Raw genomic sequence first — 144,179 nt, 5'->3', positions numbered from 1 at the left:
AAACGATAATATCGCTTATCGTCCCATCCCTAGTGGTGGTATTTTAGTGGTAGCTTGTTGACACATGATGTGGAGTGTGGACATATCTGTGATGATGTGTCAAGGAGAAACACTGATATCTAGGCCTGTTTGTCCCCGGGGTGACATCAGGCTGATGATCTAGGCTTCCATAATAAGGACTAGGGATGGCACGATACGTGATATTATCGTTTATCGTGATACAAAACACACAATCGTATTGTGCACTGGGATCAATTCACCCTTTATTTGCCGAGCTGCATATACGGTACCATTTAAACCCTCTATTGGTAAAAGGTACTTATAATATACATACTTGATACAGTCTTTCTCACACTCTCTATCAAATGTCTTTGAACGCGTTGTGAGCTTGTAGATCGGCTATTTTTTGGCAAATCATGTTCCGCCCCAGGATAATTGCGACCGAAGGTCGCATATACCCTGAGAAATCTCGTAGCTTGTCTGACTGTCTGTACAGGAAGTGATGTCACATGATGTCAGTGAGTCACAGTGATGTGGTACAGAATGACTCGTATATGGGCATAACAACTTCCTGTACTGACAGTCAGACAAGCTACGAGATTTATCAGGGTATAAAAGTCCATATATGGTCATTCCCAGAAAAATCAAAAAAAACTTTTATGCCCATACATGGAGATTTCTGATGTCATAAATCTCAGGACGAAATTGAGAATGTTAGGGTACCCCCTTATGCCCATATATGGAGATCATCAAACCAAGGCCCTATCTCACCAAGGCCCTGCTTGGCATTACTAATTAACGTACGTTTTATGCCCATATGGAGATTCCTATATTGTCAATATTAAGGACATTATTAAGGATATTATGTTATCAATAATAACTCATTTGTAGCCAATCCCGAGAATACTCGTGAAAAATACTCGAGTATTTAGAGTGCCGATCCCGAGTATACTCGCGAAAAGTACTGTATATAGAGTAACGCTGGCGTTCTTACCCGAGGGTCCGTTGGAAACGATTGGCACGATTGGACTCGCTGATTCATCATCATCACGGATGCACGTGCACAAAATAGTAATCCCTTAACATGGAGGCCGACGGGGAATCTCATCTTTAATGTCCATTAAATCCAAACAACACTTTTAAAGCCAAGGATGGCATTAGATTCTCGCTAATAAAACACATGTTGAAGGGGTCTCCATATATGAGTAACTGGTCCCATATACATCACTGGCCAGATGGCCAAGAATTGGCGCTGTCACCCTGAGGTCGCAAGTCACCCTGAGGTGTCTTACTAGTACATTTTGATTATCGCGATAATATCGTAAATCACGATTGTTCATATCGTCCCATCCCTAATAAGGACATGAGGGTGCAATAAAAGTGTGACCAGCCCCCAACCCAGGCTGACAGCAGGTGGGTTTGGGCTTATCATGGAGGGAAAGAACATCCATGCCCGACATACATGTGAAGCATGAGTGTTGACTTAACCTAGATAACATCTTGAGACACACACACACACACACACACACACACTCTGTCTCACTGCAACAAGCCATGACACCCTCCACACACACACACACAGACAGACACACTCTCTGACACACACACACCCCAAACACAGCGCTATCAGCAACACTGGAGTCACAGTGTACCGAATGCGAAGGTCGCATCTACGCGCGTGTGCACACACACACACACACACACACGCACACACACACACACACACACACACACACACACACACACACACACACACACACACACACACACCAGCTTATGTCATCACTCATTGGTGTTCAAGGGTGACAGACAGACACACACACACACACACACAGAGACAGACAGACAGACAGACAGACAGACAGACAGACAGACAGACAGACAGACAGACAGACAGACAGACAGACAGACAGACACACACACACACACACACACACACACACACACACACACACACTCACACTCACACTCACACTCACACTCACACACATAGACACGTTACACACACACACACACACACACACACATAGATACGTTACACACACACACACACACACACACACACACACACACACAGACACACACACACACACACACACACAGACACGTTTATATTTAGACAGGGGCACAGGGACATTGAGTGACATTAAACGTAACATGCACTCTCCGTGCACACTTTACATTTCCATAGTTGTAAATAACAGAAAAAGAAGGTTAGACGTGACGCGACCGTGCACCATCTGAAATCTGAACGTGAATCTGAACAAGAAAAGGTTTCTGTTATACTATACCTAGCCTTTAGTGTCTCCTAGGGGTTTCATCAACTAGTCGTTTAGTTCAGTGGTTCTCAACCTTTTCAGGCTGTGACCCCAAAAATAATCATATTTTAAACTGGGGACCCCCCCCACCCTGACGAGCACTACGAGTTGAGGCATTACATTTTGTATAGCATAGTTCTATTGTGCACCTGACCGTTGGCAGCCAATAGCATTCCTGGTACCCACATTAAAATGGATGGCGACACCCATACAAGGGGAAAAAAAGGCTTCATTTTCGCAGCATAGAAACCAATGGGTTCCCACGGTCTACTCTAATCAGTGTCATGTATATGTGATGTGTTGCAGATCACTGATGTGTCCTTGCCAAACTACCTGGTGGCCTCCTCGGTGGGCCTGCTGCCCACCCAGCTGCTCAACTCCTACCTGGGCACCACGCTGCGCACCATGGAGGACGTCATCGCAGAGCAGAGCCTCAGCGGATACTTCGTCTTCAGCCTGCAGGTCAGTAGACAGTGAATCGCCGCCAAACACCAACACCAGACTAGGGATGGGACGATAAGCGATATTATCGTTTATCGTGATGAAATGATAATCGTGGGGGGCACGGTGGCGCACTGGTTAGCGCTTCGCCTCACAGCTAGAAGGTCCTGGGTTTGATTCCCGCCGGGGGAAGCTGGGGGCGTGTTCCTCCCTCCGCACCATCAGCGCCCACACCCTAGGTGGGGTTGGCGATAGGGCCTTTCTGTGTGGAGTTTGCATGTTCTCCCTGTATCTCCTAGGGTAGATGCCCTCACAAAAACATGCAGTAGTCCTGGTTTCTATATTACCTCCCCCTAGCCAGCCAGGTGCTCCCCAATAAACCCTTTTGCAAATCCCGCCCCATTCTGCCCTGTTACTATGATGGGACATTAACCCTGGGCAGATTGTTTTTATAGTGGAAGTGGATGGGATTTTTTTTCCCTTCATAGCCTCATTACAGCTATATAAAGTACCAAAGGAAAAACACCTAGGTGATATTAATAAAAAGGGAAGACAAAGGTACAGTAGTTACATTGCAAAACAGGGGATTTACCCGAAAATATATGTTTTAATTTGTTTAATCCCAGTGGGACAGAATCCTCTTTGCAGATTCTTTTATAGTGGTAGTGGATGGGATTTTTTTTCCCTTCATAGCCTCATTACAGCTATATAAAGTACCACAAAAAACACATCTACGTGATATTAATAAAAAGGGAAGAAAAAGGTACAGTAATTACATAGCAAAACAGTAGTTTCCCCCCGAAAAATAAATGTTTTAATTAGTTTAATCCTCTGGATCAGAGATAGAAAGAGAAGCGCATTGCATCTTGGGTACTAGGAAGAGGACAGAGAGAATGTTTCTCCTCACATAATAGGCTGGCTTTTCGTAATTCTGCCCATTTAAATTATATGTACCCAATCGTGACTCTTAGACCATTGATAAGGTACATGTGAACTAGTTTGTTGAAGCTTATTCGTTATGATGAGCGAGATCGCTTGACGCTTGCCGTCGCTATCACCGTACCGGCCGATCTCCGTGTCGCGCACTGCGGACAGTTGTTGAAAGCCACATTCAATATTCTCCACTGCACAAACTCCACCCCCGATAGCAAAAAGTGAATGTTTTTTTCTGGTTGGCCAGTCAGGGAGTCTCAGGGACCAATCAGAAGGCTGACAAACGGTCTATTCCCCTGGTGCGGCAGGGGGAGAGCGGAAACCAGGACTACAGGTTAGGTAGTTGGCACTGGGTGAGAAAATGGTTTGCAAAAAACGTGGGATAAAAATATTTTAGTAAAAAAAAAAAAAATGATAATCGTATCGTGGAGATTTAATTTATCGTGATATCGTCCTCCGTCATGCCCTGGGATCAATTCACCTTTTATTTGCCGAGCTGCATATCTGGTGCCGTTTAAACCCTCTATTGGTAAATCGTACTTATAATATACATACTTGATACAGTCTTTTTTTTCACTCTCTATCAAATGTCTTTGCCAAAAAAATAGCCGATATACAAGCTCACAATGCGTCACGTTTTTTGGCAAATGTTCCGCCCCAGGATAATGGATTTTGATTATCGCAATAATATCGTCAATCGTGATTTCTTTTGTCACAATTATCTATCCATATCGTCCCATCCCTACACCCGACAACACCTGGATTAAACCAGATACACCTGGAATAAACCAGATACAACTGAAATAAACCAGATAGAACTGAAATAAACCAGATACAACTGAAATAAACCAGATACAACCGGAAAAAAAACAGATATGAAAATAAACCAGATACAACCGGAATAAACCAGATACAACTGAAATAAACCAGATACAACTGGAATAAACCAGATACAACTGGAATAAACCAGATACAACTGGAATAAACCAGATAGAACTGGCTCTATAGGTGTTGGGATGAACCCTAGCGGTCCATATTCTGGGGCCAACATTTGGCATTAAAGAAAAAGAACACAATATCCTAAACACATTAGTTCCCACAATACACATATTAGTTCAAACTATTTCTTAAATCTTATGGAAATATTATTTGAACTTTTTATACATTTAACAAAGGTGGTATACTGTATATATATATAATTGTTTTCCCATGGACCAACTGTAGTTATGCCATGGACTACTCTGTGCGCCACTGTTTGAGAAACTGTGCACAATCATAAATCACTCGTGGACATTAGCGAAGCGCGAATGGAATGGCAACAGGTGTAAGCAACGTGGTGACAGTTTCAAATGACCTGCAGGTCAGAGAGAGAGAGAGAGAGTGGTGGCATATTTCACACACGCACGCTCGCTCTCACACACACACACACACACACACACACACACACACACACACACACACACACACACACACACACACACACACACACACACACCATGTAACAGAGCAGGAACTGCCCCCTGGTGATTCACACCCTTGTTGAAACACAAGTCACTTCATCTGTTCACATGAGGGCCTCATAAAAACCACTCAGCAAAACATTAGTACTATGTGCACACACTCATTAACCCAGGGGTCTTCAGCGTTTTCAGGCCAAGGACCCCTTAGTTGAGAGAGAGATGAAGCAGGGACCCCCACAACCTGTTCATAGATTCCATATAGTTTCGTTGTTTGACAGGACGATCATCAGTATATTTTGGATTCATGTTTATGTGGGTTTTCAGATATTTAACCACTTGCACCGTCAATTCTTAATAAACTTGACCTTTCACTCTGTACTTAGTCTGCTCTTTTCCACCTTAAAGCTCTTTGCCAAAAATAGCCGATCTACAAGCCGATCTACAAGCTCACAACGCCTCGCGCTCTGCGAGGCGTTGTGAGCTTGTAGATCTGCTATTTTTGGCTAAAGTTCTCAGAATATGGATGCTAGGGTTCAAGTGGTTAATATAAAAAAGGGGGAAAAAAACAATTTTCTATCACACAAAGATTTGGAGGACTCCCTGTAGTAACTCTGAGGACCTCCTAGGGGTCCCGGATCCCTGTTGAAGACCCCTGCATTAACCAATAACGGAGGAAGTTATAGACAGTAAAAAGAAAAGATTATTTTTTGGGCCATGCCATTATACGTACAGTAGGTGGAAATTATAGTTATTTTAAAACAATTTCCACACATTTTCAAGCTCGCAACATGTCGCATTGCGATGTGCTGTAGTAATGAGACTTTTTTTAGACTATTTTAATGAAAAATGTATCACATAATTTCTTATGTGATTAATTACAAAATGTAATCAATAGAATAATGGCCAAGAAAATCGATAGATAAATCCAATTTCCTTTCATCTATATGCTTCTATTTTAAGTGGGTGTTTCCTGTTTTATGCTGAATGTTCTTGTCAGTCTAAATAGCATCTAACATAGATTCTTAAATGTAACCCTAACCTGCTATCCTTTTCTTAGCCTTTTAGGCCTTTTTGATACCTCAAAAAGAAAGAAAAGAAATAGCCCATTACTGCATCAAAAGTAATCAACAGACTATAAAAACTCGTCAAACATTGGCCAAATTGTCAAATAATATAAGAAAGAAGCGCAAATTGCAGAGATGTGCTTTTTTCACAATATTTATATGTGGAACCGAACATGGAATTGCTCAACCCCTACTGTACACTAATAAGTACTTATTAGTGTGAGGGGTCCCCAGGTCAAATATGATTTTTTTTTTTTGGGGGGGGGGGGGGGGGGGGGGGGGGGGTCACAGCCTGAAAAGGTTGAGAACCACTGTCCTAGATGAGGCGCCACACTGTTCTCTCTGCACTCTTTATTTGCGTGACTATTTATCCTTTGTTTATTGACTGGAGTCCGCGCTTACTCTTGCTTACTCCGATCTTGACTGTGTAAGTCGCTCTGGATGAGAGCCTGTGCTAAACGCCGACGTTGTAAATTGCACAGGAAGCGACGGCGTGGAATCATCCATCTAGCTCAACCAGTTAATGTCTGTGCCTCTGAAAATGGTGTTTAAAGAAGCCTCGCATGAACAGGACAGATGACTGATGTCATTGTGTTGCTCACTTCTCTTTAACAGGGCGTGTTGCTGTCTTATTATGGCATACCTATCTATTATCACTGTGTCCTAACCCTCCCATTAAAGCTCTATTCAAACTCCTTTAAGCCATACTTAGTGGAATGTTTTCCAGAGGGCATCGGAGCAGGTGTGTCATCGAAAGTGTTCATCTTTAGACTGGAACGTTGGACCGAGTGAAGTTTGTCATACGTGGGTCATAAAAGTTTTAGGTCTGCTTGTTCTGCAACATGTTTGAAAATGTGTGAACATTTTTTTACATCTATTCAACTTACTGTACTGTAAGTATTTGCAATTTTCAGTATTTTTTACTTCTCATCTAAGATGCAAATGTTGTACTTTTACTCCACTGCATTTATGTGAAAACGAGTTACTGTTTTAATATCACAAAACATAGGCTACAGTGACCACTTATAATGTATACATGTCGGCCATTTGAAAATGGCAGATCTACAAGCTCACAATGTGTTATTGTGAGCTTGTAGATCTGCTATTTTCAAAAAGGTTTTTACTGGTAATGGAGTAGATACTTTTACATAAGTAAAAAGTGCAAGTACGTTTTTCCACCACTCATGTCAAACAATCACGTCATCACGATTAGGTGATTACACAATAATTGTGACAGCCCCTAGCCGGCAATGACAGCTGGTCTAACCACTGGCGAGGTTGCAAAGCAATTTTCTGTCTGCCTTTTTATGCTCCCCAAAGGACCATACCTTACTGATATACCTCACTGATATTGTATCTTTTATCGTCCCTATCCTCGAGGCCATCTATCTACGGACATATTTCCATAGCGTGCAATCTTTACTGTAGTACAGTACAGTACAGTAGGTACATTTTGTACCCAACTGCATTTCATCCAGCTTTGAGATCTTTGCATGGGGCCGTTGTTGTAACATTTTGACATTTTGGGATTCTTTTTGTTCCCTCGCGTTCTATTTTGGTTTTGCTGTGAGACTTGCATACTTACCTGGCTTGTTGGATCTTTCTACTCCACAGCCAGGGGCGTCACAAGGGGGGGGGGGGGGGGGGGAGTGGGACTGAGTTACTAGGGCCCAAGGTGGAGGGGCCTGGAATTATTTTATACTTTAGCTATTGAAAAATAGCAGATATACAAGCTCACAGCGCGGCACCGAGTGCCGCACTGCAAGCTTGTAGATCTTCTATTTTTCAAAAGTTGTGAAAATGTGTGTAAAATCTTTTGTTTTTTAAGCGAACATTTGTAACTCAGATTTTGCTTCTGGGGGGTCCGTGGAACTAAATATTTTGAGATGGGGGTCCGTGGCCAAATACATATCATTTTAGGGGTCCTTTGCATGAACAAGTTTGAGCACCACTGACATAGAAACATACGTTTTTTTTTTCAAAAAACCATAGAAGGATTTGAAATATTCAAAGACTTGCACACATTTTCAAGAATTTTCAAAAATAGCAGATCTACAAGCTCGCAGCGCGGCGAGCTTGTATATCTGCTATTTTTCAATAGCTAAAGCACAAAATAAAGCGTACTAATGCGTTCCCAGTCTAAATGGGTTAAACCCCTCCTCCTATGAAGAACATTCATGGGGGGGCCCTTGTACCAGGGCCCAGAATTTGGTGCGACACCCCTGTCTCTTCCTGTAGTAGTTCTTTTTTTGTACAGGTTTGCACATTTGATGCACCTGTCAAGACTCATCGTAAGATTTCCTTTCTTTTTTTTTACCCTCAGCATAAGTATCATCCTCAGTTTGCTCACTCTAGCTTTAGTGGCCCATCACTAACTAGGCCTGTCAAAATTATTACATAATGACCTAATTGCAATTATTTGAGATCCTCCTCCTAATTATTTTTGAATCGTATCCCTTCATCTGTATAAATGCATCAGCCAAAAGATGCTCATACATTTTCACGATGTGACAGGTTGTGAGCTGTAAGTAGATCGCCTATTTATATGCTATTTAAAACAATATTCATAGACTTGACGTAATATGGCCTGTTATAGCACATTTCGATTTGATTTTGATTAGACTTTTTGCTTACAACGCCTTAAATGAAACTAATTTGGATTTATACGTTCATATGTAAATCGTTTATACGATTTGCATACAGTATGTTCAATGCTAAAACCACAATTAAAGCGCTAATCTCAATTATTTGAATGACAAATACTTGTAAGTAAAATGTCATGATACGATCACGACATTTTACAGCCCTAATCACTACTGGAGCCTGAACCTTTGTATTGGTTATGTCAGTGGCTCTCAAAATGGGGTCCTTGGGGGTCCCCAGCTAAATTGCTTAATATAGAGTCAAATACAATTTTAACCACTTTAACCATTATTTTATACTTTTGCTACTCAAAAATATTGAGTGTCAATGGCTTGATATGGTTAATGCGTGATCTACAAGCTCACAAAGTACATGCTACTCCTAAGCTTGAACATTGGCTATTTTTGGTCTGTGACACCGACATACGACTAAGCATATATCAGGCTTTAAGATCATTTGTGTCGCATTGCTTAGCACTGTTGCCTCACAGCAAGAAGGGCCCGGGTTTGATCCCCAGCTGTTTTAGCCTTTCTTGTGTGGAGTTTGCACTGTACTTCTTGCCCTTGAGCAAGGTACTGGCATTACAACTGGAGTTGGTCCCCGAGCGCTGCACAACGGCTGCTCACTGCTCCTAAGTAGCTGGGATGGGTCAAATAAATGCGGAGGACACTTTTCCCCTATGGGATAAATAAAGTACATCTTAGCTTTTAATATGTACCATATCCTTGTTGTGGTGAGGTGGGGGTGGTCCTTGAGGTTTGTTTTAACCCATTTAGGTCTAGAATTATTGAATGCTTTAACCAGTGAAAAATAGCAGATATACAAGCTCACAGCGCGGCACCGAGTGCCGTGCTGCGAGCTTGTAGATCTGCTATTTTGAAAAAGTCGTGAAAATGTGTGAAAATCTTTAAATATATGTATTTTCAAAGCAAACGTTTGTAACTAAAATGTTGCTTCTGGGTGGTCCCTGGAACTAAATATTTTGAGATGGGGGTCCGTGGCCAAATGCATATCATTTTGGGGGTCCTTCACATGAAAAGGTTTGAAAACCACTGACATAGTAGTCTCTCAAGAACAGACTAACTGAGCTCCAGTTAAGTGAAAAGGACCTTTTCTTTGACGATGGCTGGCCAGATTACTGACATAGAAACATAGGTTTTTCAAGAAATCTTAGAAGGATTCAAAATTCTAATTTTCAGGATTTTTCAAAAATAGCAGATCTTCAAGCTCGCAGCGCGGCACTCGGTGCCGCGCTGTGAGCTTGTATATCTGCTATTTTCAATATTTAAAGCATAAAATAATGATACACAATATGTGTACCCGTTCTAAATGAGTTAAATATGTTAGTGGTCCAGATCTCATAAAAAGTGCCCGTCGGGTAGAAACCTTATTACTGCATGTCCAATACTGTTACTTTTCAGGATAAATAAAAAAATAAAAAAAATGCATATACAAGCTCAAAACACGTCGCTTTGCACCACATTTCCAGCTTGCAGATCTGCTACTTTTGATAGTAGGTAATTAATTCACGAAAAAGGTAAAATATGGAGATAAGAGGTTTCTGCCTGACGACGACGATATTCAGTCAATCTAAAGGTGGACTGTGTCTCAGTTTAAAGCATAACTTCATAGGACTTTTGTCGTTATAGGGGCAAGGCCACTTGGCCTTTGGTGTGGTCAGCAAAATACATAAATACAGCTTTTTATTTCACAATTCAGAATTTCAAAAAGACACTGTTGTCTAAAAACATTGACAGGAAAGAAGTAAAGGAGAAAACTAAAATAATCTGGTAGAGATTTTCTTTGGTTAAAATAAGTGTTAAAAATCTCTATATTCTGATATAGAGTATTTGTCCAGTTAACAGGAGTCTCTGTGTCTCTCCAGCTCTTTATGAAACAAAAAAATGCCAATTTTATCCAATCAGCATAGAGAACTCAGTCAGGATACAGATTAAAGAAGTGACGTTGGAAGTGATGGCACAAAGAAAAGGAGTGGACAAAATTGGAACTGGAATACTGTGAAAATGAACCTGATAAATTTCTCTCCTGATTGGCAGAAATGTTGTCACGTACCTGAACATTTTTCTGTTTAATAAAGAGATTCTCCATCTCTTTGATACCCCGTCTGAGACGGGCAGACCCCTGTTACTGAACAAACACTCTATATAGCAATGATTACTATCAGAATATAGTGCTTTAACCTTTCAACAAAAACCTTTTTTGTTTCAACCAGAAGATATCACTTACACTTGCTTTAAGCTTTGTTCTGAGCTGTTACAGTTACTGTTCTAAACGGTCTGATTGGCACACTGCAGAATAAGCCTTTTAGGCTAATTCATTCTCCTGTTAGTGCTTTGTGCTTAGAGTGCCACTGACTGGCTCTTAAAGCTCCAGATAAAACACCTTTTGAACGTACACAGTCAAATCCTGAATGTTAAGTGTACAAATGCAACCAAATGGACCCTTCAGGGTCCACTTGGTTACATTTGTACACTGTCAGAGTTGCAAATGGACTGATTAACGCTGCGGATTGTACTTTCTTTGAGTCGTGTCTTTGTGACTATGGTGAAAGCAAGTTTATTTTCATACGTGTGGCACAGTTTATACACAGAGGCAGTTCAATGTGCTTTGCATAAGCCATAGGAAGGCGTTTACTGAGATATAAAGTCAACAAAAAAGGTGTAAGAATAAAAAATTCAAAAATGTAGTTTTATTTATTTTCTCTCTCAGAGGGGTATCAATTATTATAATTATTAGTTTTTAATCTTTCTTCTATAAAAAAAGGAAATGTGCCGGTAATAGTAAAACCCCGGTCCACTCATGCAATAGGACAGTATCCGTCAACAGAAGCAACATGTGTTTTCAATTTTTGAATTGAATTTAAACACATATATGAAGCTTAATCTTTTTTATAAAATCTTTTACATTTTTTATTTATTTTTTGTGTCCGTTTTTCAAGAAAAGGTTGGCTATAGCTCCTTTAACTTGCAACAGAGTATTTCTACATTGCAGTGTTGATCCTTTTCCTGAAGTCAAATACGTGAGCAACTACTTTTTCCACCCACTGCTGATTACACACTGCTTCAATGTGCAGGCCATCCGTTCCAGAAAGATCTCCGATTGGGACTTGTGGGTTTGATACCAATACTGATGTTTGAAGTTGCACACACTCCCAGCACTCAACTCAATATGTCTCATGAGTATCGTATGCTGCAGTTATTTTTACTAGTATTTAAACGGGTAGAACAATTAGGAACCAAATTCTACAATTGAGGTTGTGAAAATGTGTGCAAATCTTTGAATATATATATTTTTAAGCAAACATTTGTAACTCAAATTTTGCTTCTGGGGGGTCCCTGGAACTAAATATTTTGAGATGGGGGTCCGTGGCACTGGCCAAATACATATCATCTTGGGGGTCCTTGACATGAAAAGGTTTGACCACCATTGACATGGAAACATAGGTTTCTTGCACACATTTTCACAATTTTTCAAAAATAGCAGATCTCAAGCTCGCAGCGCTGCACTCGGTGCCGCGCTGTGAGCTTGTAGATCTGCTATTTTTCAATAGTTAACATTGATGGGGGCCCACAGTGAATCCTTGTACCCAGGGCCCAGAATTTGGTGTGACACCCCTGGGCGAGGGGGAATGTGGCTAGAATAAGTCAATCTAATAAAAAAACTAAATTAACCCAAAGCACAGTAAAAGAGTGAGCGTAATCAATAGTTAAACACAAGAAAATATACATTGTAAACACACATGACTGCAGAGTTAGAGGCATGCTTGCCTTCTGTTCAGCAGGCAGTGCGAAGGAGGACAGGAAATAGTTGGATGACATATGGCACAGGTTCAAAGCCCAGATCAATGGGATTAGTTCTGTACTGAGCTAGTTAAGCCACGTAAAACCCCACAATCCACTTTGTGGAGAAGGCTTTTGCAGGAAAATAGCAGATCGACAAGCCTTTTTCTGCAAAAGCTTTCCCCACAGTAACCGAACAGCAAGTACCCTTGTATAGAGCATGGATCTTCAACAGGGGGTCTGGGACCCCTAGGGGGTCCTCAGAGTTGCTACAGGGGGTCCTCCAAATGTTTTTTTTTCTCCTTTTTTATATTATACAACCAGTAAGACTCCCTAATTGGGCGATCGTCAGGTCGCATGTAAAAATCAGCCCGATGGTGGCGCTAAATGGAACAGATCCATTTTTTGATGACATGACTGTAGACATACTATGTACCGCTTTGCGCTTTTTCCGCCTCATGCTGGCGCTAGAAGAGGGCCTTGTGAGAAATGAGGGGTTAGGCAACGGTGGCGGAGATATGAGTAGGGCAAAAGTGTGACGTGACGTGAAGTCACGTGACGGACAGACGGATGGACAATTATATATCCATATGTCCATGTCCATATTCTGTGAACTTTAGCCAAAAATAGCAGATCGGCTATTTTTGGCAAAGAGCTTTGGTGTAGGGGGGAAAAAGAGCAGACTAAGAATGAAAGGTCAAATTTATTAAGTATTGACCATTCAAGTGGTTAAATATCTGAAAACACAAATTGACATGGGAAAAAAAGTTACAATGGGGAGGGCCCCTGGAGGAGATGGGCTTGGTAACATTTATATCAAATATCTAAATACTGAATCAAGCAAATTAAAATCTGTTCAGGGTGTTCATAATAGCCTGATTTAAGTGTTAATCCAGCACAGTGCCACACATGTATTGTCGTCTCGACCTTATAATTGAAATTATAATTTAAATAAAACATAATGATAATAAGCCTTTATCTTTTCCCACTCCTCCAGATCATTATCAGCATCGGCCTGATGTTCTACGTGGTTCACCGGGCGCAGATGGAGCTCAACGCAGCCATCACCGCCTGTCAGATGGAGCTAAAGACGTCCCACATGAACGGCTCCTCCGCTAGTCACGGTGGCTTCACCTACTGCAGCAAGAGGGCCATGGCGGGGGGAGGGAACGGCGTTAACGTGGTCTGACCCCCCCCCCCCCCCCCCCCCCCCCAAGAAACTGTCGGGACCTGATTGAAGCCCCGGGGAGGTAACTTCCTATGGGTAGTACGCCTGTGAAAACGCTGAAGTGATACCCGCAACAGCGAAAGAGGATTGAGCATTTCCAGGCTCCTCATCAAGCGTGGGTGTGTTGACCGACAGGGCGGCACAGAATGTTGGTTTTGCCAACATTGCGCCTCTCCAGAAACAAAGCACCATGGGAGAAAAGAACAAAGAATCCCACCACAGCTTACGTCTTTATGCAGACGATGTTGTGCTGTTCGGTCGGTACGTTTTGTACAAGCGTGGGACCATTGCGCCGTTTGACGAACTTGCTTAACGGCGCTGAAAGAAGCGGGTTTTGTGGTACGTCATCACAAGGCAATTTTCTTTTCTTTTTCAAATGTTAAAATATAAATATATAGTTCTTCATATCAAATTAGTCCGGCTCTGTTACAAGAGTTGTCGTGTGGAGGATGGCGTCGGGGGAGGCAGTAAGTGAGTGAGAAAATCACAACAGATATGGGCGTGGAATGCCCGCCAATACAATGAATGTGCAACCTAGAAATCTCTTGGTAACCTGTTGATACCATATCTTTATTTTTTTTCTTCGCCATGTCGGTGTCAAAGAATTGCCAACCTATGCACCTCTCACCAGTACAACATCGTCTTTTTATTTCAGCTGTTCCTCTTTCATCTCGTGCATTCAACGCTTTTCTTTTTTACAGTATGATCAATAAGGGCATTATTAATTTTCTGAAAGACTTTGACTTTTTGCAACCACGTAAACCCTATATACTTATAGTCAACCGGGGTCCCCAGAGAACTCTACTAGGTCTGCTTATTTATTAACACCGAATCTCTTCGACAAAGAATTGCCGATCTACAAGCTGTAGACCGGCTATTTTTGCCGAACGTTTGCTCCAGAATAGGGACATTAGGGTTCAAGTGGTTGAGTCAAATTCTCAAATTTCCTTTTTTTAAGTGTCTTATTCTTGGGCTAGTGTTGTTGTGTGCGTGTGTCTGTGTATGCGTGTGTGCGTGCGTGCGTGGAGGATCCTCTCAGTAAGCATTTACCAGCCTATCTCCCGAGTGTGTCGCGGGTTCTGCAGGCTAAGAAGCACACCACCACCAGCGCGTCTAGCTAGCCCTGGGATCATTTTCAGCGCTTTGTGCCGGCTTTGATAGGAACAGATGGATGGGGGAGCAGGCTACACACAGCGGGGGGAACTCCGCTATGTTCTGCCAGAAAAGCTGTAGTGTCAGCAGGGAGCACACACCTAGTGCTAGTAGCTAATAAGCCAGTGATTCTCAACCTGTGGCGACCAAGGACCACTGGTTGGCCGCAAGGGTATTATTGCAAGTGGGCCACGCGAAGTAATTGCAACCGTTTTCAAGCCGGAAAAACACAATCGATTGATAATTATAATTGACACTCTGGAAATTGCACGAATAGGGGTGGGCGATATGGAAAAATACAATATCACAATATTTATTTCCAAGCGGTATCACGATACGCGACCTTATCACGATTCTTTTTCACGTTTTTATGGTTATTTTTCAAGTTACTTAACAGTACAACCACCTACAAGGTAACAAAAACTAAAAGAAAAAGATCCTTTTGGGAGGTCTAAATTGACCCAGTATACCAGTATATAAACCAGTATACAAATACTTACGGGTCCATTTGGTTTCATTTGTATACTGTCAGAGTTAAGGGGAGACATTGACATTTAAAAGTTTGACAACCACTGATTTAGACCAAAATGCAGGTTTAAATGGATTCTCCAATGAATATCTGTATTTACAATTCAACAGATTTTTATTATAAGGCTCCCTCATTGTATCACGATATATACGATCTCTGAAAATGCATGTCGTGGAGACATAGTATGTCTCAACGATATTTATCACCATATCGCCCACCCCTAGCCACGAACGGGGGCCCTGATCCAGAAAAGGTTGAGAACCGCTGTAATAAAGCTACGGAAATGTCCCCTGCGAAATTGCGAATGAATCCTCTAGGTTTATTTTTTATTTTTTATACTTTATCTTTGTGGGAGTGTATAGATCTAGTACCTTAGTTATTAGTCTGGTAGTTTTTGTCTTGACTTTTTCTGTGCAATACAACGGTCAGCAAGCAGCAAGCACACAGCATGAATGTCACATTTCAGTGCTGAAACCAAACGTAATAAGAAATGCTACTGCATTTTGCAAAAGTCTCTTTTTTTTACGGTTCTGGTTCTGTTTTATAATTTGTATTTAGACTCAAAGCCGATGCACACCTTAAGTATCTTAGCGACGGGTGCATAGGAGAATCCAAATGTTAAAAGAAGACAGTGATCCTGCACAATTGTCTTGAACTTGCAAGAAAATATACTTTATGAAGGAGCGCTTATAACTTCATCAGGGCAAAGAAAAAGTTTTGTTCTTAACTAATACTTAACTCTCCAGAGGTCCGCACTGTACTTGGGGCCCTCTCTTTTTTTTTCCCTCTCCATGACAGCTTTCTACAAGCCGATCTACAAGCTCACAACAAGCTTGTAGATTGGCTATTTTCTGAAAATAATGTTCCCTCCAGAAGGGTAGGGTTCAGCTGGTTAATGATGTATATTTTCTTGTAAGTTCATGACAGCATGAGGGGATCGTTTCCTTTTGTATGTTTTTATTATTTTGTCACTGACATTCTAGATGCATTTAAGCCAGAAGAGATGACAAGGCTGTTATTTTTCTATGTGCCATAATGAATCGATGCCGCATGGGGGGTTCAGTACATGTGACTTAGTTTATTTTATTCCAAGTAAAGTACTATTGTAGGCAATATCAGCTGTTATTCATTTCCAGGTGAACAGCTGTGTCTTTTTTTCCTTTTTCCGGTATTAGCTCTCAACAACAAAACAAGCAGTTATAGGTTATTTTGCACAGTCCGTTTAGAACAGGTAGCAGGTATTTTCATACGGTTTGAACGTGAAGTCAGAGCAGTTTGTTTTCCAGACGATGGAAGCTCGAAAACAATGCGTCTCACAATCGACAATCAAAACACAAACATGGACTCTAATCGATGAATGTGATAACTTTATTTCCTTTTTCTTTTTTATTAATTACATCTATTTTCATGATGCTGCTCCTCAGACTAAGTCTGATTGAGGAATATAAATAAGGGCTCCTATATGAGATCTGCTTTTATGTTACAGTTTTGTTTTGTGTGTGTGTTTAATTTTTTTCCTCCACACAAGCCTGTCTATGACGTATTCTCATTGCTGACACAGATCTAGTACTTTTGTGAACGTTTAGGTGGTTGAGGTGAAATTTGTCTCTCAAGGCAGACATGTTGGCTCCCACAATTTTCAAATGCTTCTGCTTAATGCTTAAAGGCCTGTCCGTACTCACTTCCCGAAATCTTCGTCGGAGAGTTCCGACTTTCCGACGTGCAGCTTTCCCGAACTCTTAATTCGTGGTAATGCTTTTTAGAACTTGCGAGTGACGTCATTTTGTAGTTGTACTGGACCTTTCCGAAGAAACGTTTGGTTTCGGAGAGTGTATGGACATGCCTTAATTGATGCTCCATGGTACGCGTTTACAATGCAACACATTGAAAGCATAGATTGCCTGTTTAGTGTTTACGCTGCATAAATTATGCTTGACACTGAAAATGGATAGAAAATAAGTTAATTTCCCCAATTCCGTTTTGCCTCTGCAGTCACTTAAACAACTACTAATGTAAACAAAATGAGCCGAAGCCTAGCTAGCTAGCTGGCTTAGCAGAAAAATAGCAATTCAGAAATATATTTTTATGCAATAATCTTATCGTGATTAGCCGAATACCCTTCCGGTCTTCGGAGCGGACCACAACTTCCCTTCTCAAGTTTTATGGAACTGAAGGCTCAGCGGCAATATTGGAAAGAAATCGGGCCTCTTGCTTACTTCCTTCACAGGTGTTACCAATGATGCTAATGAAGGCTCTGTTCCATTCTGGTCAAACATAGTCAGGGTGCTGATATTGTGCATGTTGGGTCACTGGACAATTCCTTGAGGGGTTTCCAAATGGCCCCTTAAAGGACAACTCCTCCCTAAAACACTTCTAGGCTAATTTTCCTACTTATATTGATCCAAAAAGACTGTCCATGGGGTCTATTAGGCAGAAATGCCCCTGTTGTCCAGTTTCCCCAGCAGTACCCAGTAGCATAGCATAGAGTGGAGCCTATAAGCCTATCGCTTTTACACTATTTGTTGTGTTCAAAAGTGATTTTCTTTTTCATGAATGTGTTACTAGTTGTCATTACAAACACATACATGCCTTGGTTGTCCCACACAAGCCACCACAATCTCATAAATAATGTTTTGGGGTGAGAATTTGGCACAGGTGCCAATCAAAGTGACTGTTCTGGCCAATCACAGAGCATCTTTTCCGGGACTTGGCAAAACACATAAGAGAATAACATCTGTTTAACAGTGTGTGAGGGCTTGTGTGGGACAACGACGACATGGATGTGTTTGTAATGACAACTAGTACCACATTCATGAAAAAATACACTTTTGAACATAACAAATAGTGTAAAAGCGATAGGCTTATATTATAGGCTCCACTCTAAGCCATGAGGGCTGCTGGGTTCTGCTGGGGAAACTGGACAACAGGGGCATTTCTGCCTAACAGACCCCATGGACAGTCTTTTTGGATCAATCTAAGTAGGAAAATGAGCCTAGAAGTGTTTTAGGGAGGAGTTATCCTTTAAGGTTGTGTAACTAACTCTAAGAGTGTACATGGAACCATTGGCTCCATTATGTACACTCTCATAGTCATTAAATTGAAAGGTTTGAAAACCACTCTGCTACTGTACACTAAACGGAACAGAGCCTTAATTTGTATCTCACCTGTGAAGGAAGAAGAAAGAGAGACAATGTCTTTCCAATATGGCCACTGTGCGTAGAGCCTATTAACAAATGTCAACGTAGCTTTTGAAGATTGTGGAAGAAATGGTGCGGCTTATGAGAGACTTGTGTGAACCAAAACACATTCCAATGCCATTGGACAGTTTGAAAAAAGCTGTAGAATTATTCCCACGCTCAATGTCTTCACATTATCTACTGGTTGATTGGGGGCCCCTTCCTGTGTGATGATTTAGCAATAATAATCAGAATTTAAAGAAAAAAATATATAGAAATAAATATATATATACAGTATATGTGTGTGATATAAGTTGTACCAATGAGAACCGAGGTTGGAGTCAGCCGAAGTGTCCGTGCACCTACACAGTGTTTGGAAGAAGAAGAAAAGAAAGTGTGAATATATTTTGTATTTGTGGAGTGTAGTAAACTAGAAGTTGGAACAGCAGTAGGACATGAATTAGATTTGAATTGGAATGTTGGCCCGTTGTTACAATTACAAGCCTCCGTAACGAACCAGACATTCCCAGGCTTGTGCTCGGATACGTTGTTCTTCAGCCTCTCTTCATTCTCCCACAACTTGTATCTGTGAAATGTCCACGCTGCCTGTGGTGTGATAGAGATCTCATGAGAAAAGAACAACAACCAATACCAGTATCTAATACGACAACATCCACCCCAACGTAATAATAATCCAACCACACCCACCCCAACACCAGTGTCTAATACAGCTTTCAGCTTCGTAGCACTTGAACTGGAGAGCCTGCCTACACGATTTCTGGACATTTAAGTTCTCCACACGTTGCCCTTTTGGCATGTGAAAATATTAAAGCCTGATTTATACTGAATCGTGCGCTGGTGTCGCACATCGAACATGTCAAATACACAAGCTCACACCACCTTGTGGTGCGACACTTTGTGAGCTTGTTAAATGGGATATTTTCGGTTCACAACAGATTGCACAGCCAAGTATAATTTAGGCATTTGTCAGAGTTTGAGGTTTTGACATTTTTGTACTTGAATTGATTAACGCTGTTGTCCGAATTGGTTTTTGTGACACGAGGACATGTGTTTTCAAATGGTACGCCGATAAGTTCTTCTTTTTCAACATTGTTGTTTGTTATTATTCATGGTAAGCCCATTTTGAAGGTGCAAGGCTTTGTGAAAATGGCGGTCAGCAGTGATTTCTATTATATATATATCGGCTGGCTTGATGACGGCCATCGCTGGTTTGATCTGTACGGAGCGTCCTCTCCAGACGAAGGGTGATTGTTACACTACAAGTTCTTTGACAGAACAGAGTGGGGAACAAAGTAACTTATGCCAAGTTTAATGCAAAAAAATAGCATTCAACAACGGCAGACTTTAAGTTCACAATTGGTCACTGCGGTCATGCTTTGCATTATTTCAAAGTCCCAAATTAAGACGTTTGAAAACGTGGTATTGGGGAGAGTACATAATACTGGAGGAAGTTAGGCCTTTTTTTTTTTACTTAAAGGAATAGTTCAGCCAAAAGGGAAAATGCTGTTTTATCTCCTCACCCTCGTGTCAGTTGAGACGCGGTGCCATTTCTTTGGCCACACGACACAAGGAGTTGGTCTGCAAAACAAAATGTCACGGCAGCTCTCTTCAAAACAATTTAAGTCAACGGTCACCTGTTGTTAGAGTCCTGCATAAAGACTAGTCTTGCTGTCGTCAAATTCAAATGCAAAATAGTTCAACCTATTAAAACCCTGTATTTGTTGACCGGCTGAGTCCCCCAGGGGGCTATACCAGGCCGACCTAGTGCTTTCCCTGCAAAGCGATTTTTTGAAAATATCAGATCAACAAGATCACACCCGTGTCGCGTTGTGCCGCTTTGTGAGCTGTTTTTCGCCGAATGTTCATCCCAGAATAGAGCAGGTGTGCGGGAGGGAGTGTGGCTTCAGCATCGGTCCGCTTCTCTGACAGACGCTGTCTGGTTCTGTAGGCGTGTGCGTTGTGAAAAGCAAGACTTTTTGCGCGCCTACAAAAGCAACACGGGCGTTGGAAGAAGACCAAACGGGGGCCCGAAACGTAAAAAAAAAATAAAGAAAAATAAGATTCCTGCATGCCGTCTTCCAACTGCAGAAAAAATACTTTGATGGATTTTTTCTACTGTATCTTCGAGTTCTAAAAATGATATATGACTCAGTGCAGTCTTCTAAAGCCAAGCGGGTTCATGCGCTGCTCGGCGAGAACACACACGGTCTCCCCCGCATGCTTACACCCCTGCGTTGGAGGTTGACTTCTCGGGCGCATACAGCAAGCATGGACGCTTTTGAAAACGATAGCCACAGTGAATGTCTGCATTTGTGCGACCCTTTGGCTTCAGAAGGCTTGTGTCATGCACAAGGCGTACAGGGTCCTTTTAGGGTCATTATCTGCCCCTTTCTGAACTCTTAATTAGCGCCCGACCAGTGTCAGATTGTTTGGTCCGATTCTGGAGGGTTTTAGAGACCGAGACCACCGATTCAATGTTTTGATTGATATTGTGTCAAAACGTGCAATCAATTTGAAAAGCATAGTGTTGATGACAGTTTTAACAGAAGATTTTACTCATAAGCCAGAACAATGTTCCTTCAGGACTAAAATGTATTCAACTAATGCTAAACTAAAAGTAAAACATTTCAGATGTCAAACATGACTAAATTGAATTTGATTCCAAAGACTAAATAAATAAATAGCTGCTAAATGAACACTGCCATTCATAGTTGTTGTGCAGATAGCTGCTTCATCCTAGTTTTGCTGACAAACTGCTTAATGCGCTGCGTGGAAGAAAAAACGTCCTCCATCTTTCAACCCGGCATGAAAGTGAGAAGATAAAATGGCTGAATTCTCATTTTTTTTAAGGCTTCGGTTTTATCCTTCTAGGTGGGCTCTGAACTTAACTTAGATCTAGTTATGCAACAACCAATTCCCAAGGGAAGTTAATCTTTCATAGGCACCCGTCACGGACCTGAGTCTGGGAGTTAAGAACTGCACATTTTTAACCGTTGGTACGCCAGTACATATTAACTTAAGGGTCGGCTATTGAGGTACTATGAAATGAAATACTTCCCCACCTGTATCAAGTGCATTACACATAATACTGTATTTTGTAATACAGAGAATTTTACAGACAGTGTATGAATATTGATATTTATCGCTGTACGAAGCTTGTTCAGTGTTATTTATGAGAGAGAGAAATAAAAACTGTCAAGGCTTTCTTAATTATTCTCGTTTGTGTATGTTTCTTTTTTTGTGTGTGTGTTGAACGGGGTATGACTTAGGCCTACTTTAAAAATGGGTTATGTGCATAACCGCTAATTTGTCAACTTCGCCAAAATAAGCATTTTTACTGTAACCAGGGTCATTCTTGGGGGACATTCTCTTAAACATTTAAGCTCTATATACTTAACTATGCGACAAACGGCGAAAATAGCAGATCTACAAGCTAACAAGTTGTTTCAATGTGACACGTTGTTACAAGCATAGATCAGCTATTTTTGCCAATTAAAAAAATGGTGCTACATTTGTTTCTGCTAGGATATTGAACTGTCGGGCAGAAACCTTGTATCTCCAAGTTTCAAATGTGTATGTTTTTTTTTTCGTAAATTAAAGCCCTGCTTAATCATACAGAAGTGTCGCACTAAAGTAGTGAAAATAGCCGATCTACAAGCACACAACACCTCGCATGTGAGGCGTGTGCTTGTAGATCGTCTATTTTCCCAATTTTGTTATCGTTTTTAAAATAACCTCCCAAAAAAGGAAGGTTTTGGACATAGTACAAGGTTTCCACCCGACAACGGCGGTATGCTTGTTGGGGGCTGTGTTCTATCAGGTCCTCTGTCTTCTTTACCTGGGTTAATAATCTACAGACTTCAGCAGGTGTTTATGTAAAGCCACGTGTATCCCGATCCTACATTTGAGATACTTTCCAAATGGGACAGTGTTGTATCTATGAGGTAACTTGCTATCAATGTCTGGAGTTTGGCCAGGTGCTGTTCAGCCCATCTAGGTGGGAAAGCCCCTATATAAGCCAGTGTTGTTATCAGATCTGGGGAAGCCGAAACCTTATATTGAGGCCTTGGAGCGCAAAGGGTAGAAGTGACATTCTCAGAATTTTACAGGAGAGCTTTTCATTGATTGTAGTTACATCAAAAACAACGTATTTAAGCGAGCTATACCTTTTTATGCAGATCAGGCATCACGGAATATGTTTTAGAATATATATATATATATATTTTTAAATGTAGGCCTATTTATTTTTGTATTAAAATAATTGCAATCAATGAATGAGCTGTCCAGTGAAATTCTACAATTGAAACTATAGGATACAATGTAATAAATCTGTCTAAATCAGTGGTTCTCAAAGTGGGGTCCGGTAGAAATGCCATTAATGCATGTCAAAATGGGGGTCCTTGAAATGTTGAAAATCACTGCTAGAGTCGTACAAATCTTCTCTTATATGGGGGTCCTTCCTTGGCATATCTTCAAATGAGGGTCTGTGGGCCAAGAAGTGTCAACTTGGGGGTCCTTGACATGGAAATCTTTGAGAACCACTGGTCTAAATAACATGCTATCTAAATTATATTTTAACCTTTGCATAATCCTGCATGGTCGTCAAAATAGGTCAAGTTACTGGCTAACGTGGAGTCTGACGAGGTGAGTCTTCAGATTAATTTCTATATCTCAATTTTATATAGTGCCTTTCTAAAACCCAAAGATGCTTAATTAATCCATGCGATTCATGTAGATGATAGAAATGGCAGGTAATAAAATATACATTTATGGTATTTGAACACAGACAGCTTAAACCATCGTGATCAATTATGACATTGTGAAAATAATAGTTGTTTTGCTAGGCCTTTTTTCTTTTTTTAGATTAGAACTCGTTTCCAACCATCTAACCTTAACCCTTAACCATCTAAAACATGAAATTATGATTCTGAACATGCTTCTTTTTTCCCTGCCTTATCTTTCTAGACAGGTGATAACAGTTGTTCCATACAGGGACCATGTTGCCAGGATTTGTGAGAGAAACAAAGCGGACAGCTCTACTATGAAAACAAGACCAAAAGAAGCAAAGAAGCTACCACTTTGATACTCTTCCACCATTTGAAAATAGCCGATCTACACGCTTGTAGAATGGCTATGTTAACAAAAGTCTTGACATTTTCTTTGTTTTAAATTGTGACAATATTTTGGAAACATTTTAATAGCACAAATGTTGAATGGGCAGATTCTTTTTAATGGACAAATACATATCTATTTGGGGGTCCTTGACATGAAAACCTTTGAAAGAACCACTGGTTTAAACGACATTGGCAAGCAAGCCCAAATAAGCAACCAGACTTTAGACACAAGCCCCCCCCCAAAACACAACCTTACTGTGCCATTATTACAATCAGCTTTACAAAAGATGCTTATGTGGTTCCCAAACGTTTCAGGTTGAGACCTAAAAGAGAGATTAGTCGTTTGCCCGGGGCCCTGGGACCCAAACTATAAATAGCAGATCTACAAGCACACAACACGTCGCTCCGTGTTGCAAACTTGTATGTAGATCGTTAATCCTTAATTATTATCATTTTAAATTCATGGAATACAAATTTCTTTGTATTTCTAAAAATACATTTGAAAATTGAAATATTATACCTTTTAGGAAAAGAACATTTGGAAAAGAAAATTGGATTTTCGTGACCCCACAAAAATTGGTCCGCGACCCACTGTTTGGGAAAACCCTGGCTTATAATGAGCAGACATGGCAACACTGCCCAGGGATGATGATGTGCTGGACTGTAGCAGGAGCAATGTCACAAACGTCCTCATGGGTCACTGTCACACACTGTCACAGCCAGCATAGTCTCGCGTGGCCAGACTGTTGCCTCCGCCATTTGGTCAAATGCTCCCGGCATACAGTCTGGCAAACCGGAATAGAAATGATGAGTGCGAGATAAAGCGGAAGTGAAGCCTCCTCGTCACTTCCGTTTCCGTCTCACATCGCACACATTTATCATTATATAAATAAAAATCATATAAGCATGTTCAGCTTGCTGCTTAGCAGAAATGACATTTTAAAATATATTTTCTTGAACGGTAATGCCCGTTTCCATTACTCGCCGTTAGGGAGCTGCTGTTCCAGACTATATAGCATTCAGAGAATGTGGAATAGTTGTCTGGCTACGCGAGACTACAGCCAGCAGGGTCTGCAGCCTTGACGGGAGTGGAGAGTGCATGGCTCATCAACACTTACTGTAAACCACTTAAAGCCTATTGCAGGGGTCTTCAACGTTTTCAGGCCAAGGACCCCTTAGTTGAGAAAGAGATGAAGCAGGGACCCCCACAACTTTTTCATTGATTCCATACAGTAGTTTCATTGTGTTGTGGATTCATGTACATTGTTCAGATACGTATTTTTGCCGAAAATAGCCGATCTACAAGCTCACAACGCCTCGCAGCGCGAGGCGTTTTGAGCTTGTAGATCTGCTATTTTTGGCTAAAGTTCTCCGAATATGGACGCTAGGATTCAAGTGGTTAATATAAAAAAGGAGAAAAGGGTTTCTATCACTCAAAGATTTGGAGGACCCCCTGTAGTAATTCTGAGGACCCCCTAGGGGTCCCGGACCCCCTGTTGAAGACCCTTGGCCTATTGTATCATTTGTAATACACAGAAAATAGCAGATCTACAAGCTTGTAGCTCTGCTATTTTGAAGTGTCCACCACAAGCCAGCATGGCGATGACCCCTGGCTCCATCTGTTACCAAGAGCTGCCGGTTTTGTCGACTGCTTTCTTTCTCTGGACTCTCGGGTCAGGTTTGTGTGCCTGATCCATCATTATACCCTCAAGGACGAAACCTTGACCCTATGTTTGCGGGAAAAAACTGATATGGAGGATATGTGGGGGAAAAAAGTGAAATGAGGTAAATGATGTTGGAACACATTTAACTGACCACCTCTAGAGGAGGTTAAGCTACATTTAAGCTTAATTTTATCCTCCGCCATACGGCTGAAGTAATTCAGCCTGTACAGTACTAGGGTGTGTGGATTTGTGGTGGGAAAGGTTGACGGGTCTTTGGTTGAAGGGTTCTTACTCGAGGCAAGTGGATAAGCCACGTGACCCTGTGGTCTCTTGGCCCGGACATCTGTTGTTGTTGCCTCCATTCCGTACCATCCGTAGCCTAATTTTATACTTGGATGAGAATAACCCTGCAAGGCCCAGTGATGCTTTTTGGCAACATTTTTTAACTATTATAAAAAAATATATATAATTGGTTTTCCTGTTCTTTTTTCACATTAACATCACCATTAAATCCTATTGTTTAGTATTACAATGCCATTGGCCACGATATTTGCATATGAATACCCCCCCACAGAGGCTGACATTCACACTACTACAAGATCTCTGGAGTCCAGAGTCTAGACGAACAACATCTCACTTTGTCACTGAAGCTATTCCTGACAAAAACATAAGTAAAATGCCTGTAATATTTGTTTTGGTGATCATTAGAATGTCTAGAACATGTACATATGTTATTATTGTGAAAAAGATCCCCAAAATGCAAATTAGAGCATGATTTATGAGTTTATGTTTATGGCTATAAAACCTTACAAAAACATTATACATTTTTAAACATTACATTTCCTCTGATTAGGACTCCTACAACACCATTTGATTTTGTATTTATTTTTTAATTGGCAAGTAGAAATTAATTCGGGTCTTGCAGGGATAAACCCTACTGATTTCCCTGCTGAAATACCGCGTGAATCTGTTTATTTCTGTTTGAGTGAAACGGTTGCGTGCGGAATAACGAATTAGTGGTAAACCTGTTGTCACCTCTTGACACGGTGACACGCCTGTCCCGTAAACTGGGACAAAGCAGGGCACCCCTGGCAGACCTTTACTGTACAGAGAGAAATGAATGAAGCCAGCATCCTGGGCCACGCACACACACACACACACACACACACACACACACACACACAATCTGGTAACATTCAGGGGTAGGCAACCTTCACGGGTGCCAACATTGGTAAAAGGGGAGGGCGATCACTGGGACACTGGCATAAGTGTGTGAGAGAGGAAAATATATCTATTTAAATGTAGCCAATTACATTAAGTCCCCTTACATTGGTATGTAAATTACATCCTGCACATAAATTCTACATTCATTCAAACTCTGAACTCTGACTGGGGAGGGAGTTTGAGAAGTATATAGGTGGATTGTTGAGAGTAATGATTATTACATCCTGATGCGAAAGAAAATATTTCAAAAGAAGAAGAAAAAATAGGTTATGTACAGTATACGGACTGATAGTAAAATATGTTATTGTTGTTTAACATGGTATAGATATCATTCTCAGTGTTAAAAGTCAATGCCATGATGTTTTGATCTGATAACTAATGCACGAGACGAGAATCTGCCCCACTCCAGGGACAGAAAGATTGACCAGCGAAATGTCAAAGTGTACAGGACACGGGATAATAAAAACGCCAAAACATTCTACAGCCTTGGCTTCTGAGTCCACGAGACTCAGTCACAACAACATCCCATCCATGTTATGTTTAATTGTCCAATCAGAATGTGACTAATGTATTCTGTAAACTCCATATATCTGTGAATCATTATGCTTTGTACTCAGAGAGCTACGATGGGTGATTTTGCTCTTACTTTGAACTCTGACTAAACTTCACCAAAAAACGCATATTCTCCGGTGTGGTCTCATTCATTGTGTGGAGTATTTTATTATGATTGGGGAAAACTGTTTATCCATATGGAATATGATCCAAAATTCCATCAAATGGCCCATTCGATTGCCGGATTAGCTCCGAGGAGATATTGGGGCTCAACTTTGTTGGACTCATTTTGTCTTCTCCGCTGCTAGAACCAGTTACGGATTTCTACTGATTTGACGTTTATGGATTCGATACAGCTGGACAGTTTGTTTTGGAATCCCACTTCGTTCATCTCTGCTAGTAACAACCAGCCGAGGATATTATCAGACGTTTCCCCTGACTCCCACGGAGTAACACTGAAAGGACTCCCTCCACGTTTTTTCCTCCTGAGCGCGGCACAGGAAGGCAGAAAACACCTGCCGAAATCTAAACAACCTTTTTACAAACGGAACAACACCTTTGAATTGAAGCGTCTCTTCAAAGCTTGGGGAATGAACTGATAACAGCTTTAATGGCTAAGATAGACAATGAGGAAATGAAACAGGTTGTTTCTAGGTGCCCCACAATTGCACCATTTTTGCCCATATGGAGAAAGGAATTCGGATATGATGACTCTCTCCCACATCAACATATCGATAAAACCTCACAACGGTCTGAAGAAAGCCGAAATGGAGGAGGCCAGGTTTGGCTCTGGCACAACGTTCCACACCAGGAGCCGTTCACGGACGGTCTCTCTCCCCTCATCTCTCCGCACAAGAGACTTGAGAGGCGGGCTCCATTCTCACACGCTAAGTCCTAATTCACCACAATCCGGGGTTCAGACGTTTGTACCTGCTAAGTTAGAGACTAGCTATCTTTAGCCCAAGCTGCGTTTTTATTGTTTAATGTTTTGTAGTCTATTGTTTTTGTCGCTTTTTGTTACATGTTTTGAGGACATAGCAGCCGTTTGGCCACGGAGATTGCTTGTCTAAGGTTGGGTTTGTATCAGTACGAGACTTCAATATAGATTTCATTTTATGCTCTAGAACGGCTGTTTCAAGAAGTTCTGAGAAGAAATCTTTTTATTTGGGGCCAGAACATATTTTGTTCTGAAGGAATGTCTCTTCGGCCAGTACGATAACCCAATACGGCTGATTAGAGCCACTTAATCACATAAGAAATAGCGTGGTTATTTTAATTAGGAGATTTCACTTTATGCTCCAGAACAGAACGTTCTGACGGAAATCTTCATGCTTTACGCTTACACGTCTTTGTTTTCGTCTCAGTCTTATCTTATTTTATTTTATTTTATTTCCGTCTCAGGCGACTCTGAGATGTTGAATACAGGAGCTTTTTATCTCAGCACTCCTAAGAACATTTTTAAGAAACATGACCATTCAAGCTAAAAAAAGCCCCCTGCTCCGAGAAGCAGTGTTTTTATCGTGTAAAACCTGGACCCACACGGATGAAAGGTTACAATCTAAACCCAGAACCTCTTTTTAACCCGGACCTCAAGTCATTCTGGAAGATCATCGGGGACTCCCAGTTATCAACACTGCCTAAAACTTTTCCTGGAACATGTCAATGGATATGTGCGGAGCTGTGGAGAAATCGGACATTATTTGCCACTGGATGTTCGAACCTCATCAGGAAGGAACAGAGGACGCAAGCAATGTTTTCAAGATGCTGAAGGGCTTGACAGAGCCCCCCCCCCCCCCCCCCCCCAGCCGAACCTGGCTGGCCTTTCACTCACAACGCGATGGGACGCGTTGTGAGCTTGTCGATCTGCTACGTGACTTTCATGGATTACAATGTCCCGAAAAGAACAAACACTCTTGACCCTTGGGACGCCCCGAGATAATGGTACTATATATTTTGTTTACTTTTGACTAAGAACGACTTCTGAAAAGAAAAAAAAAGAAAAATCAAGTTCTGACTGACAAACCTGTGTGTTAAATGTTTTTGATAATCTATGTCTGTCTAATCCTCTCTAATCCCATTTTCCTCCTGTGGTTACATTTTGGCCTGTCTATTATGAAAGCAAGAAAATCAAACCAAGTATAAAGTGAGCGGTGCTACTTCTGTGTACAATATGGTACAATATGTGCTTGGCTTATGCTGCTTGCTTGCTGCTTGCCCGCGCTCGCTTGACCGATGCTTACATTTTGGTTTATTATTGTTTTATTTTGGAAAAAAAACTATGAGGGGATTGCTGGAATTGTTTTTTATTTCATTTTTCTTATTTTTACCTTGAGAGGCCACGAGCCGATTCAGTTTCTGTGTGACCTTGCTCTCTCTTTCTCTCTCAAAAATGGGTTTCATTCGCTCTTGTTCTGTATAATCTACTGTTTACATTCTAATACAGGGCTTGATAACAATGTGCTGGGGTTATATTTGAATCTGTCTTATTTGAATCTGTCTTGGGTTTTTCTCCCTCTGTTGGTGTTCTAACTCACTTGCCTGGTTTGCAAAACTAGGAATTATTTACACATATGACTGTCTCTCTCTCTCTCTCTAAAAAGGGATCTCATTCACTCTTGTTATGACTACACTCGTACTGATAACAACCAACGCTTGGGTTTATTTGAATGTTGCTATGTGATGCCCCTAACGTCTTAATAATTTTTTTTCCCATCAATGACAGGTGGGCTTTATTTTATTTTAGGGGACAGGACGGACTAATGACATGGCAGAACAGGTATAGTGGAACTAACTCCACTAACTCGCTACCAACTTAACTGACTGATTATCAGTGACTGACTGACTGACTGACTGTTTTATTTCAATTTTATTTTAACCAGTTTTCTCCTGTCCTCCTGTTTTGTCGTGAAAAACACTATTTCCTGTGTAACAACTGAACCTTGTTCTTTCAAACCACACCTTATGGACATGAACCAAAAACATTTACTTTTACCATTCTTAACACATAAACTGCAGTATGGGTTAAGGATGGAAGAGGCCTAGCCCTGCTTTACTCAACCTTTGATTTCTCATGTTGGTTTATTTTTGGTAATACTTTATCCTCTTTACTTGAGTAAAAGCAGGCTGAGACGGTTCCAAAAACAATTTAGATGGCTGGGCTCCATTCAAACCCGTTCAGTCAAATTCCACAATTATTACAACCCTACTGGGCTTATACGGGATTACACATTATGGAAAAAAAAAAAAATGACATTATGATTATGTTATGTATTTTTATTATTATTATTTTACTTCTTTAAAGTCTCTCTCTCTGGGACACTTTCAGTAGAGAGCCTTTCAGCAGGCCTCGCTAACTATTGTTTTGGGAAAACCTTATCTTGTTATGATACACTTCCCCCCTCACAGGCCTGGAAGCTCACTAACTCTGACAGTGAGCAGAATCACTGTCCATCCACAAGGTTTACTGTACCTCTGGACCATCTGTTTCTCATTTAACCATATTGCCTCCAAACATCAACAAAACAATTTTTGTCACACCCAATATTTTTGGCTGTGGCAAACGGGAGGGAATGTGTTTGGAGAATTAATATTTAGAATTAATATTTTTTCATTTAATTTTATTTCTTTCATATTTTCATTTTCTGAATTCATATTCCATTTTCTGATTTCATATTTACATATTCCACTACATTTTATCCACTATATTTCATTCTGCTTAACCCTGTTTAAATCTGTTTACCCCTTACAGAACAAACTTATTACAATTAGACACAAATCGTGTCCCGTGGTGATGTATATCTAAAACAAATCAAACCTTTCTATACATAAATACACCCAATGGTCTTAACTTCCAAGTAATTCTGATGTTTATTTTATTTTTCAGATTAATTGACTTATCTATGACAGATGGTCCATATCTCTTCCCATGATCTGTGATGAAGGATCATTTTTCGTGAGTATGAGGATTCAAGTCACATGAGTTCCTATATCATTTTTGTTAATATTTACAGTTGTCTTGTCCCAAAATGCAACTCTCTTCTTTTGATAAGATCTCATAGCCTCGTCCTGGAAATGTTAAATACTGTCATATTAAGTGTATAAAACCTTACTGAAGTGATGAGGACAGAGGTCCTATACCTTACTGTTGTGGAGTCAAAAAAGGTCCACCCTGGCTGGGACATATCGCGAAGTCATAGGTCAAGCAAGGGAATGGACCATGACGCTCCACCACACTAATCAAATTTTCTAAATTCTACATTCGTCAATCTCAGGTGAAGCGACTTCACCAAACAAATTAAAAACGTCAAAAATATATATATATATATATATTCTCTTTCATTAAATGCACTCTCTGTAGTGCACCCCACCATCAACCCAGGTGAGGCTGTGAAGAAACTTTGGAAAGATTCTAAATTTAGTGATAAAGTTTGTCATGGTGCGACAGGACAATGTTTGTTATTGATGGATCAAAGGTTTCCTTTTCCTATCAATATATTTTAAGGAACGTGTGATTTTCTCCTCTCTCTCATAAAAATATTCGAACTCATGTTATCTAAACTTAAACAGGCCCCAAATTAAACAGGCCTTATTTGAGAAAATATCCTTGGTTTAATCTCAGACTGCCCTTTGACGCACTCCCCCTAATGATTCCAAAATATACAGTTCTTTTGACTCTCCTCTTTAAAAAAACTTAAAGCTATCGAAATGTTTTGACTTAAATTGTTCAATTATTATGTTCTGTTTCAAATACCTTAACAAAAGTTTAACCCATGTTTTCTTCCCTTGTTGTTTATGCTGCCTTGACATTTAACACTTCAAATGCTATCTCAGGAGGGAATTGATAGTAAAATATGTTATTGTTGTTTAACATGGTATAGATATCATTCTCAGTGTTAAAAGTCAATGCCATGATGTTTTGATCTGATAACTAATGCACGAGACGAGAATCTGCCCCACTCCAGGGACAGAAAGATTGACCAGCGAAATGTCAAAGTGTACAGGACACGGGATAATAAAAACGCCAAAACATTCTACAGCCTTGGCTTCTGAGTCCACGAGACTCAGTCACAACAACATCCCATCCATGTTATGTTTAATTGTCCAATCAGAATGTGACTAATGTATTCTGTAAACTCCATATATCTGTGAATCATTATGCTTTGTACTCAGAGAGCTACGATGGGTGATTTTGCTCTTACTTTGAACTCTGACTAAACTTCACCAAAAAACGCATATTCTCCGGTGTGGTCTCATTCATTGTGTGGAGTATTTTATTATGATTGGGGAAAACTGTTTATCCATATGGAATATGATCCAAAATTCCATCACGGACATCACATGTATGTTCATGCTCAGCGTGTGGATCTGCTATTTTTGCTTCTTGTCCTTTTTTTCTCCAAGGTATTTCACAATATGCAGCTATAGAGGTTATTATGGCTATTTGGGTTTTCTCTCGGCATAGCATAGGTTTAGGGAACCCCAGGCTGTTAAAAGTTCTCCCTCCGTGAAAGTACTGCGTCTGTCTCTTCCTAATGTTTTAACCGATCTGTATATCCTTGTTTGACACTTATTAGGAGGTACTGTGGGTGCCTTGTTATCACGTCAATACAAGAGATATGCAGATATGTCACGATTCAGATATGCAGTGTGCTGTTATTGTGGTTGTACATTTACTCAAGTACTGTATTTTATGTAGCCTACTTATTTGATGTACTTTTTACTTTATTTGGGTGTTTCTATTTTCTTATCATTTTTATTAGTATTTGATTTGATTTTTTTACACTTGTTTTTACAATACAGTATACAACAGACACTACACTACAATACAACACAACACAACACAACACAAAATAACAAATAACCACAGAAAAACAGGTACAGTACCTAGTACCGGGGAGGCTATGCTATCCATAAACATAGGCTAGAACCACAACCACCTGCATGTGAGCAAGCAAAATATAAAGAAGACAGTTGTTTTGGAAGACGGACGTTTTTGGGCCACCAAAACAAACAGTGAAAACACCCAAATACAGTGAGAGGGCAATATACTGTACGTCTTTATGCAGCTATATTTCATACTCTGTCTATTCGAAAAGAGGATGGTTTACAAGCTCACAGCGCGCAATGTCCTATAGAACGTACTACAAGAGCTCTTCTTTAATATTCTGTATAACTGCAAAGGCAAAGCCACTAATTAAAACACTTTCAGGCCCACAGATATCTTTAAAATCCAATATTACGTTTCTAATAATGTTCCTGTTGATAAATGCATATATATGCGGCCCCCACCTTCACTTTGAGTGCCAATCCCGAACTAGTTCGGCTTTATTATCGTATCGCAGAGTGCCGATCCCGAACTAGTTCGGCTTTAAAAAAAAATTTTTTTTAAAAATCTTTTTTTTGAAAAAAAAATTTTTGATTTTTTTTTTTGGACCCCATCAAATCTGGTGAACATGATTTCAATCACGATTTTGCATGTTCCACCCCCATACAACCCCATCTAACATACAGGGCAGCCATTTTTGTTTACATAACATGTAAAACATAATGGCTATTATCTCAAGAATGCCTGAACGGATTTCCAATCGGATTTTTTTGTTTGAAAGCTGTGAACAAACTGCACAAATCCACTCCAATGCAATCCAGGATTGCATTGGATTTTTTAGAGCTCATTCTTCTCTGTTTTTTTCCCATGCATGAGGTGTGCAAGGTTTAATCGTGGCTAAATTGCAGAAAATAGATCTTCTAAAATGCTTGGTAGTCAATAGCTAACTTCAAGCTAACTTCATCCTCTTCCTGTACATGCACAAAGGAAAGTGTTCAGGCATGTCATGGCTGCAGGGCTTGTGCATATACCAGCACTGTCTAAGTAGAATTCTCTGGTCATTGGGGCCCTCTAGTGGTGAAAAAGGGGGCACTCAAAGAGTTAATGCGCCGCAGGTTAATATCAGAATACTGATATATTATTGATTTCAGCTGTTCCAATTCCAAACATGCAAACATGACCCGTTTTAATTCCTTCAGTCTATCTTAGTAGCTTAATGACTAGTATAGTAGTACTAAAATGTTAGTATTTTTTTTTTCATATCCAACGTATTTGTATTTAAGTTCATGAAGTTAACATGAGTATAGCTAAATGCATTTGAAATGAAATACAATTTGTACATTTCAGGATTCCAATTAAAAAATAAAAATTATTCAGGAATCCAATTCAAAAGAAGCAAAAAATAGCAGATCTACAAGCTCAAAACGCGTCGCACTGCAACACATTTTGAGCTTGTAGATCTGCTATTTTTGCTTCTTTTGTATGAGATACTCGAATGACAAAATAGGATGTAGCAATATGCACTGTGGCCCTCTGGAGTGGAGGTAGAAATATAGTGGCCCTCTCCATCATCAAAGTTGCCCACCCTTCCTCTATATCAATAGGTGTAACAGTGGTGGAAAGTAACTAAGTAGGCTACATTTACTACTATTTATGTACAGTTAAGTAGTAAGTACAGTTTTGTTGTACTTAAACTTGTGAAACGGGACATTCTGCATAATGAGAAGTTTTACTGTTGGTCCTTTAGGTATAATTTGATGCCAATTTTGTACTTTTACTCACTAAGAATGTGAGTATTTATTGGCAACAGTGCCGTACAGCTTCTATATGCCACTGAGCTAATACCCACAACCCCCCTCTCCCCCTGTCACTGCCTCTCAGGCGTCTATTAGCTAATGGCGACAGGCAGTGGCGGAAATTGAACTAATTACATTTCCTCAAGTAGCCTACTATATCCTACTTAAGGGCCATTAAGGTACTTTCACTTTGGTTTTGCTCTATTTGACAGGATTATTCAATATAGCTACTTTGCAGATTCATCACAAAACATGATAAACTGAAAATTAATGATTATAATTATAATTCATTGTTTTAGGTTAATCCACCCATGCAGCACGTGAAGCCATTTAAACCCGCCCCACCTTTACCAGCTGCGACATTAAAGTGACAAACACATCAATGCTTGAACAGGCCCTACTTTACAGTTTTAAAGGCTATTTAGATGTTGCACTTTTACTCTAATACAATGTGGAACAGCCTCTTTATCAATATGTGTATCAGCATTAGTGAGGAGTTTGTCACGATCCGTTGCCAGTTTTGTTTTTAGCACATCCCTAGTCACAGGATTGTGTGACTCACTCACTGCCACATTGCCCTCATTGTCCCCATGCCACACAGACATAGTCAGTCAGTCGCACCACTCCTCCCAGGGTTGTGTTAGACCCAAGATCCCCTCGCTTCCATTCTCTCCCCATCAGAAGGGATTATATCAGTGCCAGGGCGGGTTTAGGAACCCAACCCAGGTGTGACAGCACCGACATGGACTAATAGCTCAACAAAGGCTGCCTTTACTTGATTTCCCCACGTGGGAAACAATGGGGGTTTATAGGAAATAAATGTGGTTTTAAAATCTTTACGAGTTGTATTACTTGAGAAGACAGACGTGGTACATGGGGAGAAGACGACAGCCAGTCCCTTGGCCTCCCCTAAGTAACAAGAAATCTTGTGAAATAAAATGTTGTCAACCAATCATCAAGGGCGATGATGCACGAAAGAAGATGAAGAAGACATGGTACATGCACACACATAGAGTTTGATTTGTAACATAATATTCTTACCCCCACTTATATGCCCTAAATGCTTGAACTTGAAGAAAAATAGCTGATCTACAAGCTCACAGCATTGCGACACGTTGTGTAAATCAGCTATTTCTACCACTTTTTGTGGTCACATGTTCAGATACTGGATTCTGATTGGCTTAAAACAGTGGTAAATCAGTCAACAACCTTGAATTGGCTCATGGACCCCACCCACTGTTGTGTTGCATGATTGTAACTAAATAACCTTGAAAGTTACAACTGTTTTTTCTTTCATTTATATGGTAGAAGTGGTAGAAAAGCAATTTACCAATCGCCTCGTGCCACAACCCTGAAACAGTGGTAAATTAGCCAACAACCCACTCCCTCTCAAGGTAAATGGCTTACAGTCAGAGGAGTCGTTTACCCAAATACCAGCTCAGTGGCCTTGTGGTTAGAGTGCCCACCCTAAGACTGGGAGGCCAGGGTTCAATTCCCAGCCAGGTCATACCAAAGAAGAGAAATAAATGGGACCCATTACTTCCCTGCTTGTCACTCAGTATCAAGTGTTGTCGAATTGGGGTAAGTCCCTGCGACATACTATCATCATGACCAGGGGTTTTACTTGTACATCAAGCTGCCTCATGCAAGGAAACAATAGATGGGCTTCTGTCCTATGGGCCTCATGGCTCGGCAAGGCTTAGTTCACCCAAAGAATGACTTTCTATCAATTATATACATCTCTTGAAGCCTTGGAACTTAGTTTTTGTCACATTAACCAATAATTTGATGACCGGGTCATTGGTCAATATAGGAGTCTACTGGAGACTGTCTCCTAGAGACTCATAAAATGAAAGCTCTTGGGTGAGCTACTCCTTTAATATTTCTCGAGCGACAACAGAAAAGACACCATAACGGAGCCCTGGGGGACTCCAGTGGCTCAACAAACGCAAGGGGTTTCCAGTAGAGCGTCTGGTGGCTGATCAGAGGGACTGAGGTGCAGCCTGTGATGGTGACACGACGGTGCGCTCCACGGGAGCAGCGTCTCACATCTGTGTCCTCTGCTAAGGTCAGCGCTTCTTTAATACTGTGCGTTATAGCTGCATGTGGCTGCTGGAAACACAGCCCCCTACAGCATGCGTTGCCACGGCCGCTTATTATAAGCGACTGGTTGTAAATCGTCATTGTCTTTCATTGTATGTTGTCCAAAAGCGTTAGTTTTGTATTTATAGTTTTAAAAATGATAGTGAAAACAGCCAATCTACAAGCACACGACGCATCGCGGTGCGAGGCGTTGTCTGCTTGTAGATCTGCTGTTTTCACTACTTTTGTGTGACAGCCTTATGATGAAGCGGGGCTTTACTTTGCGAAAAAACATACACATTTGAAACTTGGAGATACAAGGTCTCTGCCCGACAGTGACGAAATATTGGTAGTTGCAGGTTGTTGTTTCTTTTCTTTTTTTTATGTATGTAGCCCCCATCTGAAAATATTTCATGCCAGCTACAAGATTTGTGTTATCTTTTTCACAATTTCTTCAAGATTTATTTTTTTCTTTTTAGATAATAGCAGATCTACAACGTGTCGCATTGCGGCACGTTGCATCAGCTTGTAGATCGTCTGACTATAAATAGCCGAGGTATATTGGTTGAAAGTGTTCACGTAGCCATAGTCCTGGTCGCTTGTTTCTCCCTCGCAAAACCTGGCAACAGTGCCGTACAGCTTCTATATGCCACTGAGCTAATACCCACAACCCCCCTCTCCCCCTGTCACTGCCTCTCAGGCGTCTATATGCCACTGAGCTAATGGCGACAGGCAGTAGCAGAGATTGAACTAATTACATTTACTCAAGTAGCCTAATATACTATATCCTACTTAAGGGCCATTAAGGTACTGTACTTTCACTTGCTCCACTACAATTATTTGACAGCATTATTCACTATAGCTACTTTGTAGATTCATTACAAAGCATGATAAACTGAAAAACAATGATTAAATTACAATTCATTGTTTTAGGTCAATATAGGGTGTGCCAATTGTTGTCCTAGAGCTGCCATATTTTGGGTCAAACACAGCCTTACACAGGTGTTCTGATTCAGTAGACCATTAGTTCTACGCCAATCAAACAATTGAAACACCTGTGTTTGACCCAGAATATGGCTGCTCTATAGGACAATTGCGTCACCGTTGGCACACCTTATACCCAGCAGCACGTAAAGCCATTAAAACCCACCCCACCTTTAACAGCTGCAACGTTAAAGTGACGAACACATCAACGCATGAATAGGCCCTTACAGTTTTAAAGTATAGACTAGATGTTGTACGTTTACTCAAAATTAATACAATGTGGAACACAGAACCTTTACTTGTAAACAAGTCTTTCTACGCAGCAGTATTTCTGCTAGTACTTACTGTAAGTAAACAAACTGAGTATCTCTTCCGCCACTGTCTGCCACTGAGCTAATGGCAACAACCCCTTCCTCTCTCCCACTGTCTCTCCGTTTCAGCTGTGATGGGCACATCACAGAGCTGGAGATACTGAAGAAGTACTGACTGGCAGGCTGGCTGGCTGGCTGACAGACTGACTGGCTGGCTGGCTGGCTGACAGACTGACTGGCTAACTGACTGACTGACTGACTGACTGACTGGCTGACCAGCCGGCAGGGGATGGATGGCGAAGAAGAGATGACTGTAGACGGGGTTTGGGGGCAGTTTGGCGTTACGCAACCGAGGTCTGGGAGGACAGCTCCTCCGGTTAGAGCAGTCATTCTCAACCTTTTTTTTTTTTTTTTTCATTTTCAAGGACACTCCCAGTTTAATATAATCTCGTAAACCAGACTCCTCCTGCCTTCAGATTCGAAGAAGTTTGGAGGAGTCAGTTTACTAGGCTAAGTTTGATATACATTTGGCCCCGGGCAGGGGTGTCACACCAAATTCTGGGCCCTGGATACAAGGATTCAGGGCGGGCCCCCCATGAATGTTCTTCATAGGGGGGAGGGGGTTTAACCCATTGAGGGCCCAATTTTGAACGTGGTATTCTATGCGCTAGTGTAGTATTTAAGTCCGGTCGCATATGATTGTGGCGACAACTCCCTCATATGCGTTGTTTTGCAATTAAGAAGTTGGAGCTAAGTCATATGAACGTGCTGTGCGGCGCCCGCACGCATATTTAAGGTATTCTTAATTGGGCCCTTAGACTGGGAATGCATAATTCCGCATTATTGTGTGCTTTAACTATTGAAAAATAGCAGCGCTGCGCTGATTTGAATATTTCAAATCCCTTGAAAAACCTATGTTTCTGTGTCAGTGGTTCTCAAACTTTTTCATGTGAAAAAGCTTCAGGGACCCCCTGAAGCAAAATTTGAGTTTCAAATGTTCGCTTAAAAAATACATATAGATAGATTTGCACACACATTTTCACGACTTTAAAAAAATAGCAGATCTACAAGCTCACAGTGCAGCACTCGTGCCGCGCTGTGAGCTTGTAGAGCTGCTATTTTTCAATAGCTAAAGTGTAAAATAATTAAGGCCCTTAAGGTGGACCTTGGGCCCTAGTAACTCAGTCCCACTCCCCCCCCCCCCCCCCCCCCCCCCTTGTGACGCCCCTGGCCCCGGACCCCCTTCTGACACCATGTTGTTGTTGTTGTTGTTTTCTCTGGGAACTCAATCTACACTGCTAAAACCCTTAGTGTTAACGTAACTCACCTGTTCCATCTGTACACTCTCAGAGTTACAGACCCATATATGAGGCTTCATTTGAAACCCCCGGTGGTCCCCGGGATCCTGACATTTGAGGAACAGTGGGCCAGACATGGCTTAACTGGGGGGCGGATCGGCGTTACGCAACCGAGGACCAGGAGGACTGCTCCGGTTTGGAACATCCAAGACTCCGGGTCCCTCCCGTCTGAACAATGTGGAGACTGCACTCAGAGGGGCCTTTATGTAACAGGCATCTATCCAGCGAATTTCGGTCAAATATAGTCTGACGCGCCAAACAAATGTCCCTGTTCAATGAAGCATTTAGACATTATTCTCTCGCTGTTTGAAAGTGTCATCTTTGTTTCTGTCATTGATTTATTTCTTTTTTTAACTGATGTTTTGGTCTTAACCACTTAATCCCTATACTACTTTGTTGACTGGGTCCCCCAGGGGTCTAATACATGGTTTATATATTTTTTAATTCATATTCTATTAGAAGGTTAGGCACACAATCAGTCACATCTGTACCAATCTGGGAACCCATCATCAAAGAAAGGGCGACGCCCACTCGGTCTGTCTCGTAGCGACTCTGAGGCTGTCTCGAGAGATAACATCTGTACATACTAGTAAGACACCCAAGGGTGGAATGCGACCTCAGGGTGACATGCAACCTCGCCCTAAAGGGCAAGGTCGCGCCAATTCTTGACAATCTGGCCAACCACAGCGTTTCTCTGACGATTCTAGTTGTTGTCATTCTGGGGGGAGTTTGTTCATGTTTTTGTGAGGGTATCAACCCTAGGAGCTCAGCACACTCACAGAATCATGGCACACTCACAGAATCAATGTTATGCCCATACATGGAGTTCCCTGACTATGTTATGTCAAAACATGCCCATATGTGGACATTACCAAATATGGGCATTTCCAGATATGTCCTTAATATTGATAACATTGGGACAGGGATCTCCATATATGGGCATGAAACATATGTTAATTAGTAAAGCCAAGCTTAGGTTTGATGCCTTGGGATTTCTATATTTGGACATAAGTGTGTACCCAATAGGTCATCATCTGGAAAGGTAGGGTGTAAATCAGAGTAAAGCAGGCTTTTGAGCTAGTTAGGGCCAGAGATTGATGACATCAGAAATCCCCATATATGGGCATAAAGGGATTTTGCTTTTGGGAATGCCCATCTATGGCATTTTTATTTTATTTTATCCTTTATTAATAAAAATACATGTATGTATCCATATACATATGGAGTTCAATATTGATGTTTTTGGAGAAGGTATGTTGTAAATGTATGCTACTTAGTAAGGGGCCTCGGGTTAGATACTCTTTGTATGGCCTCTGGAGGTCCTTGGCGTCGGTTAGTAGTATGCCCAGCACATAAGATGTGGGACGTCACAAAGCCTGCGGCCATGTATCATTTTCCATCAGGCCTGTTGGTTTTCACGCTCCAGTGCGGCGTTCATGCGCTGCAAGTCAATGGCAGACTTGGCAGTCAGACAGACAGCCATTGACTCCGGCCTAACAATGGCTACTTTCTATGACGGTAGTCCCATATGACATGATGGACTGGACTATCTCCATATATAGTGTTATCCACATTTCGTGTAGCTGCCCTGTACAGGAAGTGATGTCACAACTCGCTGACATCACAGAGGCTTCGGAAGGACGGTCACGAGGCTTCAGACACTCAAGCGACACGATTCTTCAGAGTATATGCGACCTTCGGTCGCAATAAAACAAGCTTATACAGCAGCATATGGATTGACAGCCTACTATCAATATAGGATACCCAGCAAGCAAGGTCAGGACCTGGACCAATCAGTGCCGTCTCGATTGGGGCCAGATCAAGTCTGGCCTAGAATATCACCTGATTTCAACCAACATAAATCCTGCCCACGAAAACGGACATCCTGAATTAATCAGAGAGGGTCCGATCGAGGCCAGATAAATATCATAATAACTAGTCAGATATGTCCCAGAATATAACTTTGCATGCTCATATTCCAAGTCCATATGACGTCAAGATCATCGCCATATGGGCTGTGATCTGGCCTAGTTCTGAACGTCACCGGAGGACGTTATCATAACGTCATCATGACGTCATTTGGCTTGCAGGGATACACTTCTTATGCCTACTTCCTTAAATGTTTTTTAAACCTTTTTTTACAGCAAACATAAATACCATTTACACACAAAAACAACCTCAGAGTTAGCCTCGTACCCGCCCTCTAAGTTGGTCGTTTACTAGGCTACCTCAGAGTGCAAGAAGAATAAAAAATAAAGACAAAAACAAAACAAGGGGAGAGAGAGGGGGGCGCGAACTCTTTCGAGATTTTCAAGTGGGTCCTCCTGATTCACTAAAGGTATACGACCCGCTGGTGTAGAGGGGAACAAATGGAAGGGGACCACGTGTGGAGCCCTGAGGGACCCCGGTCAGTGAAGTGTATCGGGTTGAAGTGGTTAAGCAAGTCTGTTTGCTTCACTGGTGATGTCAGAAAAAGAAGCGTCGTCAAGCTCACTGACACAATGCGTCCTGACAGCTTGCAAAGGAATCTACCTCAGCCACGGAGGTCAGGTTCTTACCCACACCTGTCTGTCTGTCTGTCTGTCAGGAAAGGTATATGGTTTATTTAGAAAGCACCTTTCAAAGGTGTTACAAGGTGCTGTACACAGAATGAATTCATAGCAATAATAACACTAATCAACAGTATGAAAATCTCAAGCATGTAAGGTGGAATTTTTAAATTGTGAATCAAGTGTATAGGTCAAAGTATGGCACAGCGAGTTGCCAAAATGTTAAAATTGTGAATGTTGAAAGTGTCTAGTTGAAAGTATGTCTGTGAGGTACCAAAGTCTTCTATTGAATTCCATTATAATAGATGAACTGTACAGAAGTGGGGATTGAACCCTACCATTTGCCAGATCAATGCACAAACCACCATGCCGAAAGGGCTGAGCCCAATCATTTAGGCTGCTGTGTGCTGATTCATTGCTGTACTAACTATGGGGGCTACACTAGCAACTTGATTCACAATTCCACCTTACTGTGGACGTGCATGCTTGAGATTTTTACTTTGAAATCATTTTAGTTTTTGTAATATTTAGCTTTAAGCGCCCAATGCATTGTCAATGACAATGGCCATTTAAAGGAAGGTAGAATGGAAATGACCCATCAGTGTTAAAATACAAAAGAAGAACTCAAAAGCATCTGAAGAAATCTGTAGTGGCATATGTTGTAGCGGACTGATGATCTGTCTATCAGTTCAAATTCTGGTCCTCCCACAGATCATTACTGTATTACTTGGACCTTTTCAAGGTTAAAATATAAAATAATTATTCAAAAGCATGATGAAATATTTTCAGTGAGAGATGGTGTAGTCAGTGGTTTACAGATCAGACTCTCAGTTCAGAGGTTCCATGTTCAAATCTCAGTCTTCCTACAGATCATTACTTTAGAATTTATCCTTTTCTAAAATACAAATACAAGACAAAAACTGAAGAATAGAGTAAGAGACATGATTTAAGAGTGACTGAGGCATATAGTATCGTGGCCTAATCATTGGACCTTCAGCAATGAGATCTGAGTTCATGTCCCAGTTGATCTTTGGTTCAATGCTGGGGTGTTAACTTTACCAACTAAAAGCTAACATACTAACGTGTCAAAGACCCACTGATATGCAGCCATGGCCATGTAGTTCCTTGGCTATTTGATATGGGGGGGGGGTATTTGATTGTTCTTTTTGTTGAAAGGTGTGAGATCTAGCTCTCTCTCTAAAATCAAGACGAAACACCTGAAAAAAGTGAGTCCCATCAAGGCGAAACAACATGCAAATGAGGTCCAAGTCAGCCTAGAATCTCTCGATTAGACAGATTGGCCTTCTAGAGGTCTGACTTGGACCTCATTTGCATGAGTTTTTTTTCCTCAGGGTGTTTCGCCTTGATGGGACTCACTTTTCTCCGGGTGTTTCGGCTTGATGGGACTCACTTTTCTCCGGGTGTTTTGTCTTGATGGGACTCACTTTTTTCCAGGTGTTTTGCCTTGATTTTGGGACTCACTTATTGGGAATTTTTTGGTATTTTGGGACTCACTTTTCTCCAGGTGTTTCGCCTTGATGGGACTAACTTTTTTTCCGGGTGTTTCGTCTTGATGGGACTCACCTTTTTCCAGGTGTTTCGCCTTGATTTTGTGACTCACTTTTTGGGGGATTTTGGGACTCACTTTTCTCCGGGTGATTCACCTTGATGGGACTCACTTTTTTCCAGCTTTTTCGCCTTGATTTTGGAACATACTTTTTTGGGTCGGTGGGGGTGCACAGAACTCCACAACGAGGGTATGGGGTTCCCCCCAAAACAGAAATATAATATTTCCCTGTGTTAGGAAGAAGTCTCCTTTTATTTGACCATGTCTCCTGTTCCAGAATGTACCCCAAAACAGGAGATTTTCACCCTTTTTCATATTTGTAAGTAGCCTTGGTAGTAGTTTTTTCTTTTTCTTTTCCCATTTCTCATTTCACACTTTTTGTGTGATAAGTAGGCTAATGTGTCAAAGACCCACTGATATGCAGCCATGTAAGGCCATTATACTGTAGTTCCTTGACTATTTGATATGGGGGGGGGGGGGGGGGGGTTATTTGATTGTTCCTTTTGTTGAAAGGTGTGAGATCTAGCTCTCTCTCTAAAATCAAGGCGAAACACCTGAAAAAAGTGAGTCCCATCAAGGCGAAACACCCGGAGGGGGGAAAAAAACTCATGCAAATGAGGCCTAGAATCTCTCGATTACAGACAGATTGGCTTTCTAGAGGTCTGACTTGGACCTCATTTGCATGAGTTTTTTTTCCCTCTGGGTGTTTCGCCAGGTTTTTCGCCTTGATGGGACTCACTTTTCTCCAGGTGTTTCGCCTTGATGGGACTCACTTTAGAGATGAAACCACAAGCCAGTAGGCTACGTTTAAATATGTATTAGTTGTCCCGGACAACAGGCCAACTCAGTTGCAAAGAGTTGCTTTGGTGCGGTTGACCTTAGAACAGTTTAGTTGCAAGGAGTTGCATGGTGAATCATCAGTGTAATATTCAATAAAACACAGGAAAATATATGTCAAGATTAAGTTCTTGGGGGAGGACCCCGTTTAGGGAATCTCCCCCTACCCCCTTAAACAAAATAGAAATAGAAATCTTATTGGTTCTGACATTCCTATGTTGCCAACCCTGCATATGGTCTAGTGGACTGATAATTGGTCTCTCAGTTCAGAGCAGCCATGTTCAAATCCCAGTTCTCCCATATAGGTCACTGTTCTTTTACTTGGACCTTTTCAAGGTTCAAATACAAAAGAAATACTCAAGAGCACGCAAAAGTTAGTTAGTGAGAGATGGAGTAGTGGTCTAAAGATCAGACTCTCATTGCTGTTGTTCCATGTACAAATCTCAGTCCTCCTACATTGCTGTTTTACTTTGACATTTTCATGGGTAAAGTACAACGTAATTACTCAAAAGCACCTGATGTTTTTCAGGTTGGAGATGGTATAGTGGTCTAAAGATCAGACTTCAGGTGCAGAGGTTCTGTGTTCAAAACCCAGTCACCCAACAAATCGCTACTCTATTACTTGGATCTTTTCAAGGTTAAAATACAACCTAAGTACTCAAAAGCACCAGAACACATTTACAGTGGGAGATGGCATAATGGTTTAACGCTCAGAGTCTCAGTTAAGAGGTTGCATGTTCAAATCCCACTCAACCTACAGTCCATCTCTGGAGTACATTGACCTTTTTAAGGCTAAAATTGTCTAAATTTTCTCAACTTCTTCCAGTGGTCTCAAGGCATGTAGGTAAGATTTTTTTTCAGTAAAATTCTTGTTGGACAGAGTTCTTTCAGATATAACCCCCACCTTTAGCTCTCAGGAAACAGGGGGAGGGACACCCCTCCACGATGGTCCTCCGTGTACCTTGGGCATGGGACTTGAACCTGTCTGAAACCTGCCTGTAACAGGGACAACCGATCAAGCGACCATACCATTGAGCCAAGGCACCTTTGGGCCCTCAGCAGGTATCTCCTGGTGCTTTTGACTTGTTCTCTTCTATTTTAGCCTTGAAAAGGTCAAAGCACTACAGGAATGGATTTGAACATGTAACCTCTGCATTTGGAGTCTGACGTTTAAACCACTACACCATCTCCCAGAGCAGACTTTGTCTGGTGCTTTTGAATACTTTTTTTGTATTTTAACCTTGAAAAGTAACAACAATGATCTGTATGAGAACTCGGATTTGAAAATGAACCTCTGAACTGAGGGTCTGATCTTTAGACAACAAGACGCATTTTCCAGTGGTTTTGACTAACTCTTTTATATTTTAACCTTGAAAGAAATGTTAAAGTAAAACAGCAACATAGGAGGAATGAGATTTGAACATGGAAGCTCTACACTGAGAGTCTAGTCTTTAGACCACTACACCATCTCCAACCTGAAAAACATGTGTGTTGTGTGCTTGTAGATCGGCTGTTTTCACTAGTGTAAATCATTTTTAAAATGATAAATGCAAAACGAACTAAAGATTTTCACCCGACAACGACGATATCTGAACTGTCGCTGGAGTAGTGGGAACGCCACCGTCGCCCCCTGCAATGCTGTGGCCCTCGGCTTGGTAGCCTAGACATGATTCGGCCCTTGGGGAAAACTAATTGGGGAACCCTGGCCTGGACTACACCATCTCTCATTAGAGATGGTGTAATCACCTCTCATTAGACAGGCATACTATCACTCAGTAATTCTCCGTATTTCAAGTTCAGTTAGTAAAGTTTAAAGACTCCAGCATTTAAAGGACTAGCTTAATAAACCTTCAATTGAGCTTGGAGTGCAAAAGGCCTGCCTATTAAGTACATTTACGCCTTTATGTTTTTAGGCTTTATTTCAAAAAGTAAAACATTATAATAAACATATTGTTTTACCATGTGATAGAGGGATCTATCCCCGGTATGGACGTAGCGCGTGGAAGGAACACGTTATTCCAACCAGTTCTTTTCCCCTCCATCAAGCACCCCGGCTGGCCAGGGGGAGGCATTATTGAACCCAGGATTACTGCATGTTTTTGTGAGGGTATCAACCCTAGGAGCACGGGGAGAACATGCAAACTCCACACAGAAAGGCCCTATCGCCGACCCCACCTAGGGTGTGGGCGCTGATGACACGCAGGGAGAAACACGCTCCCAGCACCCACAGGAATCGAACCCAGGACCTTCTAGCTGTGAGGCGAAGCTCTAACCACTGCGCCACCGTGCCCCCGCGATAGAGGGATCTTTAAAAGTCATTTTCACCCAAATTGCTACTTATGCCCTTTTCACTCAAAGCAGCTTGATTATGTCCAAAACTGTTACTTTTCCGGATTCAAATATACATTTGACCCCGGAACCCCTTCTGACACCATGTTGTTGTTGTTTTATGATTATTTTTTTTATCTCTGGGACCCAAATCTACAATGATGAAACCCTTGATGTTAACATAACTCTGAGAGTGTACCGATGGAAAAAGTAGCAGATCTACAAGCTCAAAACGCTTCGCTTCGTGCCGCACTTCAAGCTTGTGGATCTGCTACTTTTGGCACTTTTGTGTGACGCTGTATATGATCTATCTAAGTGGGGCGTTAATTTACGGAAAAAAAACAAAAAAACATAGTGTTAGAAGAGATAGAAGGTTTCTGCTCGACGACAAGGACATTTACATAACTGTGTGGAAAGGTTGGTCCAAGGGCTGACAGTCACAGGATGGACTGTCAAATGTCCTGAAGGGAGACAAGGGGAGAAAAATTACACACACACACACACACACACACGCACGCACGCACACAACACAAAACCCTAATCCCCTTCAGTCATGACCAATTGTATTGCAACCTTGTACTTAGGCCGACTACCCAATAATTACTATGACCAACAAGGTAACAAGCACTGCTTCATTGTACTGTCCTCTTAGTGCCTTGTACTATTATAGGCTACTCTGTAATAGGGAGCAAGGGGTGTAAGGCGCCCATTACTTTATTGCTTTGTTCTCATGTACCATTATTATTATACCCCATCATTATTTCATAAGTAGGCCTACACCCATAATTACAAAACAATTACACTCCCAATTGGCAGGCTGCAATGTGAAGCATTGCACAGATTGATGTGTAGAAGCTTGGTTGAATTGTTCTTGCTTCTATTGTATTTTAACTTATTTCTCACTGCTGCAGCAAACCAATTCACACAAAGGGATTTATTATCATTATTATTATTATTTTATACGTGAGCAGCCTCTCTACATTAACCTACTCACTCACATACACAGGTCAGTGTGATACATGACTATGACTGTGTAATCCCAGTAACAGCCATTGTTTTGAATAGAAAATGCCTTTTATTCTAAATATCCAACAGTCCCACACGAGCCAATCACTTGATACCTTGACTCTGTAGTGCCCTCAGGTGGTCAAGTCTCAGTACTACATTTAATTTTGCCAAGTCAGAAAGTCACGTAATCATTGCAGCCAAGTTTATTTGTATAACCCTTGTGTAAAAGGGCTGCCCTACCCACAATTAAATATAGAAGACAAAACAATGTATGTGGCTTGCGAGAGCAGTGAGAGCTTGTATGTAGATCTATTTATTTCTGAAATTATGCCTCTGAACCCAGCCCAGTCTCAACTAACCCACATGCTTAAAATATAATAACACCAGCTAAGCCTTTTCGTCAGGGTTCATAAACGACTCCCTTATAGCCAGCAGCCCACCCTGAACCATGTCTCAACGCGGATGAAGTCAATTGTGAGCCGACCTGTTAGATAGATAGATACCTTTATTATCCCAAGGGGGAAATTCAGTTGTCCAGTTGTAGCACAGCAGTATACAGTTATTTACAAAGTTACAGAGAAGTAGGAAAAGATAGATAAGAGTAAAAAACAAGAGCAGTACAGTACCAAAAAAGAGAAGGTGCATCAATAGAGGGGGCGAATTAAATATAAGTATATATATACATAAAGTGTCTTACGAAAACAAGTATCTCACTGTCATTGTTAAACAAGACAAATACTCAGAAACTACCAACACAACCTAATAGTGCAATGTCGAAAAACAGTGCGAAAAAAACAACAGAAACAGCTCAGAGCAGACCTGTTCTCTCGCTAGCGCATGGCGAACTGAGCGTATATCCCCCAGTGATCGCTGGTGAAGCGCTCGCAGTCCAGCCTCTCTCGGCCGATCAGAGCCATGTTGAAGGGGGCCGGCGGCCGCGGGACCCCGTCGCCCCCGGTGGCGGGTCGGAGGTACACGCGGTCGAAGCGGAGCAGGCTGGTGTAATCTGCGTCCTTGTTGTCGTTGGCCTTGGTGTCCCAGGTGTAGCGGCAGTGCTCCCGACTGCCCAGCCTCTCCCATATGTCACACACGCCGGGTGGCAGCCCCACCATGGCCATCTGGGGAAGGAAACATAACGTGGGCTGTTATTATTAGAGGTGAGCTATGAATGGCCCGAAGAACTCTGTGGGGGGGCGAGGTTTAATTAACAGCTCCGTGTGACCTGATCGAGATGCACGCCACGGCATTTATTGTGCTTTGATGGCTTCGTTATTGCTGTATCGTTATTGCGGTTGAGCTTGACTCGTGCAATCCTAAAATGACTAATCACTTGAGTCAACTTAAAGTGTGAGAGAAAACTCCAGCTACATTAACAAGTATATATCTACAGGCTCAAAACGCCTCACTTCGCACAGTGTTTCGAGCTTGTGGATCTGCTACTTTTGATGCTTTTGTGTGACGCTTGTAGGATCAAGTAGGGTGTTAACTTACAAAAAAGCAAAAAGTTAAAATATTGAGTTAAGAGGGCAACAAAGAGAGAGCAGCAAAGAGATCTGAAAAGCCAGCTGTGTGTAATAATAACAATAATAATTAGCTGGCACAGAGGTCAAACATTTGCCCGGCACCTGGCAACAGAGCTGTGCGATCACACTGTCATCAAAAAGAATTACAACGTGACTGTAGAATTGTTGATCAACGTGTCAAGCGAGCGTCCGAGAAGGGATGAAAAATATAAAGGGGACCAGGGAACCGACCGACAGAAATCATTTGTTTTCCCCCATTACAAGCAGGACTTGTGTGAAGAGAGGTCAAGTGGAAATGGTTAAATAACACGTACTCGTTTTGTAGCTGCAGTTGAAGCTCAACGTATAATCAAAAAGGCCATGACAAAAGCTTTGTAGATTTTGTCAATACAAAGCAAACGGTAGCCTTTGTAGCTGTCAGTGGCTGAACAGTGCATTGAGGTTAAATGTGAACACTAGAGGTTGGCAGTAGGGCTGGGTTCGGTAACCGCCGTACCGCCGTATCGCGGTATACCGCGGCCTACCGCGGTGTCAGGGTCCTTACCGCGGTCAAAAAAGACAAAAAATAGGCTATTTTTATTGAGAACGAGCGAGTTTTAAAACGGGGGAGAAGCGAGGACCGCATGCGCTTCATGCCGCTCTGCTCTGGGCCGCGCACCACAGGTTTGGAACAATTGGAAGCTTGGCCCCGCCCGTCACAGTCTCCAACAGAGAGTGAGACACAGTAGACACTGGAGCAGTGCAGTAGCCGAATACAGGTCCACTCGCCAAATTTCCAAGTCGCCAAATGAAGCAAAATGAATTTTCTAGGGCAGCTCGCCAACTAGCGTGGACATGTCGCCTCCTGGGTTAGATGCCTCGCCAAATGCTCCAAGGACAGGTCGCCAAAACAGCTTGGATGGCTCACCCCTAAGCCAGGACTGTGATATAAACAGTGGTGGAAAAAGTACTCACATGTTGTACTTAAGTAAAAGTATCAATACTGCACTGTAGATATACTCTGTTACAAGTAAATGTCCAGAATTCAAAATGTACTTGAGTAAAAGTCCTAGCGTGGACACACACACACACACACACACACACACACACACACACACACACACACACACACACACACAACACTCTTCATTCTTAAACACTTGTCATTCTTAAACACTTGAATAAGCCTCCATGAACACACACACACACACAACACTCTTCATTCTTAAACACTTGTCATTCTTAAACACTTGTGCTCTTGTGCTCTTGAATAAGCCTCCACCATGAACGTCGTGTATCATTCACGGGTTATTCCCTAGTGGTTGGCGAGCTGACTCAGGAAATTTGCGAGATGTCCGTGACTGGTTGGCGACCTGTCTTTGGCGACATGTCCCGCAAATTTGGCGACTTGGATTTTTGGCGAGACGACTGGATACCCAGTAGCCTCGTAGCCTCAGAAGCGTTAAACTTTCTCCATAATCCACACGACACAACTCACACAAGTATGTTTATACATACCTCGTGGCCGTTTCTTTTTTTATTCATACGCGCGGAGCGCGAGGACTAAAACCGAAAATGAAACCAGCGCTAGTGAGTACTTTTACAGTATTGCGCTGTTAAGTATGACATCATTTTGTAGGCAGAGGAGAATTTCTGCCCCCAGTTTCCGTGAATCTTTTTACTATTTTTACTATTTACACATTTTTCTTCTCTTTGTTGTTGAAAGGAAAGTGTTAGAATTATACTTTAGTCGTTATGTTTTAGTCGTTTTTTGAAATAGCGAGGGACAGAAAATGCTCTGGGGGCAGATTCTCCTCTGCCTACAAAATGATGTCACGGCTTAAAAGCCCCATAGCGCGTGTGCCCGTCGTTGTTCGACTACAACCTTTTCTGTCAAGTCTGGTAACTAAAACCTGTTTACTATGTTTATATCACCACTCAATCAATGCGATTTGAGACGTGAGTTTGCATAATCACAGACCGTACACAATCACTATACCCGTCTCATCTGGTTTGTTCACAAATAGCGTGCAGTGTCTGAAGCCCCAGTAGCCTACCAGTGGCGTCAGTTCAGAAAAAGCTAAGGTATGGCAACATGACAGACACCAGTCATGTTGCCATACCTTAGCAACAGGCACGATGAAAGTACATTTTATTATTTCCCCCTGTAGCCTAGGTATGGCAGGTGCCATATAGCTTGCCATACCCAATTGACGCCTCTGTAGCCTACGTTACTATAGTAACCCGACACTGCAAAGATCTACAAGCTCAGAACGCGTTGCGAACGCGACGCGTTGTGAGCTTGTAGATCTGCTACTTTCAAAAGCCAGACCCACTGTGCTGTACGGGGAACTCGAGCAGTCGGGCTTATAGGACCGTGGAGAGACAAATTTTGGGCAGATGATAGGAATATTTTGTCTTATCGCCGAACCTTAATTAATAGATACGGGGGTGCGGTAATTACCGCAATACCGGCGGTAAATGGGAGGACGGTAACCGCGATAACAAAATGTTGATACCGAGCCACCCCTAGTTGGCAACCCCTGCTGGTTGATCCTGGAGCAGGGAGAGGAATCAGGGGATGACAGTGAGAAGAACATCAGCATTTTCCCCCCCTCCCCGCCCCTCTCAGTGAAGAAACTACTACTAGACTTGAGGCCTGACCTCTTTGTCTCTGAGGTTGGTGTCCCCTCCGAACAGCACTGTGACGTTATCGGGCGCCTCGGTCATCTTCTGCAGAACCAGCCTGAGCTGGTTCATTCTCTCTGCGGCGCTGGGCTTGCAGCTCTCAAAGTGGGACGTCATCAGACACAGCTCCAGGCCTCTGAATTTCACCTGTGATTGCCAGAAAAAACGCAAATCTTTATTGGTCCTTCTCACTAACATTCATTATAATATGGTAAAATATTACTGTCTCTAAAAAATTACTGTCTCATAGGAGGGCTGTGGACACTTCAGAAACCTGCCTACGGTGGCATCATTGTTGGCCAGGTTTTGTTTTTACAAACGAGATTCCACATTTTCGAAAACAATGGCTTTCATTATAGCATGCTAACTTTAAGCAGGTTTCTGAACCTGTCCACAGCCCTCCTCTGAGACACAGAAGACAGAAATGGTATCAAGGTATAATGAACATTAGTGAGGAGTCCAATTATATGAAGAAGATAGCTTTAACATTCTATAACAAAGATGTGTCTTCTGCCATAAGGTGATGATGACTGAGCCAATTATTACAAAATACTTTTCATCATAACTGCATAATCACCTGAGCTACCAGCAGGTTCCTCATCATCTTGGTGTTAGGGTAAGGGACAGTGTTGCTCTCCAACAGCTTGACGCGGGACTTCTTCAGCATCATCCCAGTGAAGTAGCCCTCCTCACCACCTGACAGAGGAGTCATGTTGGTATAGTAGTGTTACTCAGCGGTTACGGGGACCACCAGTGTCCAAATGGACACTTCTGTAAATCAGAATGTATAAATGGTCCATAGATTAAACATTCTAATAAGTATTGAGGGTGGCTTGATGCACAGAAAACTAGGAGTCCTTGGCCCCACCAGAAATCACATACTACCATACTATTTAGTATGTCAAATAAACCTTTTAAGTTGTCCGAAAGCTGCTAATGAGGTGGTGAGATGCATACTAAATTCAGGCCTTCTGCTACTGCCTACTGCTTTTCAGATAGTAGTACAAGCTCACAACGTGTTGCAACGCAAGCCGTTTCTCGGTATTGTAGATCAGTTATTTTCACTATTAATAATAATACATTCAAAAATAGAGATACACATTCTCTGCCCCAACTTCAACGATATGTAAACACAATGTGAAATTGTCCACAACCCTGTCAAAACACTAGTGGGTGAGAGTGAGAGTGTTTTTTGCAGGTCAGCGATGCTTAACCGAGATGCATTCAGACTTAAAGACCTGCAAAGAATACTCTCCCGTTTGAGAAACAGGGTTCCTTTGTTACCTTGGATGAGCATGTAGTTGACGGCTTTTTTCTTCAGGTACATGACGTAGGGTTCAATGAGCTCCTGAAGGAACACCACGTCAGGACTGTATCTGCAGAGAGAAGCCACATCACACTGTTTAAGGACCGATCAGAGAAATCCTGGAGGCAAATGACATGGTGATCATAATCAATCATTACATGACAACCATTCACTTGAATTAACTTGACAAGCTACTTAAAGCCGCACTGTAACTTTCCTCTTCTACCCCGGAATTTTGAGTAAGAGTGTGTGTGTGTGTGTGTGTGTGTGTGTGTGTGTGTGTGTGTGTGTGTGTGTGTGTGTGTAAACTGTATACAAACCAAATAATTGTACTCTTGCGTACCTGTACACAATAAATACATCTTGAAACTTGAAGAGTGCAAGGTCAAGACTTACTCAGCTAGGTAAGAACAGAAGCCTCTGGCGCGCTCCAGCAGGCATTCCAAGTCAAGTCCATCCACGTTCCAGGTGATCAGAGACAGTTTGTCATCTTCTTTCTCTGGAGACGTCTGCTTAGCTTCTGTTTTGCTGGTTCCACTGGAGCAGGATGGTTCCTCCTCTGTTAGATCAATGCTGGACAAACAAACGTATCAAAGTAAATCAGTGGCTCTCTCAAACATTTTGATTTTCATTTCAAGTTTGGTGGCATGATGTGATTAAAATGTACTAAAAAAAGTACTAATGGCCATGGAGGCTTCTGGCTCTGGTATCATCAAGCTTGGCTGGGGTTTAGTCCAGTCAGATCACTTGTAGCTCATTTAACAGCCTCTTGTAATTCACCCACCCTTAAAGGAGTAGTTCACCCCCAAAATGTTTTTTTTCCTATTGATTAGTCACGCCATGGAGACTAGAGTTCAATAATATTTTTTGGTTTTTGTCACATTCCTAAGACAAAAATTTGTTTCGAGTAAATTTACCCCCATTGATTCCGGATGGTGACCCGTTTCGAAACGGGTCACCATCCGGAACGAATGGGGGTAAATTTATTGTTATCACATTTTTGTCTTAGGAATGCGACAAAAAACTAAAAATATTATTGAACTCTAGTCTCCATGGCGTGACTAATCAATAGAAAAAAAATCTTTTTGGGGGTGAACTATTCCTTTAAGCTTGGTCGGTCCTGCATACATTAGTTCAGAGCACCCAAGGGTGCCGTTGTGCTAGGTTATGTCGAGACCAGTTTAACTTGAGACAGTGTCAGTCGCAAAAGAATAATAATAAATGCTTTGATAATATTTGGAATGTATCAATATCACTTCAATTAAACCACTTATACTTAGTTAAACAGACCTGAGTTGCACTGTACCGGTACTTGGTGTGATCTTTTTCAGCCTACACTACACAAGTCTCTTCACCAAAAATAGCATGTTTGACTTAGGTCACGTTGTGACCTGAACCCAAAAAGGTTTGAGAACCACTAATTAGTTAACATTTACTGGTTGGCGTTTGAAAAATGTGGCTTTTTGTCAAAATGGTGCAACATGACTACAAAATGTACATTTTAAAGTGTAGCTTAATAAATCATTCTAATTGAGCTATTTCTGGTCGGTTTTGTCTTGTGAGCAGCAATAACTAGAAAAGAAAATTTCTAAGAAATTTTAAGTGTGCCTGCAGCTCGCTAAGTCTGTGCAACCTTGTGTAGCGGTTGGTGTTAGCATTAGCGTTATTAACATTAGCATTTTTTTGCACAAACGTTAACATTATTGTTCTTCATATGACACCACCCACATGTCTGTACGACAAACGGTTCACGAGAAAACGGGTCACTTCCTGTTTGGTGAGGGGCACTTCCTGTTTGGCGAAATAGGCCCCAATTAAGTTTAAGGACTCTTAATCTTGTCATTTGACGCAACCCGCGTGTCTGTATGACAAACGGTTCACGAGATCAAGGGTCACTTCTTGTTTGGTGAGGGGCACTTCCTGTTTGGCGAAATAGGCCCCAATTAAGGTCATGGACGATTAATGAATTAAAGCTGCAAGCAGCGATGACCGGGCCCTCGCAGCTCTACCCACGTCACAAGGCCAGCAGCCAATCAGAAACCAAACAGGAAGTCAGCCATTTCGACTAATTAGTGGCGTTTTGGCGCATTTTTGGCCGTTATCACGGGTCGCACTTTAACGACAGTTTTGTGAGAAAAAAAAAGTTTTTTGAGAAAAAAAAAAGTTTTTTGAGAAAAAAACATTTTTTTGAGGAAAAAAAAAATTTGAGAAAAAAAATTGAGAAAAAAAAAATGTGAGAAAAAAAAATTGAGAAAAAAAAATTTTGAGAAAAAAAATGTTTTGAGAAAAAAAAAATTGAGAAAAAAAAATTTGAGAAAAAAAATTTTTTGAGAAAAAAACATTTTTGAGGAAAAAAAAAAATTTGAGAAAAAGAAAATTTGAGAAAAAAAAAATTTGAGAAAAAAAAAAAATTGAGAAGGGGGTGAACTACTCCTTTAAGGGTGGGTGAATTACAAGAGGCTGTTAAATGAGCTACAAGTGATCTGACTGGACTAAACCCCAGCCAAGCTTGATGATACCAGAGCCAGAAGCCTCCATGGCCATTAGTACTTTTTTTAGTACATTTTAATCACATCATGCCACCAAACTTGAAATGAAAATCAAAATGTTTGAGAGAGCCACTGATTTACTTTGATACGTTTGTTTGTCCAGCATTGATCTAACAGAGGAGGAACCATCCTGCTCCAGTGGAACCAGCAAAACAGAAGCTAAGCAGACGTCTCCAGAGAAAGAAGATGACAAACTGTCTCTGATCACCTGGAACGTGGATGGACTTGACTTGGAATGCCTGCTGGAGCGCGCCAGAGGCTTCTGTTCTTACCTAGCTGAGTAAGTCTTGACCTTGCACTCTTCAAGTTTTTGACACCAGCCGCGAGTCTGTACGACAAACGGTTCATGAGTTATAGAGGCACTTCCTGTTACAGAGGGGGCGGGGCTTAATCAATTACAGCTCATCCCTATTGGCCGGAAAAAGACCAAAGTTGTGTGTGCATTTTAAAGTTTAAATCACGTTGCTAGGCAAAAGTATGGCAGAGTTATGTGGCGCCAAAGTTTCTGTTTTTTTTTCGGAGTCCCCCATTCTAAGTCAATGGGGTTTTTGGGCGTCGTTTTTTGCGAATTACATCGCAATCGTATCGCGGATCGGAAAGAAAAGTAATAGCACACCATTCCCGGCCGAGCCGCACGTTTTGATGTATATATTGCGGCGGTGGCGTAAATTGTGCGGCAGTTATTACGAGCAGAAATTTGCAAGAACATTACTTACTGACTGACTGACTGACTGACTTAAGTATGGCGGATTACAATAAGTGTTCTGCTATTGCATAGCAGGCACACTTAATAACAGAATCGGGCCTATTTTTAAGCATCTTCCAAAATGCCACTAGGGGGCAGTAAAGTGCTGGTGCTGTCCTCCCTCCCCTGCCCCTCCCTTGCTGTTGAGAAGAGTATCGAGTTTCGTTTCTCTATAAACAAGCCAGACTGAACAGCATCTGATGGAAATGTTACAAAGACTGTATATACTTTCAAAATATAGAAAACGACTGCACACCTCCATCACCTCGGTCCTGCGCGCGCCATAGGGGAAGAAACCAACAGTGACTTTTTGCTTACATTTATATCAGATTGATAGGCGATCTGACTCTGAATGTTTCTATCTAGCAGAGAGAGTTGGGTTTATTATTTACCGTTTCTCCTGCTTCTTTTCCTGGGATGTGTCCCTCCTTCTGGCATCTCCCTCGAGTCCTTCCTCCATGTCAGAACTGAAAAATGACTCCACACCGTTGGGCGATGATTAGGCTATGCTTAAGCAAGCCACCAGGACTGTATGTTGCAGCAGACCAGTTTCAGCAGACAACGCTGAACAAGCTTGAGTTCCACAGCTGGTCACCTGACCCCATGTATCCCTACAACTAATTGACAGCGATTATTTTTCGATTACTTTTAGGCAACTCCGCGATAGAATCACATTTACACTGCATTTAAAGACTCCACCTTTTGCACAAAAATCGCGTGTGTGTGTGTGTTGCTAAAATGAAAACATTGAAATAATGAAAATAAAACATTGGCAGGCCTATTATAGTAATAATAATAACACAATTAGGCCAAAACTTTTTTTTTTTTCAACAAACTTTTTTTTTTCAAAAAACATTTTAAAAAAAACTTTTTTCTCAAAAAAAACTTTTCTCAAAAAAAATTTTTTTCTCAAAAAAATTACAAATCCATTTGATTGCTGGTATACCGTCGGCCGAGCTCTAGATTTGAGGGCCCCCAAAGGGGGCCCGAAATTCTAGTAATATTAACTTGTCTGAGTCATATAGTCAAATGTCAAATGATAATACACAATAATCACACCTACCTTGGACCACACCTTTATATCTCTGCTGCCTGGCCCAAACCAGCAAACCCCAATGTAAAATGTTCAGCAAATGACAAAACATCCAGCTCAAGTGGAGTTTGATGGAAAGCGCTTCGGTTTTGGCCGAAGCACTTTTTATTACTTTTCCTTGGTTCAATAGATATAGCCTATAGGCAATTTTTTCACCAACACACAAATTGACGTCAGAAATGTCAGAGGAGTTCCACACCACAGCTCACACCACTCCCATGATGACATAGTTCCCTCACCAATTACACCTATAATACTGATTGATTGATTGATTGATTACTTTATTAAAGTAAGGGCTATCATGGTTAAAATGGAGTTTGAAGTTACAGTACAATGGTTATGTATGGGGAGGCGTCCTGCACCCTCCACTCAAACCCCAGCATCCGTATCATGGGGAAAGAACAATAACAGACATACAGAAAATACACTAGCATAGAGACCTGAGGGACTCCGCTCAATTGTGAGCTGGCCTGTGTTCCGCTAGCGCATGGTGAACTGAGCGTATATCCCCCAGTGATCGCTGGTGAAGCGCTCGCAGTCCAGCCTCTCTCGGCCGATCAGAGCCAAGTTGAAGGGGGCCGGCGGCGGGACCCCGTCGTCCCCGGTGGCGGGTCGGAGGTATACGCGGTCGAAGCGGAAGAGGGTGAAGTGCCGGCAGTCCTTGTTGGTGTTGGCCTTGGTGTCCCAGGTGTAGCGGCAGTGCTCCCGACTGCCCAGCTTCTCCCATATGTCACACACGCCGGGTGGCAGCCCCACCATGGCCATCTGGGGAAGGAAACAAAGCGTCACCTTCCTAAAATAATGTCTGTGAGAGCCAAATTATTAAAATATGTTCAATGAATTGGTGTGACCATGGAGAAGCTAACCGCTGCAGCCTGCGGGAAGTCTGCATGCAGCATGTCTGCAGACGTGGGTCTGAAGACACGGGTTTGCAGACCCCATACTACTTGACTGCCCCCTAGTGCTTCGGTGACTGTGCAGACATTGTAGTCACTTGGACAGGGCGTTTATCGTGGGCTTGCCCAGGCCTTACGGCCTGGGCATAAATAGAACGATTGCATTCACCACGGCTTCGTAACTCGCGCGGCGCTCCGCCGGCCGTGCGGCCCTGGCCCGCTCTTCGCGGCCACTCGCGCCTGCGGCGCTCGGGGGCGAAGAGCAGGACCAAGGTCCGCTGGCCTTCGCGCCGCTTGCAATGTCGTGGACAATCGAGCGGCTCCGCCTGGAGCTAAGGCTGCCACTGGGAGCAGTAGAGAGGTTGACCTGGGTCTGCAGTGCTGGGTCTGCAAACAGGTCTGCACTGCAGACCTGTTTGCAGACCCAGGTCTCGCAGACGCCTTCCCGCAGGTTGCAGCAGTTACTACTTGTGACCATGGGGGAAATCTCACTCTTTCGAACAAACATCATGTCGACAACAGAGCGTCGGGAGGGATAGCGACTCACCCCACGGAGGTTAGGGTTAGGGTTAGGTTTGGGTGTCGAAAAGATGACAAATAGGAATAATGAAACACTCCCGTGACCATGGGATGGCGCTGTGCACTACCAGTAGGACGAAAAGGTCGCGCCATCTGTCTTGGCCATATGGATTCTGTCTTCTGACATCATACATGCAATCCCTTTTATGCCCACATATGGAGATCCCTTTTATGCCCATATATGACACTGGCCACATCTGGTAAACTTGCCAGCATCCTTAGTGCTGTTCCTGTCCCAGTAGTATCATGGCCTACGTGTATATGTCAAGATTGTGATCTATAGGCGTTTTGAGCTTGTAGATCTGCTACTCTTGCTGTTTTTGAATTTGAATCCTGAAATTGACAGAGACAATGAGCTATATTTTTGTCCATACCCCTTATCCCTAAACTTCTTTGCCTTCTTTTACTATTTTGAAAATAGCCAATTCTACATCGACACCGCGGAAGCTTGCACAGTGTATTAGTCACATTTCTTCAATAAAGAAGTGTTTTAATCCAGTCTGTGTCGGAATCTCACTGCTTTTCCTTGTTTACCAGAATTACCGTAATGGTGGCTGGTGGGTGCAACTGTGCAACATCACCCGTTTGGCGTGTATTGCAAGTTGCTGTTCCAGCTGCACAGTTGCACCATTAGGGTAATTCTGGTAAACAAGGGAAAGCAGTGAGATTCCGGACACAGACTGGATTAAAACACTTCTTTATTGAATAATATGGACTAATGCATTGTGCACAGATTCTCGTTAACATCTGGCAGAAGACATTGGCACCTTATATATTTTTTTATTGGCACCCTCCAGCTCGGCATTCCATTATTAATCTAAGACACTCATGAGTGAAAATGTCAGCATCAATTAAATACCTCTACGTGTGTCTTAATCTAAAGTTATTCCATATTTACTTTGCAAATAAATATTTTCTTTAATGTAGCCATATCTGTAATAATAATAATGCATTTTATAATGTGCTTTCCATTTGGACAAATCTCAAAATGCATTTGCATCTGTGATGGGGTTAACCCTGATTGATCCAAAAGACTGAATGAAGCCTAACCTCTTTGCCTCTCAGGTTGGTGTCCCCTCCGAACAGCACTGTGACGTTATCGGGCACCTCAGTCATCGTTTGTAAAACCAGCCTCAGCTGTTGCATTCTCTCTTCTGCGCTGGGCTTGCCGCTCTCAAAGTGGGACGTCATCAGACACAGATCCAGGCCTCTGAATTTCACCTGTGATTGCCAGAAAAACACAAACAAACAAACAAACACTGGTCGGTAGAAGTGATCCAATGCAGTAAATTAGACTTTTAAAGCATCCCACGTGTTATCAATAGCACTGATAATTGCATGACAACGGCAGAGCATCAAGGCAAATGTTATTTATTTAACAATATGTCAATACCATACCAAGGAAGATTTCACCCATGTTCAACCTATCTTTATATAATTGGTCCTCCTCACAAACGTTCATTATAATATGGTAAAATATTTGTCTGATCGGACTGTCTCATAGGAGGGCACTTCAGAAATCTACGGTGGCATCATCGTTGGACAGGTTTTCTTTTTTCAAACAAGATTCCACATTTTCGAGAACAATGGCTTTCATTATAGCATGCCAACTTTCTAGGAACAGAAATTGTGCAGTTTGGATTCCCCATCGATGATGTCACTGGTAGGCAGGTTTCTAAACCTGTCCACAGCCCTCTTCTGAGACACAGAAGACAGAAATGGTACCAAGTTATAATGAACATTAGTGAGGAGTCCAATTATATGACGATAGCTTTAACATTCTATAACCAGTAAGACACCCTAATCGGGAGATAAGCGACCGTCACGTCGCATACACAAACTTCAGAAGGCAATGGTAGCCAATCAGGAGGGAATATGGGAAATGGGACAGATCCAAGTTAATGACATGACTTGAGATACTGTGTAAATCTTTGCATGATTTTAGGGAAAAATCTGTAGGAGCAGTGTCCAAAAATGTGTTTTGGCGCTGAAGGAGGGCCATGTGAGAAAAAGGAATGGAGGTTGTGATTTGCCATCCAAGGAGTGTGTGTGCAAAGTAAGTTTGGCATCGATAGGGCCAATGGTGCGATAGAGTAGGGGAAAAAGTGTGACATGACGTGACAGACGGACAGCCGGTGGAGCTTTACATAGTCAAAACAAAACTGTGTCTTCTGCCATAAGGTGATGATGACTGAGCCAATTATTACAAAATATTTCTTCTTCCATAGGAGGTCATCATAACTGCATAATTACCTGAGCTACCAGCAGGTTCCTCATCATCTCGGTGTTAGGGTAAGGGACAATGTTGCTCTCCAACAGCTTGATGCGGGATTTCTTCAGCATCATCCCAGTGAAGTAGCCCTCCTCACCACCTGACAGAGGGGTCATGTTAGTATACAGTAGTATTGTTACTCAGCGGTTACAGGGACCACCAAGTAAGTGTCCAAATGGACACTAATGTAACTCAAGAGAGTACAAATGGTCCATAGACTAAACATTCTGATAATTATTGAGGGGGGCTTGATGAACCTGCAAAACTTTGCCCCATCAGAAATCACATATTACCATACTATACTACTATTTTAGTATGCCAAATATTTAGCTTGTCCAAAAGCTGCTAATGAGGTGGTGAGATGCATACTAAATGCAGGCCTTCTGCTACTGCCTACTGCTTATCAGATAGTAGCACAAGCTCACAACGTGTTGCAGCGCAAGCCGTTTCTCAGTATTGTAGATCAGTTATTTTCACTATTAATAATAATACGTTCAAAGAATTGAGGTACACGTTTTCTGCCCCAACTTCAACGATATGTACAACACTAAGTGGAAGTTGTCCACAACCCTGTCAGAACACGTGTGGGTCCTGACAGGCTGTTTGAGTAAGGGTGTTCTTTTGTTACCTTGGATGAGCTTGTAGTTGACAGCTTTTTTCTTCAGGTACATGACGTAGGGTTCAATGAGCTCCTGAAGGAACACCACGTCAGGACTGTATCTGCAGAGAGAAGCAACATCTCACTGTTTAAGGACCGATCAGAGAAATCCTGGAGGCAAATGACATGGTGATCATAATCAATCATTACATGACAACCATTCACTTGAATTAACTTGACAAGCTACTTAAAGCTGCACTGTAACTTTCCTCTTCTACCCCGGAATTTTGAATAAGTGTGTATGTGTGTGTGTGTGTGTGTGTGTGTGTGTGTGTGTGTGTGTGTGTGTGTGTGTGTGTGTGTGTGTGTGTGTGTGTGTGTGTGTGTGTGTGTTGTGTAAACTGTATACAAACCAAATAATTGTATTCTTGCGTACCTGTACACAATAAATAAATCTTGAAACTTGAAGAGTTCAAGGTCAAGACTTACTCAGCTAGGTAAGAACAGAAGCCTCTGGCGCGCTCCTGCAGGCATTCCGAGTCAAGTCCATCCACATTCCAGGTGATCAGAGACAGTGTGTCATCTTCTTTCTCTGGAGACGTCTGCTTAGCTTCTGTTTTGCTGGTTCCACTGGAGCAGGCTGGTTCCTCCTCTGTTAGATCAATGCTGGACAATCAAACGTATCAAAGTAAATCAGTGGCTCTCTCAAACATTTTTGTTTCAAGTTTGGTGGCACGACGCGTTGTGATTTAAATTAAGTACTTATGGCTCTGGTATCTTCGACTCAGACAAGCTTGCTGGGGTTTAGTCCAGTCAGCCAATGGAGGACTCATAATTCACCCACCCTTAGTTGGTCCTGCATACATTAGTTCAGGGTTTCAGGGCGACCTTTTTCAGCCTACAGTACACAAGTCTCTTCTCCAAAAAATGTTTCCTTAAAAAATGTGTTAACCATTTATTGGTTGGTTTTTGAAACTTTTTGTTGAGAGATGATCACTGTTGAAAATGCAGCTTTCTCACTCAATTGATTGTATGGGTATCACTCTTTTCTTGTATCTGTTGATTTAGAGACATAGAGCATTCAAGTTTACTATGGGGTTTTGTTGTTTTGAACAAATGGGTTTCACCACTTAGTTTTTCTTGATTGATCATTTGGTTGTCAAGAAATGTCCTGATTATTGTCAATCTAATCTAATCTAATCTAATTGTCTGTCTGTCTGTCTGTCTGTCTGTCTGTCTGTCTGTCTGTCTCTCTGTCTCTCTCTCTCTCTCTCTCTCTCTCTCTCTCTCTCTCTCTCTCTCTCTCTCTCTCTCTCTCTCTCTCTCTCTCTCTCTCTCATTGAATAAAATAAATGACAGGAACACTTTCATACACTAGTATAGATCAAATATTCAACAATTTCATCAATCATTTGTGTGGTTAAATCATTTGACATTTCAGACACATTCTGTAATTCCTTTAGTAAACATGGTATTTGCACGTGGGTCAGTGACATGACGCCCCAAAAAATGTGTTTTTAAAAAAACTTTAAATTGCAGGCATAAAAGTTATTTACTTTTGTTCTACTCACTCTCAACCTTATGGAAATAAATTTTGTTTTTAGATATTTTATTGGAATCAGACTTTATTCAGCAGTTTGTTGTACTTGTGCCTAAAATCGTCATATCGTGTGACATGAAAATAATTGTTCATAAAATGAAAATGGAGTACATCTTTCTTAAGTTACTCACTTTATCAAAGTCCTTTATCATAACTAACCAGTGATCCACTATAGTTTTTTGAAAATTAATTATATCTGTATATTTTTTTCATAATCGACACTCTGTGTGAGGCCCATGTTCATGATCTTACAACATATTTTAAATGTATTCTGTCAAAACTTTCTCTAAAATTACACAAATATTTGTGACTCTTCCTGATAATATTCTCTATGTAATCCATAAACATTTTTTTGGTTTAATCATTAATAAAGGTATGATTTTTCACTATTTGGAATGTCACACCAAATGATTTAGTGTCACACCGTATGATCATATCTTCATGTGTCAAAGCAAACTGTGTTTTAACCTACCTATTAGTGAGTACTGAACTTTACTGATTGATTAAACAATTACCCAGGATAACATGGCCTTAATATTTCTGAACAGGATATTATTGTAGGGCTTTAACATGGGATAAGAAAGAATTGTAGTAGTAGATGGATGATGAGGATGTGCACAGGAATGCTACGCACACCTAAGTCTTCTGCCGGCCCACGGCAGAAGGATCCTAAAGAGACAATAAGGCGCATAGCCACACTTGGAGCCAAGGCAACATTTTATTAACACCAATTAGTGGAAACAGAACTCAGCATTCAGGTAAATTGCTTTTTTCCGAAGTCTCCTGAACTTGAACACAGCATTTTGTGTTGAACAAATGTAATTAGGAATCATGACATTACACCACATCTCCACTAGCTAAAGAGTGCTGGGTTGCGCAACTCCGAAAATAGCTGATCTACAAGCTCTCGCAGCACAACGTGTTGAGAGCTTGTAGATCAGCTATTTTCGCTAGTTTTGTCTCGGGTCCTACCTTAACACTGTCCACTGTCCAGTCCAGTGAGTGAAAGTACAAAAGTATTAGATCAGACTAGATTATACATTTAGACTGTATTGTACATCAGCCAGTCGTATTTGGTGAGGGTAGCAAACCGGCTGCCTTGTTGCGGTTCTGCTATGCCACAGACAACCTCCTGCTCTTCGTAGAAAATGCAGTCTCGCCCCTTTGGCTCCTCTCTCCTTGCTGGGTCATTGTTTAGTTTCTCCCTGTACTTTCTCGTTCTCTCAGCACTTGTCATTTTCCAGCTGACAAAAGAAAATGGAATGTATAGTTTAAGACAAAGAGAAAATATTGTTTAGATTGAAACAATATGTTAAGGTTTCTGTGAAGGGGTTTCTGCTCTGTCTGATGAATTTGAAGTATCACTGAATGAAGCTAAATTACATTTTATGTAAAAATGTTTAAAACAAATGTTTAAAAGTACAAAAGAAACATGGAACTTTGTTATTTATTGTTATATCTGTAGTTAAATACAGTATAAATCATATGGTGTGACAATCAAGTCATATGGCGTGACAAGCAGACATGTCACACCATTATGATTAAGTGTCACACCATATTACATTTTCTGCATTTAGGTTTACCTTGAGGCTACTATGTACACATTAGCATGCTAACAGCATGCTAGCTATAACAAAGCAACCTAGATCTACATGGAAATATGACCAAAACTTCAAATAACTTAAGCTTTTTTTAATGAAAAGGTGTCACACCAACAGACATCCAAAGTGGTGAGTTTGTCAAAGTTTCAACAAGATGGCATTTCATGAAAATGTTAAAATCATAACTCACCTCAGACACCTGTCTTGCAGTTGTGCTGGGAGTGCTGAATAGCCTTACAGAAGAAGGACCTCTCTAGCCAATAGGTGTCCAAATAATTGCCTGTTTAATTTGTCCAAACTAGTGTCACACCAAATGATTTTGGTTTGGGGGACAAAATGTTTTTGCTCAGAAATGACTGAAAACATTATGCTTTGACTTTGAAAAGATATAGGCTCACAAATAGACATTTTTTTAGCCTAAATTCATTTTCAAATGATTTTTAGCAATTCTTTTTCTTAGTTTTATTCAAGTTCCCACTTTGAGAAACAAGGTCAGGACGTCACACCATATGAGTTTTGCCATGTTTGGTTGAAAATTCTGAAGAAATGAGGAATGAAATGTTTTAATCTTGAGTAAGTTCACATAAAGCTTAATGTCCTGCACAATATTCAGAAGGTTTTTGACAAATATATTTTTTATTTATACATGTTTGACACCGAGGACAGTGAAAACGTTACGTCACGTCACCCACCCATAATATGTATTTTCATATTACACTGACATGATTACAAAATGTACATTTTAAAGCGTAGCTTAATAAATAATTCTAACTGAGCTTTTCTGGTCGGTTTTGTCTTGTGAGCAGCATTAATAACAGAATCTCATACAGTAGCCTATTTTGAAGCATCTTCCAAAATGCCACTAGGTGGCAGTAAAGTGCTGGTGCTGTCCTCCCTCTCCTGTCCCTCCCTTCGCTGTTGAGAGGAGCATCTGAGTTTCGTTTCTCTATAAACAAGCCAGACTGAACAGCATCTGAAGGAAATGTTACAAAGACTGATATACTTTCAAAATATAGAAAACGACTGCACACCTCCACCACCTCGGTCCTGCGCCATAGGGGAAGAAACCAACAGTGACTTTTTGCTTACATTTATATCAGATTGATAGGCGATCTGACTCTGAATGTTTCTATCATAGGAGAGAGAGTTGGGTTTATTATTTACCGTTTCTCCTGCTTCTTTTCCTGGGATGTGTCCCTCTTTATTTGATGACTGGTGTCTCCCTCGAGCTCTTTCTCCATGTCAGAACTGAAAAATGACTCCACACGGATTATTAGGCTAATTCTGATTCATAACAAGCAAGCTACTCAACTGTATGTTGCAGCAGACCAGTCTCTGCACTGGACTGACAGCACGTCACAGCAGACAACGTGTGACTAGCATGACCATGTATAATATTAACTTGTCTGAGTCATAAAAGTGAAGTCAAATAATCACACCTAAAAGGACCACACCTTTTGCCTGGCCCAGAATAGCAAACCCCAATGTAAAATTTTCAGCAAATGACAAAACATCCAGCTCAAGTGGAGTTTGATGAAAAGTGCTTCGATTTTGGCCGAAGCAATTTTTATTACTTTTCCTTGGTTCAATAGGTCTATAGGCTATTTTTTCACTAACACACAAATAGACGTCAGAAATGTCAGAGGAGTTCCACACCACAGCTCACACCAAATTATTGCAAGCTGCGTTGATGATTTGAGGCATTTTGTTAAAAAAATTGAGCAATCCCGCAAACTTTGGAAGCTAATATTATTAGCTTCCAAAGTTTGCGGGATTGCTCTAATATTATTAGCCAATCAGGATGGAATATGAAATATCAGACGGCTCAGACTTGATCACATGACTATAGAGATACTGTATACTGATTTGTGTTATTTTTGGAGAAATTCTGAAGGAGTAATATCCAAAAATGTGTTTTACATAAGTCGGCCCAAAGGTGGCGCTATAAAAGGCTGATGTGAAAAATGCAGGGCAAAGGTTTATCCTTAGCCTCTAGGGAGTGTGCTTACTGATCGGTGGAGTTATAGGTAAAACCACAAATCGGCCTGTTATAGCGCCACCATGAGGCTGATTAAAAAAAATAATTAAGTGGCATTTCTTCCTCGGCCTAGTGGGAACGTGTGTGTGCACGATTTCATGATATTGCACTTTGCGTTTGTGATTTGAGGCATTTTGTTCAAAACGGCTCAATCCTACAAACTTTGGAAGCCAATCTTAGCCAATCAGGATGGAATATGCAAAATCGGACAGATCTGTGTCGATCACATGACTATCGAGATACTGCCTACCGATTTGTAGGATTTTTGGACAAAATCTGTAAGAGTAGTGTACAGAAATGGGTTTTGCGAACATCGGCCACTAGGTGGCGCTAGAACAAGCCCATTTGAAAAATGTGGGGCAGAGGTTCTGAATTGGCATCCAGGGAATGTGTGTGCTCACTTTGGCAGCGACCGGGCCAACGGCGACTGAGATTAGGTGGTCACAAACTGCGAGGATGCACGGACGTACGGACGCACGCACGGACGGACGAAGGGGAAAACATACTCTCCCCCATGCCTTCGGCTGGTGGAGACAACAACGGGTCTAGATTCTGAATCTGATAGTGATTGGGTGCGGGCCTTGTTGCTTTCAGTTAGAAAACAAGGTCTGCCAAAAGTGTGAAAAAAGTGTGAGTACTTTTTTCCACTACTAGCACCATGTAACTTTTTAACAACTAGAGTGTAGCCGATTAGTCCCACAAAATAAAGTTACATGTTTAGCCAATAACAAACATCCTTCAATAGATGCATATATGGGTAAATGGTGCATTTATAATGCACCTTTATCCAAGGTGCTTTACACATAGATTGTGCATTACATTCACCCATTCACCGATGGCAGAGGAAACCATGCTCATCAGGAGCAACTAGGGGTTCAGAGTCTTGCTCAAGGACTCTTGACTCTACACGCTGGGGGAGCCCGGATTTGAACTGGGAACCCTCTGTGTTCTAATGACTACCTGAGCCATCTCTACCCCTGAGCCATTGCCGTCCCTGGCACGAACTGTAATTTAAGTACAATTTTGAGTTTTGTTTTTGTCCATTCAACTCACTGATTTACACTGGCTCTCCATAATAAAAGTATCAATGTGTCAATGTGTTTGTTTTATACTTATACTGTATGTATTAAATGTGACATGGATACAGTAAACTACCCCCCCCCATCCGCACTCTCTCTCTCTCTCTCTCTCTCTCTCTCTCTCTCTCTCTCTCTCTCTCTCTGTGTGTGTTTGAGGTGTGTGTGCGTGTGTGTGGAAAACATAGGCCGAACGAATATGTGAACTCCACAGCTGCTAATGCATCATGGCCAATCAGATGATGCCAGCTCTGAATACACCCTCGTGTGGAGAGGATAAAAAGACACACAGACAGAAACACACTACTCTTCTGGAAGACCCTGACTCCACTGACCCAACCTCCACTGACCCAACCTCCTCTGACCCAGGCTCCAGTGTCTCAGAGAGCACCTCAGGCTGACATGCTGCTGGTTCCTCAACTTCTGTGCTGGCTGGGCCTCATGGCACTAGGTAGAATAATATAAGTGTTATTTAAAGGGCCTCATGGCACTAGGTAGAAATAGAATAATATAAGTGTTATTTAAAAATTCCTCATGGCACTAGGTAGATTGATATAAGTGTTATGTCATTATGTAGATTAATATAACGGTTTACAATTTAGGCATTTAGCAGACGCATTTAATCCAAAGCGATTTACAATAAGCAGGTAATACATCAATATAATAAGCAAGATAATATGTCAGTACATCGACAGCAATACAACACATGCATAGGAATATCAATCTAGACAAACAATAAGATAGGTAGACCACGCAGCATGCACCTAAGCAATAAAAAAAGGGGGAGTGTTACAGTAGTGCTATGGGTTTAGGTGGAGTCTGAAGAGGTTAGTCTTCAGTCCACGGAGGAAGCAAGGGGGTGAGTCTGTAGTTCTAAGTGGGACAGGGAGTTTATTCCACAGTTTAGGGGCCAGGAGGGAAAATTGTCCAGGATGAGTGGATTTTTGTCCTGGGGTTTTTAGCGAGGGTTCTGTCAGCATCCCTGTTTTGGCTGATCCGAGTGAACGGGTGGGGTTGTAGGAGTTGATCAGGTTTTGGAGCCAGTATGGAGGAGCCGTACCTTTGGCTGCTTTGAAGGTCAGCATCAGTGTTTTGTTTTCGGTGCAGGCCGCAACCGGGAGCCAGTGGAGGGAGCGGAGAAGGGGGGAGATGTGAGAACTTTGGTTGGTTGAAGACCAGTCGTGCCGTGGCATTTTGGATCAGTTGGAGAGGCTTAAGTGCACATGCCGGGAGGCAGTGAGGAGAGAGTTACAATAGTCAAATTTTGATATGACAGATGTCTAGATGAGGAGCTGGGCTGACTCCTGCACACCCCAACGCCTTTTAAGCGGTGGTCACACCGTCTCCTTAGCGTGACCGTGTGTGTAGCTATGCATCTACGTGTCTATGCGTCTATGTGTGTCTGTATAGCCTGAGCATGGCCTGCAATACCCCTGGGTGACCAGAGAGGTGCTCTTGAGCAGCCTTGAAATGTACATGCATGCATGCACGCATGCACACACACAGCCTTGAAATTAATGGACACCATCGCTCAGTTCACACTGGTGTGATTCTTTATCTCTAAATCCATTTTACACTCACAGAGTCACAGAACTGTAAGGGTCCATTTGGTTCCTAACTATAAATCCTTTAGCAGGGGACCCCCTGGAACGCCCTCAAGGACCCCTGGCAGACCCCGGACCACATTTTGAGAACCGCTGCCACAAGGTTCCATATGAGGCCATATGGTTGCAGCTCATGTCTAACCTCTTGCACATACTGTACCTGATGATTGTATTTATGCAGTATACAGTATACACATTAGATTTGTAGTTATCCTAGATTTGTAGATATAGCTTTTGATGTGTCTTTTGACAAGTTTTTCTTTTCTGTTTTTCTTGTCTGTGTGTGTGTGTGTGTGTGTGTGCGCGTGTGTGCGTGTGTGCGTGTGTGTGTGCGTGCGTGCGTGCGTGCGTGCGTGCGTGCGTGCGTGCGTGTGTGCGTGCGTGCGCGCGTGTGTGTGTGCGTGTGTGGGCACAGTGCACGCCAGTCCCTCTGCTGCTGCGGTCAAGCTGGAGCGTGGAAACTGCCCAATGTTCTGGTGGAGCTTCAACGGTCGCTGCTACAAGTTCATACCTTCACTCCTGAGCTGGCACCAGGCAGAGAACAACTGCATGTCTGAAGGAGGCCACCTGGCGTCTGTCCACAGCCGGGACGAGGACACCTTCGTCTTGAACCTGATCCACAACTTTGACCCGTATTCCAGATACAACTGGAATGGACTGAATGACCTCTACGTGGAGGGTAAATGGCGGTGGTCTGATGGCTCCGCTGTGGGCTACACCGGGTGGCGTGGCGATCAGCCCAACGGTGGTTTAAATGCACACTGTGTGGTGACAAACTGCGATTCATCTCAGTGGTGTAATGATGAATGTTCCAATAGCCACCGTTCTGTTTGTGTACTTCGTACATAAACATCTTGTTGAGTGGAATGTGTGATTCAGCCCGTTGATCATGGGTAGCCCACTGGGTTTCCACAATAAAAGTGAATATAATCCATGTGTTTACTTTCATACAAAGTGTGTCTGTCACAATCCTTAACACACATTGCATGGTATGCAGGGTGTGTGTGTGTGTGTGTGTGTGTGTGTGTGTGTGTGTGTGTGTGTGTGTGTGTGTGTGTGTGTGTGTGTGTGTGTGTGTGTGCGTGCATGTGTGAGTTTGTGTAAGCGTGTGTGTGTGTGTGAACACCACAGGTGCTAGATTGATTAACCTGCCACCCGCCCACACACACCCTCTCTCTCTGTTTGTGCGTGTGTGTGCACATACGTGCGTGTGTTGGCATGCGTGCATGTGCATCTGTGTGGAAAAAGGTTGGCCGAACGAATATGTGAACTCCACAGCTGCTAATGCATCATGGCCAATGAGATGATGCCAGCTATGAATACACCCTCATGTGGAGAGGATAAAAAGACACACAGACAGAAACACACTACCCCTCGACCCCGACTCCACACACACACACCCTTCTAGAAGACCCTCACTCAGGCTCCACTGACCCAACCTCCACTGACCCAGAGAGCACCCCAGGCTGACATGCTGCTGGTTCCTCAACTCCTTTGCTGGCTGGGCCTCATGGCACTAGGTAGATTAATATAAGAGTTCTTAAACCCATTCAGGCCGGGTCAGAGCCCTACCCGACGGGTACCCGTGTTTGACGGGCGGGTACGGGCGGAATATATTCAACTATAAATTTGCGGGTACGGGGACGGGCGGTGCGCGACTAAACACGGGCGGGTGACGGGCGGATGACATTTTACTGTGAAAATCAGACAACTGTTTCTGCCTAAAACAACGTCACAAGAGCGCACACATGCAGTGAGCAGCAGGACGACAGAACCACGGCATGCATACAGCACTGTTTCCACCTAAACGTCAAGTCACACACATGGAGCAGCGGCAGCCGGCTGGAGCGCACACACTCACAGTGAGGAGGACACCGACACACAACTGAATAAAGTGGCCGCGAGTGATCTGCTTGCCTAGCGCGCGATGTAGTTGAAAGGTGCATGATTGTATAATATCCACGTGATTCCACGACTATTAGGAGTTCCTTTATTATCGTCACATCATGGGTCCGGTTTGGTTTAGATTACCTCGGGCTGTTTATCATGAGAGAACCAAGACAGACAGACAGCGAGTGGCGTTGTGAAAAGCTGGATATGTGCTTCGCCGTATGACGGTGCGTGTCGAGCATAGCAGACATGCAAGCTCACAAAGCTGCAAGTTCCGACATGTTGTGAGCTTGTAGCTCTGATATTTTCAATGCGCGACACCGTCGTATGACAAATACAACTGCACAAAGCAGCGGAGGCAGAAAGCAGCAGCAGCAGCAACAAGCTGTCGCGACAGTGTCAGATCATGATACAATTTTAAATTAGTATGATTGGTTTTAAAGGTTGTTCTACTTTATCCAAATAATAATAGACCTATTAATAATAGGCTTAATAACAGCATTTTCCGACGGCGTGCAGTAGGATTCGCTGGGGGATCAACTATGGAGTGAAAATGGAGTGCGATGCCATTGAAAGAACGCACGCACGGCTGTAGGCTATTTACTTTAATGCATGTAATCACGGGTAGCGGGGCGGGCGACGGGTCCATTTTTTGACGGGCGGGGCGGGTCTGGTTTTGATTTTTTAATAATGACGGGTAGCGGGCGGTCCACGGATCTGATTAATGACGGGACGGGCGGGCGCGGGTTGTCAAAATTGGACCCGTGCAGGGCTCTGGGCCGGGTACACATTTTAGTGTATGGGAGGGGCTTACAGTACATGTACAGTATGTATCAACATATTTGTTTTTGTAGGCTAATTTCTGATTTGGGCCTAACTATAGGTTAGGCCTAAATGGGTTAAAAGGCTGTATGCTCCCATATGTTATATGTTCATAATGGTAACCTAACGCTAAAACCTAACCCTAACTAAATTCGGACTAATGAGATTTCGGACTTATGGGCAGTCCCCGTTCATATAGTACCATGTAGAGAGTATACAGGGCATCTGCACAGGGAGGGTGTCAATATTGCGACATAGCATCCGTTGGACGGTTCATTCTTTCTACACAGGTGAATGTTAACCTGCCGACACGGGGGAATGTTAACCTCTATGCCTAAACCTAACCCAAACCCTAACCTCAGTAACCGTGACGCGGGTGATAGTCGAAAGAATGACTAGTCGAAAGAGCGAGATTTCCCCATCTGCACATTTCTAAAGTTACCAATTCTAATAAGACCTTTTTAATACCTCTAAAAAGAGGAAAAACTAAAATATTTTCACAATAACAATTGTGAAAATAGCTGATCTACAAGCTATGTGTATCTGTGGACTAAATGTGATGCTTCAACTCCTGCAATTCCCAAGTGCTTGTCAGGGTGGGGGTTCCCCGTTTCAAATGTGATAATTTTGAGGGGTCGCGGCTTGAAAAGTGTGGGAATCCTTGCCATGGTTCCAAATGTTTAGTGAGTCTTTCTGTCAAGGACCCATAGTTTTACATACATTATACATTAACCTGCACAGTGCACACCCCAATGCTTTTTTATCTCTACACTGTAAAGTGTTAGTTTTACACTTATATTTTGATTGTCTCAAGTACCAGCTCTTATTCCTTAACTTAAAGGCCTGTCCATACTGTCTCCGACCACCAAACGTTTCATCGGAGAGTTCCGACTTTCCCACGTGCAGCTTTCTGACCTCTAATTCAGGGTAATGTTTTTCAGAAGATGCGATTGACGTCATTTTCTAATTGAACCGGACGTTTCTAACAAAGATTTCGGTGGTCGGAGACAGTATGGACAGGCCTTTAAGTTAAGGCATAAGAGCTGGTACTTAAGACAATCAAAGAGGGGCCATTTGGTTCCTAACTATAAATCATTTAGCTGGGGACCCCCTGGAATGCCCTCGAGGACCCCTGGCGGTCCCCGGACCCCACTTTGAGAACCACTGCCACATGGTTCCATATAAGGCCATATGGTTGCAGCTCATGTCTAACCTCTTGTACATACTGTACCTGATGATTGTATTTATGCAGTATATACACTGTAGTCTCGCAACAGCCAGATTCTCCTGAGGGGAAGGTCTGGGACCTGGCCATAGACAACTCATTACGGTGACGTAGTTACTCACTTCGACAGATAGGTTCCTACCCAGTTAGTAGCCATCAGCGCAAAACCTTGTCGCCAGAACAGCAAATATGTCTTTTCCAGATTAGATTTGTAGTTATCTGAGATTTGTAGATATATCTTTTGATATGTCTTTTGACGTTTTCTTTTCTGTTTCTTGTGTGTGTGTGTGTGCGTGCACGTGTGGGCACAGTGCACGCCAGTCCCTCTGCTGGTGCGGTCAAGCTAGAGCGTGGAAACTGTCCACAGTTCTGGTGGAGCTTCAAGGGTCGCTGCTACAAGTACATGGCTTCACAGATGAGCTGGCACCACGCAGAGAACAACTGCATGTCTGAAGGAGGCCACCTGGCGTCTGTCCACAGTGAGGAGGAGGACGCCTTCATCTTGAACCTGATCCACAACTTTGACTCCTGGCCCCGATCCACCTGGATTGGAATGAATGACCTCTACGTGGAGGCTCAATGGCTGTGGTCTGACGGCTCCGATGTGGACTACACCGGGTGGTACAGTGGTCCGCCGCCAGAGCCTCAAGATGAGCCAGGTTTTGATACGTCTGAGAACTGTGCGATAGCAAACTGTCACCGTGGACCTCAGTGGTGTGCTCATTCATGCGTTGTCGGATGGCCTTCTGTTTGTGTCAGGGGGGAAGGCTTGTAAGACAGAGTGAGTTGAGTAGAAAGCTGGCCCACCCATTGATCCCCCCCCCCACCCCACCCCCCCACCCCCCCACACACACACACACACAGTAGGCTACTTTACAACTGTCGCTCGGATGATGCATTTACACTAGCAGCAGTTGGCTACTGTGTGTTTGGAGGGAGTGTTAGTTTATATTTGGAAATGTGTTGTTGGGATGAAGTGCAGCTGGAAACTCGATGCATTGTACTAGCCTATTTAATTATTCATTGCTGCTGCCACCCACACCTTTTTTCGCAGGCACAGTAGTCCTCCCAAGCTGGGCCCACCCTGAAGTTGCCAGGCCCACCCTATTTCTCTTTTCTGGCCTCGCCCCTGAGTTGAGAGAGAGTTCATGTGAATTAGTCTTCACTAGTGTCTCTGTTTCACCAGAAACCATAACTCTCCTTTCAATTGGATGGGTTTTTGACAAACTTTACACTTGATTTTATTACCTTAATAAACATTGTCATAAATACTTTATGCTTCCAGTCGCTAGTTTAAAGTCTTCTTTCAATCACCACGACAAGCGCTTTGTTAAATTATGGTCCCATGTCTTAAACTTGATGATAAAGTAGGCTATGCTGTAGGAGGGTCGTGGCTAGCTTGATTGACAAGCTCCCAACCAATAGGATTTATTGTGATTCAATCAACCAGTTGACTGGGTACTGTGTCTCCACAATAAAAGTGTCTGGAATGTAATGCATGTGTTTACTGGTGCAATTATTTCAACGTGTCTCCATAGGACATTCATATTATAAACTAAATTAATTACTATTGGTGGATATGAAGTATACAGTATCACAATGAAAACACATTTTTCAAGGTTGGAAAGAAAGAAAAACACCATGACATTTATAAAATGTTAATGTTACATTGCATTATATTAAAGGGATGTTCCACTTTAAAAAACAACAACAAAAAAACAACAACTTTTGGTCATTTTATCTTCTAATCAGGCTTTTTCTGAGCACCATGGACAGATTTTAATTTGCTTGATTCAGTATTTAGATATTTAGAAGTTTCTACTGTTTTCTGGATGTTCATTAATTTAATGCATACATATCAATGACCGTTACTTTTATCAGATGTCCGGTACATTTTAATCATGCCGGACATTGGGACCGGCAGTTTCAAATCATAGTGCAATCTCTGCTCTGAGACAGTGAAATTGTAAAAAGGGACCCCTTAAATTTGAATTGGACAGGTGGCTTGGGCAGACACTTGTCCAAATATGGAGATGACTGCGTCATAGATTTGACATCATAGATAGGACTTCAAATAGGAGTCAAGTTGGACTCCACTCCTCAGAGAAGGTCTTGGGTCGCTGTGTGAAATGTTTCACTGGACCATGCATCTGAAAGGAGGTCCAAGGGGATCCTTCCATGCTGCTGTGCCAGTGGGCAACAAGGTGTACTCCTTTGGAGGGTTCTGCAGGGAGACCTACAGGTACAGCCAAATTGATGTGCGTGTCTTCAACACTGTGCTTTTGCGTTGGACGACCTTGCCCCCTGCAGTGTCTGGAAGAGAAGGTCTCCTCGAGGTTCCCTCCATGCGATGTGACCACACAGCCGTGCTGATAGGAGATACCATCATCTACATCTGGGCGGGGGTTGTGAATATGGAGATAATGGAGAACTACGTTGTTGGGGACAACTGCAATGTGCTTTATGCATTTGATGTCGACACCCACAGATGGTCCACGCCCAAGATTTCCGGGACTGTTCCAGAGGGGACAGGCGGTCACTCAGCCTGTGTGTTGGGGAAAGTAATGTATGTCTTTGGAGGACACTCCCGGCTGCATCGATACAATAATGAAATCTACAAGCTGGACACCGCCACAATGGTCTGGTCTGTAATTAACGCTAGCGGCACAACACCACCTAGTTTATCGAGGCACTCTGCCACCATCATCAGGACAAAGATGTTTGTATTTGGTGGCTATAGGATCCAGGATGGCCACAACTCCAAGTTCTCCAACGACATCAGAGTGTTTGACACAGAGACCAACTGCTGGCTGAGCACGCCTTCTGCACAGCTTCTCTCAAGCGGACGCCATAATCATTCAGCCTTTGTCTACAACGGAGAGTTGTACATATGCGGAGGCTGCAACCATGTTGATCTTTGGAAATTCAATCCAGAGACCTTCTCCTGGAAACAGGTTAAGCCCAAGGGGAAAGGCCTGTGTTCACAGATGCATGGCATGTGCTGTTGCATGGTTGGAAGTCAAATCATCCTATTTGGAGGAGGGGACAGAGACTACTGTAAGAAGCCTTTTCAGGATGAACACCTGTACATCTTAGACCTTAGTCCTAGTCTGAAGACATTGTGCAAGCTAGCGGTTAGTGAGTATGGTCTGGAGCAGTCGGGACTCCCACACAACATCAGGTGGGAACTGGCAGCCGTGACTACCAACAGTTGGTAGACAAGTAGCTCTGGTCCACCAGGATTTCTCAGCCCGTACAAGGGCTCAACTGCAGTCAAAATAAACTAAACAACTCACCAACTCACCTCACTACTCACCAAACCAAAGGTAGTTTTGCGAAAGTCTATTGAGAAAGTCTATTCTCTGCGGTGGTAAACCTCTCAGAACCCCACCCACTCTGTAAAATACACTATTTTTGTCATGAAATAAAACGCACCCACCTTGAGCCACCACAGACACAACCCGGAAATAAGCAGTGGTTGAGTTGGACGCGTTTTATTTCATGACAAATCTAATGTATTTTACAGAGTGGGTGGGGTACTGAGAGGTTTCCCACTGCAGAGAATAGACTTCCAGAACGCAAAACTACCTTTGGTTAGGTGAGTAGCGAAGCAGTTTTGTTTATTTTAGTAGTAGAGATAGAGAAATCCTGGTCTAGTCTTTTAGTCAGCCGCCTGTCAGAGCGTTGGACCAGAGCTAGTAGACAAGGGGACTGTGTTGTCCTGCAGTGGTGTAAAAGGTACTCAAATTTTTTCACTTAAAGGGGGAAACCACACATTTTCTATGTCGAACTATGTCATTAATATACCTTAGAGGAGTTGTGTGGAAATAAATAAAACGTTCCCCCCTTCTGTGTTGCCTAGAACTGGAGGATTGATTTTGGGGTTTGTATTGTAAATCACACCGGTGTGATGTCATCATCACGGCAGAATGTCCCATTTCAAGTTTTCAAATGTATACAAATCTTTTGAAAATAGCAGATCTACAGCTCAAAGAACTTGGGTAAATGTACTTAATTACTTTACATCACTGCAGAAAAGTGGAATTCACACTGTGACAAAACACTACTGTATTCAATTTGTCAATGTGCATTGACCACACTGACCAGTTGAGTAGTTAATAGTTATCCCACTTCATGTAGGACCGCAAAACGTCTTCGTCTCTTGTTTGGTTTTCAAAAGTCACATTTTGTGAGTTTCTTTTTTTTATTTCACAAGGGGGAACACATGTTATTTTCCCGCTTGCCCTTTAGTGTTGTTGTGTTGGATTTCAGACCAGACCATCGGTCTCAGCTACAGTATACAGTTCAGCTCATGCGATCAAATGAACTGTGCTACTGTTAGACAATGGAGTTTTATTTTATAGAACTGCATAACCTGGACCTGAGCAATACCTTAGCAGCAGCAGGTTCCTCGTCATCTTGGTGTTCGGGTACGAGACAATGTTGCTCTCCAACAGCTTGACGCAGGATTTCTTCAGGATCATCCCAGTGAGGTAGCCCTGACAGACCTGACAGAGAGCTCATGTTAGTATAGTAGTGTGTACCACTAGTGGTACAAATGGAGACTTGTATGGGTCTGTAACTCTAAGAGAGTACAAATGAAACCAAATGGACCTGTAATTGTACACTCTCAGAGTGTAGATTGGGGCCGTCGAGATAAATAATTGTGTCAAATGAGGGTTGCTTGATGCATTTTTTTCCATCGTGGTCCTTTCATATACATGTGCAATTGTGCATGTAGCAATCTCTCGAGACAGAGTCAATGATGAGACAGACCGAGTGGGTGTCGCACTCTCTTTGATGATGGGTTCCCAGATTGTGCATGTAGTAGTAATGCATGATGTGATTGACAATCACATATACCGGTACTGCTGTATATCTCTGCTGTCGGGCCGAAATCTCCTAACTCCAAAATGTTCATTTTTGGGAAAGTGAGCTCAAGTGTAGTTAGGAGGTTTTGACCGAAGGGCTGTTTACTACTTTTCATTGGTTCAATATTATTTTAACCAACACACAGATGTAAAGGGTGTTCAATTGCACATATTTATGAAAAAAAGAGAGGGCCAATCTCATGGAGTTAGCTGGTTTGGCAGAAAGTGTGGAGTTTTGTCCCAAGCACTTTTTACTCCATTGTTTCAATATTATTTTAACCAACACTCGGCAGTAAAGGGTGTTAAATAGCCCTGAATTCATCTTATGAGCCTCTTTCACCGTCTGTGGAAAGCAGCAACAAAAATAAAACCACAAAGTCTTAATTCTCCTCTCCGTCTTCCCACACTGCTGATCCAACCAATATGTCTGAATCGTATCAGGGGGTTGTCAGAGTACACATTGTACCCATCTGTCTGCATCCCATATAAGGAGATATCTGTAGCTGTCCGTCCATTTTATGCCAATATATGGAGATCTCTGTATCTGTCAGTCCTTGTCCCTTTCATGCCCATTACATGGTGACCCCTGATGTCATCAGTATATGCCCATGTAAGGGCATATCCATATATGGAGCTGATTGATTTATTAACGCCTGAGTGACGTGATGTGACGACACATTGAGGTTAGGCAACACACTCCGTATTTGGGCATGGCTGCATTGGGAACTCCTTATATGGTTATGGCTGAGTCACAGAGTTTCTCATACCGACTGCGGATTGGAACAGAGGCCGCACGCTGCAGCTAGCCGGTTTGTGTGTCCCATCGGCACGCGTGTGTACCGAGTTCAGTTGGAAAAATGGCAAGCTGGTGTGTACGAGCAGTCAGACAGAGCTACTCTATTGTAGCCTCAAACTCACTATTACGGACCAGGGCATCTCCGAGGTTGCTGTGGACAGCTGCGCAGCAGAAGGATGGCCAGCGGCCTGGGGAGGAGGAAGGCGGGGACAAGTCGGAGCAGAGTGCAGCGGAGAAGGCTTGTGCGGAGGAGAAGAGCCAGCTAGCAGAGCAAGTCAAGGAAGTCACGGAAAAATACAAGAGGGCCTTGGCAGACATGGAGAACCTCCGGGCGAGGAACCAGAAGATGGTGGAAGACGCCAAGCTGTATGGCATCCAGGGCTTCTGCAGAGACCTGCTGGAGGTGGCCGACGTCCTGGAGAGGGCCGCGGAGAGCGTGCCCAAGGAGGAGGTTCTGAACAGCCAGAGCCTCCACCTGAAGAACCTGTACCACGGCCTGGTGATGACCGGGGCGCAGATCCAGAAGGTTTTCGCCGAGCACGGCCTGGTCAGGTTCAACCCCGAAGGGCAGAAGTTCGACCCCTACGAGCACGAGGCCAGGTTTGTAGTGCCGGGCGAGGAGCCGGGCACGGTCGCCGTGGTGACCAAGGTGGGCTACAAGCTCCACAGCCGCACGCTCCGGCCGGCCCTTGTCGGTGTAGGAGGGGGTCTTCAGGCCAAGGACCCCTTAGCTGAGAGATAGATGAAGCAGGGACCCCCAGATTCCATATGGATTCATCGTTTGACAGCACAATCATCAGTGTATTTTGGATTCAAGTAAATTTTTGTTATCAAATATGTAACCACTTGAACCGTCAATACTTAATAAACTGGACCTTTCACTCTGTACTTAGTGTGCTCCACAAACATCCTTTGCCGAAAATAGCCGAACTACAAGCTCACAATGCCTCACAGTGCGAGGTGTTGTGAGCTTGTGGATCTGCTATTTTTGGACATTAGGGTTCAAGTGGTTAATATAAAAAGGAGAAAAAAGGTTTCTATCACACAAAGATTTGAAGGACCCCCTGTAGTACCCTGGTGCGGATGTGTAATTACAATGGAAAATGTCTAAATACAGAATATTACAACCCCCTATTTTGAGGAGTTTATTCGAATACAATATCGTGGTATATTTCGGAATAATAAGGGTAACTCTGAGGACCCTTAGGGGTCCCGGACGCCCTGTTGAAGACCCCTGGTGTAGGATACGCCCAGGGTGCTGCCTGAGGTGACGGATGCAGTCTTTGTCTCACATCATTGTAAAGCGCCTTAGATAACGGGGCTATATAAAAATGCAGCATTTACATATATAAAAATGCACCTTTTACAGTGACATGAGCGTGATGACGTGGTCAACGATAAAGAATCCTTGAAACTTGAAGAGTTCAAGGTCAAGACTTACTCAGCTAGGTAAGAACAGAAGGCGCGCTCCAGCAGGCATTCCGAGTCAAGTCCATCTACATTCCAGGTGATCAGAGACAGTGTGTCATCTTCTTTCTCTGGAGACGTCTGCTTAGCTTCTGTTTTGCTGGTTCCACTGGAGCAGGCTGGTTCCTCCTCAGTTAGATCAATGCTGGACAATCAAACGTTATCAAAGTCAATCAGTGGCTTTCTGAAACATTTTCATTTCAAGTTTGGTGGAATGACGCGTTGTGATTATTATAATTAAGTATAAATCAGGCTTATGGCTAAGGAGGCTTATAGTTTTGGTATCACCAACTCAGACAGGCTTCCTTTCCAGTCCGATCACAGCTCATTTGTAAACAGCCTCTCAGAGCCAAAGGAGGACTCTGCTAATTCACCCAGCCTTACTTGGTCCTGCATACATTAGTTAACCAGACCTGGCGCTGCACTGGTCTGCTGAAGGATTGTAGGAGTTCCAGAGCTGGTCACGTGACCTGTAACATTAACTGAGTCATACAAGTCAAGTGATAACACAACAATTACACCTATATGGACCACACCTTTATGTTCAGTATTTCAGAATAACATTGTCACATCACTGTTTGGAAAACTGGCAGAGAAAGACTCACTCGCTTTGCATAGACCATTATGGAAGGCTGCTGCAGTATATGAGGCAGTGCTATGTAGCACTGACGAAGGTCCGAAGGACCAAAACGTTATGCACCCCTCACTTTGAGCATAGGAAAATAAAAACAACATTATTCTTAAGTCTCTGTCTGAGTTTTTTTTTTTTTTTTTAACACCAAAACTCTCCTCGAGTGGTAATTTCATTAGCCATGCAAGTCAGGGCAGCCATTTACGTTTTCACATAGGAAGAATGACTGCTGCCAACTCAGTCAAGACAATGTTATTTGCATGGCCCTTGATCAGTTACTGTGTCAAGGTTCACATTTTAACAGAAAACAAAAAGACCAACAAAAACAAAACGGTTCCAACACAGCCCACACGATTTCTGTGAGGTAATAGAAACGTCCCACCGTAGGTGAGTATAATTAAAGAACATGCCAATTATTAATGTTTGTTTATTGGAGTCTTTTTGCAGCAGTAAAGAAACCAACAGCATTTGGATGGACCGAATGTCCATCTAGAGACAGAGCACAAAGTCATCACATCAGTAATTAAATTAACCTGTCCAGAACACATCAAGTTTTCAACACAGAAAGCATTTGAATGCAGAGGTTCGGGTTCCATTTATACTACTAGACAGGACTGCATGGTAACACTAATGAGGATTAACACCCAAGGGGCCAAACTCGTTCAGTAACGAGATAAGGCCACTAGAGGTTGCTCTGCCAAAAGGAGTTGTCTCGTTCCTCAACGAGACAACAAAGGGTTAACTGTACAGCGTGCTGCGCGCATGTTGTGTTCCCTGTGAATGACCCTAGTGCATACGTCACACCGTGGCTTGCAGAGAGAGAAAATGGCGCGACTAGGCTGCATTGATTTCCATTCTAGGCTGAAACGTAAAAAGGGCTTTATCTATGAATGAGGTGCAAAAAACGCCAGGGAAGCAGAGATCTGATTGTTTTCACGGCGACAATTTACCGCGATGGTCGGCCCCGGTTTGGATTTTAGTTTCGCGAGCGTTTGTAAACAAATGGATTTTCTTCCTCAATCGTCAGTGGACACTCATGTGCACACGCACAAAGCTTCCGAGGCTCTTCAAAATAAAGCGTGAGTGAACGGCGGCAGCAGCAACAGCTAGAAATGTTAGAAACCTTGGCTTCCCATGTGTTAAGATGACCGTAACTTTACAAAACACTTCCCTCTCTCTCTCTCCGTTTGAAGACAGCGAAGTGGCAATTCTTCCCATGCATAAACAGCATGCCATTTTGAAAATAGTTGTATACTTGTAATACATGTATTATTAACCACTGCATAAGTGGGTTTTTGGGAGGTCTGCAGAAAAAAGCAGTTAAGTTGGATATTGTCAGGGGTGTCGCACCAAAGTCTGGGCCCTGGGTACAAGGATTCACTGCGGGCCCCCATGAATGTTCTTCATAAGGGGAGGGGATTTAACCCATTTAGACTAAAGATTATTTATACTTTAACTATTGAGAAATAGCAGATATACAAGCTCACAGCGTGGCACAGAGTGCCGCTCTGCAAGCTTGTATATCTGCTATTTTTGAAAAATCTTGAAAATGTGTGCAAGTCTTTGAATATAAGTCTTTTTATTATTATGTTTAACTATGTTTCTATGTCAGTGGTGCTCAAACTTTTTCATGTGATGGACCTCCAAAATGATATGTATTTGGCCACGGACCCCAATGTCAAAATATTTAGTTCCAGGGACACCCCAGAAGCAAAATTTGAGTTACAAATGTTCGCCTAAAAAATACATATATTCAAAGATTTTCACACATTTTTACAACCTATGGAAACCTCGTGTCCAAAACTGTTACTTTTCAGGACCCAAATTCAAAAGCAGCAAAAGTAGCAGATCTACAAGCTCCAAAACACTTTGTTTTAATGCTTTTGTGTGACGACGGAGCATGATCAAGTATGGCATTACTTTACGAATAATCACAAAAAGCCTTTTAAAGTGGTCCCAGAGATGAAAAATCATATCAAATGGGGGTTCGTGGCCCTAACGCATATCAAACTGAGGTCCTTGAAATAAAAGAAGTGTGAGAACCCCTGCTTTTCTTCCTTTCTTCGCCAAGGCTCATACGTGAATCCCTCCCTCAGGCAGCAGCCCCCAGCCCGGGTCACGTTTCAACCCGTCAACTCAAGTGTGAGCCGATCTGTTCTCTGGCTAGCTGGTGGTGAACTGAGCATATATCCCCCAGTGGTCGCTGGTGTAGCGGCCATAGTCCAGCTTCTCCAGGCCGATCAGGGCCATGTTGACGGGGGCCGGGCGGGGGACCCCGGCCCTGGAGGCCGGCCGGAGGTAGACGCGGTCGAAGCGACAGCGGCTGACGTACGGCGCCGACTTGTTGGTGTTGACCTTGGTGTCCCAGGTGTAGCGGCAGTGCTCCTGCTTGCCCAGCTGCTCCCAGATGTCGCACGCGCTGCGGGGCAGCCCCCCCACCTTGGCCACCTGAAAACACCATTAAAAGGTCAATTAGGAACAGAGATACCATATTCCGATACCCATGACTTGTGTATCAGGTCTCTACCACAAAAATCCGGTCCCAACCGGAACCAGCAGTCCTTGATGCTCCAGAGGGATTTTTTTTTAGCACAACATCGCAATCATTTGAACCCCTTCATTCATATTTTATACTTTGGATTTTCAAAAAATTGCAGATGTTCAAGCTCACAGCTCACATTTTTGAAAAATCTTTAAATTGTTTGAAAAGGTTTACAAAATGGGTCCCTGGCATCATAACATTTTCAGAAGGGGATCTGCGGCCAAATATACATCAATTCGGGGGTCCTCGGCATGAAAAATAACGAGGAGTCCCCAAATTATTTTGGAGGGGTCCCCAGATGTTTAGCTAAATGTGAAATGAAAACATTGTTTTTTCACTCCGGATCCACGATTTAGGGAAAAAAAGTAAGTCTCTAGCCCATTCCTGTCAAGAGTCATGATTGTTTTAAGAATTAACCTAACTAATGCCTGCTCACTGCAGGCTAGGTTTCTCCCACCAGCTGGCAGTGATTGAGTTGATTGATTGGAATGTTAAGTGACCACCAACTGTCGCATTGCTAGGAATGGGGTGGGGGGTCTGGCTATGAATAATACCTGAACATACCTACAATATCCGAACTGTACTCAAAGATTACACATATTAGACATGGAAATTAATGTTGTTAAGAAAATAACTTATTTAAAAAATATAATAATAATAAAATGTAAAAGTTTTATTATTCAGATATTTTCTGAATTATTGTTCATTACTTTTATTCTTTTTATTATAAAATACAATAAAAAATAATTATTGTCCTGCATCAATATTTTTTTTTTAGCCATTTACAAATTATAGCAGAGACTATCAGGCATTGAATTATTCTATTATCAAATGGTTTATTCTTATTGGCACTTCTTAAAGGAGTAGTTCACCCCCAAAATGCCATGGAGCCAATGGAGACCCATTCCTAAAACAGAAATTTGATTACAATAAATGCATGCCTATTGATTCCGGATGATCCGGAATCAATGGGGGGAAGTGTACTATTATCACATTTTTGTCTTAGTAATGCGACAAATAAAATAAAAATATATTATTGAACTCAAGTCTCCATGGTGTGAGTAATCAAAGAAAAAAAAAGTCATTTTGGGGATGAACTACTCCTTTAAACAAATAGCATCTCTCGTACCTAACTGCAACTGTAATAACAATAATGAAAGTAGCTATTACACAATTTGTAAAATGATATACTGCTATACTGCTAGCTATAGCAGTGGCTGAGACGACAGGAAGAAAAACAGAGCGAACATGTGCGCGAGTGTGCATGCCATCCGATCTGCGACTGGTTGCGGCCCTCATCAAGTCGCCTTTCATCCAATGCGGCCCTCACCCCAAAATGAGTTCAACACCCCTGGTATAGAGGGTATCTGCACATATCTTAAGTGACAATTTAAGGACTTTTTATGACCTCTAAAATTAAATTAAACATTGGCCAAATTGTCACATGTTGAGAGGTGTTGTGAGTATGTAGATCTGCTATTTTCACCATAGAACCGTGTTATACAAAATGTAATGCCTCAACTCGTCAGGGTGGGGTGGGCGGGGAGTCCCCAGTTAGAATATGATTATTTTGGGGGTGAAAAAGGTTGAGAACCACTGAACGAGAGGACCGAAGCCTAACCTCTGTGTCTCTGAGGTTGGTGTCCCCTCCGAACAGCACTGTGACGTTATCGGGCGCCTCGCTCATCTTCTGCAGCACCAGCCTCAGCTGTTTCATCCTCTCCTCAGCGTGGCCCTTGCAGCTCTCAAAGTGGGACGTCATCAGACAGAAGTCCAGCCCTCTGAACTTCACCTGAGGTCACCGGAGAAGCAGAGTACACACACACACACACACACACACACACACACACACACACACACACACACACACACACACACACACACACACACACACACAGAATTAAACTAAGTCAGTTGAATTTCACAAGATGGAAAGGTGATTCTACACATAGACAAAGGGACATTGTTCCACATTTCCCTTCCCTCGCATGCACATGCATTATGCTGGCTTTCACTGCTGGTGACATATAAAATAGAAGGTTTCTTTATTGTTACATCTTGTGTAAAGGTACAAAAGAATACAAGTATTGTGTTCCGGTTCCTCAAGCCCAACCCACACCAATGCAACTAGTTGCAACTACTCGCAACAAATCTCTTTGCAACTGCGAGTAGTTGCACAGCAAATCATTGGTGTGGTTTGGGCTTCAGACATTGTAGAAGCAATAATAATAAAACATAAACATACAACAGGAATGCTCAAAGAATAAAATTAGCATAAAGAAAAAGAACAGTTGGTCCTAATGCTTACGGTCCTTGAAGTTGCTGTGTGCTGATTCTTACTCCTAGGTTATAAACATGCATTATTTATATGTCTAATGTCTAGGTGGGGTTTTGCATTTCCCAATCTTTTTCCTTTCATAAACTTGCTGTAAAGACACTATAGATAAGTTGGCTATATGGCAAAGTATATAAATAAACAACTATGAATGGAACAGAATGATGATGGTGCTGCTGCAGGAAACTACAGTCTAGGTCAAGTCTTTCCTGAGGCTTGACACCTTCAAGTTCTCTGACACCAAATCAGAGAACTTCCAGGCAACAGGAGGATTTAATCCACTCACCATCGCAGGACTATACCCATAATCCTATTTTACAATCCCCTGAATGTTTTTTCAAAAGTACCTGAGCAACCAGCAGGTTCCTCATCATCTGAGTGGTAGGGTAAGGGACAATGTTGCTCTCTAGCAGCTTGACGCGGGATTTCTTCAGCATCATCCCAGTGAAGTAGCCCTCCTCACCACCTGAAAGATCATGTTAGTATTATTGCATGTTTCCAGTGGCTTGTAGATCTACTGCCAACAGTGATGATATACAGCGGGGGTCTCCAAATCCTTGTGTGATAGGATAATTATTTTAAATTAACAACTTGAACCTTCGCATCCTTATACTCTGAGAAGAACTTTAGCCAAAACTAGCAGATCTACAAGCTCTCAACGCCTCGCAGCGCGAGGTGTTGAGAGCTTGTAGATCGGCTATTTTTTGGCAAATAGGTTTGTTGTAGAGGTAAAAAATAATACAGAGTGAAAGGTCAAGTTTACTAATTATCGACTATTTAATATTTTAAGTGGTTAAGTGTCAAAGTCAATGTATCTACGAAATCGATGAGAATCTCCATCACACATTTATACAATATGTAGAGGGGGTCCCTGCTTCATCTCTTTCTCTCTAAGGGGTCCTTGGCCTGAAAACGCTGAAGACCCCTGATATACAGAACTAGTTAGTCTATGGCCATCTTCAATTCACCAATGTGTGTGTGTGTGTGTGTGTGTGTGTGTGTGTGTGTGTGTGTGTGTGTGTGTGTGTGTGTGTGTTACCATTCCTGCTACTAGTATGCTATGAATTTCTATGAAAATAGACAATCTATATTGTAGTATTTTAAGTATGTACAGTGTTTTGGTTAAACAACACAATGTTCCTCAATAAACCATATTCACATAGCAGCCATCTTGCCATTTAAGTTAATTCCATCCCGTTGCTGCCACCCCGGTTTTTCAATGCAAACATGAATATGGTCTATGAAAAAGCGGTTCTTCTCGTGAACATGATCTCAGGTGAGAGATCCTGACCTGCAGTTTGAGAAACACTGCTCTACTGTTACCTTCGATGAGCAGGTAACTGACGGCTCGTTTCTTCAGGTACATGACGTAGGGTGGAATGAGCTCCTGGAGGAACACCACATCAGGAGTATATCTGCAGAGAAACAACACGATCTTATACACAGCATGTTTATTGAGTGTACAATACTACTGCACACACAATAAACCTTCAGGTGAATTAACTCAAGCTGCGTGTACTTTATATTGTAGAGCAGGGGCCTTCAAAGAGGGTGACGGGGCACCCTGGGGTTCCGCGACGGTAGTCCAGGGGTGCCGCGAGATCATTTGATAATATTTGGACACTTGAAAAACATATTTAGTATCATTTTAAACTTGAAGTACTAAGTTATTTTCAGTCAATTTCTACCAAAATGGCTATTATCTCAAAGTTTTCCTCGCAACATAATCACTAAAATATCGTCACTGTCGGGCAGAAACCTTGTATCTCCAAGTTTCAAATGTGTACGTCTTTTGGTAAAGCAAAGCCCTGCTTCATCATACAAGACTGTCGCACAAGATGCGAGGCGTTGTGTGCTTGTAGATCTGCTGTTTTCACTAGTTTAGTACTATCTGCTGTTTTCACTAGTTTAGTACATTTTATAGATGATAAATACAAAATGAACGGTTTTGGACATACAAGGTTTCCACCCGACAACGACACTATAAATATAAGGTGCTAGGAGTGAAAATTATAATGTAGGGGTGCCTCGGATTAAAACAAATATTCATGGGGTGCCCTGAGACAAAAAGGTTTGGGAACCCCTGTTGTAGAGAACACATTCCATTCAGAAACATAACACATTAAGACCTGAGGCCGACTCTACAAATGCCTTCTAAATCAGTAGTTCTCAAACTTTTTTCGTGCCAAGAACCCCCAAATGTATTATGCATTTGGCCGCCCATCTGAAAATGCCTCCCCGTCTCCACAGCTCCTCAGTAAACAGAGAATAACATTTACAGGTCAGCATACCAATATCATCCAATCATGAGAAAGGACTCATACAGGATAAACAAGTGAAATTATAAGTAATGCCACCAAGAATGGATCGGACAAAATTCATCAGAGGGTCTCTCTACCCATTCAGCTATATTGACCTCAACAATAATGGAATCCCAGCTCAAAATGAAGACTTACAAGGCTAAATATGAACACAAGCCTCTGGCGCGCTCTTGCAGGTTATTGGTGTCAAGCCCATCCACATTCCAGGAGATCAGAGACAGTTTGTCATCTTCTTTCTCTGGAGACGCCGGCTTAGCTTCTGTTTTGCTGGTTCCACTGGAGCAGGCTGGTTCCTCCTCCGTTAGATCAATGCTGGACAATCAAACCAAGGAGATAACAATTAGCAATTGCTCTGTGTTTTATCAGAAGACACAGTCATGGTGGGTACTGGCTTATTTATGACATTTATTGCCTGCCCCATTGTATCTTTGTTCATGTATTTTCTGAGACGTGTTTTGTAATAATACGGCTTATGTTTGATAGCATGCACACCCGTTTCAATGTTGGGACAAAATCGTCCATGTTAATGTATGCAAATTTAAGATTATCGTTTTATTATATCAAGATTATGTGCACCCCTGTGACGTATGTGTGTGTGTGTGTGTGTGTGTGTGTGTGTGTGTGTGTTTACAGTAGACTTCAAAGCAGAAACACTGAAAAAGCCTAGTCCTAATTAATCGCATACAGAGCATTTACATTACATTTACAGCCACAAACACAACACAATTTCGTCATTATTGTCTAAAGGTTTTGTTTATGTTGCATCCTGCTTACCGCTGCAGGTAGGCAACCGGATTCTGCATATACAGAATCCACATCTGTTTACAAACATTCTGACTTGGTCTATTACAGGGGTCTTCAACAGGGCGTCCAGGACCCAGAGGGGGTCCTCAGAGTTACTAGAGGGGGTCCTCCAAAACATTTGTGTGATAGAAACTTTTCTTTTTCTCCTTTTTTATATTAACCACTTGAACCCTAGCGTCCATATTCAGAGAACTTTACCCCAAAAAAGCAGATCTACAAGCTCACAACGCCTCGGCTTGTAGATCGTCTATTTTCAGCAAAGAGCTTTGGTGTAGAGGGGTAAAGAGCAGACTAAGTACAGCGTGAAAGGTCAAGTTTGTTAAGTACTGACGGTTCAAGTGGTTAAACATTTGAAAACACATGATTCCAAAATACACAATGATTGTGCTGTCAAATAATGAAACTAATGGAATCTATGAACAGGTTATGGGCGACGGGCGTCCCTGCTTCATCTCTCTCTCAACTAAGGGGTCCTTGGACTGAAAACGTTGAAGACCCCTGGACTGGTCTATTACAAGTGCGTCCCTCCCTGTTGGGTTTACCATTTCCCCTTTGCTTTGTCGTCGTCGTCGGTTTTCTTCTTCTTGCTCTGGTGGCTGGTGTCTCTCTCTGGGGAATCGTCCACGGCGAACACCGCCTCCAGGTCTGCCTCAAAGAACGAGTTCAAGGCTCTCTGCAGGATCATTTAGTACAAAGAAAAGCCACTGAGTTTGTATTTGGGAAGTTGCTGCACTGGAGGGCTCATCCCTACGTTCCATCAGCCTAATGTTCCCTCTGGGTGTTTTCCGATACCAGTTTTGGAAAAGCTGCCGACACAGCCTAAAATGCCGCTATCGTTATCAGCGAGTATGCCAGTCTGTGCCAATCCGATATGCTATGTCATTTACAGTAATATTTTAAAAACGCCAGTTGGTGTTTCACTACTGTTTTACACTCTTACTGTAATATATTATTACTTTATTAAACTGTACTTTATTATTGTACTGTACATTATTATCAATTTACTACCTTGTACTTGTAGCTGCACTTTAACGGTTATTAATGGAATTTGTATTTATTCCTAGATCAGTGGTTCTCAAACCTTCAAATTTCAAGAACCCACATAACTCGTGTGCATAAATGAATGCAAAAATGGAACCAACTTACGGGTCCATTTGGTTCTATTTGTACATTCTCAGAGTGAGTGTCCATATGGAACTCCCTCACAGAATCGTGAGGGGTCCCTCGACCCCACTTTGAGATCCACTGTCCTAGATTTGTTTAAATTACACACTGGTGGGCGCCCACTGGCCTTGCGGTCCAGGTGCAAACCACATAGGCTCCCCAATGCCTGACAGCGTGTCACAGGTTCGAGTCCCGTTCCCGACGACCTTTGCTGCATGTCCCTCCCTGTGTCTCCATCCCTCTTTCAAGTCTATATAAAGGCTTAAAAGAAAAGAAAAAGAAGAAAAAGAAAACACACTGTTCGGATCGGTAGCGCCTATACTTGTGGGTTTCGGTATCAGGAAGGACAAAATGGTATCGGTACACGATATACATCTCTAGTTCCCTCAACCCTATATTCCCCTAGCTCTATAATACAGAGCCGATATTTACAATTACAATGGCAATATAGCTAGGCAGACGCTCTAATCAAGATCGACTTACAATAAGCAGGGTAATCACATAAATAGAAGAGAGACATAGTAGTGCCTCAGGAAACTAGGATCCCCCCCAGGTAAACAATAACCTATTGTTCACTCAGGGTTGGGGTTTATGGCTGATTTTAGGGTCAGGAATACGTATGACATATTAGGAGCCAGGGAACATAGACAGTCACACATGCAGAGACTGCACTGGGCACTGGACTTGAATTTAAAAGACGATGTTGTTTATTTCAAGCCTTGTAGTGTAGGAAGTATAGAGCTGGAATCCAGATCTGGTAGCCCAAGTTGCAGATATGACTTACAGTATTATACTAGTAAGACGCCTCAGGGCGACATGCAACCTCGCCCTAAGGGGTGAGGTCGCGCCATGTCTTGGCCATCGTGCCAGTGATGTATATCAGACCAGTTACCCATAATGGAGACCCCTGGTACCCATATATGGACTGTGGAGATCCATGTACTGTATATGTATATATAGACATGACATCAGGGATCTCCATGTATGGGCATAAAAGGGATTCTGTTAGTGTGGTTCTCCTGGCTGACATACCAGTGAGGTCAGAGCATGATGTCAGAGCAGCTAACCACAGTGGCAGGCGTGACAGAGATACGGTCAAGGTGTGACGTTCACATACAAAACTGCCACCTACGGTCGCAATGATCGCAACAGTTATGGACCAATCCAAAAGCAATCAATGTTTAACCATATTGTTACAGTTTGTTCAAACGTTTCAACTTGTTTCCAACCGAAATGGGTCAATTGGCAACAATATGCATTGCTAGTTATGGCCCTAGCATGGATGATATACATTGCATGCATGTGTTATTGTTGAAGATATTTTAAGTAACTGTACCTCCACCACCCACTCATTTTCAGCCAGGTAGCATTGAGCCACAGCGCTGTCAGATCCTGTGATTTGAGCAAACTCCTCGCAGAGCTGAGTCCTGCTCTGTTCTAATTCTAAATCAGAATGCGGTCGTTTGTGAGTTTCAGGCGGGCTGCTCATTGTAGCTGTTGTTGTTGTTCTGCAAAGTTTACTGATGCACACGTTTAGGTGCACCCGGCAATAACCTCCGGGTGGAAATAACCAACCTTTAGAAGTACCGTGGGCCGGTAACCTCGCCTCACCAGGCTTTCCTGAGTAGTGGGCCGGTAGCCGCCCTGAATACATGACGGCCGTCATGTTTTCAACTCAACTTGGCTTCTAGCGTGGTCGACAAAGAGCAACAGTTTGAGCTACAAACGTCAAATTTCAAAAATAAATGTGCTTACCCAAGTCCCATTTTGGTCAGAAATTATGCCGTTCAACCATCAAATTACATTCCGCTCCCGGATTGTTTAATAAAAAGCATTTTTATCCGACAGATTTCTGTTTTCTCTTGTATTTCCTAGTTTTCCCAGAGCCCTCTAGTGGACAGTCGCGTCATCTCCGTTCATTTAAGTGAACGGAGATGACGAAGGGAAAACAGAAATCTTTTTTATTAAACAATCCAGGAGCAACATGTAATTCTGGTTGAACGGCATAATTTCTGACCGAAATGAGACTTGGGTAAGCACTTTTGTTTTTGAAATCTGACCTTTGTAGCTCAAAACGTTGCTCTTTGTCCACCTCGCTAGATGCCAGGTTGAGGTGGAAACATGACGGCCATGTATATGTATTCAGGGAATCAGGGCTACGTGCGCCGGTATCAAACGTAGTTATCAAACATACCAGACTGTCTGCCCACTACACTACATCTCCCAAATGTATAATTAAAACAACTCGTATTTAGATAGATGTTTTCCATGAGATTGTAATTTACAAGTAGTCGTGTCTACTCAATACATGTTGTGACCGGATGTCTTAGCGAACGCAACGGCTTCCGGTGTGAAACGTAAACAAGGTGCGCAGGCAGGTAACTGCAACAGTTTGACATTGAAGCACACCGACACTGATCAGCAGTAATAATCATGGTGTCCATGTCGTTAAACGCTATAAAACAAGTTATGAGGGCCATGGTGGACAGTCCAGGGTTCGACAGGGTCCTCAGTAAGGTAACGTCACCTAATAATAATAATACCACTACTCATAGTAGCAATATTGTGCCAGCACAGTACTATCCCTTGAAACTTAAATGCTTAATACACATATCATACCATTGAGCGGGGTAAGTTTATTCATTCATTTTTGGTATTTTTGTTATTATACTTGACCCATGGGTAGGCAAATCAGTGTGCACCCCCAGTCCAGATCTTCCAGACCATTATTTTAAGATGTTTTACAGGTGTTAATTATAATATATGCTAGGCCTATATGTTTTGTTGTTTGTGATTATTATTAATATACATTTTCAAATGCAATAATAAAAGGTAGCATACACTGGTGAATTGTGCTGATTTCAGTTTATTTTTATGTCTATTCCTGTGTTGTGCATGCAGCACGGGAAATAAAAATCATTTCAGTGTGAAAACTTGTAATGGTCATCACTAGTTTGGCTCAAAACGCAGCAAAAACCGTCTTGCTATATATAGGGGTGTGTTGAAAAATAAAGTGACCCCCTTAGAAAATTGAAGGCCCCCCTGCTGATTATTCCCGTGTTGTGCCACCGTTGTCCCAATCATAATGTGCCCCGCCCCTCCAACGTAATGCACTATGCACATGGGTCAGTTTGGATGTCTCTCAGAATCATAGATCAAAATGACTTTTTTTTTTCTTCTATCGATTACTCAACCCATAGAGACCTGAATTCATGGACTTTTTGTCGCATTCCTAAGCCAATAATTTGAGGAGACTCTTTGTGTCTCCATAGGGAACAAAGCAGGTTCTTTGAGTCTCCATCGGGAACCACTGCTGGTCATGAAATGATTGGCTTAGGAATGCGTGAAAAATAAATAAATGGGGCGAGTTGTTGTTTGTTACGTCCTGTGACACCTGCCCAGGACAGGCCTCAGATGCGCCTCCTCAGAAGATCTGAACCCATTTGATTTGACGCTGGGAACCCGTTGCGAGTTGCGACCGCATGCCCTTGCTGACGCCGACCCCAGACAGGATTTGAACCCCCAACCTTCTAATCCAGGGGTCTTCAAACGTTTTCAGGCCGAGGACCCCTTAGTTGAGAGAGAGATGAAGCAGGGACCCCCACAACCTTTTCATAGATTCCATATACTTTCATCGTTTGACGGCACAATCATCAGTGCATTTTGGATTCATGTCAATTTGTGTTTTCAGATATTTAACCACTTGAACCGTCAGTACTAAATAAACTTGACCTTTCACTCTGTACTTAGTCTGCTCCTTTTCCCCTCTACACCAAAGCTCTTAGCCAAAAATAGCCGATCTACAAGCTCACAGCGCCTTGCAGTGCGATGCATTATGAGCTTGTAGATCTGCTATTTTTGGCTAAAGTTCTCAGAATATGGACACTAGGGTTCAAGTGGTTAATTTAAAAAAAAAAAAAGGAGAAAAAAACTTTCTATCACTCAAAGATTTAGAGGACCCCCTGTAGTAACTCTGAGGATCCCCTGTTGAAGACCCCTGTTCTAATCGATAGAATCTTCACCCAGGTGGACGTGGTAGCAGCCAGTCCTGGTAAGGTGGTGTGTCAGATGACCGTACAGGAGGAACACACCAACCGAGGAGGGACGCTGCATGGAGGCCTGACGGCCACGCTGGTGGACGTCATCTCCACCGCCGCCATCATGTACAGCGAGCGGGGGGCGCCGGGGGTCAGCGTGGACATGAACATCACGTGAGTATAATGACGTCTTGTCCAGTTTAATTTCACTCAAATGCATTCCCTAGTGCAGGCAGGGGAGGGCATCCGACCTTGTTTTGAATTTTGATCGACCAGGTGATCAGATCTTGCTGTTGATGTGATCACATTGATCAGAAAAAAGGTAACTATGGATAATTTAACAACTCAGACTGACAATTATTGAATATTTCAGTTGCTGTGGCATTTCATTCGCAATGTCTCGAGGAACGCAGTCTTATGTATTAAAGGAGCTATAGTCAACCTTTTCATTGTAGGGCCGACACTTTGTTTACATCCTAGTCTATAGACTAGAATGTAAACAAAGTGAATGGCCAAAATGATTATTTTATCATTATTTTACGCTTTTTGTGGTAATTTTTGAATAGAAACACATATATGAAGTTTATTTTTGTATAAAATATTTTTGAAACATTTTTATTTTAGCATCCGTTTTTCAAGAAAAAGTTGACTATAGCTCCTTTAACTATTAACAGAAAATCAGAAGGTAATATTATGGAATCCTGTTTTGTTGGATTTGCATAAATCATTTACTTCGCAGATCTTTATTCTTCATATTAAATTATTTACTCAGGTATGTCAGGTATTATTATATTATTGGCTGGTTTAAGTGTTCTTATTAGTGGCCTATAACACACGCTGTGCATAACTGTAGCACCAGGTTTTCAGAAGTTGGCATACCCGTTTCTTGTTCGGGTTCAGTTTCCCATGGCTTCTAAGCTTCATTGGATTGGCTTTGCAGATTTGAACTGGAACTACATATGAGGGTGTGATGAAGTGTTTTTTCTAGTTTAAATCGACTGCCCAAGACAATCTAATGAATCTGTGGGAAACTGAAGCAAAATAAAAAAGAGGTTTTCAGTTTTCACTGTCTGGCACTGGGTGATAACACCAGCCTAGCAAAACAGCTAGGTCAGGGGTGGGCAACTTTGATGATGGCGAGGGCCACTATATTTCCACTCCAGAGGGCCACATTGCATATTGCTACGTCCTACTTTCTCATTCTATTATCTTATACAAAAGAAGCAAAAAATAGCAGATCTTGTGATGCGTTTTGAGCTTGTAGATCGGCTATTTTTGCTTCTTTTGAATTAACCCGTGGGCCGCCAGTTGCCCATGTATGAGCTAGGTGATCACGTGCCCAAAATGGTGGCTCACCCCTGGCCTGCTTTAGTGCGCTGAGCTACAATAGCTCACTCTGGTCAAGATCGAAGTGCAAGTTAACCTCACGGACTGGTTAACAGAAAGTGGGAAATGTTCTCGCCTTTCCAGGTACATGAACGCTGCCAAGATAGGAGAAGATGTACTCATCACCGCACAGGTTCTGAAGCAGGGCCGGACCCTGGCGTTCGCCACAGTAGACCTCACCAACAAGGCCACGGGGAAGCTCCTTGCGCAGGGCAGACACACGAAGCACCTTGGAAGCGGCTAAACACCACCCGGACTTTTAGGACAATTACACTCAGTCGACATGTAAATCGTCACTGTCGGTTGGAAACCTTATATGTCCAAAACTGCTACTTTTTCAGGAAATGTAAAAAAATAAAATAACCTGTGGAGTGTGTACCAATGGATCCAATGTATTTAGTCACTCACAAGCGTATGTTAATACTTAACATTGGTTCAACATTTATAAAAAAAAAACACAGATTTAACCATTTTCACTTAGAATTATTTTCAAAAAGTGAGAATAGGCGATCTACAAGCACAATCCTATGCTGCGTCAACGCATACTAGAAGATAGTATATTTTCACAACTTTTGTGCGACACTCTTGTATGGGGGATATGGAGATACAAGGGTTCTTCCTGACAGTATCGAAACGAAATGGCGTGCCTGCTAAGTCCAGCGGTGATCTATGTTTGTGCCAAAATCCTACACCACTCCATGACTATTAAAGAACTTATTTAAATTAATAAAAGAGAATTTTAACCCAATCAGTATGCTAGAGTATGTTAATACAAATACTGTAGTGTAACTAGTTAATCTACAGTGGTTGGGACTGGGAGACTTTACTAGAGAAATTAGACCTTGGAGGACACCTACTGGTTGACAGGTAGTACTGCCCGAACAAGCCCATGCATGGGCTGATCCTCTCTTGATGAGAGGTAGATGTTTTGTTTGGTTTCCTACACAGGAGACCATGGGCCCTATTATGATCCAGGCCTTATGCCTTAACTTCTTTACCTTTTTTTCACTATTTTGAAAAACATTTTTAAATACTTCAAATGCTGATCTACATCTGCACGTTGTGAACTTGCAGATCAGCTATTTGAAATATTTAAAAAGCAAAAACAAAATAGTAAAAAAAGGCAAAGAAGTTAAGGCATAAGACCTGGATCATAATAGGGCCCCAGGTGTTCAAATTATGAGTGTTACACACGTAATAGGCTCCATGCACAGCAGCCATATTGTAAAGAAAGTGTGCCTCTACCTTACTTCCTTCATAGGTCTTACCACTGATATAAAAGGAGTAGTTCACCCCCAAAATGACCTTTTTTCTATTGATTACTCACGCCATGGAGACTTGAGTTCAATAATATTTTTAGTTTTTTGTCGCATCCCTAAGACAATTTGATTACAATGAATTAACCCCCATTGATTCCGGATGGGGACCCGAATGCATTTGGATCCCCATCCGTAATCAATGGAGGTAAATTTACTATAAACCCATTTTTGTCTTTGGAATGTAACAAATACAAAAAAATATGATTGAACTCAAGTCTCCATGGTGAGTAATCAATAGAATAAAAGTCATGTTGGGGGTGAACTACTCCTTTAAAGCTGTTCCAATCTGCTCAAACAGATAAGGTGCTGATATCTGGTCAGAGTGCTGATATTGTACACTGATATGAAACACTGCTACACTAGTGGGTCCCGGTACACTAATGGTTCCTTGAGGGGGTTCCAAATGCCCACTTACAGGTGTGTGACTCAAGTGTACAAATGGAGCATTTGGGTTCCACTTTTGTACAGTCATGGGGGTCCTTGAAATTAGTTTTTGAACCACTGTGCTACACAACGTAACAAAGCCTTCATTAGTTACAGAAAGTTGGGTTCCTGTGAAGGCAGTAAGGAAGAGGCACAATTTATTTGCATTGAGCTGATTACCTCAGGAGCATTTTTTTAAATCAGGAACTATGTAGAACTGAGCATTATTTAGCCTGTAAAATCAGCCTGGCACTGACCTTTTAATCTTCATTTAATATTTTTTGGGTAAATGTTCTCATAAGCTGTATATTCGTTGAGTTACTGTATAATGGAGCACATGACACGTAGATTGTAGCTTTAACAAGTCACCTCACAGTGGCAATCAAGGCCGTTGTAAATTGTTAATATTTACATTTGTAACCAATGCATTCATTCTTTGAATAATCTGCAACATACTACTGTACTGGATTCAAGCTCAACAAAACATACATGCAATAAAAAAAGACAATGTTATGCTTTCAAATTTTGCATTGTATTGGGATATGTTCAGCAGTGTTGATTTGAGAATCATTGCAGAATAAAGCCAAAACAAATGAACCACCCTAACCCCTTTCTATGTAACATAATGAATCAACATGGAGCTAAATTATATGTACTCATATGTGCTTCGGATTCTTTGAAAAGCAAGCTTGCAAAGAAGAATTTCAGTTTTCATAAGCACTGCAGCAAATTTCTCTTTTTTAGTCAGTCAAATTAAATCTGTTAAACTTTCCTGTTAGGTACATTATATTTAAACATTAGTTCCTCAGCATTTAGTTAACCAATAACCCACACTCCCCAAAAACATAAAACACTTTCAGTAGCTTAAATCAATAGTGCATGAATGGCTTGCATGTGACAATAACCATGAGCAACTAAAAAAAACATGTTTCAACTGTCTGCATCTGTCACACCTTCCAATTCTGATTTTACCAAAGGTCTGCCTGTAGAGCCCGACTGAAATATTGGCCATCATTTGACTTCTTCGGTGACTAATATGTGTCGCAATAGGCTAAATTTTCAAAGATTTTCAAAAACAGCCCATCTACAAGAAGCTAACAACGCATTGCAAACTTGAAGATCGGCTATTAAAAATAATAAAGTTCAGTTTGTCATTTATTTTATTTTTCATTTTGTTTTGTTTTAGAACTCAAATGTTTGTTTTTAAATCAAACGTTTTTTTTCTTTTCAAATTGATTCCAAAGTTTTGCACTTTTAGAAAAAATACTGTTCAAATGTGTCAGCAACCGGTGGTCTAGCACTGTCCAAAATCAGTCAGGCTCTACTGCCTAGCATGTTCAGAGAAAAAGCAAATGACACCTGAAAGTTAAACAAACTATCCAGCCAAAAACAAAATAAAAGGCTCAAAAAAGAGAAGCAATACCTACACCAAATGACTTTGACAAATATTGTTCATCTTGTTATCTTTGTCTATACAGGAGTTTTAAACACCCATTCGTGCCTGTCCTTGGTCAAAAGATTGTGTAAAGGTTGTTCTAGAAATCCCCCCAGGTATCTTTACATCACAAACAAGCTTTTTTCAATCCTTTTGTATTGACAGCAAGGATTATCAAACATGTCCGACTGAGGACCTCCATGAAGACCTGTGTTTTGTGTTTTCTTTGTTTTTTTTGTTCCTGTTTTGTGACAACATAAAAGAGTTCCTTCGGTGACAGGCGGCGTTGACAGTATGGCTCCCAAGGGAACAAACAACCACTCAAAAACCAACGTGCAGGTTCAAATAAAAAGTGGATGAGCGAGAAGGGTGGGGTTGAACAGGGATGAGTGTTGAGGGTTGAACAAAAAAGGGGGGAGGAGGGTGCGACCAATCCACAGGATGGGATGTACGGTGGGATGATGACGGCAACAAAACAAAAAAGGAACCGAATCGGCTTCTGGTCAGGGAGAAGGGAAAAAAAAAGGAAGGAGTGGGTGACAAATAGGACAGATCCAAGCACAAGTTCAATACTATTGGATGGAAAAAGGGGGCGGTGAGAACTAGATTGGGTTGATTCAGTAGTTTTAGGTACACGTGGGGAAGAGAGGAGGGTTCAGAGTGGGTGTCCTAGTCAGGCATGTATGGGCGGAGGTGGTCCTCGATGTCTCCCACACCCCAGCAGGTCAGCTGGTCCTGGGGCAAGTACAGGCAGAGGCTGCACAACTTGAACACGGTTGCCTTGGTTTTAGGAGTCTGAAAGAGCCATAAACACAAAATATTAAATAACAAACAAAAAGAATGTGCTTACTTGTTTTGAGGGGCAAGTAATATGATTTAGAATTCGGGCATGTTATTATAGCCCAAACTTCTCAAACAGAAAAGCAGATCTACAAGCTCAAGTTGAACGTGTGTCACAATGGGATGAGTTGAGTTAGTAGATTGTCTATTATCCCCACTTTTGCTTAAGTGTCATATGATATGATGAAATACAAAACAGCCATAAGCTCCCCTTTATCCAATTTTATGTTCCATTTCTGCCTGAGCGATGCTATGGCAGCCAGGTGAAACATTACTCTCCTTCGACTTCACCTATAAAATACAACTCGAATCCAAAACAGTAGAACCACCAAAGGAATGCAACATAGATTAAATGTCAGTGTTGGCAGAAAAAATAAAAGAAAGAAAGGGCAAACAAAATTGCACAGTAAATGAAAATGATGCAGCCTTGTGCTGGCCTGGTCTCAAGACACCGGGCCAGATGGAAAAGAACGCAAAGAAGTCCGACACTGGTGAATGCTAACCTGGTGAAATGCTAACCTGCCAACGCTGGTGAATGCTTAACTGGTTAATGTTAACCTGGTGAATGCTACTATGCCTAAACCTAACCCTTGGCCTAACTTCAGTAAAATTATGCCTAAAACCAACCTAAAACCTAACCCTTCGAAATAACGGTACGTCGAAATGTCAAGGTTTAACCTACAGTATAAGCCAACATTCTGTGAAAATAATCAAACAATCGGCGAAAGTAGCTGATCTACACTCTCAATGAGCCACAACATTGTGAGCTTGCAGATCGGCTGTTTTCAGAGAAGAGATTTGGTGTAGAGGGGAACCAAGAGAGTGGACCAATCATAGACCCCTGTGGTCAATCATTCTACAGTACAACCTCAGTTGTCTATCCATATTACTGGTGTCACTCTCACCTGTAAGTGCTGTCTATTCATGAAGAGGAATACAGACTGGGCGGGGTTGTTCAGCACCATTCCAGCCTTGTCCTTGCGGCTGACAGCGTGCATGAATTGCTTCTCGTAATCTCCGTGATGAAATTCAAACTTGGCCTGTTAGTGCAGAGCAAGTTTCATTTTATACATCTGCATAGACGTAACAGGACATGCAACATGTCACCACTTCTGCTGAACTAAGTAGTAAACGTAACTTTGGTCCATTATATCTCCCCTTTAATAATACAAATTGGTAGTGTGTTTTATATCACTTTTATAGTTGATTAGTCACCATTACAAGGTACAGTGTCTAAGCATCAGGCATTCATGGAATGAGCAGCACAGCTAAACCTGTGGGTAGCAACCCCCAAAGAAATCTGTCAAAATGCCCTGCAATACTGTTCTGCTGGCATTCACTCTCGTTTTGGGTTTCCCTGACACTGAGAGTAAAATTAATAAAGTGTAAAAATGACCAATATGTTTTTTTTCTCCTCCTTATTACTGTGGGAGGGTGCAATCATTCAATGCACCAAGCAACAAAAGGTGAATAATACCAACAGAATAGCATTGCAGGCCATTTTGGGAAACCTTTTGGGGGTGCTAACACGTTTGGCTGTATTGCTAATTCCACAAATTCTTACAAGCTGTACCTCACTGTAAAGGTGACTAAGCAAATTATATAAAACATAATACCAATTGGTATTATTAAAGGGGAGATATAATGGATAGAATATACGTTTCAGAACGTTTTGTGGGTAGTTCATATCGAACATATCCAGTGGAAATAAGCTTAGTCTTTTCATGGATCTCCTTTTAGTAGACCTTGTACCAGTGAACTGTACCGTCATGAAACTGTACCTTTTCCTATGCAAACTTCTAATAAAGTCTTCAATCAATCAATCAATATATGAGTTGCATAATATGCGGGCCATGAGGGTAGTGCCCACATTGTATACTTGAAATGTGGCATGTGTATCTTATTGCGACCGAAGGTCACAGTTTACTATGAGAAACATCACAGCTTGTCCGTGTCCGTCTGTGTAGAAGTGTACACATTTTTTACGGTCTATGGGTTCGCTCTGACATGCTCTGATGTCAGAGGAACCACTCTAACAGAATGGGTTTGCCGCTCTGACATCACGCTCTGGCTTCACTGTGATGTCACATTAACAGAATCCCTTTTATGCCCATATATGGAGTTCGCTGATGTCATCAATATTAATGATGCCCTGTTAGAGAAATCCCTGTGATGACAGGGGGAACAAATCCCTTTTATGCCCATATATGGAGATCCCTGTGATGCCAGGGGAACAAATCCCTTTTATGCCCATATATGGAGATTCTTGATGTCCACATCACTGTGGCTCAACCGTCGCTTGTCGCACTGAGGCGTCTTACTAGTTATTGTATGTGCAAGATTATGCATTACAACTGCAGGATGGACAGAGTCCATTTCCCCACATTCCCCACAAGGCCAATAAAAGACTGTTGTGCTATGATATAACTGCAGCAGGCTTGCTGTTGCATTCACAGTGTTAAAAGTAATCTAGCATGGTGAAGCACTCTAACCTGAACAGGCCTGAAGGGTTCGTCATCGGCCCCTTTCCATCTGGAGAACAGGAGACAGACGATCTTCTCAATGTCATTGCGTGGCCAAAGAATGAAGTCCATCTCCTGTGTGCAACCGATCACATCCTGACAAACATGACGACAGGAATTAAGTAATGCCTGGTTGGTTCCACAACTTCCTTAATCACACAATTTAGTAAAACATTGACACTCAAAGGCATTGACACTTAAGGGTTGCCAACCTGCCCCCGGTAGGTAAATAAAACTTTCGGGGCAGGTGAAGTTGGCTTTCAGCTTTGCCCGACCGGCGACCGGGCAAGTGCTCATTTGAGAGGGGACACAACCGCCTGTCTAAACACTTTAATGTGGACAGCGCACTCTGTCTTCTGGTCTGTGGAATGTAAAATACGAGTGAGGTTTCACACACAAGTGTGAGACATATGGATTCGGAGGTATTGACTTATGACATTTTTTCTCACAGCCCCAGAAAGTAACAAAATAAGTGTTAAATTAAGCGGTAATTAAAATCTTACATATCATTTGATAATGGACGATTTACTTTTCAGGCAAGTGGACATGACTTTTGGGCAAGTAGAACATTACTTGCCTCTGAGACCTTAGTGTCACTGTCAACCCCTGCGTGCTGCTTTGTAACTGCCTTATAACCGTAGAGCGCAAACATTTTCAATGCAGTAGACATTTGGGCTTAGAAAGAACACCATCTAAATACACTTGGCTCATTGACTTACCCTGCGCATTGACTGGTATCTGGGGGCATGCAATTGCACCACATCTTTTTGCAGGAGTTCTATGGAACTCTCAAGGGAGTAACTGGAATCCCGTACACCTCTGAGGATGTTTTCTTCGTAGTTGTTGGTCATCACTGGCACCACTTCAGCTACCTCAAACAGTGCAGACTTCTTTTTCTGTGAGGACAGACAAACAAAGACAAACCATTCCGTCATTGAGTGACACTGCCATAAGTGTTGATATTACACAATTTAAGTATGTCACGAGAAGATGCAAGTGATGAAATCAAGGCGGACACCCTCAGATTAAATTGTACCATGGATAAGAACCCAGTATTATGAATGCTAACCTTCTCTTTGAATACGAAGGCTATATAGATCTTGAAGTCAAACTGGTCAGCCAAAGATTCCCTTTTCTTCCGAAGCTGAGCACGAAGGCGATTCCTTGTTTGGTTTCTTCGTGAGGTTGGGTCCCCCATGGTTAGATTTTGATGGTAGTGCCCTTCGCTTGTACAGAATATTTTGGCTATACACTCACTCTCTCAAAGAGGTGTAGCTAGCTACCCTTTGCAGAAATTATACGTCAAACTCTATACTAGCTCTTCAACATACCCACTAACTACCAAGTGAAAAAGGAAAGAAACCCAAAATCAATCTAAGTCATTTTCAGATTTGTGAAGGGACTATATTGGGAGGAGGGGGGACGCTTATCAGCAAAAGACTACATTTCCTTATTGAGAACTCAAGGATGCATGTTTAAGACATGTCTTTTCAATGAGGGCCAAATTAACTCCTTATTCAACAATCCCTAGATTTTAAAACGTTTAATTTTAAAATTAAAAAGGGGGCAAATCAAATTAAACACACTTATTCTTGGTTGACAGCAAAGGGGTTGCTACGACCAAAACCCATGATACCAACACTATATTGATATAACGTTGCTAGTGAAATTGAAGACTACAAAATCTAGCAAGCAGACAAATCTCCTATGGTCGTGGGGGTGGTGGTGGTCATCTCAGAGTCTCTGATCCATGGCTGTGGTTTTATTGTGGCTATTTAAAGTGTTTTTAGAAGCATTATATTACAGACGGATTGCATTGGGGGGGTTTAAGTAGTAGACAAACATGGCGGCAGGTAAACGCAGATGCCAGGCGAGGTTGGCATCGGGTGACGCCGAAATAACTTGACATTTCTGGTATTTCTGTTCCTGCTCAGCGCCATTCGAGGGGCCTAGTGGGGTTGTCGCCGTTTGTCATCGTGTCAAACAGTCTATTCTTAGCAGACTAGCTAACACCGCCCCTTCGAGCTATCATCTACGCAACAACACATCTCCCAACAACACTAGCTAGTTAGTGGACAAAAAACCCAAATCGACTAGCTACATCTTATCTCGTTCTGTCGGCTTTGACAGTAGTAACTGTGCCGGGGCCTAGCTTAAACGTGTAGTCACCATCTTTGAAAAAAGACGCCTTTCTTGTTTCGTTTTCACATTGTTTACGGCTGGTTCTGGGCTTTCTGTCCGGGCCTCTGAGTCTGCGGGGCCGTACGTGTGTGTGTGGGGCACTGGGGGGCCAACAAGGGGACCACCACCACGCCGCCGCTACACGGGTTGTTTTTGGTCGGTTAGTCGGAGCCGTTAAAACACGATTAATTGGCCGACTGTTTCCACTTCGTTGTCGTCAGCATTTTTGACACAATTCTTCCGACACATGGAACCGAAGCCCCCCGGGTCCAGTGTGTTAGTTGGCTTTGTGATAATAACAGGACCCAACAACAACTGCACGACGGGGGAAAGGGGGTGTTGGAAGGAACGGCTGCAAATGAATGCGTTGTTTCGCTGTTCTTTCGTCGTCGTCGTTCGTTGTTGTTTTTCCTCTTCGTCGTTTTGTTGTTTTCCCCTTCTCTTTTTCTTCCGTCGTCACAACGTCGTACTCGCCATGTCAAGATAAAGTGAGCATCCAGCCGCAGTCCTCCGTTCTTTCATCACAAAAGCGCTGAGTTCTGTCTCCCGGCGGACCCATCTTTGCGCTCGGTCGGTGATTTATCGGTGTTTGTTCTTCGTAGTCTTTGTTTGTGGCGTCGTTTGGTTTTTGTCGCTGTTTTCACGAGAGGGTAAACAACAGTGGAGAGAGCGAGCTGCTCGACGGCTGAACGAAGCTGCCCCAAAATGGCCGCGGCGACACAGACAAGCTGGAGGCGGGACGTTCGCGAACGAATCGAGTCTTTTGAACGGCTCTTTGAAATGAACGATGGGATCCGGTTCGCAGTATAGGGAGCCGTTCCTTTTGTAAATGAACAGTTGTGGGGGGGAAACAAGTACAAAAACATTATTTACTTAAGTAAAAGTAATGCAGTGCAGAGTGACTCTGCCACAAGTAGAAGTTTGGAATTAAAATGTACTTGAGTAAAAGTACAGAAGTTGTATCAAAATGCACTAAGTTAAAGTACCAATAGAGCTAGATTGATTGATTGATTGAAGAATTTATTAGAACTTTGATTGAAGAATGTATTAGAACTTTACATTAGAACAAAGTACGGTTTCATGACAGCACAAATCACTGGTGCACGTACTAAAAGGAGATCCTAGAAAGCTTATTTCCACAGGAACCACACTTTATGTATCTCATATAACATTGAAAGACAGACGGATAGAACATAGTAATAGTTGAAAATATCAATAAACTAAATGGCCGAAATGTATATAGGGTTGAAGTGATTTGTAATTATCTATACTATAATTTTGCGAATGTCTGTCTGAGTGAGTGTCTGTCTGTCTGAAACAGCGTTTCTCCTCAGTGGCTGGAGCAATTGATCTGAAATCGCATCACCATAAGCATATGAACACACCTGACATAACTGTGAAGCCCGTTTGTCACTTTCACAAATCGTAAGCTGTATATTAGCATTTTTATGGTGTATCTACTATCTATTCTGCATCTAGCATGAGGCACATCTATTCTGCATCTAGCTTGAGACAAAATGTTTAACCAGCTCTGTGTGTGTGTGTGTGTGTGTGTGTGTGTGTGTGTGTGTGTGTGTGTGTGTGTGTGTGTGTGTGTGTGCAGGCAGGCGGGTGTGTGTGCAGGCGGGTGGGCGGGCGGGCTGGGGGGGGAGGGGGGGGTAGCCATTAAACGAAACGGGTTTCTTACATTGATGCTCCTACATCATGCAAGCACCAGTTAAAGTTACTTTCCATCCCTCATATACTGTATGCACAGTGCACATCCCATAACCCACACACTGCACATCATTTTGGAGCTCATATCTTTGAACGGGTAAGGGCTAGTAATCAAAATATACAAAGAGACATATAACTAAAATTAGTCTTTTGAACGGCTCTTTGAAAGGAACGGATCCCAGAGATCCGGCTCACTTCAGAGAGCCATAAATCCCAATCTACAGACAACTACAAAAGATGTGACGACACGCGCACCACGTGACGCCCGAGGGGAGAAAAACAACAGGAAATAGTAGATCTGCAAGCTCACAGCACGCCGCGCACGCGACGCTTTGTGAGCTTGTAGATCTGCTATCTATTTTGCGCCGCACCGTCGTAGCCATCATCCGGTCTGTAGCGGACAAGGAAATATTTTTAGAATAGTTATTAATCACAAAAACAAGACTTGTATGGGTCATAATAATTATGTGGTATTTGAAGAAAATATATATATATTTTTAATGTAATATAAATGTATAATACATGTATTTTGTAATGCTTTTTTAAAGTGCCATTCCTAACTAAGTGTAGCTTTAAAAATCAAGAAAATATTGTATTTTTTATTTTTGCATTATAGCCTAATTTGACTTACAAAATGCTATTAAAATCAATGATACACTTACTAGCTGCTGCATATTACAATATTTCTGATGCTGGCTCTTGTTTTGTTCTATTATCTCCTGTATTTTGAGTTTGTACTGTTCTTTTGTTAATAGAAAAATGTAATTTATTTAAAATAAAACTCCAAAGATCTCACAGCAACAGAAGATTTCACTGTGCTTGATCCAGTGTCACATTACTCTGATGTAATGTGAACATAGCACACAACGTGTTTAGTAGGCTATTATGCTTAACAGTGTTGTTGACCTATATTAGACCTAAAGAGCATAATTATTTTTGCCTATGTTCTTAAATGTAACAATATGGTAGAAAAAAGCAATTATATCCCATTGTTTAGTTTTCAGGGGTAGGGAGGGACTGACTGGACGGGGGGACAACATACAGCCATCTACTGGTCAAAGCCTGTAATCGCAAGTAGGCTTGTAATGCTGTAATGTTGTCTTACAGCTCTCTATTCTGATCTCCAGCTCTTATCTTTAGTAGTGTAGACTACAATAAATCAGTGTTCAGGTTGGGAAAATAATTTCCAATCAGGAGAGAACTCATACAGGATAAAGGGAAATTGGAAGTAATGAAACAAAACAAAAAGACAAAACAGGAACACCCAAGCTGATGAATGCGGCATGCGGGTAATCGAAGTGAAATAGGCAACCCACCTGACAATATATTTTCTGACACTATAGCAGCTGATTACTAGGCCTATCATAATATAAACCAAAAACACCAAGTGATATTTTTCAATCTTATGCCTGTGGTGGAATAATACATACTCAGATTTTAATACCACTATTAGAGGCCTGCTTTTGTTTTTTACAAATAATAGGTGCTGTAAGGGAAATCTAAAGTAAATGTGTAGCTTGAGTTGGACAATACACCACAACCCATGCCTTTGCTTGAAAATGTTATGTGCATACAGTGTCGTCAATCAATTTCACATTTTTTTTTTTTTTTTTTACTTGAGTATAAACAGTTATGACATCTAGCCTATACGGTACCAAAGTTAAAGATCTCACTTTTAAATTAATTTGTAAAAAATGCTACTTCAGTCTACTTCCTTGGCCTACTGGCAACGAGCAAAAAATATTTAGATGTGGATTGATTTGAGATTAGCCAACAGACAGCACACAGATATATATATTTATTTATTTTTTGAAGCTGTGAAAACCGCTTCCAATGAGTGGCTTTGTGTGTCCCACGCCCATATATGGTCATTTCAGTCCAGAATTAACAGGTTTTTTCTGTCCCGTACGTCCAGAATATCAGTCCAGAATGAATAGGCTTTTTCAAAAAGCAAAATGTGTGTCCCATGTCCATATATGGCCATTTCAGTTCAGAATGAACAGGTTTTATCTGTCCCGTCCGTCCGTCCGTCCGTCCGTCCGTCCGTCCGTCCGTACGTCCGTACGTACGTACGTACGTACGTATGTGTGTAGTGTCCGTCCCGGTCTGATGATTGGATACTTTGAGGATTGGTCAAGCTTCACATGACAATTCGGCCCTCCAGATAAAATCATTAATTCATTCAGAATATAAAGAATGTATAGATCACAGAGTTCATAACTCTAGAACACATAGAATAAAGGTTCACCGCTTCACTTCGAACCGAGGTTTGATTTTTGGAGCGGTGAAAGCGCTCCCAATAGACAGGTATGTCCGTGGGTATGTGGGTGGCTGGGTGGCTGGGTGGCTGGCTGGCTGGGTGGGTGGCTGGCTGGCCATGTCCGTAGCCTGGCAATACCTTGAGTGGCCACACACAACACACTAGTTAAAGGAGGGGCGCTGTTTTGTGCAGGCCAGGCACACTCACCACTCACTCACAGGCACAGTTTACTCACTCACTCACTCACTCACATAGGGTACAGCTGCTCAAATTCACCGCTCCACTTCGAACCGAGGTTTGATTTTTATTTAACAAAAACCTCTTCTGGGGGTCCTTGGTCAACTAAATATCAATTTGGGGGTCCTTGACATGAAAACATTTCAGAATCACTGATATAAAACCGTCCCAATAGCGTTGGGCTGGCCTTACATTGACCATCTGGACTGCTGTGTTCCAGCCGGTCGCTATAGCCATCAATTTGACATAATAGGAAGATAAAACAAAAGGCATTGGCTTCCTAGCCTAGTAAACTGACTCCTCCCATCGCATTCGAATGAAGGCAGGAAGAGACTGGTTTAGGAGGCTATTGGCTTCCCTGATCTACCAGGATTGGGAGCAGTGGTGGAAAGTAACCAAGTACATTTACCCAAGTACTGTATTTAAGCACAATTTTGTGGTACTTTTACCTTACTTGAGGCCTACTTCCATTTATTCGATATTGTACTCCTACTCCATTATGTCTCAGATGTAAATAATGTACTTTGTACTCCACTACAAATTATCGGAAAACTTTAGTTACTAGTTACTTCGTTAAAAAAGAGCCGATCTACAAGCTCACAGCACGTCACATTGACATGAGTAAAAAGTGCTTTGACTTTGGTACATTTTGATGACAATAATTGTGTACTTTTAATCAAGTAAAATTTGAATATAGGATTTTTATTCGTAACAGAGTATTTCAATATTGTTTTTGGTACCACTAAAAGGGGAGATAAACAGGCAAGGCCTGGCTTCCCTGATTTAAGTAGGGAGATACACAGGCATCAGCTTCCCTGGTTGGCCAACCCCTCACATCCACTTTGTCAGGCACGTGCACAAATAAACATCAAAGGGGGCTTGAGCCCCTGCCCTTTTATCAGTCTGTAAAAAGTGCCCTCTCCACCATGAATGCAGTCTTTACTATGGTGAAAGAAATGCAATGCCCCCCTTTCCATGCCATATACCTGAAGGCAGCATTCAAGAGAAGGCAGCATTCAAGAGAATTGCCTTGTTCAACTCTCCTGAACTTGAACGCAGCATCTTGTGTTGAAAGAATTGCCCTCTCTGTGTAGAAACCCATTTAATGCTGTTACACCACATCTCCAGTATTGATTTGTTTATGCTTAGTTCAGCATGGTATCAAGCATCGAAAATAGCCGACCTCACTGCGACGCGTTGTGAGTTTGGAGGTCTGCTATTTTCGATGTTTTCACCAAAATGCCCTTTTAGAAATGTCAGCCCCTGCCTCTCTAACATTCTCTGCACGTCCCTGCACTTCGTGGACTGTCCAAGCTTATAGCCGGATGTTTGTGGCACTATATTAAATATAAGTGGTAGTGAGGACAGAAAACACCATTCTTTTAGGGAGCAACACTCCAGAATTCCTCTTGAAGGCCACCTTCATTTGCCGAAACATGTTGGCAATTATTTTACTTGTTCAATTATGAACTAAGCCTGACAATACATCAAGAGCCTTGGATTCTTTTTATTTTTATGTATGGATTTTTCTCTTGGAGCCAAAGATCACCTTATAATACATGCATACTGTACCTCTTGAACGCTGTAGCGCTCCTTTTCCCCCACATTATTTTTACTCCAGGAATCCAATTTGATCCCAGTCTGTGCTGCTTTGTGAAATGTTTCGCTGGACCGCGCATTTGAAAGAAGCACCGAAGGGGTTCCCCACTGGTGCTGCAGTAGCAGTCGGGTACCGAGTCTATTACTTCGGCGGGTCCTGCAAAGCAAACGGTCAGATTGAAGTGCACATCTTCAACACGGTGTCCTTACGCTGGAAAAAGTTGTCCCCAGTGACCGCTCGAAGAGGAGAACGCCCCCTTAAGATTCCCCCCATGCGCTGCGGCCACACGGCTGTGCTTATAGACGATATGGTCTACATGTGGGGGGGACATTCTAGTCTGTGGATGTACAGCAACGAGCTCTATACATTTGACGTCGACACCCACAGGTGGTTCAATCCCAAGATGTACGGCAGTGTTCCGGAAGCGAGGGACAACCACGCAGCCTGTGTCTTGGGGAAGGTCATGTATATCTGTGGAGGATGCAACGAGCTGAATGTATACACTAATGATGTCTACAAGTTGGACACTGCCACAATGCTCTGGTCTCTAATTAAAACCAAAGGCACTCCATCACCTGCTTCATCGTGTCACTCTGCCACCATCATCGGGACAAAGATGTTTGTATTTGGGGGCTGGGGGGGCCGGTGGGACCACTACAACGGCATCAGAGTGTTCGACACGGTGACTAACTGCTGGCTGAGCATGCCTTCTGCAAAGCTTCGTCCAGAAGAACGCATGGCTCATTCAGCCTTTGCCTACAATGGAGAGCTGTACATAATCGGCGGCGACAAGGTTGACCAGGACTTCACAGATTTGTGGAAATTCAATCCCGGGACCTTCTCCTGGACGAAGGTTGTGCCCAGAGGGAGTGGCCCATGTGCTATGTCCAACATGTGCTGTTGCATGGTGGGAGATCGTATCACCCTCTTTGGAGGATGTTACACACCCGACGACCTGTACATCTTAGACTTGAGCCCCAGTCTGAAGACATTATGCGAGCTAGCGGTTATTCAGTACGGTCTGGAACAGAGCGAACTCCCACATGACATCAGGTGGGAACTTGAAGCCATGACAAAAAACAGCGAGTCTGTGAAGATCATATCAGACTGATTTACCATATCATGCACTGTGCAGTATTACAGTATGTAGGAGTGCAGAATGCTGGGAAAGTACTACACTTCTTTACTTTAGTAAGTGTCAATACTGCAAATGTAAAAAAAAAAAATAGACTACAAATAAAGTAATAATCAGGTAATCAAAATTAAAAGTACTCATTGTTTAATAGGGCTGAAGTGGTATGTTTGTAATAATAATTCAAATCTAAAAACTAGTAAGTTTTCAAATCATTGTAATGGAGGAAAAAGTACAATATTTGTCTCTGTGATTTAGTGGAGTAGAAGTAAAAATATTGAAAATTGGAAATACTCCAGTAAGTACAAAATACCAAAAATAATGTACTCAAGCACAGTACTTTACAGCCCTATAAGAGTGCCATTATTTTAGTCATGATATTCCATGCACTCCAAGCATTGTAACTCATTCCCATGTATGTATGCCTGTCTTGATCTGAATAGCCTGAGGGTAAGGAAGGAATTACTTCCTTTATTAGTGACATACCGTACTAGCTTGGCATGGCCAGATATCACTGCGTAGATATTAGTCTGGAGTCTTAGGGCCCTATACTATTTTCACCAAGCTAAACCCAAATCCCTAAACTTCTTTGCCTTTTGTTTAACCATTTTGAAAAACATTTTTAAAATGCTTTTGAAAATAGCAAAAAAAAATGCAAAGAAGTTTAGGGGTTTAGTATGGACGAAAATAATACTCTCTGTCCGCTGCTGGTGATAAACCTGCACCACATTTTCATACTGGGCTCTGATTGGTCCCTCACTACTACGGAGGGAGTGAAATCCAATCACAACTGAGCGGTGCCATCTGCCAAGGGCAATAGAGGGTATGCGCGTGACATCATCATCATATACCCGGGAGACTGGGAGTTATGCGGGAACACCTACTGAGTGGCAAAAAACTACTTTCTGGCCTTGACAGCCCACATATCCAAACAGAAAAGTCCTATCTGTTTGCCTTAAACGATGTTAAACAACGTTAAATTCACTTTGCCACTCACTTTGCCATTGCCTTTATGTATGCGCATTCCCTCAATAGAGCATCCCTATAGAGTCTATATACGTAGGGATGCTAGGGCTCAAGTGGTTAATGTAAAAAATAATCCTATCACTCAAAGATTTGGTGTCCCCCTTATGGGACCCGGACTCTGACCCACTGTTGAAGACCCCTGCATTATACAGTATGTTCTTACGAAATAAGCCTTTTTTCCAGCATGCTCACCATGAGCTACAGTGCAGGTTGCAGGTCACAGATAGGCCTAGATCAAACCAAATAAAGAAGAAACAGTCTTGTATTATTAATCACAATGCTGGAACTCTATACAAAAAGTGGTTAATAATACTTAATATGTCAATGATTCAACTGTTGCTTTTGCCATTATTCAAAAGAGCATATACTATTATGTTTTGCCATTGCTCAATGTATTAGAAATAAAAACTATCAAACCCACTTCAGAAACAAATCGAAACTAAACTATATTTGCAAATGTTGTTCACAGATTGGATTCGGACCCACATGCAGGAGTGCCTCCTCTGGCCCAAACAGTACTTTTATTACCAGTTCAAACTATCAATTTAAAAAATCCCAAGACAAAAACTTTTTAGAATCTTCTTTTAATTCAGAAAATTATGCATTATGACGAGAAGTACAGACTTTTCGCAATAACTCCAAACCCTTCCCTCCAAACCATCCCATCCCCATGCAACCCCCAATCCCCCCACAATCAATCTAAACACATGAAGTACACACATTCACAAGCATACAATGTATTAAACAAAAAAACATTGTTGCTATATTTTGTCAGAGAAACAACTACCGGATATACTAAAACAGAATCTTGGGGGGGAGGAAATTGAATGTTTTTACACCAATCTTTTATTGGGGTCGCTGAAAAAATATATTTTCAGCTCTGTTTGTGAACGACTGGTTTAAACTTTAAACATTAGACAGCAAGCCTAAATAAGCAGCTACACTCTAGTAACAAGCCCAAAAACAAAATGTTGCTTACAATAAGCGGTCAAGTGGACATGTAGCAACACTACTTTTGGGATCTTTCTGTCATATAAAAAGGCCTTTTTGGAGGGTGTTGATGCCATTTTCCCTGCAGACGTCAAAGAGGAAGACAGACTCCTCACATCCAGGTATGCAAATCGGTTTTGCACTACAATTATTATTATATATATATATATATATAATATTTTGAATGACGTGCCACTATAGCACTGTCTCCCCAGGTGTCTCAGTCCTTTGGTCCATTTAGGTTTTGCTGTGGCCCTGGCAAGGCGTTTGGGCGAGTACACAAATCTTGACAAAAATATTTTCAGCTGGTGTTCAGCAAGTCCAAATGAGCAGCAACACTTTATAGACCCAAAAACCCCAAAACAAAACGTTGCTTACAAAGCGGACATGGCAACAGTATTTTTAGGATCTTGTCTGTCATAGGCTATAAAAAGTACCTTTTTGGAAGATGTTAACACCTTTTCCCCTGCAGACGTCAAAGAGGAAGATTGATTCCTCGCATCCAAGTATGCTATCGGTATTGCACTAATATCTTTGTATTTATTACAATTAAGACGCCTGCTGCGCCAATTCTTGGCCATCTGGCCAGTGATGTTTATCAGACCAGTTACCCATACAGTATGGAGATCCATGTACTGTACAGTATATAGTACATCCCTTTTATGCCCATGGAGATCCCTGTCTGAACCAGCCGCACAGATATGGGCTGTCTTCCTCCATATTTGGGCATTGCATTCCCATATGAAGTCTTGTTAGATAAGGGCTTAATATTGATGACATCAGGGATCACCATATATGGGCTGTGGGCATAAAAGGGATTCTGTTAGAGTGGTTCCCATGACATCACAACATAAAATATATTTTATGCTCATACATGGAGATCCCTATCTGAACCAGTCACACAGATATGTGCCATGTCTTGGCCATATCTCAGTCCTTTGGTCCATTCAGGTTTGGCTGAAGGCTGTAGTTACTGGCTTTGGAGCAGTGTTGGCATTTCGACAGAGAAACAACAACCAAATCAACTATAACAACTATAACAATCTTGAAAAAACATAACAAAAATAAGAGATTAGGCCACATGGGCACTCACATACACAGTTACACACGCGATATTTAAAACGATGTGGAATGTTTTAAGTACACAAATCTTGACAATTATTTTCAGCAGGACGTATTAACTTGGGAGAACAACTTGCATTAGACAGCAAGCCCAAATAAGCTTTCAAAACAAGCCCAAGAACAACAATTTGCTTACAAAGCGGACAGGCCAATGATACTTTTGGGGTCTCGTCTGTCATATAAAAAGGCCTTTTTGGACGTGTGTTAACACCCTCTTCTCTGCAGACGTCCTTCCACAGCACAGAAGTGGAAGGATGGATTCCTCAAATCCAACCATCGGTTAATAGGCCTACCTAATTTCAACCAGGTTCATGTGGAAATCAGATATCAGATCCCTTCCCATAAGTGCAGCAGTGCCCGAGTCCACAACGTAGAAGTTGGCTGCAGGGACTGGAAGACCATTCCAGCGAACGGTGGCTCGCATGCAGCCCAGCACCTTCATGGGGCCCTGTGAACATGTCACCAGCAGTGCAGCGGAGTGATGGAGAGGAGCCTCCTTGAAATGCTCCTCGTAGATGCGTCGGGGTAAGACAGAGACCGCACTACCGGGATCCAAAGTCAGCTCCACTGTCTTGGGTGGCTTTTCTGTCGCCTGAATGTCCACTGGCATCGCATAGCCCGCAGCCTGTAGACTGTGGGCAGTTACACTAGGACTTACCCAGTTGTAAGCAATACTCACAATCGGTTTTCCGTTGAGTGAGACTGTGTTGGGTGTCGTTGAAGCACCGTGGTGCTTGTATTCGGGCATTTCATCCTCCGTCTCCGAACTGGATGTGTGTTCAGGTGTGTCATCCTCCATGTCCTCTTTCTTTCTGTGTAGAAGTTTCCTCATAAAAAGGTATGGGTCACACAGCACACACCCCATGCAATCACATGCCTGGAGGCTCTTTCTACTGGTGGTCCACTTTGGTTTAGGTTTAGGTTGCAGTCTTCGCCTCCTGCTGCCTGCTGTCTTCTGAGTCGGCACGGCATCACGCGCAGAGACTTGCTGGTCGGACTTGTCACCTCTGCCCGCCATTGTGTGGCCACCAGGCTGAGTAGGATACAATGTGTGTGTCACAAGCAGTGGTACTCAGATGGGGGGGCACTCTCCATTCCAACATGTCGCCACTCCGACATTGACTTCTTATTGTCGGGGTGGCAACACTTCCATAGAGGTTAGGTTTAGGGTTAGGATTAGAGATAGGGTTAGTGTCGGAAAGGAGACATGTTGGAAAGGAGACATGTAACCACTCAGTTGATTTACTTGTGTGTAGCAATACCACAACATAAACCAGTCGTTCTCAACCTTTTCAGGCCGTAACCCAAAAAATAATCATATTTTAACTGGGGACCCCCACCCTTACGAGCTCTTGGCATTACATTAGTTTGACTCCATTTAGGGCGTGAAAATAGCAGATCAACATGCTCACAGTCACAACGCCTTGTGTTTGTTGTGAGCATGTATATCTGCTATGTTCACAATTTCTGCCTTATACTTTATGTTGGTTTGTTTACTGTTGAGTGAGAAAACAATGTTGCAGCACATTAAGTTAATCATCTGGGGACCCCCCCAAAAAAACATTTAGGACCCCCCTAGGGGTCCTGACCCACAGGTTGAGAACCGCTTACATAATACTCTGTTACAAGTAAAAGACCTGTATACATACTTTTGTTTAGATTTTTCTTTTTTTTAATGTAGGCCTATTGGCACAATGTGCCTCACAGATCGGCTATTTCTGAACAGCCAAATGATAAAATAGGATTTAACTGGATATATTATGTGTTAGCAATACATCTGACTGCAAATTATGTAAAAAGGTTAAAAAAAATGCATTTGCCTCTGAGATGTAGTGGAGTAGTACTAGGTCCTCCTACCTAGAACATGTCAAAACGTAAATATTCAAGTAAAGTATAGCTTAATACCTTAAAATGTGTCCTCAAGTAGCACTTGGTTACACGTTGTCAAGGGGGATTGAAGCCAAATGCAAGCAAAAAGCTGCCAAAGCTGGTTTATTGAAGATGAACGCCGTCTTACAATGTTGTTGATAACAAGTGCAGGTGGTCAATTCTGAACATTTTGTAGCCTGGTAACCATTTGGCCAATCACAGCGCGGCTGACCGTCCAGACGATGTGATCTAATCGACAAGGTCCCGGTGCCTGGCAACCGTGCAGCCAATCACAGCGCGACTGGTCGCCCAGACTATGGGGCTCTAGACGTCTGGTGTGGAGATGTGTGCTCGTTTTGGGTTAACTAGCCCTTACCCGTTCAAAGATATGAGCTCCAAAATGATGTGCAGTGTGTGGGTTGGAAAGTAACTTTAACTTTAACCCGTTTCGTTTAATGGCTACAGAGATACTGTCCCCCCCCCCCCCCCCCCCCAGCCCGCCTGCACACACACCCGCCTGCCTGCACACACACACACACACACACACACACACACACACACACACACACACACACACACACACACACACACACACACACAGAGAGAGAGCTGGTTAAACATGTTGCCGATGCAGAATATAGATGTGCCTCATGCTAGATCTATGCAGAATAGATAGTAGATACACCATAAAAATGCTAATATACAGTATATGATTTGTGAAAGTGACAAACGGGCTTCACAGTTATGTTAGGTGTGTTCATATGCTAATGGTGATGCGATTTCAGATCAATTGCTCCAGCCACTGAGGAGAAACGATGTTTCAGACAGACAGACACTCACTCACTCACTCACTCACTCAGACATTCGCAAAATTATAGTATAGATATCATATTATGTCATTAATACACCTTATAGTCGGAGGATATCTTCAGAAATAGTGTCATATCCTGGAATAAGTTCCTTACCAAAAACATGTCTTCACCAATGTGTTTGTAAAGGTGTCTACACATCTCACAAAGACTGAAATTCATTTTCCCAAGGAGAATCCTTGGCAGCTGCTGAAAGTTGGGGTCCCATTAAATTAAATTAACTATACAGGATAAAACACACCAAAAATAAATATGCTTAAGTAGCACGTGAGGGGTCAAACTATTTTTTTCTTTTTTTCATGATTCAGAATCCATTGCAAGCATTTATTTTGCACAAAAAAAAAAACATTCCTTGGGCTAAAAAAGCCCCCACAACACATTGGTTTGGTGATGCGTCATCACTTCACAGTTTTGTGGGAGCCACCTTCACCCCAAGGAACCTTTTTCGTGAAAACTTTTCTTCTGTGTTGCATAGAACTGGAGGATTCATTTTGGGGTTTGTATTGTAAATCACACCGGTGTGATGATGTCATCTCGGTGTGATTTACAATACAAACCCCAAAATCAATCCTCCAGTTCTAGGCAACACAGAAGGGGGGGGACTTTTTTGTATTTCCACACGGGGACTGCCCATAATTCCGAAAGTTCATTAGTCCGAATTTAGTTTGGGTTACTGAGGTTAAGGTTAGGGTTAGAGTTAGAGTTAGGCATAGTAGGTCTATTCTTAACAAATTCGGACTAATGAACCTTCGGAACAATGCCATGGCACCTTTCCACACAACTCCTCTAAGGTATATTAATGATGGTTTACCCCTTTAATATGTCAATGATTCAACAGTTGCTTTTGCTACTATTCAAAATAGCATAGTATTATCTTTTGCCATTGCTCAAGGTATTAAAAATAAAAACTATAAAACCCACTTCAGAAACAAATCGAAACTAAACAATATTTGCACATTGTTCACGCATTCGATTCTGACCCACATGCAAGAGTGCCATTTGCTGCGTTTGAGGTGTATTGAGGTCACACCTCCGTTCTCCCTTTACTCTTGTGGGTGAGAGCCTCCACAAACAAACAGTACTTTTATTACCAGTTCAAACTATCAATTAAAAAAACAAGACAAAAACTTTTTAGAATTGTCTTTTAATTCAGACCGTACAAAATTATGCATTATGACGAGAAGTACAGACTTTTCGCAATAACTCCAAACCCCTTCCCTCCAAACCTTCCCATGCCCATCCCCCCAACAATCAATCTAAACACATGCAGTACACACAAGCATACAATGTATTAAACAAAAATAAATGCAAATAGTTGAAAACATTTTTTGATGACATGCCACTATGTCTACACAGGCGTCTGAGTACATTCACTGGCAAAGCTTTTGGGCAACAGTGTTGCTATATTTTGTGAGAGAAACAACAACCGGATATACTAAAACAGAGTCTTGGAAGAAAAAAATAATAATGTTTTTATAACATTTTAAGTACACAAATCTTTTATTGGGATCCCTGAAAAATCAGCTCTGAATGACTGTTTAAACTTTAAACATTAGACAGCAAGCCCCAAATAAGCAGCTACACTTTAGTAACAAGCCCAAAAACAAAATGTCAAGTGGACATGTAGCAACACTACTTTTGGGATCTTTCTGTCATATAAAAAGGCCTTTTTGGAGGGTGTTGATGCCCTTTTCCCTGCAGACGTCAAAGAGGAAGACAGATTCTTCACATCCAGGTATGCAAATCGGTTTTGCACAACAATTATTATTATATATAATAGCCTACTTTATATATTTTGAATGACGTGCCACTATAGCACTGTCTCCCCAGGTGTCTCAGTCCTTTGGTCCATTTAGGTTTTGCTGTGGCCCTGGCAAGGCTTTTGGGCGATTTTTGGAGAGAAACAAGAAACAACAACCATATCAACTAAAACAGATTCTTGGTAAAGAAAAGAAAAAGGTTTAAAACACTTTAAAACAAAAAGAAGCCTAGTCTAGGCCATATTATTAGCATTCACATACATTATGTTATTCACATACATATATACAATTAACTTGGGGGTCCTTGAAACACAACAGAACATTAGACAGCAAGTCCAAATGAGCAGCAACACTTTAGAGACCCAAAAACCCCAAAACAAAACGTCGCTTACAAAGCAGACATGGCAACAGTATTTTTGCGATCTAGTCTGTCATTTAAAAAGGCCTTTTTGGAAGGTGTTTACTTTTAACACCTTTTTCCCTACAGACATCAAAGAGGAAGATTGATTCCTTAAATCCAAGTATGCTAATCGCAGTAATCGGTACTGCATTTATTATGAGATGCCACTATAGCATTGTCTCCCCAGGTGTCTCAGTCCTTTGGTCCATTCAGGTTTGGCTGGAAGCTGTGGTTACTGACAAGGTTTTGGGGCAGTGCTGCCATTTCAACAGAGAAACAACAACCAAATCAACTATAACAACTATAACAATCTTGAAAAAAATTGTTTTTATAACACCTCATAACAGAAAGAAGAGACTAGGCCACATGGGCACTCACATACATACACGTGCCCTATTTAAAACTATGTGGAATGTTTTAAGTACACAAATTTTGACACAATTACTTTCAGCAGGAGGTCGACGGACAAATATTAACTTGGGAGAACAACAATAGAACTTTAGACAGCTAGCCCAAATAAGCTTTCGAAACAAGCCCAAGAACAAAAGGTCGCTTACAAAGCGGACAGGCCAACGCTACTTTTGGGGTCTCGTCTGTCATATAAAAAGGCCCTTTTGGAGGGTGTTAACATCTTTTCCCCTGTAGATATCGGTCCACAGAAGGATGGATTACTCACTTCCGAGTATACCAAGTGGTTACACGGGATACAGGATTTGGTTGGAGAGAAGATATCAGATCCCTTCCCATAAGTGCAGTGTTCGAGTCCACCACGTAGAATTTGGCTGGGACTACACTGTCACACCAGTGAGCAGTGGCTTGCATGCAGCCCAGCACCTTCATGGGACCTAGCTGTGAACATGTCACCAGCAGTGCAGCGGAGTGATGGAGAGGAGCCTCCTTGAAATGCTCCTCATAGATACGTCGGGGTAAGACAGAGACCGCACTACCGGGATCCACAATCAGCGCCACTGTCTTCGGTGGCTTTTCTGACGCCTGAATCCCCACTGTTAATAGTATCGGTAACAACTTTGTCTTAACAGGAGCACCGTGGATGAGCGTTTCAACCACCGTCTCTGAGCTGGATGTGTGTTCAGGTGTGTCATCCGGCTCATCCTCCATCTCCTCTTTCATGCTTTGTAGAACTTTCAGAAAATAAGAAAGCTTAAGCTGACACAGCACGCACTCCATGCAATCACATGTGTGGAGGCTCTTTCCACTGGTATTTGGTTTAGGTTTAGGTTGCAGTCTTCGCCTCCTGCAGCCTGCTGTCTTCTGAGTCGGCACGGCATCACGCGCAGAGACTTGCTGGTCGTCACCTCTGCCCGCCATTGTGTGGCCACCAGGCTGAGCAGGATACAATGTGTGTGTCACAAGCAGTGGTACTCAGATGATTTACTTGAGTGTAGTAATACCACAACATAAACCAGTGGTTCTCAACCTTTTCAGGCCGAGACCACAAAAATAATCATATTTTAACTGGGGACCCCCCCACGCTGAGGAGCTCTTGGCATTACATTAGTTTGACTCCATTTAGGGCATGAAAATAGCAGATCTACATGCTCACAGTCACAAGTAACACCTCGCGTTTGTTGTGAGCATGTACGGTATATCTGCTATGTTCACAATTTCTGCCTCTAATATTTGACAATTTGGCCAATGTTTCATTTGTCATTTTAGAGGTATTAAAAAGTCCTTAAATTGTCACTTTAGAAACGTGCAGCCAGATACCCTCTTAACACTTAAACTTTATGTTGGTTTGTTCAGTTGAGTGAGAAAACAATGTTGCACATTAAGTTAATCATCTGGGGACCCCCCAACATAATTTGGGGACCCCCCCTAGGGGTCCTGACCCACAGGTTGACTGGTGACATAAACAATACTCTGTTACAAGTAAAAGGCCTGTATACCGGTACATACTTTTGTTTCGATTTTTTTTTTAATGTATTAGCAAGTAAAAGTACTCGCAGATCTGCTATTTTTGAACAGCCAAATGATAAAATAGGTATTAACTGGATATATTATGTTAGCAAAGCAATAGATATCTGACTGCAAAGTAAGTAACTAACTACAAATGTAAAAAGGTACATGCATTTGCCTCTGAGATGTAGTGGAGTAGAACTAGGTCCTCCTACAACACCTGTGGGTCAGGACCCCCAGGGGGGTCCCCACATTATTTTGGGGGGTCCCCAGATGAGTAACTTAAAGTGCACTCAACAGTAATCAAAGTCAAACCAACACAAAGTTTAAGTGTATATAGAGGATTTATGCACATTTGCATAAGTGACTATTTAAGGGCTTTTTAATACCTCTAAAATGATAAATTAAACATTGGCCAAATTGTTAAATATTAGAGGCAGAAATTGTGAAAATAGCCAATCTACATGCTCACAATGCCTCAACACGAGTGAGCATGTAGATCTGCTATTTTCCCAATATAGCCGTGTCATACAAAATGTAATGCCTCGACTATGCTCGTTAGGGTGGGGGGGTCCCCCGTTAAAATATGATTATTTTGGGGTTCATCGCCTGAAAAGGTTGGGAACCACTGTCCTAGAACATGTCAAAACGTAAAGATTCAAGTAAAGTAGCTTTAATACCTTAAAATGTGTCCTCAAGTAGCACTTGGTCACACGTTGTCAAGGGGGATTGAAGGCAACAAGCTGTTCAAAGCTAGTTTATTGAAGATGAAGATGAATGCCGTTTTACGATGTTGTTGTTGATAACTAAGTACAGGTGGTCAATCTGAACATTTTGTAGCATGGTAACCATTTGGCCAATCACAGCGCGGCTGACCGTCCAGACGATGTGATCTATCGACAAGGTCCCGGTGCCTGGCAACCGTGCAGCCAATCACAGCGCGACTGGCCGCCCGGACTCCAGCCCGGACTCCAGACGTCTGGTGTGGAACTGTGTGCTCGTTTTGTGTCCAGCGGTCCTCGTGTTCGTTCCGGGGAGGCGGGGTCAGCTCGCTTTTCTAATGGAAAACAAGCTTTTATTCACGGAATGGACATAAAACGAGCGCTCCCTCTTTGTCGGTTGCCCACGTGACCAGAGGGTGGGCGTACTTAAAACGCTGGTGGCGCGAGTTTCTGCTCAAGAAAGAACAGGAACACATTACAAACGCGGCTTGAAAACAAACAGCAGACAACAGTAAGTCGTTTACTATTTATTATGTGCCTCATAGTGCTTGTTTCGTGAGATTATTTAACGTTGTGTGGACGCACAATCTGGTACTATACCTATAAAAACAAACACGTTGTTGTTTGTGTGTTAAACGCCTATAAAACTTCTCATTTATTTTTCATCGTTTGTTTTCATTATAGTTCTATGATTAGATGACTTGATTGGATCACTGACGTGGCGTAACCGTTTAGTTGTTGTGTTCGAATGGTATCGATTGAATGCACGTTATATTTGCTGCAGCTAATTTGCTTTCAACGGCGGATTCTCAACATTTTGTGTCGTTTGAGACCACGGACACCCATTTTAATACGACACAGTAATATGTAGGCCTACCTACTATTGTTTTACTAGCCTGGTGAGACGAGGTTAGAGTTTTACTGAGGGCATACAAAAGTATAAAATGTACCCATAACGGGCCCAACACTGGGTCGGGGACACATTTTTATAGGCCCCTTCATTTTGTTTCCTACAGTTTGTTTTAAATTATTTATTAGGCCTATTTTAAAACATTACCCCAAAAGCTAAGATTTCCATGGATGTATTATAAAATCCTAGTAATTTCATCAATAAATAAAAGGGAAATCTCTAATTCATGAATTGGAAAACAAATGTTTAAGAAGTAGTGAAAACAGCTAGTTTGGGTGCCAGGTAGCCCCATATAGAACCTTAACAGTATGCAGCGACGGGTGATGTTCTATATAGGGCTAGGTAGGTCCCAGGCAAATGTCTATCTAATTTCTCTTTTTTGGGAACCACTGGTCTATTTGGTTACATTTATTTCTTATGCTCTCTCTCTAGACTTACAGACCCATGATACATGCCCCCTTGGACCTAGAACTGTCATGTTTTCCATATATTCTTGGCTACTCAAGTAATGTTGCTGTTTTATTTTCTCTTTAGGCTACTACTGAAAGAAAATGAGTTCCAACAAAACAATGAAGCAAGGGGTCAGGTCCTCAGAGAATATCAAGGTAAATATTGTCCCCTCCCTTCTTCCCAACATGTAAAGAGCCTGCGATCCAGCCTGCTACGCTACGGTCAGTGGATTTGTTTTGTCACTTCACAAAACTAGTCTTCTGAAGGTAGCTTGGCAGGCTGGTTCCTGGGCTACATTAACCTGGTCCCTGGCACCCCTGTTTTATGAAACCTTTTCAGTATTTGTCCTTAAAGGATGGCAGATCTACAAGCTATCCCAACTTGTTGTGTTGCAACATGTGAGCTTGACTTTTTTTTTTTTTAAATGGCTGAAGTGTAGAATAAGACTGATCACTCTTTTGTCCATTGTTTTATTATGAGGTGACTATACAAATTCCCACTTGAGAACCATGTATAAGAGGTATAATCTGCCAAGTAACTGAAATCACCTGTGAGTGTTCTGGGAGGGTCCAGCACTTATTTCATAACTTGTCTATGGTACAAATCACGCACTACCACTTATAGCAATAGAGCTAGAGTGATATGACTTTGGCCATCGGTAGGACTTACTGGTCTCAGAGTTGACCTGTGTCAAGTTTCCTCTGGCTTGACCACAGATTGTTCACATGTCTGGGTGTTCATGGGTCTTCAATAGTCATAAAACAAAATGGCTTAATTTTAAAATATTATATTTTGTAAGCTCCATCTTGCCTTTCATTCCTGGTGGCAATGACGTCTAAAATGTTTCTTCCTGATGCATGCAGAGTAGACCTGCCCTATGTGGATCCTGTGCACTCATAGGGCTTAATCAAGGTCAACGTTTGCCCAGACTTTCTTTAGGTCTGGTTCTTCATATGGCCTTCAGACAGAGCCCCAGTTCTGTAATGATCACCGAATGTGACACCGCCGGCGTTCATTTAAACTTCCATAAACGCACACATCGTGTTTCGACCGCCGGCAAACATTAACTAACCTAACTTGACCGTTGTCTGTAATGGGCTGTGGGGGAGAGCACTTTCCCACGATCATTACCAACGTGCACGCGGGGTAGGTGAAGGTGCAAGGGCCCGGCGCGGGCGCGTACCGTGGGAATCAACACGGCCTGCTTGTTGTCATGTGTTCAGCCCGGCCCCTTTCCCCCCCCGTTGTCAACAGAGTCCACCCCCCATTGTATTTAGTTGTGTGACGGTGTCCTGCACTGAAAATGGTGTAAATCTACAAGCTTGCATCGTGTCTCAGCACGGTACAGCTGTGAGCTTGTAGATTACCCATTTTCAGTGCGCAACACTGGCACAAAGCTGAAGTACATATCAAGGCTTTACTCTTCCCAGGAGTGACGGTGTAACTAGAGTACAGGCTGTAAAGTGGTACTAAGCCGCGGTGAATGAGCTGTGAAGGCGCGCTGCTGATTGTCCTGCCCGTTTTTCCCACGGGACTGATACCGTAATGGCTTCTCAAGACCAGACGAGGAGGAGGAGGGGAGGAGGAGGCAGGGGCGAGGGTCACACACAGCTTGTGTTTTTTGGCAAGCTCTCGTGTTTCCAGTTCACACTAGGAGGAACCAAATTTACTTAATCTTTCCCACTGACCTGTAGAGGAAAATAGAATTTAAAGTCGAGGTGTGCAGTAGCTCACATTTTTAACTGGAGCTTTTTTGTTTTGGGTTCTCTTCCAGAGCTTTTTCACACCCTCTAACCAGGCGATGGGAGCCGTGAGGAAAACCCTGCAGGTCCTGCAACCCTCAGTCTCCAGCCCGAATGTGGGAAAGGCACACCAGGTACAGTATGCTCAGGAGACCTTTAACTTTGCTGTTGTAAATGATGTGTTAATGTCTTAACTGGTGTGACTGGCTCTATATTCTTATCTTCCAATTTGTCCTGTTCAGTAACTGTTCTTTAGTAAACAATACATTCAGGATTTTTAAATCTGACTTGACTTGGAAGTGTGAAAACAAACTGAGGGGAAAGGTTTGTTTTTCGCTCCTGATTGGGGGGGGGGGTTCTCACCTGAAAATGTATTTTGTACAATGAGTCTCCTAACAGAAAATAAAACGCTGTCGCAATGATTACTATCAGAATATAGATCTTAACTTTAACAACTTTGTTTCAACAAAATATACAGCACCTTTAAAAGCTTATAATCGAAAGGGACTTAAGTTGTATCTGAATTGCAATGTCGTATTCTCTCATCTCATAAGGGCAAAGTCATCCCCAAAAGGAAAAAGTGGGGTTCTGACCCGGCGACGGGCTCCAAAAGGACGAAGGCGGAAGTGAAGTCCACCCAGACAGAAAGCGAGTGTCTGCCTGACGGCGTCTCGGCCGAGGCTTACATGCTCATGGTCAAAGGTGGGCGCTCGGTTTCAGCTCTGGTAGCCACTTGAAGTGATCTCTTGAAGATCACGCCCGCACACTGTTCATATGCTCCAAAAACATACTTTTATTATAGGCAACTGGCTGCAACGTTTCGACTTTACGTCTTCATCAGGCTTTTTGCCTGATGAAGACGTAAAGTCGAAACGTTGCAGCCAGTTGCCTATAATAAAAGTAAGTTTTTGGAGCATATGAACAGTGTGCGGGCGTTTTTCTCCTTCCATTATCTGATACCTTGATGTCCAGCACCTGGCCTGAATATAGGCTTGAGATGTGCACACAATCTTGTCTATGAACTCTTGAAGATCACATCAGCCCCCAGTCACGGCTATTGTGACTTATCTCCCCTTAATCATTGAACCCCAATCATCACTATTCTGGAGCCACTGTTCAGTGACAATGGCAGATTTATCAAGCTCACTTGACTCATTGTGAGCTTAATAGATCTGCTCATTTTTGCCTGCCATTAATGGCTAGAGATTTGGTTTACGACGGAGGGGACACACACAAATGATAGAACCCTGGTCAACTAATTATATTGTATGTCTAGTGGAAACCTCATTAATTTTCAGAATTCAAATTAAAAAATGGCAAATCTACAAGCTCTACCCTTGTAGATGGCATGTATATTTTCTACAAGCTATACACTTGATGCTTTTGTGACCCTATAGTATGATCAAGTAAGGCAATGATTTACAAAACGCAAAAGCTAAAAAAAGTGGGAGATGAAAGGCTTCTGCCCGACTATATACCGATAGGTTCTTACTTCTTAAGTCGCTTAAACCCCTTTTTGATTGTGTGACTGCTCTTCTCCCTTTTTCAGAAACCCCTCCCTCCGCTTACTGGAAAGAGGTGTCAGAGGAGAGACGCAAGGCCCTGTACAACGTCCTGCAGGAGAACGAGAAGGTGAGTTAATCGCTGAGAGATCTCGGCTAATGTTTAGCCGTCAGCCCAGTCTGTTCCCACGCTGACTGACTCATCCATTTGAGTGCTTTTAGGCTTCTGTCCCGGTAGCCTCCACGACAGACCTTTTTAGCTTTAACTGTTGCATTTATAATCAACGCACCCCATTAATTATATGGTCGACATGACTGTTTTAGTGCCATGCACGTTTCCAGTAGTACCCCATCGCATTTATTTTCTTCAGCTTCAATCGTATATGTAAACATTATAATCTGTTCAATTCCGACGTTGCATTTTTATGGCTACACCGATTTTAAATGCAAATGTTATGAAATCTGCGGACCAATTCTGCTGTAACCCTCCCTGTATGTCAGTACATGGATTTCGTGTTTGTCGATCACATGAGTCACCATGCTTGTCCTTGTCACCCAAACAGTTGCACAAAGACATCGAGGCGAAGGATGAGCAGATCTCCCAGCTAAAGAGCGAGAACGAGGAGCTACAAGAGCTGGCCCAGCACGTTCAGTACATGTCCGATATGATTGAGGTAATGTTCAGTCATGTTTCCGAAAAGGTGTGGAAAAATGGTTAATTCACCTCCTAGATGACTTGTACTGTCAACCCTGGGAGTTAATGAGTGGACCAGAAACTGCTTTGAGCGTGGAAAGTGGAGAGATTTGATATTAAAGGATATGCATAGCCTTTAGTAAGGTGCAATAGAGGGAAAAACTCAAAAGTTAAGTTATGTAGAGAACAATGTGAACAGTGCTGTAAATTGTTGTTGGTGGAAATCCATGTCCAACTAAAGTTGAGGTTCAACAAGCTCAAAACGCATCGCGTTGCACAGCCTTTCGAGCTTGTAGAAGTAGTTTGGATGCTTGTGTGTTTGTGTCGGACATCAACTAGGCCTAGGGCATTAATTTACAAAAAGTTAAATCTGGAAATTAGGACTTTCTATCCGTTGGCAACGAAATGTCAGTCGAGTATAGTGGCACCAATATTGTCCTTAAGTGGCTTTATACAGGTGTAAAGCCCATCTGAGGTGTTTTCCTTATTTATACTTAGTTGTGCCGCACACCGAAAACAGACCATCTACAAGCTCAACGCCATCAGCCATTTCCGGTGCGCGGTACGACAAGGTTATACATGATTTTATAGAGCATGCGCTTGCTAACGTGACTTGTCTTTTCAGAGGCTGACCGGGTCAGGCCCAGAAAACCTGGAGCAGCTGAGAGACATGGCCCTGGACATTGAGGATGATGATGAGGCTGATTGTAGTCTTAGTGACGAAGGTGAGGATGACGCAGACTGTAGCCTTGATGGGGATGTGGACGCCGACACTAGCCGCGATGAGGACGCCGACACTAGCCTTGATGAGGACGCTGACACTAGCCTTGATGAGGATGCTGATGCTAGTCTTTCTGGGGACGATCAGGACACTGAATGTAGCCTTGCTGAAGAGGAGGATGAGGCTGAATGTGGTCCCAGCGACGATGAAGATGCCTCGACCCAGGAGGACCCAGCTGAACCGTCGGGACAGTAAAAACCACACTGCTGCTGTAATTTGTTTTGTTGAGACTTCAAGCTTGTCTTGACTGAGATCTGCATTAGGCTGCAAGTTCTCTCTTGCCTAATTTTATTTTTCATGGCACTAACGGGTTTAATTTAACACTTTGGTGTGCAGAGGTTTGATTGTGTGGTTTCCACGATGTTGACTCCAAATGTGGCCTTCAACATTGTTGCTCTGATTGGAAACTCATAATCCAAATTGTTATGTTTGACATTGACATGGCACAGTGCAATGGCTCTCAAAATCATTCTTTTAGCATAAACAAAGAAGTTTCTGCCAATAACCTCTCAAATCGATTGCTTATTTCTTAAAATGTCATTGTCAACTTGATGTTCTTATTATAAATTTATATAAAAGGGGTAGGTTTTGTAATGTTTCTGTTGAGAGTGACTTTAGGGCTGTTTGACTATGCAGTCCATGTCAATGCGAAAAGGTAATTTTTTTTTTGATTGGTGGTATTGGAGATGCCTCGCCAACATTTGCACCATGGTGAGGTAACTGCACAGCAGCAAACCTCTAAACATCATTGTTCTTTTAAGGGGAAAGGGAGCGGTTCTAGTCTGAAGTACTGCATGTCGCTTGATGAGCAGTTCACTTGATTCACTCCTGCTCCATGATTGGCCCCATGTTCTCTCTAAACCTCCTTGGTCACTCGCTGCAGCTCGTCTCTCCCTTGCGAGTTCTTGGCTCACCATTCCTCCTAGGCAGACAGTGACACTTGAGAGCTCTTCGGCCAGCACATGGACTTTCTGTGTTTCCATATGGTCCTCAATCTGCCTGCCCTTGTTGCTCCCCTCTTCGAGGTGGGTGGATTGAAGAGCGAGTGTCATTTATAGTCTCCAGTGTTTGCAGTTGCTCCCTGGCCGTACCCTCTGCTTTTCACTGGGCTTCTGGTCACGCCCTGCAGGTAACCAGCTCTCGCCAGGCCATGCCAAAGGGGACAATTGCATTTGAGCGCAGTCAGACTTCAACTATTTCTGGCCTCCCCACCCCACAATTATTGTATTACATAAACAGTTTTGCTACAATGTTTATCAGTTCTGCAAGGAGTGTCTGGACATGGACATTTCCAAGATTTCCAGCCTGAATAATTTCCAAGTAATGGGCCTGGGCCATGCTTTTGTGACAACGTTGTGGAATTATTTAGATGTCAGTTTAGTTAAAGGGCAGCTTCTTTCTTATTGGATTGTTCTCCTCAACTTTGTCCGTCCAGCGAGACAGTCGACCTACAATCCCACAGTGCGTCGCCACAACTCATTGTGCACTGGTCTTATAGGTTGTGTGCTGTGGACGTTGTGCGACCGGTCCACATCAGGCTTACGTTTAATTTGTTGCCTTGTAGTGTTTTAATAAGATCCATCTACTGCAGTGCAGTTTTATTGCACTCTTATGTACATATGATTTGAGAAGTTCTGTACAATAAACATTTTAAACTTGCAATCGTTGTGTGTAGAAAATGCTTTTTCCCTACTGCTCTGCTTGAGCCTCTGCCGTTGGGACGTTGCCTCACTTTTCTCAGATTCACAATTTTTAATTTAGGTTTACGTTCCAATGAACTTTGCATTTTAAAAAGTGCATTTACTTATAGCAGTGGCGAGTAGGGGAAAGGTAAAGTTGTAAGTATCGACAGTTCAAGTGGTTAAACAAATGACATCCCAAAATGCACTGATTACAATGACACTATATGGAATATAAACGGGTTGTGAGGGTCCCTGCTTCATCTCTCTCAACTAAGGGGTCCTTGGCCTGAAAACGTGAAGGCCCCTAGGTTAAATGAATCGCTACTTTTCAACACATTTCCATAATGAAAATGGCTTCTGCTGGTTCAAGACATGGCGTGACGCTTGTCGATCTACTGTTTTCACTATTTGGGTACTGGGCGTTTGCCAACCACTGCTCTAGAGCAGGGGTCTTCAACGTTTTCAGTCCAAGGACCCCTTAGTTGAAAGGGATATGGAGCAGGGACCCCCACAACCTTTTCAAATTCCATATAGTTTCCTTGTTTGACAGCATAATCATCAGTGTATTTTGGATTCATGTCAATTTGTTTTCAGATATTTAACCACTTGAACCATCAATACCTAATAAACTTGACCTTTCACTCTGTGCCTAGCCTCTTTTTTTCCCCTCTCTACACCAAACCTCTTTGCCGAAAATAGCCGATCTACAAGCTCACAACGCATCTCAGCGCGAGGCTTTGTGAGCTTGTAGATCTATTATTGGCTGCAGTTCTCTGAATATGGACACTAGGGTTCAAGTTGTTAATATAAAAAGGATTGGAAGATTTGGAGGACCCCCTGTAGAAACTGAGGACCCCCTAGGGGTCCCGGACCCCCTGTTGAAGACTCACTGCTCTAGAGCGTTTGAGTACAAATCTGACTGGGAAACTATCTTGTAGTCCTGTAACTAAGAGTATTTACACTTAATTTGTCCAACTGTCGCACTGACTAGTATTACAGAGTCCTGCTGTGTAGTGGTGGTGCCACTTGACACCATATGATTGCTGCTCTGTAGATTCTATAATGGCTGTTGGCACAGTCTCACAGACATAGCCTCGGAAACCCAGGCATTTTATTTTAGCACAGACATGACTGTAAACTAGTCCATGAAATTCTCTTTTCATCCAGTAGAGTGTATCAGTGTGCCAATAATGCAATAACATGCAGCCAGGCCCCATTATTTGGTTTCATTTGTACTGACTTTGTGGGTTGGGGTTCCAGTGTTTAGTTCAGTGATTCTCAACCCGTTGAATTTCAAGGACCCCCAGTGTGATGTGCATTAGGCCATGGACCCCCATTTGATACCACATTCTCTTACAATCTATGCTGTAAAATCCAAAACAAGGGTGTACAAATGGACCTTCAGAGTTACCGACCAGTAAGGGTCCATCCTGTTGGTCCGCGGACCTGACATTAAGAACCAGTGCTCAAAATGTGATGGCTTGGGTCTCACAAGAGTCACTTTATAAAACCCAGACCTGATACTCTTACTGCAGTGGTTCATAATGTGGAGCCCAAGGACCCCAGGGGTCCTTGGCTTGAGGGGGTTCCAGTTGGTCCCCAAGTAAAAGATTTATAGTTAATCCATTTATGTAAATGGAAGAACACTATGTACAAGAATTTTGATATCTCTATACAGTACTTGAGTCGAGACCTATGGTCCAGACAGTAAAGGAATTCGGGCCAAAATGACAGACCATATCAGATCAAACATGTATTCCTATAATGGGGATTTGTGTGGCCTAATGCATATCGACTTGGGTGAAATTAAATGAAAAGAATTGAGTCACCATTCTACAATGCAAACTGTTAAAGGATCCATATTTTAAATATTATCTCTACTCTAATACATAATGAATTGCAAAAATGTTCCAACTCGCAATGTTTGGACATTCAAATGTAAAGTCTTACATTTTAATGTAATCCATCTAGTTTTCAAGGGGGTCCACAAGTTACAGAATACACACAAATACATATCTGTAGAAAACAGCAAACAAAACAAAGCGCTACAGGAAAAATAAATAAAAATAAGAATGAACAAGACAAATCAAACAACATCTACCAGGAGGAACACAAAGCAAACACACAAACAAAACAGAGCACATAGACATAGAGGAATCATTGCGTCAATGATCTCTTATTATTCTGTTTATTAGTGAAAGCATGAACAGGTGATCTCAAGGTGAGAGGACAGCGCAGTTTTAAAGAGTTGAACAGAGGTTATTGGCCAAATATGAATAGGTAGATTGTTCCATTCAGAAGGAGCTTTAAACCTAAAGGATTTTCTTTTTGACAACTGATTTTGATACATTAGTCGTAACTTTTAAATAAATCTGTTCACAGTGTCTTGTTGTCCCATTTGGGTCTGCCCCCTGCCTCTGTCTTCTCCAGGTCCTGCAGTGGTTCTCAACCTTTTCAGGCCGCGACCCCCAAAATAATCATATTTTAACTGGGGACCCCCCCCCCCCCCACCCTGACGGGCACAAGAGTTGAAGCCTTATATTTTGTATAACACAATTCTATTGTGAAAATAGCAGATCTACATGCTCAACGCGAGGCGTTGTGAGCATGTAGATCGGCTATTTTCACAATTTCTGCCTCTAATATTTGACAATTTGGCCAATGTTTAATTTGTCACTTTAGAGATATTAAAAAGTCCTTAAATTGTCACTTTAGAAATGTACAGATACCCTCAATACACTTAAAATGTATATTGGTCTGTTAACTGTTGTAATGTTGCACATTAAGTTAATCATCTGGTGACCCCACAAAATAATTTGGGGACCCCCCTGGGGGTCCCGACCCACTGGTTGAGAACACTGCTCTAGAGTCGAGCTCATACATGGGCAACTGGCAGCCTGGGGGCCACATGCGGCCCCACCTTCTCTTAATGCTTCCCACATCGGATTCGGAATACTATTGATTTCTTTAGATGTTCCAATTCTAAACATGCAAACATGACCCCCGCTAATTACTTCAGTCTATATACATTTGTTATGACCAATGTAGTTAACATACTGTAAGTACAAGCATTTGAAGTTAAATAAAAATGTTACTTTTCAGGATTCCAATTAAAAAAATGCAAAACATTATTCAGGATTCAATTTCTAAAGTATCAAAAATAGCAGATCTACAAGCTCAAAATGAGTCACACTGCGATACGTTTTGAGCTGGCAGATTGGCTGGCAGGCAGAAGCAATAAAAAGGCAAATTAATATCTCTGTATCTGTCAGTCCTTTCCCTATTTAAGCGTGTGTGCTAAATCATTCCGTCCTTGTTCCTTTTATGCCCATATATGAAGATCCCTGATGTCATCAACGTTAAGCCCATATCTTGGAATGCACATGGACATACTGTGTCTGTCTCATGTGGTCTATCTATGATGTCAGACATCTATCATCATATTTTGGGAAAAGTTTAATTTTTAACTGTGTCTCTCCTTATATCACCACCTAGAACTCCATATAACAGTATGAAGTTCACAACACTGACCTCTTCAAACCTTTGATAGCCATACATGGAAACGACTGGATCATCACTTAGATATCCATATATGGAGCTGGCCAATACCTCTACATCTGACATCACAAATGCGAGATATGGATATAGCTCCATACATGGATATGGATATATATATAAGTCAATGGGATGCTCTTCCGAGAAGTCAATGTGTGTGAGCTTTGCCAGTAGGGTTTTTCGCTGCAACTATTAAATACGTCTGGTTCTTGTGTGTGAATTAAAACAACAGCAAAATAACCCAACGGTTACAGAATCAAAATGACGGAGCGGAAGGGTACAGCGAAGTTGTACTTTTTGAGGAAGATCGAGCAGGAAAGCCAGCAGAAATGGGAACAGGATAAGACTTTTGAGTGCGATGCACCAACCACTACTGGAGAAAGCACAAACAAGAATAAGTACCTTGTCACCTTCCCCTACCCATACATGAATGGAAAACTGCATCTAGGCCACACATTCAGTATGTCCAAATGTGAGTTTGCTGTTGGATACCAGCGTATGAAAGGGAAGCAATGTCTCTTTCCATTTGGGCTGCATTGCACGGGAATGCCCATCAAAGCCTGTGCAGACAAGCTGAAGAGAGAGTTGTATGGAAACCCTCCACAATTCCCAGACGAGGAGGTAGAGGAGGAAGAGAAGCCCAAGATTGTTGACGAAATCATCATCAAGGACAAGGCCAAGAGCAAGAGGAGTAAAGCAGCAGCCAAGACCTGCGGCTCCAAGTTCCAGTGGGAGATTATGAAATCCCTAGGGCTGTCGGACAAAGAAATTGTCAAGTTTGCCAGCGCTGAACACTGGCTGGACTACTTTCCTCCTCTGGCCATCAAAGACCTCAAAGACATGGGGGTCAAGGTGGATTGGAGGCGTTCCTTCATCACCACAGATGTCAACCCCTTCTATGATTCCTTTGTCAGATGGCAGTTCATCACTCTAAAGGAGAGGGGGAAGATCAAGTTTGGCAAAAGGTACACCATCTTCTCGCCCAAGGATGGACAGCCGTGCATGGACCATGACAGGCAGACTGGAGAGGGAGTTGGACCACAAGAGTACACTCTTGTCAAGATGAAGATTGTAGAGCCCTTCCCAGCTAAATTCAAGAGCCAAGTATTAGCAGCACCCAAGTATAGCAGCGCTCTGAAAGACAAGAACATCTACTTGGTGGCGGCCACCCTGAGACCAGAGACCATGTTCGGCCAGACCAACTGTTGGGTGAGACCGGACATGAAGTACGTGGCCTTTGAGACAACCAACGGAGACGTGTTCATCAGCACCAGGAGGTCTGCCAGAAACATGTCCTACCAAGGAGTCACCAAGGAGGACGGAGTGGTGCCGGAGCTCATGGAGATCCTGGGACAGGATATTCTGGGTTGTGCACTGAGTGCCCCTCTGACCTCTTACAAGGTCATCTATGCTCTTCCCATGCGCACCATCAAGGAGGACAAAGGTACCGGGGTGGTGACCAGCGTTCCATCTGATGCTCCTGATGACATTGCCGCTCTCAGGGACATCAAGAAGAAGCAGGCACTGAGGGAGAAGTATGGAATTGAAGACAAGATGGTATTGCCTTTTGAGCCAATTCCCATAATTGAAATCCCAGGCTATGGGAACCTGTCCGCTCCTCTGGTGTGTGATGAACTGAAGATTCAGAGTCAGAATGACAGAGAGAAGTTGGACGAAGCCAAGGAGAAGGTCTACCGTAAAGGATTCGATGAAGGCATCATGCTGGTTGACGGCTTCAAGGGCCAGAAAGTCCAGGATGTCAAGAAACCCATCCAGAAGATGTTGATAGACAAGGGAGACGCCCTGATCTACATGGAGCCCGAAAAGCAGGTCATGTCCCGGTCAGCCGACGAGTGTGTGGTGGCCCTGTGTGACCAGTGGTACCTGGACTATGGTAATGTGGAGTGGAAGCAGCAGGCCAATGACGTTCTCAAGTCTTTGGAGACTTTCTGTGAGGAGACCAGGAAGAACTTTAAAGCAACACTGGACTGGCTCCAGGAGCATGCCTGCTCTCGCACCTATGGCCTTGGAACACGTCTGCCGTGGGACCAGAAGTGGTTGATCGAGTCTCTGTCAGACTCCACCATCTACATGGCGTACTACACGGTGGCTCACCTCCTGCAGGGCGGGGTGCTAAATGGACAGGGGCCCTCACCGCTGGGCATCAGGCCAGAGCAGATGACCAGAGAGGTGTGGGACTTCATCTTCTTTAAGACGTCTCCGTTCCCTAAGACAGACATCCCCAACGAGCACCTGCAGAGGCTGCGGAGGGAGTTTGAGTATTGGTATCCTGTTGACGTGCGCGTGTCCGGCAAAGACCTTGTGCCAAACCACCTGTCGTACTACCTGTACAACCACGTGGCCATGTGGCCAAAAGACAATGGGAAGTGGCCACAGGCAGTACGCGCCAACGGACATCTGCTGCTCAACTCTGAAAAGATGTCCAAATCCACAGGAAACTTCCTCACCCTAAGACAAGCTATTGAGAAGTTCTCAGCAGACGGCTTGCGTCTGGCCCTGGCCGACGCGGGCGACACGGTGGAGGATGCCAACTTTGTGGAGACCATGGCGGACGCGGGCATTCTGCGCCTCTACACCTGGGTGGAGTGGGTGAAGGAGATAATCACAAACCAGAACAACCTGAGGACCGGCCCCGCAGACACCTTCAACGACAGAGTGTTCTCCAGTGAGATGAACAAGGGCATCCTGAAGACGGAGCATCACTACGACAGGATGATGTACAAGGAGGCGCTGAAGAGCGGCTTCTTCGAATTCCAGGCAGCCAAGGACAAGTATGTCCTCCTTTCTGAGATGGCCATCGAGGGCTTGCACAGAGACCTTGTCTTCCAGTTCATTGAGAGACAGACTCTACTGTTGGCACCCATCTGCCCACACCTCTGCGAGTACACTTGGGGCCTCCTCAGCAAGCCCACTACTCTGATGAAGGCGCCATGGCCCGCGGCAGGTCCCGTTGACGAGGTTCTGATCCGTTCCTCCCAGTATCTGATGGATGCCGCCCATGACCTCCGAGTGCGCTTGAAGGCCTACATGCAGCCGCCCAAGAACAAAAAAGGGGATTCCACGCCCCCAGCCAAGCCCTCCCGCTGTACCATCTATGTGGCCAAGAGTTACCCTCCATGGCAGCACAGCGCCTTGTCACTGCTAGGCAAATACTACAGGAGTGACAGCGGAGTCCTTCCAGACAACAAGGTGATCTACACTAAGCTGGGAGACCTGCTGGAACTCAAATACATGAAAAGAGTCATGCCCTTCGTAGTTATGATCAAGGAGCACCTGGAGAAGAACGGAGCCAGGGTTCTGGACCTGCAGCTGGAGTTTGACGAGGCTGACGTGCTGGAGAAGAACCTGGAGTATCTCACCAACTCCCTGGGGCTGGATCAGATCGACGTGCTGCCTGCGTCCGAGGCTGATGACAAGGTGAAGGATGACTGTTGCCCAGGGAAACCCTTCAGTGTGTTCAGATCAGAGCCTGGTGTGTCTGTGTCCTTCATCAACCCCCAGCCATTCAACGGGTTGTTTTCCACCAGGGTTGACATTCGACAAGGGGACAACAGAGACGGTATCATTCGCAGACTAGCCAAAGTTAACAGACTCATAAAAGACAGGGTGAAGTTGATGCGTTACGAAGACCCGGTCCTGGGTCCCCGGCGGGTTCCTATTCTGGGTTGCGAGGAAGAAGGCAAGCTGCCCATCTCGGACAAGTCTGTGTTCAGCATCAACCTGGAAGAGAAGAGGGTCACCATGGCTGATAACGGCCTCACTGTGGACATCGGTGACTCTCTGGTGTACCTTCTCCAGTAGAACAACACAGCACTCTGAAGCTGCCCAGCACAAGCACAAATATTGACAACAATACGGGGGTGTTTATGTGATTTATTTTAAGGGTGATAAGTATAACTTAACAGATGGCTTCAACATTCGCTGCCATACACACTGAGGTTTATCAGTTTTACAGTTTGTCCTTATTCACCTTATTTCTGGCCCTCTCCATGGGCGCCACCATTGAGATTTTCTCTGTGTGCTGCTTCATTCAACATCCTCCCTAGTAAGAAAGTGTACAGGGAATCGTGTGTTGCCAGATTTAGCCAAAGAAAGTGGCCAGGTCTATGAAAATAAGCCCAATAGAAGCAACTAGGCTCCGTTTTAATACTTTAAATCGGCTATTTGAAAACCAAGCTCACAATGTGTCACATTGCGACATTGTGAGCTTGTAGATCTACTAAATATTGAGAATAAAAAACAAAAATATTTTGATAATAATATTTTAACAATCTGGGGGTCCTTGATTTGAAAAAGATTGGGAACAACTGGTTTAAAAAAAACATTAAAAAGCAAGCCCAATAAGCAACCACACTTTTTTTAAAGACCCAAATTGCTTATTATAAGCAGACATGGCAACACAGGTTTCACCTAGAGGCCAACATCATTGAATTTCCTTTTCACCACTTTCCTAGGTGTTTAGCCGGCGTGAATCCTCAACCCACGCAGAGGTGGAGGCGCGCCGTCTCAGGCGACCTTGAGCCACGTGAGACACCGGCGAGCGAGCGGTAGCGAGCAAGTCGCTGTGTCGAGCGTTGCGAAGGTCACATGAGCCGACTCAGTGCCGCGAGACGTTGTAAACCAGGGGGCCAGAATAGTAAATCAGATATGTATATCTGATGATACTATTCTACACCGTAAACTCCTCTGTTAAACAAGGGTGTATAATGGACCCTCAAGTTACTGACCAGTTAGGATCCATTTGGACCCCTGTTGGTCTCCGGTCCTGACATTGAGAACCAGCACTTAAAATTGTGACAGCTTGGTCAGAGTCACTTTATAAAACCCAGAATGACATGATACTCTACAGTAGTGGTTCATAATGCGGGGTCCAGGGACCCCGCATTGTGTGTCTTCAGATCAGAGCCTGGCTGGTCTGTGTCCTTCATCAACCCCCAGCCCTTCAACGGGTTGTTTTCCACCAGGGTTGACATACGACAAGGGGACGACAGAAACGGCATCATTCGCAGACTAGCCAAAGTTAACAGACTCATAAAATAAATGTCCAGGGTGAAGTTGATGCGTTACGAAGACCCGCCGGTCCCCGGCGGGTTCCTATTCTGGGTCACGAGGAAGAAGGCAAGCTGCCCATCTCCGACAAGTCTGTGTTCAGCATCAACCTGGAAGAGAAGAGGGTCACCATGGCTGATAACGGCCTCACTGTGGACATCGGTGACTCCCTGGTGTACCTTCTCCAGTAGAACAACACAGCACTCTGAAGCTGCCCAGCACAAGCACACATATTGACAACAATACGGAGGCGCTTTATGTGATTTATTTTAAGGGTGATTTATACTTAGTATACCAACCAAGTATAACTTCACAGATTTCTTTAACATTCGCTGCCATACACACAGAGGTTTATACATTTTACAGATGGTCATTATTTACCTTATTCCTGGCCCTCTCCATGGGCGCCGCCATTGAATTTTACAGAGGGCGCCATTGGGTTTTTCTCTGTGTGCTGCTTCATTCAACATCTTCCCTAATAAGGAATTATAATAATTCCTAATTAGGAAGTGTACAGGGAATCGTGTTGCCAGATCTAGCCAAAGAAAGTGGCCAGGTCTATGAAAATAAGCCCAATAGAAGCAACTAGGCTCAGTTGTACTACTTTACATCGGCTATTTGAAAATAGATCAGCAAGCTCACAATGTGTCACATTGCGACATTGTGAGCTTGTAGATCTACTAAATATTGAGAATAAAAAACTGAAATATTGATTTGAAAAAGATTGGGAACCACTGGTTTAAAAAAAACATTAAAAAGCAAGCCCAATAAGGAACCCAAATTACTTATTATAAGTAGACATGGCAACACAGGTTTCACCCAGAGCCCAACATCATTGAGTTTACTTTTCACCACTTTCCTAGGTGTTTAGCCCGCGTGAATCCTCAACCCACTGCGGTACAGTTAGGTTCTTGTAAAGGACCCAGCAAGCACGTCAGGACCTGGACCAATCAGTGACATCTCGATATGGGGCCAGATCACAGCCCATATGGGGATGATCTTGATGTCATTACAGGACGTCATATGGACTTTTTTGTTTGACAGGATTATTGTTATTGTTTGTAATGTTAGTTGAAATATTAGCATATAAGGTTATATTATGGGACATATCTAACTAGTTATGATATTTATCTGGCCTAGAATATCACCTAATTTCAACCAACATAAATCCTGTCAAACAAAAAAGTCCATATGACGTCCTGGTAATGACGTCAAGATCATCCCCATATTGGCTGTGATCTGGCCCCAATCGAGACGTCACTGATTGGTCCAGGTCCTGACCGTGCTTTCTGGGGAGCGCTTGTTTTCGGTGGAGATGACTGAGGAGCGCCGTCTCAGGCAACCTTGAGCTGCGTGAGACACCGATGAGTGAACGGTAGTGAGTGAGTCACTGTGTCGAGCGGTGCGAAGGTCGCATGAGCCTACTCAGTGCCGTAGACATTGTAAACCAGGGGGCCAGAATAGTAAATCTTCGTGCCCCCGACTTTCGGCAACTCCTCATGGTCCAACTTAAGTGACAACTGAGCACTCCCTATCTCCGGTTCCGCCAATCATAAGCTTCCACGGGCGGATCTTAACTGTATCGTGGTGGGTTTTAGATACACACGTTTAGCCCAGCTCGGGTGTTTCTCTCTACTTCCTGGGAGTGCCTAGGAATAAGGTGAATTCTGTGTTTGAATATTTCAAGTTTTACCCAACATGGCCTCAGTTAACATCTGAAGAACCAGATGTATATGGGACCTATTAATGTACTTAGACTCTAGCAACATGCACATACTTGATGCTCTGCTTCATATGCAATAAAGCAGAGGACATCTGGGGTTTTTTAAGAGTCGGATACATCGGGTCATTCGGGTGCTAGATAATCTGTGAGGTACGAAACATTCTTTTGCATGTCCTTCAGAGGGAGGTGTTGCTATACCAGTGAGTGTGTATAACTAGATGGGATATGCATTCCCAATGAATTATACCCAAATAGTTCCTGAGGCTGACTCCATCAACTTTCCTTCTGAAAAAGAGAAGGTCCTACAGTTCTGGAAGGACAAAGACTGCTTCCAGGAATGCCTCAAACAGTCTCAAAATAGACCAAAATTCCCTTTCTACAATGGCCTTCCATTTGCTACTGGCCTGCCCCACTATGGCCACATCCTGGCTGGCACCATCAAGGACATTGTCACCCTCTTTGCCCATCCGAATGGCTTTCAAGTGGGCCGACGTTTTGGCTGAGACTGTCACGGTTTGCCTGTGGAATATGAGATTGACAAGACCTTGGACATCAAAGGGCCTGAAGATATAGCCAAGATGGGCATCACTGAATACAACAAACAGTGCCAAAATGACTACAAGACTCTCTACCCCTTGTTCATGGAGAGTGTCTGGTGGGTGTTAGCTTTATGCCAAGGGACTGGTGTACAGGGGTGTCAAGGTCATGCCTTTCTCCACTGCCTGCCACACTCCACTCTCCAACTTTGAATCCCATCAGAACTACAAGGAAGCTCAGGACCGGTCTGTGATTGTCAGCTTCCCACGTACAATTTGGTGGGGTACCAGTTGTGTAATTCATGTATGGATGTGTCACAGTGTGTAGTTTTGATGTTGTCTGGAAACTAGCACATAGATTGAAGTTCTGTTTTCACCCAGTAGAGTGTACCAGTGAGCCAATAATACAGTTACATAGTGTCCATTATTTGGGCACTGACAATTTGGGTTTGAGTATATAGTTTAGTTCAGTGATTCTCACCTTTTGAATTTCAAGGACCCCCAGTGTGATGTACCATGGACCTCCATTTGATACTGCTTAGTTTATATTACAATCTATGTAAAGCCCTGTTAAATAAGTGTGTATGAATGGACTCTCAGAGTTACTGACCAGTAAGGGTTCATTTGCACCCCAGACCTGACATTGAGAACCATTTCTCAAAATATTGACTTGACAGCTTGGAGTCGCTTTATAAAAGCCAGAATTACATGATACTCTTACTGCAGTGGTTCATAATGTGGGGTCCAGGAACCCCCAGGGGTTCTTGAGGGGATAGGTGGTCCCCAACTAAATGATTGATTAATCTTCATTACATCTAAAAGTATAGAACTAACTTAATGTGTATTTTGATCAGATCTCTATCTCTTTTTTTAAATATGTATTTATTGACAAATATTGATATACATGTGCAATCAATCAATGTATCACTCCTTTTCTTTTTTTCTTTTTTTTGCCAGACCCATGAAATGGGTAGGCCTACATAAGCAAATGTCGGTCTGTCCGGGTTTTCTATATAAAGGGTATATATGATGATGACATGATGATGACATGCCTACAAAAGGCATGATGTCATAAATGATGATGACAGACAGGGGGTTGGCAGAACCGGGGTCTGGCACAACCAGGTTGACCTGGTCTAGTTTATAAACAAGACAATAAAATAAATAAAAGACAATACAAAATAGAAAACAAACATTGCACCCGTGCGAAGTGAGCGGTGCAAACTAATTCCTGCAAGGGCACCTGCGCGAATCAGTGTTGATAGGCATGCATGGCAATATTCTTTTTGTTGTGTATGATGTCAGTCTGGAGGTCTGCTCAGACTATATAAGGTTTTCGTGCGTCCTGACCTTTACACTAGCTCAAAACGAACACCAACCAGGATTCGAAATAGCAACCATAGACTACAGGGTTTAATGTAGCGTGGTCGCTGTCTTGAATCTTGAGTGGTCGTAGATTTGCGCCAGAAAGTTCCAGGATATGTGGTTGGTCAGACTTTTTATGTCGGTTACACCATCAGGAGTATATTATGCGCAACATACCAGCCAGGTTTGTTAGTATCCTTGACCAGACCAAATAACAATTTATCGTGTACATTCATGTGCACATTTATGTGTCACCAGAAACTCCATTTGGAGTAGCCGAGATGCAGGAGAAACTCTTAAATGTCGCTGTCTGAAAACAGATAAAGACAAATAGAGCTTCTTGTGGGTTATAAAGCAAGAGGGAAACAGAGGGAGAACAGACAGGAGGTCAGACAAACAGCCTGGCCATTAACAGCTTGGTGGCAGTCAAAGAGTGAATAGAAGAGAAAAATAATATGCAGTCCAGACCAGAAGCTCAAACAAAACAGACAGAGGGCAGAACGGAGAGGGGATCAGACAGACAGAAAGATGGAAGGACCTTTCCTGAACTTGAACCTACCACAAATCTTTCCTAAACTTTAAACTGGCAGATTGAACAACACACAGGATTCAAAACAGTAATCATAGCCTGCAAGGGCAATGTAGCGTGGTTGCTGTTTTGAATCCTGTGTGGTGTTCAATCTGTTAGTTTAAGGTTTAGGAGAGGTCCAGGATATGAAACAACCTGGCCATTACGCCTGGACCTTTCATGAACTTTAAACCGGTCTCAAGTGCAAGTGTAATGGCCAAGACAGATCTAAATTAACATGAACAACACAGCATTTGATTGGTCTGTTCTGTTTGGCTAACACATGTCGTCATGAGTAGAACGGTTTCTGATTGGTCGATTCTAATGTTTAGTTACTCAACTAGCCAATCGATGAAGAAAGAAAGAATCGTCCCGTGCTAATATGTTTTAACTAGATAAACCGAAAGTGAAATATAGGAGCGGTTTGCACCGCTCCAAAATAAAGACAGATAAAACCCTTTCCCCGAATGGCCCACCACTACACTCTCACTGCTCTATATCAACAAATTATAGTTATCCACAGAACCCATTGACAAAACTCCAATCATCAAAAAACACTGTGAAGTCAACCTACAGGCCAGGGGATATAGAAGCGAGACAGTCCAGATAATCACCCCAAATTCTTTTAAACAATTCAGGTTTTCTTCTGACATTATACAGGATCTTTTCTGGTGTGCAATAGGAAGAAGGTTCATTTATCCAGTGTCTCTGCGAGGGAGCGTTCTCTGACTTCCAATGAACTAAAATGATTTTCTTTGCAGCTGTGCTTGCAAGCGAGACAAAATATGTTTTAATAAAAATGTGATTGAAAAGACTAACGTCACCCAGTATCCATATTCTTGGATCGTGTGGTAGGTCTA

The 144,179-nt window shown here is 42.5% G+C and overlaps 8 protein-coding genes across 10 annotated transcripts in view; 5 read left to right on the top strand and 3 right to left on the bottom strand.

Moving 5' to 3' along the window:
• tmem64 (transmembrane protein 64) overlaps positions 1-21,975 on the top strand; it is a 53,947-nt gene extending 31,972 nt beyond the window's left edge. Inside the window, exons 3-4 of the mRNA XM_080735852.1 lie at positions 2,625-2,780; positions 13,657-21,975. Coding sequence (XP_080591978.1) covers positions 2,625-2,780; positions 13,657-13,848 — 348 coding nt within the window. The 3' untranslated portion in view covers positions 13,849-21,975. The remainder of the gene's footprint in view (positions 1-2,624; positions 2,781-13,656) is intronic.
• Positions 21,976-48,793: 26,818 nt separating this feature from the next.
• On the bottom strand, positions 48,794-57,213 carry LOC308292911 (tyrosyl-DNA phosphodiesterase 2-like; the record flags this gene model as incomplete). Its single annotated transcript, XM_080735335.1, has 6 exons — positions 48,794-49,081; positions 52,130-52,300; positions 52,731-52,849; positions 53,438-53,529; positions 53,856-54,032; positions 57,146-57,213. 6 exons carry the CDS (start codon positions 57,211-57,213, stop codon positions 48,794-48,796), a joined length of 915 nt encoding a protein of 304 aa, XP_080591461.1.
• Positions 57,214-58,060: 847 nt separating this feature from the next.
• Positions 58,061-92,475, bottom strand: LOC308292727 (tyrosyl-DNA phosphodiesterase 2-like). 3 transcript variants are annotated; one of them, XM_080735140.1, is made up of 7 exons: positions 92,315-92,475; positions 90,357-90,487; positions 62,681-62,857; positions 62,222-62,313; positions 61,575-61,693; positions 60,372-60,542; positions 58,061-58,611 (listed from the first exon to the last, which is right to left on the bottom strand). In XM_080735140.1, the coding sequence occupies exons 1-7, from the start codon at positions 92,465-92,467 to the stop codon at positions 58,327-58,329; spliced, it is 1,128 nt and encodes a 375-aa protein (XP_080591266.1). In that variant the 5' UTR covers positions 92,468-92,475; the 3' UTR covers positions 58,061-58,326. The 3 variants fall into 3 exon arrangements, with proteins under 3 accessions (XP_080591266.1, XP_080591267.1, XP_080591268.1); XM_080735142.1 differs by lacking the exons at positions 58,061-58,611; positions 60,372-60,542; positions 61,575-61,693; positions 62,222-62,313; positions 62,681-62,857 and adding exons at positions 83,381-84,260; positions 85,976-86,146; positions 87,037-87,155; positions 88,013-88,104; positions 89,146-89,322; XM_080735141.1 differs by lacking the exons at positions 90,357-90,487; positions 92,315-92,475 and adding an exon at positions 66,557-66,701.
• Positions 79,776-80,456, top strand: LOC308292308 (grpE protein homolog 1, mitochondrial-like; the record flags this gene model as incomplete). The annotated part of the gene is made up of 1 exon (XM_080734624.1): positions 79,776-80,456. One exon carries the CDS (start codon positions 79,776-79,778, stop codon positions 80,454-80,456), a length of 681 nt encoding a protein of 226 aa, XP_080590750.1.
• An 880-nt stretch (positions 92,476-93,355) lies between the features above and the next one.
• On the top strand, positions 93,356-97,052 carry acot13 (acyl-CoA thioesterase 13). The gene is made up of 3 exons (XM_080735163.1): positions 93,356-93,495; positions 95,005-95,189; positions 96,486-97,052. The coding sequence occupies exons 1-3, from the start codon at positions 93,412-93,414 to the stop codon at positions 96,643-96,645; spliced, it is 429 nt and encodes a 142-aa protein (XP_080591289.1). The 5' UTR covers positions 93,356-93,411; the 3' UTR covers positions 96,646-97,052.
• Positions 97,053-98,352: 1,300 nt separating this feature from the next.
• Positions 98,353-105,814, bottom strand: cUnh6orf62 (chromosome Un C6orf62 homolog). The gene is made up of 5 exons (XM_080735090.1): positions 104,010-105,814; positions 103,660-103,836; positions 102,911-103,036; positions 101,324-101,458; positions 98,353-100,373 (listed from the first exon to the last, which is right to left on the bottom strand). The coding sequence occupies exons 1-5, from the start codon at positions 104,136-104,138 to the stop codon at positions 100,248-100,250; spliced, it is 693 nt and encodes a 230-aa protein (XP_080591216.1). The 5' UTR covers positions 104,139-105,814; the 3' UTR covers positions 98,353-100,247.
• Positions 105,815-124,185: 18,371 nt separating this feature from the next.
• Positions 124,186-130,355, top strand: gmnn (geminin DNA replication inhibitor). Its single transcript, XM_080734507.1, has 6 exons — positions 124,186-124,256; positions 125,876-125,977; positions 126,398-126,545; positions 127,393-127,475; positions 127,909-128,019; positions 128,665-130,355. Exons 1-6 carry the CDS (start codon positions 124,203-124,205, stop codon positions 129,013-129,015), a joined length of 849 nt encoding a protein of 282 aa, XP_080590633.1. The 5' UTR covers positions 124,186-124,202; the 3' UTR covers positions 129,016-130,355.
• Positions 130,356-134,318: 3,963 nt separating this feature from the next.
• On the top strand, positions 134,319-137,879 carry LOC308292734 (leucine--tRNA ligase, cytoplasmic-like; the record flags this gene model as incomplete). The annotated part of the gene is made up of 1 exon (XM_080735151.1): positions 134,319-137,879. One exon carries the CDS (start codon positions 134,319-134,321, stop codon positions 137,877-137,879), a length of 3,561 nt encoding a protein of 1,186 aa, XP_080591277.1.
• Positions 137,880-144,179: the final 6,300 nt, after the last annotated feature.

The sequence above is a fragment of the Nannobrachium achirus genome (genome assembly GCF_963921795.1).
Source record: "Nannobrachium achirus genome assembly, chromosome: 10".
NCBI lineage: Eukaryota > Metazoa > Chordata > Actinopteri > Myctophiformes > Myctophidae > Nannobrachium > Nannobrachium achirus.
This window is presented reverse-complemented; position numbering and strand designations above follow the sequence as displayed.

Coding starts and splice junctions, on each gene's coding strand:
- acot13 (XM_080735163.1), top strand. CDS start 93,412: ATGGTGTCCATGTCGTTAAACGCTATAAAACAAGTTATGAGGGCCATG. Junction 93,496..95,004: donor TCGACAGGGTCCTCAGTAAG/GTAACGTCACCT, acceptor ATCTTCACCCAG/GTGGACGTGGTAGCAGCCAG. Junction 95,190..96,485: donor AGCGTGGACATGAACATCAC/GTGAGTATAATG, acceptor TCGCCTTTCCAG/GTACATGAACGCTGCCAAGA.
- LOC308292727 (XM_080735140.1), bottom strand. CDS start 92,467: ATGAGCAGCCCGCCTGAAACTCACAAACGACCGCATTCTGATTTAGAA. Junction 61,694..62,221: donor CAACTACAAGCTCATCCAAG/GTAACAAAAGAA, acceptor CCCCTCTGTCAG/GTGGTGAGGAGGGCTACTTC. Junction 58,612..60,371: donor CCAACCTGAGAGGCAAAGAG/GTTAGGCTTCAT, acceptor TTCCTTCCCCAG/ATGGCCATGGTGGGGCTGCC.
- gmnn (XM_080734507.1), top strand. CDS start 124,203: ATGAGTTCCAACAAAACAATGAAGCAAGGGGTCAGGTCCTCAGAGAAT. Junction 125,978..126,397: donor ATGTGGGAAAGGCACACCAG/GTACAGTATGCT, acceptor TCATCTCATAAG/GGCAAAGTCATCCCCAAAAG. Junction 126,546..127,392: donor TTACATGCTCATGGTCAAAG/GTGGGCGCTCGG, acceptor TCCCTTTTTCAG/AAACCCCTCCCTCCGCTTAC.
- cUnh6orf62 (XM_080735090.1), bottom strand. CDS start 104,138: ATGGGGGACCCAACCTCACGAAGAAACCAAACAAGGAATCGCCTTCGT. Junction 103,037..103,659: donor GATACCAGTCAATGCGCAGG/GTAAGTCAATGA, acceptor CATGTTTGTCAG/GATGTGATCGGTTGCACACA. Junction 101,459..102,910: donor AACCCTTCAGGCCTGTTCAG/GTTAGAGTGCTT, acceptor CTGCACTAACAG/GCCAAGTTTGAATTTCATCA.